Source organism: Chaetodon trifascialis, chromosome 18 (assembly GCF_039877785.1).
Source record: "Chaetodon trifascialis isolate fChaTrf1 chromosome 18, fChaTrf1.hap1, whole genome shotgun sequence".
NCBI classification, from domain to species: Eukaryota; Metazoa; Chordata; class Actinopteri; order Chaetodontiformes; family Chaetodontidae; genus Chaetodon; species Chaetodon trifascialis.
In genome coordinates this window covers 7964651-8108829 of record NC_092073.1, presented here as the reverse complement: position 1 = coordinate 8108829, position 144179 = coordinate 7964651, and the positions used below count along the sequence as shown (strand labels likewise).

At 42.9% G+C, this 144179-nt stretch overlaps 1 protein-coding gene across 2 annotated transcripts; it reads left to right on the top strand.

The window, feature by feature from the left end:
• The first annotated feature begins 75724 nt into the window (after positions 1–75724).
• LOC139346530 (matrix metalloproteinase-16-like) lies at positions 75725–142788 on the top strand. Of its 2 annotated transcripts, XM_070985628.1 has the most exons (11): positions 75725–76211; positions 92962–93110; positions 94596–94610; positions 94935–95057; positions 99304–99608; positions 117917–118078; positions 122140–122357; positions 132091–132229; positions 136313–136463; positions 136811–136926; positions 140468–142788. In XM_070985628.1, exons 1-11 carry the CDS (start codon positions 76086–76088, stop codon positions 140800–140802), a joined length of 1839 nt encoding a protein of 612 aa, XP_070841729.1. In that variant the 5' UTR covers positions 75725–76085; the 3' UTR covers positions 140803–142788. The 2 variants fall into 2 exon arrangements, with proteins under 2 accessions (XP_070841729.1, XP_070841728.1); XM_070985627.1 differs by lacking the exon at positions 94596–94610 and having other exon boundaries at positions 75754–76211.
• Positions 142789–144179: the final 1391 nt, after the last annotated feature.

Here is a 144179-nt window from a genome sequence, read left to right as displayed (position 1 = left end):
TGGTGAAGATTTGACTCGGCTGTGTCAAACCCACTCCACGCCTTCTCCCCTCCCTCTTTCCAAGTTGCGCCGCTGGGTGGGACTGAGATGAGAAGGGGGAGGAGATGCGCTGGCGGCGCAGTGCATGAAAATACTAAAGTCTGCACCACCACGCCCCATCAGTGAAGCGGACCTGACTTTTCACCACGCCAGCGGCGGAGTCGTAAATAGAGCCCTTCGAGTGATTACATTCAGATGAGCTGATTTGAAAGGTCAAAGTCAACACTTGGGGTGGGCGAGATGTCCTAAAATTATATCACAGTATTTTCTGGGTTTTTATGGTCACAATATTATATCACGGTCTCAAAAAAAAAAAGAGAGACACCAAGTTAAGATAAGACTTTATTGATCCCACAGTGGGGAAATTCAGTCATTACAGCCAGCAAGTATGACGAAGAGCAAGCACAGTGGGGTCAAAATAAAAAAGTGTACACTATAAAAAAAAAAAAAAATGTATATGTACATTTGTACAGATTCTAAAAAATAGTAAAGATAGCAAATAGATCAACATTCATGTTGCATTAAGTAACCTGCTCCATAATATAGGCTCATTAGTAAATGTAATGTGATTGATTGTCAGTTAGAGACGAAGTATGATCAGGAATCTGAACAGCATTTTTTGTTTATTTATTTGTATTTTTGTATTCATTTATTATTTTATTAAGTACAATAGTCAGTGTACCACGGGGCATGTCTGTCAAGTCCATGCACATATGGCAGCTGCAGACATCAGTGTTGGAAAAGCTCCCTGAAAAGTGAGCTAAGCTGTCAGTTACTGTGCATCAAATGAAGCATCACTACACCGAAGCTTGCCCCCAGTGACGTGTGGCAAGTTCAGCTGCAAGTTTACCACATGGAAACCATTTTCTTTTATTACTTCGAACCAACTTCAGAGACTAAGACTTGGGGCTCTATTTTCGACTCCGCTGCCGGCGCGGCGCAAAGTCAGGTCCACTTCACCGATGGGGCGTGGCGGCGCAGACTTTAGTATTTTCGTGCACTGTGCCACCGGCACATCTCCTCCCCCTTCTCATCTCAGTCACACCCAGCGGCGCAACTCGGAAGGAGGGAGGGGAGAAGGCGTGGAGTGGGTTTGACACAGCCGAGTCAAATCTTCACCAATCACACCAGCTCCTTGCCTCACCTTTAAAAACGCCGCTGGCGAGCATGGCAAGTTTCGAGGATGACTGAGACTCCACAGGAAAATGTCTGACGCCCAAACTTCTCCCAGGAGGAGACTGACGTCACTCATGTCTCCTGACATCCATTTGTATTACTTTGCACACCCATTTGTATATACTGTTTATTTTTTCTCAGTATATATATATATATATATTGTTTTATATTCTGTTCTATATTTTGTGGTAAATTTTGTTTATATATATATTCTCAATATAAATATTTTGTTTTTATATTTGCTTTTTATATAGTTCTCTCTCTTTTCTTTTTTTTGTAATTTTATTCTAATTCTATTCTTGAAAGGAGCACTGCAACAAAAACAATTTCCCCGCGGGGATAAATAAAGGATTTCTGATTCTGATTCTGATGTCTAAATATGACGTCCTTAGATGGTAAATCCTCTGCCTCCTCTTCATCCTCCTCAAAGCAATGATGTACTCCATCTTTGTAGATAACGTTAAGCATTACTATGATTACATTTGTATTTGGAATGAAATGACGTGGGTAATAGCGGACAACGATCATCACTTATGTTTTTTCCATGTGTCTGTCTCTCTCTGTCTCTCGAGCGCTCTGAGATAGATGCAGTATATATGCTCTGTAGGATGCCACGGCTGTTTCTGGTTGGCAAATTGATTAGTTTTGATTGATTAGTTTGCATCCCTGTTTCACCTGTGTACATTCGGTCGGCCCTTAGACTTTACTTTATTGATCCCAATTTGGGAAATTCTTTTGCTGCAGCAGCAGGTTAAACATACACATAAATGTAAGATATATACAACAAAGAAGAATAAGGATCAAAATAAAACTAAGAGAAAAGAATGTTCTTAAAAAATATAACTAAGTATATAAAATATAAAAGTATGTAAACATAGAATAATAGCAATTGCTAAAAATAAAGCAATATAGCAAGTATAACTAAATATATAGTTATATAATATGTATTATAGAATACATATTATATAACATAATAATATAATAAAATACAATATAACAAAGTATATAGATAAAGATTAACAGCAGTTCCTCATCCCAATTCAGTGCTATCTCAGTGATCAATAAAACTGTCACTCAAATAGATACGCAGGCAAAATATGGCGAGTTCAACTGTGAATTAACCAATAAGCTGTGCTCTCTGCTCTCACTGCTCCAAAACCAATATGGCAAAAACAAACCAAAACATGTGTTTCTCTGTATGTTTGTTTACTGAGAATGTCACTTTCACATCTTCATGTTACAGTACTCACTATTAAAGCAAGGAAACTATTAGTTGCTGGATGTAACTTCAGTTCTGTGAGTATGAGCAGAGCCTCTACCTGCGTGTTAGCACAGCTGCAGTACAGCACATTGTTTTTAAGAGCAAACTTTTAGCACTGTAATGACGGTATTGCAAAATCCATGTTGTGTCAGTCACACCGGTGACTGACAAAAACGGTACACCACCCACCCCCACAAAACACGTAGTCTGTTTGCTGACATATTCACTCTTCTGCACACACTGCCACACCCCAATCTGTGATGTAAGAAAACCGTTCTTCCATAGGCAGACTTTGTTAGCACCTCTTAAGAGACATTACTGTTTGGGGAAGGACCGTGTGTGCAGCAGGATGAAAATATCCACCACCAGGGCAGCAAATTGACGATGTGCAGCTGATCGTATGGCTTACACTTGTGAATCAGAAATGTAAACTGCAGTGGGCACTGCATGATGTGTTAGGAGCTGTTCCACTATTCAGTGTCTATGGAGCAGCTCTAGGTTTTGTGTCTTGTCTTGTCTCTGGTGGTCAGCTGAAGGAAACTGTTCATCTTTACAAATTGGAAAAATCTGTGAAAATGAATTGTTAACATTGAGTGAGTGTCAAATATTTCATGTGATTGATTGCTTCAGTTTTTTTTTTTTTTAAGTTGAACCAATGCTTTATTTTTTTCAGTGTACCCCACTCCTCCCACTTCAGTCTTAGAGGAGGACCAGCAGACACAGACAAAGCTGCAGCCTGGGAACGTTAACCCCCCCAAACGCCGTCAGGTATATACAAAACCTCAGCAGTTCGGAGGGGGCCAGCCATTGCCGAAATGGGTTAAAAACATACGGGGCATTTTGAACGAGAGGAAAAAGCAGCGTGGCAGTCAGGGATGCAAGAGAGCTTCTGCACCTGAAGGTAAGTCTTCAAGTGAGTCTCCAGTTAAGAGATTTTGTTCTAAAAGTTGAGTCAATTTTGTTGTATTTCTAAAAACTGAACTCAATTCATTTGAATTGAATTGACTTGAATTGATTGATCCTACAATGTTAATTTTGGTATTATCTCCGATAGCTACAAACAGATACAGAGCGCACCTGGATCCCGGGTTGGGGCGGGAGTGTCTGCTCTGTTCTCAGGTTGAGACCCTGGTTTATTTATTTGTTGAGCGTCCTCATCTGTCAGCACTGTTTGAACATTTAAAAAGGTGGTTTCAGGATCTTTGAGAGGATTTTTCTTATGAGCTGTTTATATTAGGTCCGAATTATTATGTAAAAAAGAAGAGCACATAGACTTTGATGAATTTTGTGTCCGATTCTGCCAAGTTGGCCATCTGGCTGACATGCAGGAACCAGGCTCAGAGCGCCGGCAGTGTGGAGCCGGTGCCGGTTGTGCAGCGACTGCTGAAGGCCCGGCTGAAGGTGCAACACACTTATTACAAGATGACAGACAATATGCTGACCTTCAGTCACATATTTAGTCACATATAGTTCTGTGTTTAGTTGACAGGTTTTGTTGTTTTGTAAGGAGAGGAGAGGAGAGGAATGCATAAGTGAGAGGAGAGGAGTAGAAAGGAGAGGACTAGTGAGGAGGGGAGAAGAGAGGAGATATAAGGGGGAGGAGAGGAGTGATGAAGAGGGGTGGAGTTGAAAGGAATGGAGAGAACAGATGAGGCGTATGGAGGAAAGGAGAGATGTGGAGAGTAGAGGAGAGGAGATCAGTGTAGAGTAGTGCAGAGAAGTTGAGTTTGCTGTTCCCTCCTCTCCTCTACTTTGTTGTCCTCTCCTTGTCTGTAAACTATGGCGCACTGAACCAGACAACGCAGAGTCAAAAAAAAAAAAGCAGAGGAGAGGAGTTGAGTGCAGACAAGAGAAGGTTTGGGAAAGGAGTGCTGAGGTGAGTAAAGGAGAGGAGTAGTCAGGAGAGGAGATGAGATGAGAGACGAGGAGTGGCAAGGAGAGGAGTGGAGTTGAGTGAAGGTAAGCAACTATTATTATGCCAACCTTTTTTTCAAAATGTAACATCTAACCATCATTGTTGTCGTGAATGCTGCATTGCATTGTGGGATGTTTGTGCCGGGGTAGTAGTGTCCATTGTTGGCATCCTGAAATATTCACTAAAAAATATTTTAAATTAAAATAAAAATGAATAATACACACCTCACATACTATTTAGTTCATACTGAACTTTCGGACATGCTAATAAATGTCATACTATTTTACCGTCACTCAGTGGTATGTTAGGATGGAATGTTGGATGGGCACTCAACAGGTTATTACATCTTAACTCACTGGATATTTGTCTGCCATTATTCCTCACCTATAGGCAGAACAACATGTAAATACTTCCAAGGAAGAACCAAAGACACAAGGGAGGCCGACGTCTCTTTCCAGTCACCATTATGGAGTCGATGAGAGATGGGCAGCAGCAGTTATCGGCTACTTCAGCAACAAGTAAAGATAAAGAGAGTAAGAGTTGAGGCAGAGCACATAGAGGACATCAGAGGAAACAACAGAAAAAAAGAATTTCTTCATAAAATACATAAAATATACTTTGAAATATACTTTATAACATAAAGTCCCATTGGAACCGTTGTACATCATCTCAGTGCAAAAGTGGTCAGCCTCAGATGGTCTCAGATGGCCGCTGGTTTGGGCATAAGGCATGTCCAGTCCATCTGTAAACTCTGATTTATATGGTGTGATCAATCAAAACAGAACAAAACAATAAACAATAAGCACACTTCACTTTGTATGACAGCATCTTCATTTCCATCATGAAGCAGAATTGCATAAAAAAATGTATTAAAAAAGTATGGGGAAATAAACTGGGGGAAATGTCAATCGAGCATAATACAAAAAAGACATAAAAGAGCATAAATATGTTTTAAAAAATGTCAGAAGATTATAATGAAGGACCTGCGGTAAGAAGGAATGTTTCCCACAGGTCTGTCATCACAATCACTGTTAAATTCCAGCATCACCTAATGTAGCCCTGTGTTGATTTTGTTTCACATCACTGCATCACAAACCTACTTTATACAGTACTCCTTTATTAATGTCATTGTATGCTCATATCATCACATCTGAACAACTTATCTTAATGGCATATTGATTTATTTATTGAGTCATTTCTGTATTGCTATTTGATTTTGGCAGGGCCATGCTGTTCGAACAAGTTGTTCAAAAGCAAGTCATTGTATTGTCTTTTATGCTGGGGTGTCCTTTCAGTTTATTGTTATTTTAAATAGTCAAAAGGCTAGTCAAGGTCGGCGGTGAGGGAGGGGAGAGAAGAAACGTAGAGGTTCTGTAACTCACTGTAGCAATCAATTGAAATCTCACCGCCATCGGACCAACCGAGAAGCCTGATGCTAGCTACATGAACTTATAGGTATACTGTGTCATCTATTTTTAAGACAGGGTAGCATATATGTGGTATGCTCGCCTTCGATAGAATATTGATTATTTAAACGTTTTCATATAATACATATGCAAGACACCATATGTATTGCTGTTTACAAGCCTAAATTCGTCAAATTCAAAGCATATTCTGGCTGCACAGCATGCTGGGAAACAACGTCACGCGGAAGAAGTTGCATTCAAAACAAAGCATGTCGACTAATGAACAACAAGAATTGGTATTTATACCAACTTTGAACGAATACAGTATAGTCTGAAGTATGGTCTGAATACAAAAGGACACGGTGACCAGGCGCTACTTGACAATAAAAAAGCTACGACGACGCTAACATTGCTGACCGGATTTCAAAGAGGATTTGAGTGTCGAGAAGCTGTACGGAAGATGCCTTGTCGGCCCTTCCGAGGGAGTTCTCGCATGTGATCGCGATAACTGTGTACAGCTATGGCAAAGACAGCTCCCCACGCTGGGCTGTTGAGAGGTTCCGATCACAACCGGGTTCGTGTGCTCCCTGCATACATCCCATTGGTGAATAAACTACCACCAACTAGTGATGGGAATTCCGGCTCTTTTAAGAGAGATTATAAAATTATGAGTAAAATTAATTACTAATGGACAAAACAAACTTCATACCAAATTTTACTGCATTTCCTCTTCTCATGCGTGTGCTGTGTTTGTGTGTGTGTGTGTGTGTGTGTGTGCGCGCGCGCGCGCGCGCGCTTTTTTTAAAGACGATGCAATAATAGGACTAGTGATACTAAAAGTTATCAACAGAAAGCAGTGATGGCATGTTTTTCATTATTCCAACATAGTTTAAAATTGCAGCATCAGTGTATTATAATTATTAAAAAAAATCAACCCTTTAGTTCAGTCTCTGTTTTTACTGATAGTTTAAGCAGCTAGGCGCTGTCGCTTGAAGCTGCTTGCCTTCACGTGTCTAAAATCATTTTGTGAGGCCTTAATTCTTACCTCAACCAAGGGGAATGAATTGAGATTCACACAGCCCTATTCAACTCCTGCTTCAAGTGGTTTGATTATAGCGTTCAAATGCACTGATTATTTTTTGTTGTTCTTGTTTTCTAATATTTCACTATATGTGCAAATGCAGTTTTATTTGATATTTGTAATTTTTACAGCAGTGAGTAGACATTGTAAGACTGTTTTCACAGGCTGAGCAGCTTGTGGTGAGTAAACTGACCTCCATGTGTAGCAGTGGTGGAGTTCTCCTGGAGTGACTCATGTCTCTCATGTTAATCTCATCTTAATCAAAGCCTCACTGTCTATGTGCACCAGAAAAGTTATTTTCAGCTTTTTCACCTGCACAGATCAGAGTCATGAGTGATCAGCTGGAGTCAAAGAGTCAAAATAATCACTTCAAGTAGTGCACAGCTATGAAGACATTTAAAGTGTTTAGAAATGTACAGCAGATAAAAGGATCTCCCATTACAACATTTTGTATGATTAGAACTGTGACTGTTTTTCATCCTGTTTATACACCAGCATCCACTTACAAGCATCCACAGGGGGAGTTACATTGAATGAATACATTATTAAACACTTATATCTGCTTACTATATTAAGCCATGTTATAAAGCATTTATTTAATGTTTATATGCTGCTTATGGAGGCTATATAAGTGACAGATGGATAAAAACTCCAATTTCCCTATCTCCTGAAGAAGAATATTAAGAGAGCTCACTTCTCTGATCTGATGCTTTTAAAATAATGAATAGTTCTACCAGTTAAAGCCTCAACATTTTACTGTGAAAGTACGTATTGCTTCAAGTTACAGGTTCAAAAATATGGTGGCTGACAAGGGCAAACACGCCACAAACGGCAAAACGCTGCAAACACAGGAATGATGCAAAGCCAAAAACACACAAACACATAAAACAAATGCAACAGAAGAACGCTGCAAGAGAAAAATGCTGCAATCACAGAAACGAAGCAGAAATGCAAAAGAAAAATGCTGCAAATATCAAAACAAACACAACCCCAAAATAACTGCAAGAGATAAACGCTGCAAATTTACTCCACAAAACGTAAGTGCGCCAGGCCACTAGGAGGACTCGACCTGAGTTCCTGTGTTTGCAGCATTTTGCCGTTTGCAGCGCGTTTGCTCTTCTCAGCCACCATACAAAAAGGTTTTAACAAGACATCCTAATATGGAGAATTTTGCATTTGTGCTCAGTAAAAACAATGACAACATGGTTTTAGCAATGACATATTTATTTCTCTTTTCACTCTTAATTTCTCATGTCATCACATTATCTTGAACAGGTGATGAGATGAAGATCCTCTTGTTCCTAATAATAAACAGATTGAAACACAGTCAGTTGTGACCAACAGCCAAAAAAAACATACTGAGCCCTGTTCAGTGTAACAGAATGACACTAATACTAAATCACTGATCATTGTGTTAAAAAGCACTAATTAATACCACTTTGAAAGAGCGTGAAAATGTCCAGTAACTGGCCATATCTCAAGATCACAGTATAATTATTTCCTATCTTGAGATAACAAGGCTTGTTTTCTCATAATAAAATCTATCTACCTCATGACAGTCTCATGACAGTTGGCATGTCATTGTGTCAATTTTAAATATCTGAAAGGAAACAGGCAAACATGGTGAGACAGACACAATGTCTTGGGAGAGCTATGGTGGTTTGCTTATATATCCATCTGTTTGTTTGATCTGTCTTACATGGGCAGTATCTGCCTGTGGTAGACCTCATTTGTTATAGTTGTCAAGACGCTATCGATGCATGCTGACGCGGTACTGCTGATTGCTTGATAAACATTGTAGGTAATGAGCAGAGACAATCTTTTCTCTTGAAGATGTGTTCGGCATTAAGAAAACAAATTGCAGACGTGGCCATTCTCAGCTTTCATACTGAAGCACAGCTGATGTTAGTGGGCTATGAAGTCATGTTATAACTGAAAAAGTATTAAAGTGTCATCTAGTTCCATTATATTCAAGATAAGTCAGACATCTCTACAACAGTCTAGATGGATAAAAAGACCTACAGGTAAAAGTAAAAAATCTATATTTGATTTTGAGGTGAACTTTCCTATTAAAGCAATAGTCAGACAGTTTGGGAAATAAGCTTGTGCACTTTCTTGCCAAAATGTTAAAGACCCCCTCCAATGAAAATCAAGTTTTCAACCTTGTTAATGTTGATATAATGTTACAAGACATTGACAGACTGGAAATAGGAGGAGACAGCGAGCCTGGCTGCAAAATCTGCCTACCAGCCCCTCTAAAGCTCACTAATCAACATGTTATATGTCATTTTTGGATTCATACAAAACCAAAGTGAAACAGCAGCCATGTTTTCATGATGGCGTATGCACAGGACTATTTCTCAGGGTGAAGACTTTATGCTACGCTAAGCTAACAGTCTCTGCAGGCTGTAGCTTCATATTTAAGAGACAGACAGACTCTTGGCAACAATGTGAAAAGGTGGACAAGTAAGTAATCATCATTAGTTCATCATTAATCAGCAGCCTGAGATACATCATACCAGAATGACTTGTCTTACACTCGCTCATCTAATCTACTTCCATTGGGGTCTCCTCCTCAGTGGTGGAGAAGGACGGTTCCACATTACTGCTGGAGAACACAGTATCTCTGTAAGTCATTCATGAACTAATAAGTGGTGTTGAAAGAAGTCTTCAGATCCTGAAGGCTTCTCTCAACACGTACTTAGTTACACCAATTCACACAATTCCACCTCTGCTAATGAGCCTTAGTTAGTTTAAATGTGATCACACGTGGAAACATTTTCAAAAACACTCAATATTGCAAAAGCTTGATGTGCATCTTTTCAACAATCAAAAGATGAGCAAAGACTTTTCGAGCCCTTTTCTCGTTCCTATGCTGTTTTTAATTTTGTCTTTAAGTGTGTTTTTTTCGACTGAGCTCTCAGTAAATCTGCACATTTACATTAATTCAAATAATTACTAGAAATGAGCAGATTAGGGTAACAGTATTTATTCATAATAACTAGATTTCCCAAAATCTGGAGCTCATACCATTTGTTTTGCTGTTAATCTGTTGACTGGGTGGGCAGACAAAGAACAGAACAAACCATAGAAATATTCCTCACATCCTTTTCAATGTGTTATACACAAAAAGAGGAGAAATACAATTCAGATAAGGAGTTATACCCAATTAAATAATTCTTAATTCAGGTGAAATGACAGCCAAAATGTTATCAGAATTCTGTCTTAATGTACAAAAATATTATTATCATGCATGTAAATAAACTGGATGGGCAGGGTCCTAAAAAGCCTCTGCAACCACACTTCAGAGAACAACAGCACACACTTACACTGTCTTAAACAGATTTAGATTGAGTCATTTTTACCTGGCCAGGGACTGGCTGGCAGTCGATTCCCACTCCATGGCAGTGTCTTCCTGATTAGGGAATGTGTTTGGTCTAACAGAACTGTAACAGAGACAATATTAAAGTAAAATGTCCATGCACTGCACCTACAAAGTGTCATGAACCTGACAATAAGACTTTATTCACCTGTGAGGGCCATCACTAGAAGCAGTCCCCTGATTGGCACCCTGGCCACATAAGGGGCAAAAACACATCATGAAAGCTATATGAATATGATATATTACATTACTAAAGGCCATATTTGAATTTGTTCTTTTAACTAGCCAGTAGAAAACTCACCTGGAATGAAGGGGTAAATTCACTCCTATGTTGGATTACAACACTCCACTGAACAGAAGTCTGCAATATCATAAAAAGTGTGAGATAACAGTAAATGGTCTGTATTTTTATAGCACTTTTCTAGTCTGATGACAACTCAAAGCACTTCTACAACACGAGTCTGCATTCACCCGTTCGCACATACATTTGTACGGCGGCTAAGCCACCTGATTACAAGCATTACCCACTGAAACGCACTCACATACCGAAAGCATAGCAAAGACATGTGCTAGGCTCAGGGATCGAATCGCCAAAGTGGACGACCGCTCTACCTCCTGAGCCATAGGTGTATCACATATTTGCCAAATTACAATACCAAACTTCTCGAGTGTAACAAAAAAAAAAAAGACTGTAAATGAACATGAAACTGTGCTAACACTAGCCGGGCACGCTCACCGTATTCATCCAAGATCCGAATTCACGGCAAGTTACAAACAAACAGGAACTTCCCTGCTGACAAAGTTGAATCAGGAACTCTATGCTATTGTACTTCATACTCTACACTTGCACATGTTCATTAATTTCAAGTTAAAAATCTACAAACCATTTCCTTTTCTGAGTGAAGTGCCATGTTAATTCATATATGATACGCAAGGTAGACCGCATGGACGGATGCACGGACGATGCATGATTATGTCATAGATCTGCGTCGCAACACAAATACATACTTTGTAAAGCACTCTGTAACTTGTTTTGAAAAGTGCTATGTAACTAATTAATTTTTTTTTAGAATATTATTTGATTGTGACATTTGGGTCAGACTTTTTTTTTTGTTTTTATTAGAGGAGAAATTTTTCAGTTTTATCTTTGCCTGTTAGTGATGGGAATTCCGGCTCTTTTAAGAGAGCTGGTTCTTATGGCTTGGCTCTCCTAAAAGAGCCAGCTCTTTTGGCTCCCAAGCGGCTCCTCAGATTTTTTGTTACTAGAATTTATTTATTAAAAAAAAAAAAAGAAAAATTATGTGTAAAATGAATTACTAATGTACAAAACATACTTTATATCAAATGTTTATTATTGCTGGTTATTCGAAGAGCCTGCTCAATATGAGATTTTAACCTTCCATATTCTACACTCTGCCTTTATATTATTGATGTCATTGAAATGCTCTCTCTCTCTCCCTCTGTGTGCTGTGTCTGTAACCCCCACCCAAAACAAACAACAACAACAAAAGCCCCCAACCAACACACCACTAATGCCTGTTGCACTTTTCAAAGGCAAGTCACAAACTGCTGTACACAGCAGAGGGAAGGTACAACCATACAATATGAAACAAGACGTAATAGACCAGCAACTAATTTGGCACACAAAAGCAAAACTGTCAGTGGTAGGTAGGTAGGTAGGTAGGTAGGTAGGTAGGTAGGTAGGTAGGTAGGTAGGTAGGTAGGTAAGTAGGTAGGTAGTGGTAAAAGTATCTAGATCATGAACTTACTTTGAGGAAGTACCTGCTTGTAAAAATACTCCCAAATTAGGCACAAAAATTTGTCATTAATCGTAGCTCCATTGTGTCTTGGATTTGAAGCCTTCTCAAATGCCAGGAAGAAAAGGTGCTCAGAAAATTTTTTCCCCCTTGACTTATTCCTTGGTTCATGTTGGTCCTCAGCGGTTCACCACCTCCGAGAGAAAAACGATTCCAGTGTTCATCCTGGCACATTGAATTAGAAATGATGATTTTCTGATCCATAGCAGATGAGGAGTCCATTCAAAATGAAGGTAGACGTCTCACATAGCACAATAACAAGCTTGTCTCTTTCCTGTCACAGAAGGGAAGCAGAGGCTGCAAATTTAATGCAAATGCTGCAGCTCACCTCACCTCATTTACTTATACTTCCCATATGTTCCAAAAACAAAGCGTGATATAACTCAGATAATTCTGCTGATTCACCAGCAGACTCTAAAAATGTCCTTCTGAGCCAGTGGCAGCTTGTTACAGCAGCTCCAGCCGTTTTCCTTTGTATTAGTGTTTTTTTTTGTTTTTTTCTCCGTCACTAGTCTCAGTCGATTGAGCGTACCTATGGATGTACAACTGGCCAGACTAGTGATCTGCTTTTTACTATTTTTGAGGATTATGTCAATCAACCTCAGGAGATCCACTGAACTTCGTGTCCATTGTTTACACACGGGAACAACTGATCGGGATTCAAGAACTGTTTCATAACAGATGTTAGACTCCTTACTTTGTTTGATGTCAGCTATTATTACTCAACATAAGGCTGTTCTTAACATGTTTATGACATTGAGGAGTTGTGTCTTTCAAAAGTCTGTTGTGATTCAGGTAAACTGAGCCGTGCATTAAAAAGACACTCAATATAGTCTTTTGCTTCTAAAAAGTGTGAAGGAAATAGTCAAAGCAGCAGAGGCCCAGATATCCTGACTCTTAGTCCTAAATGTGAGTCAGACTCCAAAAGCAGTGCATCCTACATTTCCCATGATGCAACACAGTAGTGTCTTTTACTAAAACCTGTCTTTCAAACTCCATCCCTCCAGTTTGCATCATAGGATTTAGTTGTACCAAGTCAAACATAAACCTGGTGACATCACTATGACATCATTCGGGTTATTTTCTCAGCCTTGACAAATCTCCTCTATGAAGAGTGCGCACATCTTCATGTATAAGATTGCTGTCTTGAAACAAAACATTTGTATTATGCAGTGTTTCTCAACCCTGGTCATCGGCCCCACTGCCCTGCATGTTTCCTGTTTCCTGCTCCAACACACCTGATTCAAATGAGTGGCTCGTTATCAGGCCACTGCAGAGCTTGATGATGAGCTGATCATTTGAATCAGGTGTGGTGGAGGAGGAAACATCTAAAACATGCAGGGCAGTGGGGCCCGAGGACTGGAGTTGAGAAACACTGGTTTAGGGTAAAAATGATCATGACTGATGCCCTGAATGTCAGTATGTTGCCAGCATTGTTCACATCTGCTTTTCAGCCACAAGATGGCAGTATTGATCCACACTGAGCTGCTCACACAGGCCTCCAGTTCATCACTAACCCAGTTTGTGATCCATCACACTAGTTAACCAGATCTTGTGTTTCTAATGACTCCACTATGGACATTTTGTCCCAGTGCCTAAGGGGACTCAGCTGATGTCACTTTTCATACATGGCTGGAGAGAAGCTTAGCCCGGAGCTTTTCAAGGCTTGTGATGCTGTCTTTGACAACAAATAACACTCCCTGTTGGTCAGCTCAGGGCAGCTGGTTGCCATAATGCATATCATAACACACCAGTTCTGTTTACACTCACATGATCAATCCCCAGTGACTTATCCAATAAGATTGCATGTATTATTACTGAGTAAATCCAGCTCGTAATGCCTCAAAGTACACAACATGCATAATGCGTGAGCTAAAACACTGCGTTGGTCCAGAGAAGTATATTACAGGATAAAATGATGAACAACATAACATTAAAAAATAGAAGTTCTGATGCTGAGAGGTCATTAACGTCAGGATGTTTTACAAACTATCAGCGCTGTGTGTTAATGAATACAATTTACAGACTTCTACTGAGTAATTAGATATAGTTCAGAGCTTGTGGGCGAGGTTTGAAAAAAAGAGAAGTCAACTGAGGTGATTCCTCTGAATGACTCATGTGTTGTTGTTTCTTTACTAAATGCATGAAGATATTAAAGTAAATAATGAGGATTTGATTCATTGTTATTAAAACACAGTTGTTTATGCGAGGATCTTTAGCATCTATTTCTGTTTCTCTACACCTACACGATATGTGTGTAGAACATGCACCATAAATATTCTCACAGGAACCATTAAATAGCAATTTTACCTTTGTTGCTGTGGGTATTGTGTAAATCCTGAAGATTACCCGTACAACCCCAATTCCAAAAAAGTTGAGATGAGACTGTTAAAACAAATAAAAACAGAATGCAGTCATTTGCAAATGCAGTAATATCCTTTATACAATCATGTGTGCACAAAGTTTGTCCAATACTTTGACCAAATATCTGCAACCTATGACATTCCTGTTAGCCTTAGCTGTAGGTTGTGTTTAGTACTGATTGAAAGTGTTCACATGCAACCAAATTAAACTAGCGTTCGTGGGCATGTTAGTATGCTGGTGTTAGCATGTAGCTCAAAGCACTGCTGCAGTACAGCCTCACAGAGCCACCAGCATGACTGGCAGTATGTAAAACACTGGCTGTAACATCTATTTATGCAGAGTCATTCACTCACATGGCACCTGCCAATAAAAGAAGAAGTAGAAGAAGAAAGACGAACGTGAGGGGGACTGGGGTACCTGCCAAAAAGGCTAAAAGTTTGTGTAAGTATCACACCGAATGGGAGGAGGCTTACCCGTACTTAATGAAGAGCAACATTGGTCTGTTTTATCTCTAACATCCATTTTCATAATTGTCCTCTTCTGCCAACTGTATCACTTGCCAGAAGCTTCTCTTAAAATCACAACTGAAGCATAATGTGTCAGTGATGTGTGCATATCCTTCAAATAATAGCTAAATTTATCTGCCCTTAGGTGTTTTCATTCATATAATGCAGGGATGTTGACAGCATTTCACTTTCAGCCAGGTATCTGATTGTCACTTACTCAGTATAGGAACAATTTAGCCCATGCTTGTTGCTCTGATGTTTTAAAGCCTGGTGGTGATTTCAGGATTCACTGTGTGGACACTTGTCTAAATGTAAGGGGTGTTATTACAGTGGTAAGGGTGGTGAGATGGCCCAGGGCGTTCTAGTGTTGACAGGTATGCATGACCGCTGTGAATTATGATGATGTTATGGAGATAAATTATGCGGAGTGGTTTAGATTTAAACTGAGTTTGCACCAAAGGCAAAAATAAACATTGCTCTGGTGTCTCTTGTTGAGACGTTTCCCACACACTGCCACTCTGATTTAGCTATTGTTCCAGGGCACTACTCGCTGAGCCACAGTGCTATTTTTAAATCCCAGTTAGTAAACCAACACATTCTCCGCTTGACTTTCATTTCATATCTGAGCTTTGGGTGCTTTACTTTTCACGCCACTCATGAAACAATACCCTCTAACCCAAACTAAACTCTCCCACCTCTTTCCAGCTTCAACTGACACATAACGTGCTTTAATTTCCACTCCAGACTCAGGTCCTTGCCATCATGAGTGAGTGCGCGTGCGAGCAGACACCGAGAGGATGTCACGCATTAGGCGGGACACCGGCTTGTCTCGCTGAAGTGCTCCTTCTCCTCTAGCTGCGTGGTAATTACTCCACAAATCACAATGACTGCCGGAGGAAGTGGAGAGGCAGCAGGCCTCAGCGCCGCTCACCATTGGGAAGTGGGTTGCCATGGCCACAGATGCACTTCAACTCACTGAGAATGAGATTAGTCTTAATTAATGCTAATGATCAACCAACGCGCGTGCATTTCACCTGATTCAACCACACAAATGTACACAGACTTCTTAACAGTATATCAAAGGCACTTTTAAAGCAGCTAAACAAAGATTTTCGTGTACATCTGTGGCTGATAATCGCACGCTTCCCTCCTTTTTACTGATCATGGCGTGCTCATTCAGTCCTGCGTCGCAAACAATCATGTTTTTTGAACTGTCTAGTTTCACAAGTTCCCATGCAGAGGATCCTCGTGGACTGCCCACATTCTGCAAGCTACAGTCTTTAAATAGATGTTGATTGGAGCTGTTGCACTCAAATAACTGTGTTCCTGTGGAGCCTCAGTGGGTGGTAGATGCTATTCTCCTCGCTGGCTCTGTCAGCCTCTTTATTGACGGTCTGTGCCTCAGCAGCATCTGCGGACAGGAAATCTGGAGGCTTTTTTCCTCCTCTTTTAGGGCAATTTGGTGATATAAAAGCTGCTTGAGCCTTTGGCCATCCTGAAACTCTTAAATCAAAGAGTCAATGAGCAGAAAGTCGCAGTGCAAAGGATGATAATGAGAATTTTGTGTCAGGTCACACACTATGGGATGTGTGTAGTCCTAAAAGATAACTTCCTGACTTCTTTTCATCAGGTTTGGACTGATGGTTCGCAGCCGAAGATCAATTAGTCGTGGGTGGTAAGCTCTCACTCCCTCTCTCTCTTGGTGGGTGGTGGACGTCTGTCCATGAATCGAGGTGCGGTAACACAATTTGAATCGGCGTCCCACACCTTGTGAAGGACAGGCTCCCCTCCCACTCTATTATCAAATGCCAGACACAGTCGCAGCCCTGCTTTGGCTGGATGTGATGTCGTGCTATTTGTCTCTCACCTGCTATTTCTTGTCTGTCTTCTTTCTTTCTTTGCCTTGTCAAATCCATCTTAGTTCAATCTTGCCCAGACATCGTCAAAAGTCGGTCAAGACCAAGTCAAAACCCACAGAAGAGTTGCCCGTGTAGCAGTTACTGACCACTTTACTGCCCTACAAAGAAATTAACGTTGGCTTACATATTTGGTCAAAACTGAGTCAAGAGGGTTAGCTTCAGTCAGATGCTACACTTTACTGAATGGAAAATAGAAGATAAAAAGCTAAACTCCAGCTAAAGCTTAGCTAGCTTACTAGACTAGCAGATACTGCTATCACAGCATTTGACTGTAGTTGAATTCATGCGATTTTTTAATTCATTGTGTGAGGTTAAGCTGACTTTAAATGGCATATTTGAATGAATCGTAAATTATTATATTGGCTTTAATGTAAATGTTAATAATGAACAGAGTGCAATACAGACAGGCTACATTTAATTGTTATGACTCTGGACGTGATGAAAATAAGATCAATAATAAGGTCTTCTTGAACAAACAGGAGGAAAATGAAGCATTTGGTTTGTTGATACTGTGTTTACTGCTTGAATTCTGTGGAGATGGTGAGGGTTTGGCAGTCCCTCGTGTTTCATATGTGTGTCCCCTCCCTGGTGTTTTCATGTGTATTTCCTATGTGTGTGTGTGTGTGTGTGTGTGTGTGTGTGTGTGTGTGTGTGTGTGTGTGTGTGTGTGTGTGTGTGTGTGTGTGAGACCTGAGCAGGGCGTGGCCACCTGATCCCTCCTGCTGCCAGCCCACCTGCACACCTGAGGCCCATCAGACAATCAACCTCCTGCTGTGTATAAACCCCAGCCCTTCACTCAGTCACTGGTTTGTCTGTTGTGGTATGTTGTCTTGGCTCATACCCTCACTCTTCTTACCAGCTGTCTTTTTTGTCTGATGATTGGTTCTCCTGACCTCAGACCTCCTCTGTGTCTTTGCTCTAAAAAACCTTGTTCCACTCACCACCCAGGGTCTCCTGCCGTAAGCCAGCCGACTCTCTCTGCCGCTTGTGATCCGTCGGCCTCTCTCCACTGCCTGCCTGGCTCAGATCATCTGGATTTTGTACATTTGACTACACTGAACTCTTCCATAAACTGCTGTACAGTGCTCAACTGCTCCTTGTCCTGCTTTTAGGCCTGATGTGTTACCTATTATGACAGATCATGGTGGTGTTACTTTCTACATTCATGGGGCAGAATTAGCAAGAAAAGCAAATTGTTTGCAATTTAAGTTAGCTGCATCTCATAACTTTTCATATAAAGTTTGACTTTTTTTTTTTTAAGTATTACAATTTCTCTGTCCTGTCATATGCAAAACATGTTCAGAAGTGCTGCAAAGGCTTTTTCATTCATCATGACAGATACTGCCCTGCTGCACTTCCTCACACTTTTAACACAAGGAAAAGGAGACGTGGATGTGGGCCACATGCTGAGGTGTCTTTTTAATAATATGCAAACAGAAATTCATTTGGGGCAGCATTAATGCTGTGACTCACGTCACCTGACTGCATGCCTTCAGATAAAACACGGTTAGGAGATGAATAACCCAACAGGAATCTCTGTGACACCCGAGGATGTTCCTATGCTCATCGAGTGTTGTCTTCTTAATGAGATGGAAAAGAGAACTGCTTTGCCTAATGTTATGTGCTGATCCATCTTTATCATGCATGACATCTAGAGCCACGCCGGCATCCTCCACAACTGAACTACTGCCAATAAAACCAATCAGAGCGTGGAGAGACCCCCCTCCAGCCATGGAGAGATGGTGGGAGGAGGAGAGAAGACAGGAGGGAGAGAGAGCAGAAGCATGGAGGGGAGTCGGAGGGGAGAAACGAGGGAGCGGAGGAGGAAAAAAAAAGTCTTTAAGTCACACTCCATGATGCCTCTCAAGGACACAAGGAGAATTCCTCCGAGGCACAGCACTTGTTTGTAGAAACTTTTCACTCGGACACCATTCTCTTTACCACCCATCTCACATAAATTTGGCTCAGCAAATGACAATGAACCATGATGAATCAAACAGAGAGGGAGGGGGAAATCACCAGGCCTTGATTTATTGTGTTTTGTTGGGAGCCTGTTCAATTTTTGAGGAGTTTAAAGTTTCACCAGGGAGCCTTTTGTGGATGCTAATGTCTTTACATTTTAAAATTCAACACAGCTTTGTTCTGATCTGTATGGATTTTCAAAGGCTGATAAAGTCTTTGCACTTGCCATTTAATACCAAAGCTATTTTGCCGTTATTTACAGGTATTTAACTTTACAAAACTGGATTGTTATAAGACAATTTCAATTGTTTCTATTTCTAAGCAGATTCCCTGGCCAGTGTAAGCCACGCTGAATGTAAAATATGCATACCATAACTGTATGTTGGTACAACAATGGGTAAACTCTGTTATTGTTTATGGTTTCCCAGTGAAGCACCTTGAGCGCTGAACTGTGCTTCTGAAACTGTGGATTCCTGAGAGAAGAGCATGTGACTTGACTAGAACTACAATTTTTAGATCGCAGCGGGAGATGCATACGTGCCCCCCTCCCCATCCTGGGCACCCCTCTGCTTTCTGTCCTTCAGATAGAGCTGGTATCCACACGAGTCCACGTGAAGTCTGCTGGTCTGCAAGGAAGAACTTTTATCACAGTCAGAGTATGCAGTCACACAACCTCCCTGCAGGCCTTCACTAAATAACATGTTTCACTGTGGACAAATTGTCCGTCTGCAGAACTTTTCTAATTATTTTACAGGTCGCCCAATCACCCATGCATATTATGCATTTCTTGAGACGCTGTATTTCAATAAAACACCCTGTGAGCTCAGCCTGTTATTGTCCTCATTTGATAAATTTGATATAGCAAGACAGCAAAGCACAGCTCGAGACAGCTGCCAACACACTGTCATAGCATAAAAGTGACATCTTGTCTCACACTTTAAAACATGTTCTTTCTTTAAGGACGCTTGGTTTCTTCACTCCCACATGCTTTAAGTTGCCTGCTTGCTTACCTAGCTGCTAACTTTTTCCACATTTCTAAAATCAAACATTTCCTCAAAGGCACTTGCACATAATGGTGAAAGCACTTGTTTTTTCATCTTACAAAAGATCTAGTTGTACTCTATTATTAGTTATTCAGCCTGCTAAGCACCTCACAGTTGCTGTGTCATCAGAACATTTCTGCATGTGGCCTCCTTCACTGCTGTGGGTGAAGCTATTATTTTCACAGTGTAAAAATAAGAGGAGACAAGATTGTTCCCTGCAGAGTCTCTGTGCTGCTCTGAGTTTAATTGTGGTTTGTCGGTAAGACTGCCAAACATCTTTTTGATCATGTTAGGGTTAAACTGTAACTCCCTCAAGTTCTTGGCCAGCACATTGAATTGAATAGTCTTTTCTTCCAGGATCAAAACTTTCTTTGGTTGCTTCTTGCATCTGAGCCTTGCCCCATGTTGAGACCTGAGTATTAACACACTCTACATACTAATCAGTATGTACTGCATGCTGTGAACTCAAGTGATGATTCATCAGTATATGATTACCACACGATTGCAGTATACTCATAAAATGAGTCACCCTTAACTACAATAATTCCTGCTCACATACCGTAGATAGTTTATATGAATGTGATTTTCTAATTCACTTGCTCAGCCATTGATACATTAGAATAGCATTGCCACTGGAGGAATAAATCTCAAATACGCTCCTTGTCAGTTTGCATAAATATGCAAATAAAAATCAAGAAGACACAAAATTATTCTCCTTGATATCTCTCTATAAACATCTGTAATGTAAATGTAATCAGCAGATTTTTACTGTGGAAATCAGAAAAATGATTGAACATTCCGTGTTTTGTAATATAATTTACTTTGACCTGCTCTGGCTGAGTAAATAAACATTTTTGGAAGGCTAATCTCGTCGAGTGTCACATCTTGCCCTTTAGGTGAACAGCGCCATCTAGAATGTGGATACGCTCCAAATAAACTGATTCTTACGGCTTTAAGACGGGGTGAAAAGTCTGCTGTCAAAGAAAGGGGAGACATGAGAACCTCTCAAATGTGCACAATAACAATGCAGACTTTCAGATAGTTTTTCCACAAAGGCATTTGTGCCATTGCAGCAGTTTGTGTATATGAAAAGTGATTGTCTGACCTTTGCCACTATAGGAGTGCAATTCTGCACTCACCAGGAGGCATGGCTGCAGAATAATAATAATATGGCTGCTTCAGTTTGTAGTGCAAGGAAATCAAACCTACATTTAATGGACACATTGCTTAATTGTTCATGCACAGTATTTTTTAACTCTCACACAAGCAGCTCTGCAATAATACAACTGTATCAAGGTGTCCAAAAACTGTGGATGTGTCCTGCTGTGTGTGTCAGAGTGTCTTTAACTGGGCCTATCAGGAGGCTGTTGGCAGGAGCAGCTCAGCTCTAAGTGTGCAGACCACTGATTATAGGCTGATTAACACTGATATTAGCATTAGCTCCTATATTAAAAAGAATCTATAAAATGCATGCCAAGAGAGAAAGTGCTAAATGAACAGCACTTTCCTTAATTTCACTGATGGCCTTTGATATGTGACCATAACTCAGAGACAGAGTTGGTGGAGCTGAATGCAAGAGTGTAAATCATACTGAAAAGTCATCAGTCTGCTTCTGTGCCACATCCTGCATGAAGCTGACGTCTTGATGTGCAAAGGTGCGTGCGATGGCCCAGTGTACCATGGGTAAAATATGCTTGATAGTACTGCACATAATTCACAACACTCACCGTCTGTAACCACATCTGTAACCTGTAACCACAGATGTTAGCTAGCTAGCCACAGCAAACATCTGGACAGTTGGTTCGATGGCCGCTTGAGCAACATTAAAGGCACCTTGTGGAGGTTTCCTGTAAACAAGGTGGTGTATATATTCAGGGTGACCCACCAAAGATACAAATAAATATGGTGGGGACCCACTCATACAAACATTGCTTCATAGCACTATTATTGGTGATCAAATCTGAACAGCACATCTTTGACGTGGATTACAAAAACACTCCAATGGTCAAATTCATTTCAATGATGCAAAGTAAATCAGACTGTCTGAGCAAGTGACAGACTCGGAGACAGTAATTAGATTAAATATAAAATAATATGCTCCTTTTCCCACCTATTAGCTCATCCATTTGTCTTGGTTTATCACTCCAGCCTTACTTGATCAGAAATGCTGTCAGCTCATGGTGAAATGTGTTACTTGCCATTACATCAAGTCTGAGCTGAATAATGTACTACACTTGAGAAAGGCTATGATAAACAGCATGACCTGCTTTCTTTTTGTCTCCAAATATGTTGTAGGAACAGGTGAGATCTGATTGGCTGTTACATGGGCTGAATTACTGTTCAGAATCTGACAGCCGCTTGCTGTCAAAAGTTCATTTGAGGCAAACATCTCGGCTGACAGGCTTGTTGACACCAGCCGCCGGTTTCCCACAGTCCCTCGGCTTTGTAGGAAATTAATGAACTTCCTGTGAATTGTTGATTGGTTTTCTCACAGTCCAAATGCACAGCTAGGGTTTAATGATTTGTCACTCCTGTTTGGATCAATGCTGCTTCTGCATCCTCACCTCATACTTCCTATTTGTTGTGTTGCCCTGTGTGTCTCCAGCATGCAGTGATCTCTCTTTCTCTGTTCTTTTTTTCCTCTTTCCTCCACACAGGTATGGTTCCTGTGTTCGTCCCCCTTTGGCTGGCTGTGGGTGGTGAGCTGTTATTCTTATTGCAGTCTTGCTCTGAAGTCTCCCCAAAATTCACCATCTCTCCAGGCCGTGTACACCGTCCTAACCCAATTTCACACCGGCCCACGCTGAGGAGCTGGGGCAATTCTTTTTATTTTGTCTCTTTTTGGCTTCTGTCAATCCATCATAATTATTCTTAAAGCTTCATCCATGTTTTCTTTGATCCGAAGAACACATATTGTCAGCAGTTTCCAATTGTAAAGGTGACAGATTGAACATCAAAATTAGCACAGTGGGTCTTCAATTTAACACAGAAATAAGCAAAAGCAGGCTTGTCATTTCCAGCTGACAACCATGGATTTTTTGGCCGAATCACAACTGTTGCTGGCAGACTTGCAGGCCTAATGACAGCGACAGGAGCACACACCCCTTTGACTGGAAACAACAAATATAGGCTCCTACTGTTTGTAGCCAGTTAGCTAGAAATGCTAACATTTGCAGCGTACATATAAGCAGACAAAACAGGTGTTTAATTCATCCATCCATGTGTTTTTGGTAGCACATACACACCGCATCAACATGTGCACACACGCAAAGCCTGACAGGCCTGCCACAGCATATGCAATAAGGCACTATAATCTATGATGCTACATCAAGCATACAGGTTTTCCAAAGCTGACACGCTTGTCAACATGAACCTTTTTCTTTGACGTCACTCATCCTTGTGTGCAACACCTTTAACGACCTGCTACATTGGACGCCCTCAACATCTATTAAGGGAACAGTCTGCCATTTCTGATGACGTGCCATGTGAAAATAAACTTCAGCATGCACGCCGCAGGGGAGAGATGTGCGTAGCGCGAGGGAGGGGGAATAGACCCCCTACTGTACACTTTGGTGATTCACGTCTGCCGTTGCCCTGACCTTTATGCAAATGTGTAATTAACTCATCAAAGACGTCAATAACAACATTTTGGTTGGTGCATCAGTATATCTAATCTGGCTGAGCCGATAAATAAATGTCTAAATGAAAAGGGGAAAGGGATGAGGCAGCACGATGGAAATGCCAGTTCCTGTGTCTGCGGAGGCGAAAAGTTTAACTACAGGGCTGATTTGATTATTGCAATTCCTTGAGCACAAGCCTTAGTCACAAATCAATCACCTTCAGCACAGTCAGGCGTTACACCAGTGGGGTATTATATTAGGTGATTTAAAACCATGGTTACAACTGTAGCTGACAATCCTGCTTTAATTAATTTAGAATATAATTTACAATTCAAATGACAGCTGTAGTATTTGCAGGATTAGACACACAAGCAGAAGCAGGAGTAGAAGTCGAAGCAGCTGCAGTATTTCTGTAATAATAATTATCATTAGTAGTGACAATAGAAGGTTTAGTAGTAGTGATCATAGTATATTAGTAGTAGCAGCATCAGTAGTTTTAGTATGAACAATATTTAAATGTATATATAAGTAATAATAGTCAGGGCAGATTAACCCATAGGGGTCCCAAGTTTTAGTAATTAAAAACTAGTTTGTAAATTGATTACACAAAACGTATCCTTACAAGAAGATGTCTCTGGATCTAAGGTGTCAGGCGTCACCTTAAAGCTGCTATCATTTTCATTGATAGGCCGGAGATGTGTTCACAGTATCACTAATCACTAATCCAATTTGCAGTTAATCCAATTATGAGAAACCAATTGTTGAAACTGAAGAGTACAACTACTCAGTGCAGAAAAAAGTGGCACCTGTGAGTGTTATACTTCAATATTATTTTATTGGATTTTTCTTACTTTTACATTCAGATGTAATTATCATTTTATTGTGCTTTATTTTATACAGTTGGGTAGTTTAATCCAGTGGTTTTCAAAGTGGGGGCCGCCAGGGGGCGCTAGGGGGGCCTCCGAAAATTGGAGGGAAGTTAAGAAAAAAAAAAAAAGAAGCAAAAAAGCAAAACATGTTAGTTAATAATATTCTTATGCTAAACAAATGTAATAATTATTGAATAGTGAACACACACACAATTGAGAGGTTTGATTTCTTTTGTTCTGTTCTTGTCTGTCAACAGTTTGTTGAAAAGTTCATTATTCAGTGGGAATATAATACAGTGCTGAAAACATGTTCGTTAATATTCTTATGCTAAGCAAATGTAATAATTATTGAACAGTGAATAAAAGTAAGAAAATCATTCTAAAAGTTGATGTTTCTTTACATATTTTGTAGCATTGTCGGTGGGTTTGCAAAGGGGGTTCCCCGGCTAGAAGCTAATGCGGTTTGGGGGGCCATGGCATGGAAAAGTTTGGGAACCCCTGGTTTAATCTATAATAATGCATCATATTTTAGCTCAGCATATGTTTTTATGTCAAATGTTGATTTGTAAAATCACTGCTAAGTAATAAAACATGTATTGGAAAAAGTACAAAACTTACCACTGAAATGTAATGGAGTGTTAAATAGCATTAAAGTAAAATTTTCAATTAAGTACAAGCACCTCAGCTCACGATGTGTTTTGGTGAGAAACACTGAATGTTAATCGAACATTGTTCATTTACAAGGACACTCCACAGGCTACCTTTCACTACAGACCTGAGTACAGTTGCCTTCCAGCAGTAGAAGTGTTGCTATCAGCAGCAGTCGTTGCAGTAGTTGTTAAGTAAAAGTAAGCAGGTGGGTCTCAGTATCTGAGAGAGGGGAAGTGTACATGGCTCCAGCTGCAACGCCCACTCACCCTCACACTGACCTCCCAGGTAATTCATTTCCACTTCTCTGCTTCTGTGTGCATCCATCCCCACTGTACCTCCTCAACATCCGCTGAACCTTCATGAAGATGCTGCCAGCTGCTGTACATTGAACTTGTAAGAAATATTGTCAAGTCTGCTCACTTGCGAAAAAAACAGTCCCATATTCCTGGATTAGGTCTCAGAGTGTTTGGAGGAATAAAAGTGAGTGAATACGATTTGAATGTTTTCTGATTGCATAAATGCATCCAGTAAAAAGCCTCTAGGTGCAGTGTAATAGAGACATGGAGGTCACACATAACGTGTACATCACCTTGCCATGAGGCATGTAACTCAAGCCCTGAAAGAAGCTCATGTCACTGGGATCAGCATTTTATACATGCAAGAAACAAAACGCAAACTTGGATTTTAAATTACAGAGTTGGTGAAACAGTGTCCTGGAGTCTTGGACAAAATGGACTTCATTATGACAAGTTTTCAGATGTATTTTTGACATCACTTTCATGTCCAATACACTAAAAATGAAGCTGGAAGTGCGAGATGATTAGCTTAGTTTGGTAATAAGACTGGAAGCTGAGTAAACAGCTGGCCTGGCTCTGTCCACAAGTAACCAGGTCTGCCTAATAACACCTCTGAAGCACACTAATTAACATGTTATATCTTATTTGTTGTAGTAAGTATGAGAGTGGTATGAATCTGCTCGGGTAACCCTTGGCCAGAAAGGCAATGAGTGTTGAACTACTCATAAAAAACAAAACAAAAAAACCCTCAAAATTCACATTCAGTATGTTGAAAACACACAATAATGGCAAAGAATAAAGCAAAATCCCCACATCACAATTGTTCACCACAAAAAGATGTCATTGTTCTCAAGAGCCTTCCAAGCAAAGTTGTGACTGCTCAGAAATGTGTGATTTAATAAAGCAGACCATCACCATGGATGTTTTCACCACTTGCTTTTAATGAAGGGACCACACAGGATTGAAACGATCAAATCCTTTCAACAACCAGAGCTCTTATTTATAGTGCATAAGCATCTAATCTATCACCTTGTCACCCTAATGCCTTACGTGTCACATTGTGTCCTATTTTAGAGAAATCGTTGCTGTGTGGGTGTGAAAAGTCACTAAATCTGCCGGCAAAGTTGTGAGCTGTCAGCAGCGGTTGAGGTTAACTGAGGTGTTTCTCAAACTCAGAGTAAAGACGACACAGTGGTGTCACAGTAAACCGAATCTAGAAACCAAACTACTTTATTACTCAATCCATCTGCATCTCAGCCACGACGATGCCTTTTTCTAACGCGGCTCTTAAATCAGCACTGAAGCACTCGCGGTGCTGCCCCTCTCCGCTGTGGTCACCCCTGTCCTGGGATCCCCCGGCCAAATAGAGTCTGTCTCCTGCCAAGCTTCAGCGCCGGGCCAAATCAACCATTTGTTTCTGTTTAACCTTTCACATAAATGTGACATACAGGAGCTGGAATTGATGCTGGCAGGTAATTTGTGTTTGTGGGATGCATTTCTACTGGTGTGTGTGTGGTGACTGTTTCACTGTGGAGTGCTCTACTCCTCCATCCCTCTCTCCCTAATGCAATGAGTTCCTGGCCCATCAGTCTGTGGCCAGAGAGACTGCAATGCTGCATCAGGCCTCTCATTACTCTCTTTGCTCTCTATCCATGCCCGGCTTGCTAACAATGTGAGCGTGTGATCACGTTTGGTGCTATTGTGTTTCTTGACAAAACAGCTCTCATAAAGTTCCATATTTTTCTCCTGACACCTGAAGTGGCGCACAGTGTCGTTAATTTATACATGCTATTAATTCCAGTGCCAGTACCCCAGGCACGGGTGAAAGCAGGCGTTTGGAAGAGAGACAAAACACAAATGAACAGCGTGACAGGCCAAACAAAATCCAAACAAAATCACAGTGCACATGAAAGAAATATGCTAAAATTCCTCTCTTCATCTCTGAAATATCAATTTGTGTGGCTTTTTGATTTTTTTTTTTTTCAGAACCCCCCCTTTAATCTGTCTGTTTCCTGCTTGATGCACCAAAGTGCCTACAGATGCAAACTGCGCTCAGTCCGTTCTTGCCTTGGCGCCTGTGCTTCTGCCAGAATGGCAGCAAACAAAATAAAACCTGTTGCTTTTTTCCCTCTCGCTGCCTCTGAGGAGCCTTTCCTCTGCCATATAAGGCCAGAGCTCACTTAACGTCTTGATGGTATGGAGTTTGCAAATCATGAAGGCATCAAAAAAAAAAAAAAAAGAAGCAAAACCAGCCAGAGCTGCTTCCATCTGAGGTCCTGGAGTGAATCACCGGAAAGTTGGATGACACTGTAACTAGCAAACGTCAAACACAGCTTTGAATAAAGACCACCGTAGCAGAAGACGGATGGTTAGGGCTGGAACTGTAGCCGAAAGAAAAAGACAGGATTTTAAATGGTTTGTGGGCGTGCATATGTATGTGTGCATAGCTGTGTCTTTCTCCATGTGGGCACAATTGTGTGGGCACACTAACATGCATAATGAAAGTTTTGGAAGACGTGCAGATGACAACGTCTTGACAAGCTGACAGCAAGCACATTAAGCAAATCTGACAGGAATTCAATTACAAGACACATCACTTGTCTCCACTTTGCAAATGGATGTCAGTCTGCCTTTCGAGCGGCAGAAGCAAAGCCCCATTTCAGACTGTTGGCTTTCCTTTTACCATTTTTGTGCTCTTCATCTGCTGGAGATGTTTTTAAAATCGGAGGGCGTGTGAGGAAAAAGCTGCAGGTTTGACTCTTTGATAACATTGAAATAAGTCTTCTCCTCACTTAGCAGTGCAAGTGCACTGTGGTTGTGTGTGTGTGTGTGTGTACTGAAAATGGCCGAGAGGGCAAAACAGGAACCAAATCCTCCTCGCTGTGTGTAGGAGTCATCTGTGGGTTAAAGTTCTTTGTTTTCATCTGCTAACCACAGCTGCTCTAAAGCGTACACAAAGCCTGCTGCTGGTTTCTATGTGTTTGTTGACATGCTCCTTGTTAACATGATGTATGAAATCACCATCACATGAACTGATTGGAGCGTAAATCCCAGATCTGAGAAGCTTTGCATGCCAGAAACAAACAACACATGCTCATCCTAATGCTAATCTGCACACCAGATCAGAGAGATTTCTGACTATCATGTGTCCACCAGAATATCAGAAAACAAGCTTTTAACATCAAAGTTGACAAAAAAATATCACATTAAGTATGTGGAAGAGATGAAAATACATATTTTGTTTCTCCTTTCATCACAGTAAAGCATGATAAGGTCAAATATAATGTGGGGGTTTGTCAGGCAAAGGGTGTTAGAAGGATAAATCTGTCGTGTTTTCATCTTTTTGCATCAGATGCTGAGGTGAATTCAGGCCAGACACTTGATTATGTTTGTCCTAATGACACAGATTGCAGATACGCTGGCATCGGCACCACAGGCTGTTCAGGGATCAGCTGTCAACCCCCAAAGTGTTACTCTTAATCTTCCCCAGAAATCTTGATGAGACTTAAGTCCTCCACTCTTCAAATAACCATCAACGGCAGCATTGGGAGAAGTTGGGGGAGAAAAAATAAAGTGTCTCCACATAAATAGATTTCAAATCAGACACAGATTAAAGTCCATGGAAACTTTCGCCCGGCTGTGGACATTAGGCCATAATCCATCGGCGGCAGAATTGTCGTATTCTTCATTTCTCTTGTTTGTGGAGTTCATTTGTGGTCGCAGCCATCCGCTAAAGCTCTGCTTTGCTGTTTGTTACTGAGGGAGGCTTTTTCAGGACACTGAGATGGATCTGAAAGCTTAGATACAGTAGAGTAACCACTCTTCCATACATTTTAACAACTTTTTTATCAATGTATTCGCAGCCCCGTCTGTATGTATTATCAAGAACAAAAGTGCTGTTTCTTCCAGTGTAACACGAGATAAGATGAAGCTTTGTTGTTCCTTCAAGGGAAACCTGGGAGGAAATTGGCTAGAAGCAGTTCTCTTTGTGTTGCCTGGTGATCGTTAATTACCGGGATGTCTGCACTTTAGTACAAAGTTGCTGTTACAGTTGCATGTGTACATGTAAGCAACTTGTATTTTAGCTGTACATACCGGAAAGTATTTTATATACAAGACTAAGCATGGATTATACATGCTGACCCTGGATGGCACTGAGTGACAACATATTTTAACGTCCAGTGCCAGTGTTTTAGAAAAGACTTATGTACGTGGCAAGTATGAATACTGTTAGCAGAGAAACTGTGGCTATGGCACATGTGGTCAGGTAGTTAAAGCCCCCTTCAGCTCAAAAATGGGTTTTGTTTGTTGTTACTTCTGCTTGACTGTGCAGAATGATGTCTGTGCAGAGTTTGATGCTCGAAGGCAGTTGTCACATTCATCTGCTGAAAGTTTCCCATTACTCACCATAAATCTTAGTTTAATATGTGGACATACAACATGTTTTGTGACATCACAAGCGGCCAATCATCGCCCACAGTGTGATGTGGAAATTTGAAGCCTCCAGTGCAGATACACAAGTCGGACAGATCTTGTCATGTCTAACTCTTGAAATGAACAATATTTTCTGTTAACAGATTTTCTCCTTTTAAGAACTTTTTCACAATGAGATAGTTTATCTTTTTTGAGGAAAAGCCATGTCAGGAAAAATTCTTATTCAAAGCAGATTGTTTCTGTGCCTTAAAACATTTTGTTTCATTCACGGTGATAAAGAATGATGATCGCAGTGAGCAGATGGTTTATAGTAGACAAGACAGCTAGATTTGCATTACTAAAAAGAGTCTATAAAAGAGCCTTTTTTCCAACTTGTGTCAGCTTCTCTTCACTCTCAGCCGTCTATACCAACATAAGCAGTCCGTGCTGACCAGTCACAGCTCTGGCTGTCTCCATGTGGTACCTCTGTTACAGCCATAGCCTCATTGTGCTTTTGCAGGTTTGAGGTGGCACGTGCCAGCTATGGAGTGGCTCACAGCACAGCTTTGGAGCCACAGGTACATAAGCACTTCACACATTAGTAAAATGAAGCTTGAGGATGTCAGAAAACCTGGTTATGGTTATAAACAACATTATCCTTGTTATACTGGTCTGTAACAAGAAGCAAACTCAGGTCTCCTGCATGAAGGCGCAACATATCCATTACCACCACCCCCTCCTTCACACCCGTAACTACCACCTCACTACTGTACAGAACAGACCTGCTACTAGAACATTGCCATTGGCTGTATGCAAATGGTACTTCTGAATCATCCAATATGAATGTCATTTCTGGAGATCTGATGGCTCATTCATATCATTGCAAGTTTACTTACAAATTTGTCTGAGTCCCAGTGCTTTAGTGTTCATACGAATCATAGAGGTGTTAGCTAGTTTAATCAGCAGGAAGCCCATGTACAACAGGACACAATAACTCACTGATGCAATGTCCTCTAGAGGAAGAGTGAATGAGAAAGCCATAAAAACACCAAAGCCAGATCTCTGTGTGATACCTGAATTTTATGTTCTTAAGAATATCGTCTCTACATTTCCGTCAATTCATAAACTCATTTTATAACGCCTTTAAGGAAACATGCCTCTGCAACTGAAGTACACTGTAGTTATTCTTATGCCTTGAATGTCAGTGGATCTCTTAGCTCACATTAACATCATTCAATAGGCAAACCTGATTGGGTATGTATTTCCAGTAATAGCCCACACAGTTGCCGAGATGTGACCATTAGTGGATGTGTCTTGAGGGAAGACAGTGGAGAGCGTGGACACCATGTAAACAATTGATGGTAAAAGGAATAAAGGTGAATTCAATTATAACAGCACTTGAGGATAGTGCCTGGCTGCTGCCCATATCAATACTCCATATTTCTCTGACTGAGTGGCTCTAATGAGAGGTTTCATTTACAGAGAATCATTTGATTAAATTCACATCACACCGGCAGAGCACATGTCAGTGGACAGAGGACAGGAGAAGCTTTACTTATTTGAGCTTTGACCGGCCACACCTCATCAAATATTCAAGTGCCAGCAACTCTTTTCTATGAATATATGGCTGATATTCAGAATTTATAAATGCTCCAATTGGACAAGGAATGCATGTTCTTAAAATCAGATGTGCTTTCTGAGGTTTAACTGCCATTTGAGCTGCAACCTTACTGACCTGCACTCCAACTTTCTTGGAATGTACCCTACAGTATGACACGTTTCCAGCTAATGAGAGATGAACAACTGTGGCTACGGTAGCATAAAAATAATAAGAAATAATTTAAATTATTTAAGACATCATTAAAGATAACCTTCGTATTATGAAATGTTATTTCATCATTTGCCTCTGAGCTCAAATGCTACCGCATTTAGCTGGATAGCTCCTGTTAGCAAGAGCAACAACAGTGCTGAAGTACTGCTGCACATTTAATAAACACAGTTTCAGGACACAAGAACTAAATTCTCCTTTTACTCATCTTAGCAAGGCTGCACATGCTGCCTCGCTGGCAAGTTAACTAGCTAGGCTGGGATGTGAGCCAGCATTAGCAATTTTAGCTAGCTTCAGTTAGCTATAGCGACCACAGGCCAAAGACTCTAAATCTGGACTCTAAATCTTTTTGTTTGTCAAAAAGTTGTATGCTTTCCTCCAAGGAACATTTTTAGAATTTAAACAATGCTGAACTAGTTAGCTGCTAACGTTAAATTAGACAAGCAGACATTTTTAGCTAATTTGTTTGAGTTAAGTTGCTGGTTAAAGAATAAAATGTTTGGGTTGGATAAGAATTTACTAATACAAATACATCATCTGCATAATATCCACCAACACTTGTTTCTAATATTATTTTTCAGGTTTTTAGCTAATCTCCACTGTCTAAAAACACCGTCAGTGTTCAGGCCAAACTAGCCCCATTTTAGCTAGCAATGTAGTGATGCTCTATAAATGTGAGTGGGATTTTGAATCAGGTTTTCTTTCTTCTGAAACAGAAGATCTGGTTTTATTTATGTCATATTGTAACACTCCATACAACACATACCCCCATACAACAGATGCCCATTGTCAATCACTCGTACATGTTGCTACATGGGGAAAACAAATCAGTTGGACTCACGCTAATTTGTCCTTCTCTACACTCTCCTCACATTTCTCTGTCCAGCTGCTGTGAGCTGATAACAAATGGAAACAACCATAAACACATCATACAAATAAAAGATCGCCTTCCCAAACACTTTGCACTTCTCTTCATCATTTTAAAAGTGCGGGGCCCAGTCAGGCATAAGCGGATCCTAAGGAGAAACAAAGACCATAAAAACCTAAGAGATGTGCTGCTGCAGATAAACACAACAGACAGACCGTAGGGAAGAAAAGCAGCTTTGAGTGCCCGGGGGGGATTTATTAAAAAAAGAAAAAAAAGAGAGAGAGAGAGGAATAGAAAAAGGTTTTCTCATGCGGACTCAAGTAGTGTTTGTTGTGAGCTGTTGGACGTCCATTTAACTGAAGTAAACACGATCGTAAAATAAACATATCCACAAAACAAATGCCGCCATAAAACAAATGAGCAATACAGATAACTAACTTAATTGCTCCGGGGTAAATCATAAAAGCAAGTCATTGTGTTTTTAAAGTAGAAATTCTGCTCTTAGTCCTCTGCAAGAAGGTGAATGACTCTGTCTGTTTGTCTCCTCTGTTCCTTATTAAAACACTGTTATTTTAATTTAGCCCCGCAGTTGTTTATGTCGACTCCAACCCACATTACCCACTGCAGATAAGCAAGGCTTATTGCCAGCTAATCTAATCAATATTAATTACAACAGAATTAACGATTCAGAATGCTGCTTATCATCTATCATTCCCAGCATGTGGCTTTATATCTCTTTTTGTGCCGTACAGTCATTTTATACCCAGAGTGAATCATCATGTAGGAGCTGTAAGCCAGACAAGTTTTTGAATTGAAGGTCCTGCAGAATAAAATTACCTTCTCTCCTCTTCTCCTCTGTTGAATGCCATGTTGTAGCTAAATGTCCAGTTGAGCTGACCTTTTTCTGCCGATGACTCATGGGCCTCTTTCTGAGCTCCTGTTGTGGTGAGTCAGCAGACAATCACCACTGATCGCTCCAAATATCACATCCTGTCAACTGAGACGCCAGAAGCTTCACATGGTTTTAGGGGAAGATGAGGAAGATCTTTAGTGCAGGAAGGTACTTTTTCCTCAGCGTTGTGCTGTGAATTAAGTTACAATCCCTCCCATTTCATACTGCACATAACTGTCTGTTTGGCTGTTTTCTATCATCAACTGATGTAACAACGCAGTGATTCAACATACTGACAGTTGAAGAGCGCTTTGTGAACACCTGGCTGCTGGTTCGTCATCTGGCCCTCAGTCTGACATGAATAAACAGAAGAAAAACAAGCAAGTGGAATGTGCAGTAACACTAGTTAAAATTCAGACAGGGAGACATGTTTGTTATGGACAAGCTGTGCAGAGAGCACAAGCTATGTAACTGAAATGTAAAGTGCATTATTTTTTTTATCTTTTTTTGTCACTTGAGGGCAGCGCAACAAGCCGTAAATACGACATTTACATATTATCAAGCTATAAAGTTCATGCTAGCTCCTGGTCCGCCGTGGAGGAAGGACGGACCAAGGATGGGTTAAAGGCGGAGAATTAATTTCACATATGCATGGCGTGTGCAGTTTCCCCTCCCTAACTTCGCATGTTGTGTGTCAAATATGACTAATAAAGGATTTCTTCTTCTTCTTCTTCTTCTTCTTCTTCTTCTTCTTCTTCTTCTTCTTCTTCTTCTCCTCCTTGTACGTCATCTTTGTCTGTTTTTGTCTGTTTGGTGTTGGGAAGGTCGTGCACAGTGGCTTTGTCAGAGGTTTTTTGCTTAAAACAGCTGCTGTTTAATACAAGTCTGTTTTATTTTTTTTATATCATACTCACATTGCTTTTTTTATGGCAATGCTTTTTTATGGGTTTTAAATCTCCTTGTTGGTGTACTATGATATCTGATATTTGAGTACCAGGTGCAGAAAAGCACTCTATGATGGGCGATATTGTTAGAGAATTAACCCCCGAAAAACAATCAGCCTACAATGATGCTTCACTCATGATATGAAATGTGTTGATGAAACTCACCTGCACTCATCTGCAGTAACACACGAGTATCATAAAATACCAGAAATGAATAAATGCAGGTGAAAATGTCAGTCGACTTTCCAGTTCTCTGAAGGCAGATTTGCTCGCTGAACTGGTATGAATTGATACCAACTATGGCCTGGAAGGCAGGAAAGTTATCTGTAAATGTATTAGAACAGAGTTAGCGGTACTGAACCAGAATACAAAATAATGCAGTGAATGCACTTAATCATGCAAAGCCACCAGTGAGGCTCTAAACGCTATAGGGGCCGTATACTGTGCAGCTGGGTTTATTTGTATGCACATGCTGTCTACATGTGAGTTTGTGTACTGATGTGTGAGGTCAGCGTGATTGCATGTGCGGCAGCTTTAATGCATTTTATTAAGGCAAATGAAAGGCAGGCAGGTCCTGGTGTCACCGTGGTTAACATAAGTGTTTTGGTATTTGGTTGATGTGCTGAAAGGTCAAACTCATTGTAGCACTGATTTAATATGTGACAGATAAATGACCTTCACCTCTCCACTTTACTCCATCTCTCACGGACAGGAAGAGGGCATATTTTTCAGCATCCAAGCAGTTACTGACCTGCCTGTCTCTGGAGGAATGACTCAAGCTGTTGAGTGTCTGAACAGTTATCAGGGCAATTACAGGTTTGTGTAGACTAAATAAAAGACATGTTTTTTATGAATTCCCTGATGAAAATATTCTTTTAATATACAGTATGCATGCTGAAGTTGTGTTTGTGTCCGTCTTTGTCCATTCTTGTCAGTCCTGACACTTCTCAGGTACTGTTTGCTGTTTGTCACAGCTCTTCCAGGAACATAGACGCTCTCCTCTCCTCCTCTCCTCCTACACTTTGTTTTCATGTGCTCTGCTATTCTTTACTTGCCACTGATTTCACACCTGTCTCATGCCGCTCGTATTGACGTCATTGTGTGTGTGTCTTTATCCCCAAGAATGAATTCAAGTCCCTGAGGGACATGAAATACCACACGTGAGACAATGACTGTTACATGTTTCTCTCCTTTGTTATTCTTTTGTTCTCACTATTTTTTTTGCTTTCTCTTTGCCAATCAGTTTCCTCTATTAGTCTCTTTTTCTCTCTCTTTTTCTTGAATGCTTACATTGTTTTTTCACTCGAACTATTGTGCTAATTTCCACTCTTTTTGAGTGACAGTTCATTTCACGGCTTTATAATGAACACGGAGAGCGAAGATAAAGCAGAAATCACCAGACATTTAAATAAGAATTTAAATGAAATCCCATCACTGAAGAATTCAGGACATCTACTGATGACGTGGGCACCTACAGTACAGCGAATACATAATATCTTGCCTGTCATCAGTTGTTGTTCCAGTGTGCTTCCAAGAAATCGCATGGCAACAACAAGAGGGCGTGTAGAAGGCGTGACTCACTTGACATTTAATGTTTCTCATCACCCAGTCCAGTCCAGCACGTATTTGACTGTAACTGCTCTCCTGGCTGTGATATCATGTTCCTGTGAGTCTGTCCTGTATGGATTCATGCTTTCATCAGAGAGGCGTACCGGCAGAGTGATATCATCCAGTGAATTTCCATTGGTGATTATACCTCTGATGTGCCTGCCGGGTCCTTGAGTTAATAACCTGATACTCCTTCTGAAAATTCTTGTAACCTGAGAACTCAAAGGTGCATCACAGCAGCTTGATGTCACAGACCATGTAGTCACTGTTAGAATATAAGCAGTAGAGGCTTTCAGACCCTTGTGTTGAAGTACATGTTTTGGCCACTAAAAACACTCACACCAGACAGGATGTCACAAATGATGGAGGGCCCATCGAACCCTCTGCCCGCAATCAAACACCTGAGCAACACGAGCTGCAGCTCCTCGCGTTCGCCGCCTTTTCAGATGGCAAAAGACAAAACTGTGCATGACAGCCAACATCTGGTAAGGAGTGAGACGGATAGCCTAGCTGACCAAATTTCACGGTTGGGATGCCTCCTAACACACCCAACTTGAATGACGATCAGCTGTATCGATGTTTAAAACGCCTGATTACAGAAAGCTGTCTTCTTAACTTGCCACGCAGCCTGTGACTAGACGTCACACACACAGCTGATCACTGTGCCAGATGACAGCCGCAAACCTCCGTTCAGTTTCCCACTGCTCTCCATGCTCACCACCACTCTTTTAGTACAGCTGATTTGAAGTTATAGTTGCTGAACATGAAATTGTTGATTGCTGCTAATGACGACAACTCTGCTGTGTATGATGGCTACATCAGCATATAAATGAACTTCAGAGGCCACTTCTTAACTTTACTGGAACATTGCCCTTAACCCTCACTTGGCTAACATGCATCATCGTGTTGGAAAAGCCTTACTTCCTCCTGAAGCACCTAGCTGCTGTTTTGAGATTTACAACCTCTGGAGGCCTTTTGGCAAAGCTGTTTTGTGGGAGAAAAATGCTGTTTTAGTGTGGATGGAGTGCTGAAACAGAGAGACAAAGATGTCCTTACAAAGTGACCGTCATCATGTGGACGGATCTCTGCGACAGCCTTGTGAATGTACAGGAATGCACATGCACAGGGGACAGGGAGATCCATTTAATAGTTCTCGAGATATCTCAGTCTGGACCACAGGGGTGTACCAAACGATTGACCAACATTAATCAGGATGATGACAAATCTATAGGAGCGCCTCATAATTTTGTAATAGGTGGGGGAAGCTGGCCACTTCACACCTCTACTACTACATAAACACTTGTTTTCCACTTTCATTGCTGCGCTTGAACATCTCACCCATGTCTTGACTTTGGCTTTTTCCCACCATGTGTTTCCCACTCATTTACGCGGCTGCCTTTCCTCGACCTTGGAGGAATTTAATCAACCCTTTAGGAAAGAGAAGAGAAGAGAAAAGAAACAGACAATCCACCCTCAAAGAATTAAATAACACACTCAGTAAATAATGGACTACAGCTATTATTACAGCTACAGCTACAGCTATTATTAGAATGATGTTAAGCTATTTGGGAGCTGTTGATTTGAAGAGCACAAGAAAAAGAAATAATAAAAGTGGAACATGCTTTAGTCGCAACATCACTGGTATGTCAACTTTACATGAAACACATATGGGAGGACGAGTCTTCACCGCTCAGACTGCTTCAGGATGTCAGACCATATTGAATTTTACATGTCCCATTCTTTCCAGAACCATACATATTTAATACAGGAGCATATGGTTGTCATCGGGGGAGGTCAGCGCTAGAGGCAAAGTTGTGGCTGTGTCCTGTTGGCTATATGTCTGCCCTCCCCTCCTCAAACGGGGTGAAGGGGAAGGAAGGCAAGTGCTGTAGAAGCTGAGAAAAGAGAAGAGACACTTGAGCTGCATGTAGGGCTGACAGCTGGGTGAACTATCAATACAATTCAGACAAAGTAAAGATTTAAGTTACTGTGTTATCTCCACTGCGCCACCCATTTTACATATATCCAAAGGTCAGATTAGTGGTCATGACAAGCATTACTCAGAAAATCAAGCTCTGTGATTGGATGATTCTTCCAACAATGCACAATGAATTGTGAAAGCTTCTCACTTCATGTTTGTACCTGTCTTTTTTTTTTTAAAATGAAATAATCATATATTTTCTAACACACTTTAGGTCTTTTAAACTGATTCCACCAAGAGTTTCCTGTCCATCTAAACTGTACGCTTTCTCTAACTGTGAGTCATCTGAAGCTGTCTCTTGACAAAATGAATTTGACATTTACTTCAGAACTGCCAAAAATAGGTCCTCCCACTTTGAAACTCTACAAGAAGATTACAGGAAATGTAGGATGCAGAGTTGTTTGTTTTAGCAGCGCAACTACAATGTCATAATAGGAGTATGGTGGAGCTGTTGTGGTTTCATAAGGGCAGCCTTGGTCTTGAAAAACGATGTTTTTGCTGTCCTGACAAGCATCCTCCTGCAGTCATGCCAAAATGGCACAATGACTTATTGAAATAAATGTTTACATTCAGTTGCAAAAGCTAATGTTCTATAACAATGTTATATGGATGGGTGGTGTTATGGATGCATGTACAAATCAAGGAGCTTCAGCACAGCTATTTTAAGCCATAGATGAACCAAAAATGATTCTAAAAAGAGATCACACTGGCTAAGTTTTCACTTCCGTGCATTGTTTTTTGAGCAAGATCACAACCAGAAAGATAGACTTTGATGTATGCAAGCCCTGTTGCATGAAAAGTCCTCCAGAAACACAGTAATAAATACAGTTATAAGGAGAGACAGAGAGTGGCTCCTCAGATTGGAGTGCTACAAAAGCTGTGCAAATTTAATATACTTCAGCTTTAATTGAATGCATTTCTGTGTGTACGGTGGCATGTCCTTCTGCCTTCTCATGGCCAGTTGTTGCAGCATGGCAGAAGTTGACGTGGCTGATCTTCCTAATGCACCCTCCTCTGCAGAGGTCATAAATTAGTCTGAAATACGGAGCAGGCCGCTGCTGCCAACCTCATCTGCAAAGTGAGTGAAGTGAAGCAGAAAGAGTGAGTCTGAGATGCAGCGTCAGGCTGTTCTCAATACAGAGGCCTGGCGTGTCTGCAGCGCCGACCCTGCTTTTCTGACTCAGAAATGAGATATTACATTCTGACATCTCCGAGTCCTCGCTCTGCTCCACAGCTAAGACTGCATCCAGCTCCGACTGGAGATAATATTGACTGATTGGCCTCCTTTTATAAACCCGGCATTAATTAGAATTTCTACGAGTAATAAATGTATTGGATTTCCATTATTATGGAGAGAGGAAGATAAGGAGCTCTTTTTGTCTGAGAGGATTTTCTTGGCTTTGCGCTGCTTAAAGCGTGAGCGACTCTTTAAAGCAGAGAAGGAAAAAGAGATAGGACATGAAGCAGACATTGCTTTTTCTCATTTTCGATTGTAATTTCATTTCCGCAACCGTTTGAAAAATTATGGAAAAACAGGTATTCCAGAGGAAATACTAATTTCATTTCACCCAAAAAAGCAACGTTTTATCTATGTCTCTCTATTGTGTTCCCAAATGGCCTCTTTGTTTGGACTGATTGGACAGTAATTGTGCACTGATTGCTATAAACTCAACAAGAGTTACTTTTTATTGCACTTGTAGTCCAAGATGTCTCTTCAAATCATTTTTTTACCATCAACTGGGATGATTAACCGGCAACTAAATTAATTCTATATCTTCCCGCTGCCAGCAAACATCACTGTTTTAAAACCAATTTGACTGAGCAGTTCTAGGTCATGCTCTATCATTTGAATGATTTATGAATATTTAGCAAAATTCTCCACATAAAAATGAAGAGCTGTCTGTAAATGAGCGCTTCAGTGAGTTTAAAGAGGAGTCCAGCAGTCGAGACCATGTATTTGTCCAGATTTGCTTGAGATCATACAGCAGTCTGAAAAAGAAAAGAGACTTTCCATGAAAATATATCCTGACTGCCTTGGCTGGGGTGAAATTATGAGTTGTACAAACAAAATTGATTAGCTTCCCTTTTATGTGCCTGAATAACAATTAATTTTGATCCTGCATATAAATCAAAAATGTCTGGTTGGTTGGCTGCATTGCTGCTGCACAGGTGTTCAACCACTTCACTCCAACCAATAGACGGCAAATTTTTCAGGAAATGAAACATGCTCACCTCACTCGACTTTTTGAACTTTCTGGGGTTAGAAGAGTTGAAAACACATTTGTCTGAGAGCACTTCTCTTAAACGTAACCTTGATTCTTGATTCAAAGTCAGAATCTCACCCACAACGTTCATCTCTTTCATTTCCAGCCTGCATTAACATAGGCCATTCAATACAATGTGCAGCAAGTGAGGAGGCTGTACATGTTACACACAATGCAAAAGTGTTTCAGATTATTTGTTCTGTCTAAATGTCCACAGGTTAGGAGAGGAGAGCGTCTGTGGTCCAGGAATGTAAGAAGCATGTCAATGGGCCATTCTGAGCTTTAGTAACATAAAACATTAATAGTATAAGATGAAAAAGTTTTATATTAATGCTTTTTGTTGCTACTATTATTATTATTTCTCTTATTTCAACTTGGGGCAAAGTCACACTCTCAGTTTTGGAACTACAGTTCCCATAATTGGGCAGTTTTGGGAGATGTAAACATTATAAGTTGACATGTTACAACTTGAGTCCCAGCAGCAGTTGAGTGAACATTTTGACTAATTGGCACCATTGGCCAATTGGCTATAAGCTGTTCATTTCTGCAATGATACCATAAATATACAGACAACTGTGACTGGATTACACTGATACTAAAGAAAACGTATAAGTAGTTCTCAAGTAAGCAATAGAGGAGAATCTTTTTCTATGCTGTGGATCTATGGACATTAACTCATGATGGACATCGGACATAATGATAGAATCCAAATGTATGTGTATTGTAGCATATTTTACCTGAAGGCATATTAAATTATTATTGCAAAGAACTTTGTTACGTAGAAGCAGCAGATTTACACCTAGTATATCATCCTTTGAGAGCCAATTACTGAATTTAGTCTCAGTCTGAAGGTTGCTGTGGAGTTCTGTGCTTGTGTACAGCGACCATAATGCGTCACGTACACAGACTGATATAACCAAGTGCTAATACATATTAAATAAATGAACAAATGAATGACCGTGAGTAGGCTGGTTGCCTCTATGCAAAAATACAAAGAATACAGCAATGAACAATTCATGAATAAGTCATGAATGCAGCAACATGCCAAATTTGTGAATGAGGACCATCAGACCAGATCAAAATGATATCTTAATCAGATGCATGTGGATGAAATCTTTAGGACTAAACATTAAAATAAGGCTTACAGAGAGGGATGGCCAGCCAAAGAAATTATCTTAAGTGGTTAAATATCACAACTATATGGGAGGAGAGGAGATCCTAATTTCTGATCTAACGCCTCCTCAGTATTCCTATTAATCTATAGTATCAACCCAGTATCACAGGAGTCCAGGTCATGTCCAGGAAGAGAGGAGTGGAGCAGTGGGGTGGGAGTGGGTCGCTCCTGGACGTTCTTGGATGTACATGCTTGGTCAGCTGATGTGTCTCTTCCTCTCCTCTGGAGCTTCCTGGAGCCTTTGGGCATTTTCGGGCATCTTGGATCCCACATGGCGACCTCGGCTTCAGTTGGCTGTCTCTGAACAGCCCACAGGGTGATAACCTCTTCACGGCGCACCCACTTAGCTGCGCAGGAGACGTGGTGGCAGCTTTGACAGAATTTGTCACAGTTCTGACTTTCCTAACTTTGAAGTTTTAAATAGAGGCACTGAGCAGCTACTGCTGCTGACTGGCCAAATCCAATCATTTTCATACCCTTCTAGTGAAAATCTCCAAATTCTGTGATTTTGAATTGGAATTGTTCTGATAAGCTGAAGGAGTCATTTATTGGCTGAGAAGATAAATAAACTATTTAAAAGGCCTCTTGAATTTTTGGGAAAATGTATTGTCAGCAGTGCTGGGAGTTTTACTTTTGGTGGTAACTAGAAATGTAACCAATTACTTTTCATATTACACTGATCGTCACATAGCTGAAAACAGGCTGCTGTCCTAGACAGCGGCGCTACAATCACATGATCTTATAGAATATGATGCATTGCTTTAAATTAAACTACTCAGCAGTAGTAAAATTAGCAGTTATAAACATCCACAGCAGTAAAATGCAACATACACATTAAAGCAGCTGTAATATTAATCCAAAAACATCAGATATAATAGTAAAACACAATTTTTGACCATTTCTTTGCATGAGTTTTTACTTTTGAATACCTGACCTTTACTTGTGAGTATTTTCGGTGAGGTACTGCTGCTTTTACTTGAGGCACACCTCACGAAACACACAGATAGGCCAGAGTTTCTCTTCCTGTCTCACTTAAGCTGTCGCAACCACTTAGCATTTACAGTGTTTAATCACTGCATGTTGAAGGAAGTCAGTTACAAGATTAGTTTAATCAGCTCCTTCCTGCTCCTCTTCCTGGCTCATTACAGTGCAGACACTAATGGTCTGACACGCATCAAGGTGCACATCGACAGGTGAGGCTGATCAGCCTCAGAAAGCTCTTTATCAACTCGTCCAAACCACAATTCAGTGCTGTCATGATCCTGATTTTTACTTCTCTTGACTCGCTTTCACAATCAAGTATTGTCTGTTTTCTTCTGTATTTAAGGCAGAAGACATCTCTCTTCCTCCAGAGGTGTCTGATATGTCTGTAGATTATCAGCAGACATCTTCAAAGCTCAGCGGCCATTCTCAGAAATCATTGACAGCTTCAGCAGTACTTAGACCAAAAGGCTTAAGCATCAGACATAGTCAGACCAGACAAAGAGGTTCCAGGTGCTTCCAGGTGAAGTGGCTCAGCCCTTTTATGCTGCCATGCTCTCTCTGTGTGCAGCAACCTTATCTGACACATAAAAGCAACTGTTATTTTGTCAAGGTCCGGTCATAAATAAAAGACATTGCAGTTCTACTCTGTATCACAGTCCTTATCGAGCACATGTACACATCTGGGTCAAGTTGAAACTGGCAAAAACGAGCAGTGATTCACTTTGAATGGGATAAGTCATTTTTTGACACTAACCTGGAGGAGGCACAAAATAATATGGTGTAAGTCAAAATTTCGGATGGACAACAACAACACGAGACATCAACTCCGTTTGGTTTCCTCATGATTCCTAGAAGATGAGTCTGAATCATTTAAAATGTTAACAATAGAGCTTCTTCTCCTTCTCATTCAACCACCAAATCTTCTGAATTAACAGGAAAGTAATAATGAGCTGTGTAACTTTCTGCTCCTGGGGGTGAATTTGTGAAGCAGACTTTAAAATGAGGGCCGAATAATAGATGACTTTTCTTAGAAGAGCAAACCTAACATTGTTACAAGCGCACAACACGTACACGTCAGCCATCTTCATCAGACAATCACATCCTGTCATTAATTACCAGGCTCCTGTGAGATCTTCCCTTTGGAAAAGCTTATTTCAGCAGTCTTTCCCATCATGCATCTGAACGCTCCCTGCTCACTGTCTGCTGCAGACACACTTAAGATAATGAATAGCTGCAGGAGGCTGGCGTTCTTTACTGCAGCCCAGTAAAAGGCCACTCTGTCTGGATCCACTGGGCTAAAAAAGAAAAACCTTTCCGGCAGCATCTGGTTGGCCTGCGCAAATCAGCACGCTGAATGTGTTCGGATTTCAGTGAATTCAGATGGTTGTATTAAAGACGTACTCATGTCACCATTTTATGTCGGTATGAAAGACAGGCCACCTAAAAGAAATGTCTTTATTCACATTCCTCTCCCCTTCCTGTAACTGTCCATGACTCTCCACAGGAAGGTCGCTGCTTTACAGAACCAGACGGGAGCTGGGTCTGTTCGCCAGAAACTAAAATAGGTAAAGGTCAGACGGGTGCGTTTTGGAAGAACTTTAGAACGGGTGATTGGCTGAAACCATTGGCTTTTGATTGTCATCGTACTCATCCGCCAAGATTATGTTGGCAATGTCTTCTAAACCTATTTGAGTGCTAACTAATGAACTCATCTCAAATGAGCCAAATGCTGGGCATCGGCACTTTTAATTACCTTTTTTTTTTTTTTTTTTTGCTACAAGAAAAGCAGTTCCTAGATACTGCTGAGCAAAAATGTCTGCAAGACTCGCAAGTTCCTAAAGAGTCTCGTTACTTATGAATGGATGAGACAGAAACATAGAAAGACAAGACTCGTTATGCTCTGACCACCTCACTGACTGCAAGCATGAGCATCTTTGATTTAGCTCTCAGCTTTATTTATTAAATCATAATCATCATGAAAAGTCCAATTTAGTCACTTCATTACATGAAAGTATAAATTATGAAATACATAATTCAACCAGGTGGATTTTCCTGAATAAACACACATATCTCAGGTGAAATAATACACTTAAATTATACTTTCGGAAGAATGTACTAAAGTCACTTTGTGTGAAGTATAAAGTATGCTAAATTGTCACAACTTTCGACAAATCTGAAGTGTACTTAAGTGCACCAGTGAAAATCAGGATTCATGAGCATTCAAAACACACTTGCAGTACTATTGTATTATATCACGTGTTGGAAATATACTTAAATATACTTAAAATGAAGTGAAATTACTCCATGTTAATAGTGTATTACAAAGGGCTTGAAAATATGTATACTTTTAATGAGTACACTTTATTTCTATTAAAAGTTTTTGTAATTTAGTGCACTTAAGTACAATTTATGATACCCTTACAATAAAATACACTTTTTAAAAGTACTTTGAAATACCACTTTTAGTACTGCAGAATTAGTATATTCAATTTGAATACATTTAAGTAGAACTTAATGACATATAGTTAGAAGTACTAGAAGTTTTGGTCAACAAAAAAATCCTGCATTGTAGCAGATAAGTTAAGAGTTTCATTTCTGAGGACAAACAAAGATACAAAGTGTAATACATTGTTATTTCTATATTCTTTCTATGTATGCATTTACTGTCATAATTAAATGAAAGCATGTTTGAAGTCAGTGCTTACTGTAAGCTAATGCTAGCTAGCTAATGTGTAGGTGCACTCACAGTACACTGTGTCGTCACTGTCATCACACTCTGAATGTGAAGTATCTTAAAAGTTTTAAAAGGAATAAAGATAATTTCTTATTGTGACAGATCATTATGTCAGCACTTTGAGGTACATACGTATGAAAAGTGCTGTATAAATAAAGTTGTTACTAAGCGAAGCCCGGCGCAGCAGTGCCTCCATATTGCAGCACTCCTATGGGTGACTGGTGGTGATTCATTCCTTTTCTACTGGAAAATGAATACTGACAGTCTTAAATCAGTTGAAAATCACATTAGACTTGCAAAACAGGCCATTTTAGGATAAAAGACGAGACACCCCAAATTACATCACTAGTAAATCTGCACAAATGGCTTCTATTTTTCCCATCTGAGAGTCAGAATCTGTGTGCACTCAGTAGATAAACTTCACTTTTTTTGTTTTTTTTGTCAGTTTTGTTCACACTTCTATAAACACATCTCCAGTATATCAGCCTCTCAGACTGTTGCCACTATTACAGTAGCCACCCCAGACGGCCTTTTATGCAAGATGGTGTAAACTGCCTCCAACGAAAGCCTGAAATGGGTCAGGGGATATGTAGGGACAAGACGGCGCTCGTGGAGTGAAGACGGGAGGATTCAGAGGGATTTAACAGGCTGTTTGTTTCATCACCATTTGTTATTGAAGCAGAGGAGATTATGATGCTAGACTTGCATTTTTTTCATCGTACAGTGTGGATGTTTAGTATCACAAGCTGAATTAGGCCAAAAGAGCAAAGTACAGTCCAATGCAAGAGATTCCTGAAAGGTCACCAACTTACTGTAAGCTGTTTATATAATGAGCTCTGTGGATAGTTGGTATTCCCAGGCTTGGGCTGCACTGTATAGACTGTGCACGTGGCTAAAGATGTCATGTGCCAGCACAAAAATACTGTCCAAATGTGCATACAATACAAACTACTTGCCTTGCTCCTTTTTTTTTTTTGAGCTTTTTAGCTTTGGACAGCGGCTAACTGCAAACCAGCACTACTGTGCAGCATCACTTCATGCTCTTGCTGGTAGGCCAGCTAGTTAGTTGACCCTGCAGGCGCTTATGGAGCTTCTCAACTCTTCTTCGATTGATCATCAATTTTTTTAAACTGCCAATATTCCAAATCTACTTATTTCTCACCTTTGCTGTACTGCAGATCATGCTTTTGTTTGCATGCTGCATACTAAATGCCATTTTGGCCAAATCATGACACACTGCTAGTGTGGCAGTAGTTTCAAATACAGCCAATGAATGGACTGACCTTTGTTGGCATACATGTGCAGTGTGTCTTTGTCTTATGACACTACATACAAAGGAAGGAAGATGGGAACAGAGAATTAGGCCTTTCCAAAATAAAAGCCAGCATATTTGATAAAGATCACTAGGCTTCTTAGGAGAGGACATATGTCTAGCACTCATTTCAACACTGCACATACAATCTGACATGGGTAAGCTGGGGAACCGGTATCACAAAGCTGGTTATTGTTGTTTGGCTATGAGACCATTCATGTGAAAGACTTACGACTAACATGCCAACTGCAATCGACAATCAAAAGAGGAAGAGCATTTTGGATAAGATTGAAAAAAAACAAACAAAAACTGCTAATATCATTGGATTGTTAGGTTATTGCGTCAACAGGAAGGGATTTTCAGTCATGTAAAATGACAGTACGCTTACACAAATAGAAAAAAGAAGCTAAAGCTAAGGAAAAAATAAAGTGTATGGATTGCAATGGCAATCCATTGCTGTCTCTGCTGTGTCATGCTGTACTGACAAGCAAGCCCTCTTAAATTATAAAAAAAAAATTAAAAAGCCATATTGCACAAAACATTTTTAGTTGAGAGGGTAGTACAGTGTTCAAAAATAGTAAATCTCTGCCTTTGCCTCTCAGAAATTCAGTGAGGGGAAGGTACACAGACTTTAAACTGTCTTCATCTTTGGATTTTCCAGAATTAACAGTGATTTAACAGAAAAAGAGTTTTATCTCTGTTTTTTTTTTTTTTTTTTTTTTTTTACAAAGAAATTGGCAAAGTATGAGAAAGAAACATGGCTGTTGTTGAGAAATCAATACAGTTACCACGGTATGGGTCTTGGAAACTTATCACTGTACACAAATACACAAGAAACAAAGCTCAGAAATTCAAGTTGAAGATTTTCAGCCATTCTCTGAGTACCTCCGGGTGTCACAGATGTGTCCCCGTTGACTTATTTCAGTCCCTGTATACAGGTCAGGCAAAGACACACACTGTAGCGTCGAGGACGCTTTCATCCTCATGCAGCACATCACATCCTATCACACGCACGCGCACACACAGACTGTAGGCGTGCAAGCATGAACTTGTAAGCAAACACAGACGAGCAGGCATGTACTTACACAAAAACACACATATGCAGCCTCGTGCTGACATACACAAACACGTATATGGGGTAATTTCTCGCTCTGGCGCTCTTCCACTCGTTCAAACACACACACATGCTGAGCAGGGAGGCCAGATGGAATCACAGCGTGGGCTGTTGGCCTTTCACACTCCGGAGACTTGATTTCTCACTGCGTCTTCTCCTTCACCGGCCCCCTTTCCTCTCCTTCCTCATCCCACTTACCCCCTTTCTTCTGCTCTCTCTCATCTTCGTCGAAGCATTCGTCACCTTAGCTTCACCTTCTCTGTCCCATTTATCTGACCTTTTTATTTGTTCTCCACTCGCAGGGCTTTTCATTTTGGAAACAGTACATGACAAAGGTCAGCTGTATTGAGCAGATTGTTCAATTCACAATTGAGGCGAGCTTTTTCTGAAGACTGCCTTTGACTCTAGCTGATGGTCAAGAGTTATCACATTGTGATTTTGGAGAAAGGAAATCACCCAGTTGTCCTGAGCTATAACCAGGAAGTGCACTTTCACTCTGGCTGCAGTCTTCCTTAATCAAATCAGAGGCAAGAGAAAAGAGGGAGAAATGCTTAGTCCCTCAACCCTTTGGGTTGTCTGTGCCGTAAATATTGATTACAGGTTAAAGGCAATTAGAATAATGGAGGAAAAACCTTGCAGCCTCTGCCAAAACCTTCTTGGCTTTGGTGTGCAGTTTATAGAATAAAGATGGTGGAGAAAGCTTGCAAGCAGGCCGGGTTCTGATTTAAAGAGCTTGAGTGTCTTACCGAAATAAGCCTTTAATACGTCTTCCAGAGGATAATGCACATTATACACCGCCGATCAACATCCTGAGCAAGGGAAATCTCTTGCCAATGCCCAAGAGCTGAACTTAAAAGGTAAACTCAAAATTAGAGAGGGAAGTGTTTGAGGAAATCGACTGCCTGAAAACACTGAAGATTTAATTAGTGAAAACAAGCGAAGGTGTTTAAAGTCCCAGCAGGCTCTTATTCAGGAGAACAGGAAGCCAGATAAAGGCAGACAGGCAGTGTCCTGTACACCAGAGGTTTCCCACCTTTTTTCTGTGATAATCCCCCACAGCCCCGTCAGATGAAGTGTGATTGACTAAAGTTTGCTCATGTGAACTGATTTTAAAGGTGCAATATTAAACTTTGCTGATGTAAAATTAGATATTGTTGCAATAATTATTTTTCATGCCACTGAAGTGTCAGTGTTTGGGTCAGTTTGGTTTTCAAGTTTTCATTCTGTACTATCATTTTACTATTAGGTTTTTCCTATTCATTCATTATCTTTGAGCTAGCTAACCACTTCTGTCAGCTGCCTTAACAGTAAATTTTAGTTAAGTAAAGGTTCCTGTGCCCTGCGATCGGCTGGCGACCGGTCCAGGGTGCACCCCGCCTCTCGCCCGTTGACAGCTGAGATAGGCTCCGGCCCCCCCGCGACCCTGAAAGGGATAAGCGGCATAGAAAATGGATGGATGGATGGATAAAGGTTCCTGTTAGCTGCCATTTTCAGCCATATCATTACTTTTATTCATATCAGTTTAAGCATTTTTAACAATCAACACCAATATTTTTTAATATTTAGAGATTCTAGAATTTTATTTTACTGGTGAGACTCTTTAGTGAGTGACACTGACAAAAATAGGAAGTAAAGATGTAAAACTTGACATGTGAAGGTGGGAAATGTCTTCAGTGGGACAATAATCATGTCCCTGATGGCATATCATGACATAATCTGTACGAGGCCTCTTGATGCCAGGCTGCAGATGGCAGACACCCCAGGGTCCTGATTCAAAGCAAAGCATGCGGAGCGGTCCAGTTCTGTCTTATAGTGTGCCATAATGCTCAGGGCAAAGTCTGTATCTCACACACACACACACACACACACACACACACACACACACACACACACACACACACTCTCAACACAGGCTCTGTGTCAAAATGTCATATAAATATTTAAAGTCTGATCAGGGGACAGTCAGGCAGCCACAGATTCCCAGAGGGTCCAAACTCCCATTTCTAGCTCTCAATGCAATCCATTCTCTGGTCAGACTGTGATCGACTCCAACACAGACACACACTTTCTTTATCAATACAACCATTCAATCAGCAGCACATTGGAAGCACTCTGTGGAATATGCTTCAAAACCCACACTGGACTGAAAAAAGTCCACATTGGATCATGATTAGTTACAGAAAACATTTTTCCTCCTTTAAAATGGAAATTTGAGATCGCACCTCTTTGTTGTCATTGCAGCTAGTTCAAAAAATTTTCATTGACCAGACCTTAATCACAGACTCATGATTTTCTGGCTTACAGCGACCTTATGGGGTAAATAAATAACTCTGCTCATGAGTAACTAACACACATCCATCTAAGAATCGGCCGACTGTGAGAGAAGCTAAGGTTATTTTTTCCAACTGAGATCAAACAAAGCATACTATATGATGATCCACTCTCCACATCCATGAAGGTCCTACGGCCAAACTCAGCTCGGGTTTTACAAATAAATCAGTCCAGCTTGTCCATTCAGTCCCAGTGTAGGTAGGAATGTAAACTTGGTGACGGTTTCACCTTAAATAAACACAGGGTCCCCTTTGGCCCCTCCAGTTTCTCTCATAGCCCCCATTACACCATGTGAGGTGAGTTTTAAGGATGGACTGACACATGGCCACTCTCACTGACTGATTGTTCAACATCTACGAATGCTTTAGCATGGCGTGCATATTTATTAACATTAGAAAATACGTGAGTCAATACCTATGTCCTTCATTGGATTGATATCCCTTTGTTTATGCATGAGTTTGAGCGAAGGGCATGTTGTGCTACTTTTTTGAAGGTTAATGTTTCTGGCGGAGCATCATCATTAAAATGACACACATTCAACAGAATCATTTGAGAGAAATGCACTCATCTCTCATGTTTTTCCACTAAATATGGAGCTAAAGCGAGCAGGTGATTAGCTTAGCTTAGCATAAAGAGTGTAAATAGTGGGAAACAGCTAACCTGGCTCTGTCTGAAGTAAGAAAAATCTACCTGCAAGCTGCTCTTAAGCTCAATTTAGCTCAGGCTGCATGGTGTTTGTTTTAATCCATGAAAAGGCTGAAATGGAAAAAGGAGTGTAAGCTAAGCTAATTGCCTGCTCAATCTCAACATTTTTATGTCATAAGCGTATTTTCCAAATTGTCGAACTATCCCGTTAAGCACGTACACACTGGTACATGCTGAATACTGTGCACAACCCTCCTCTGTACACAGAGTGGAGGCCCAGAAACTGGGCTGACAACATTTCGCCAGAAATCAATGAAACAAAATGTAGTTATGAAATATTCAGGTTCAGCCCCTGCCAGCTCTGATTCACAGCAGCCTGATGAGTGATAAAGGAAGCAATCTAAAGCAGACGGTCCCATGAAAACTAGACCACCCTCAGTGGTAACTGCAGATTTTAACTGGTAGTCTATTCAGTGTGTTTACATCAAAAGAATGATAATTTACCAGTTCTAAGTTCTGTTACACATCACCATTTCAAAACATAAGAACACTTGCTGAATATGCTCTTCAACAATATTTTTTCAAGGAAACCAACAAGACTTAGAGTCTACAGCCCTGCTAGCAGCTCTGCAAGGTTGTACCTGCAGCAGTAGTGTCAGTGAAATGCTAAAAACCAGCCTGGCAAAAAGGTCATGATGACAATGCTAAAATGCTAATGTTTAGCAGGTTTACATTTAATTTAGTGAGTTAGTGTGCTAATTAGCACTTAATACAAACTACAACCAAGTTTTGCAAGCATTGGATCACAAACCAAATTATTTAACGGAGCAAAAGTTTCACCTGAGTCTTTGAATTCATCCTCTGGGGAACATGAATGCTGAGGCCAAATTTCATGGCAATCCATCCAATAGTTGTTGACATATTTATGCCTGGACCGGCCAACCAACATGGCCACCCCTATAGTGTTGCCAGTATAGCTAGGAACCATTCGTCTTCTGGTGAACATGAATATCTACAGCTAATGTTACAAGAATACAGTTAAAAGAAAACCTGATGGTTGCACAAGTTGAACAACCAAAATCAAGACTCAACAGGGACCATAAATATCCATAGCCGCTGTCGAGATATGTTGCACAAGAGTCTGGACCAAAGTGTCTGACAGATTGACCAAGTGACGTTGTTAAACAATCTTCATGTACACTGTTCATACCAGCGACCTTTTCAAAGTAGGGGTGGTATCGTTTGACTTTACAGAATCTAACTGCAAACAGTACAAATGGATAATCTCATAACTGACAGGACATCATTCCAGATCCCTGAACTGATCTCTAAACCGAGTTCATTTACTTTGATCCTTGATCCTCCTCTATCCTCCCTCCCGCTCTCTCTCTCGAAAAGGCCCAGAGGAGTTTGTGAAACACATCAAGGAGATCAAACAGGGACCCTCCAATACGGACAGCTACGGAGACCATAAACAGGCTGAGCGAGAGGGACTGTGTGTATGTGTGTGTGCGTGTGTGTAGAAGGTGAGATTCTGGGAATACGGAGGTTCGACAATGTGTGTGCGTATTATATTTGTGCATGTATGCATATCTATGTGGGATGTGTATGTTTATGTCCATTTTGTATGTGTGTGTAGAACAAGAACTTTCTGTATTGTATATATTCTTACTCTGTGTGTGTGTGTGCGTGTGTGCGTGTGTGTGTGTGTGTGTGTGTGTGTGTGTTTGCACAGGACAAAGGTCCTGTGATATAGGATATGAGGACCAGAGTGTGGGGAGAAAGAGAGAGTTGGCAAACCCACTTGGCTAAAATTGCTTCCAGCTTTAAAAGAAAAGAGGAAATACCATTCTGGGAGAGAGATCCTCTGCGTCTGTGTTAAACATCATTGCCATTGTTCATGTCTGCAGAGTTTAAGCTGAAACACCTGCTCAAAGAGGCCCTGTCAAGCTGAAAAGCCCGTTTTTCTGTGTTCATTATTGAAGTTTGTCTTTCATACAAAAAGATTTAGACTGGAGAGCATGTCATATAATGGCCTTGGTTAACCTGCTGGGGCCATTAGCATTTAGTTCAGCTTAGGAAGGCAGAAATGTTCCACAGACTAAATCACACTGGCTGTTTAAGGAGAAAATCACAAGGATCTGTTTGTATTAAACCTGTGCTGCCGTCAAAATCTTGAACATTTAGCTACTTTTTCAGGCTACTCTAGCAACTGCTCTGTTTTTACAACTCAGACTGTAGAGGTGGGCATGCAACAAGCTTACATAATCCTCAACTGCTGAGCCAGTTCTTTACTACTACTACAACACAAAAAAGGCTTCAAAATCCAACCCTCAACTGGTTAAGTGGATTGCATTAATATGCAATGGCAGCAATTGCCTGGTTTCACTTAAAGTGTTTCTTGAATAGCACAATAGAAAGTAAGCTTGAATGAGTTTATTCACAACTTGTGAGGCGCACTTTTTAGATTCACACATACATGCAAGGCGGTAGCTGCTATAAGTACAGTGAGATCATGTCGTCGGTGTGTTGGTGGCTGTGGGGGTTTTCGCAACCTGCTACTATGAGTAAGATTAAATTTGCGAAACTGGGGGATTACTTTAGTGTTTACATCAACTTTTATTCTGAACTTTAGGCTTCAGGTCTTGTACTTATTTACTTTCCTTTGATCTATACGGCCTCAGAAGCAGTGAGTGTCCCTTTACAACACTAATGTTAGCAATCTTGGCTGTGTTCATCCCACATTAAAGAAAGCAGTGGGTCTAGCTCATGAAGTAGTCTAACTCAGTGGTTTTCAAAGTGGGGGGCTGCCAGGGGGTGCCAGAGGGGCCTCAGAAAATTGGAGGGAAGTTAAGAAAAAAAAAAGCAAAAAAGCAGAACATGTTAGTTAATAATATTCTTATGCTAAACAAATGTAATAATTATTGAATAGTGAACACACACACAAAGAAAGAGGTTTGATTTCTTTTGTTCTGTTCTTGTCTGTCAACAGTTTGTTGAAAAGTTCATTATTCAGTGGGAATATAATACAGTGTTGAAAACATGTTCGTTAATATTCTTATGCTAAACAAATGTAATAATTATTGAACAGTGAATAAAAGTAAGAAAATCATTCTAAAAGTTGATGTTTCTTTGCATCTTTTGTAGCATTGTTGGTGGGTTTGCAAAGGGGAGTCCCCAGAAGCTAATGCTGTTTGGGGGGCCATGGCATGGAAAAACTTGGGAACCCCTGGTTTAACTTACAGGGAATCACAAGTGGGACATGCAACATGTAACAGCGTTGGTGCTGGTGAACTGATTGTATCTCTTGACACTGAAGTGATAATTTTAGTACCCTCCAATTCAGACAAAAACCATCTCCAAGAATATATGCTACCACCTTATGTAGGAGTCCTGACATCTATACGTTAACATTCCTGACTGCGGCCCTGCGGATATGAAATTTCAAAAGCTTGAACATGTTGTGTTAATATATTCAGCAAAGCAGACATTGATTGAAAGGATCCGTGGAAGCTCAGTTTCAGAATGTGCTGGCTGATCCAAAGTGCAAATGCATTTTTGTGGTGAAGCATATAGAAAGCAGCTGAAAGGCAAATCCCATTAAATAGTTCCACGTCTGCCAAGAAAAAAAAACACAGAGACATTTCCTGAAAAGAGGCTTGTTGCTGATAGAATCAAACACATATGTTTTGTGTACGATGGCAGTGATAACAAGCAGATCAAAATGAGCTGAAACCATTTGGGAGGAATGTTTTTTGATGCCTTTTGATGATGATCAGTGGACAGGTTGTGATGCCTTATGATGATCACTCGGTGGAGGACACAGTTCAAACAACCCACCTCTTCTTGATTCTTTGGCTCCTCGTCTATTTCTTTCTCTCCGCGGAGTGTACAGTGCACTCAGTATCTCGTCATCGGCCATTTGGGCCCAGACTGCAACACCAGATGGTTAAAACAAGAACCTTTAAGACTGTGAAGGAAAAAGAACATTTTCTAACTAGTGAGCTGAGAGGCAGGATGTTTTGACACATCCAAATACTTTATACCAAATGGCAATTTATACAAACGGCCTCATTGACTATGAAAGATTCCTTTTTCCACAATATTAGCCAAAGATGTACTTCAACTGGCAAGGTCAGTTTGCGACTCTTTGCAAGGGAAGGAGGGTAATTACAATTTGCTGAGTTATTGATTGAATAATATGATGAATTAATCACAATGAATGTGTGAAATGACCTTAAGAGCAGAATTTAAACTGCAAGTATTTCAAAAGTCGGAGGTGCTTATGAAGGATATGAATGAGGAGGTCAGCTTATGTCATTTTTCCTATTATACAGAATATAAAATTATACAGAATATCACATATATGTCTATTCTGTGAAAGGGCTTAGGCTTTCTTGTCATCTGATGATGCAATGTTACAAATATACCCGGTTATAGTGCAAAAAAAAAAAAAAAAAATCATGTTAGATGTGATGCAATGAAAGGTAACATACAGGGGGTCCATTTCAGCAGTATTTATTCAGTCAACACAAAGGAAAACTAATTTAAAGGGTTAACGTTGAAAGCTGTGGCAAAACTGCATAACAATGAATAAATAGGATACTAAATGATAGCTGCTGAGAACTGCTCTAATCTTATTCTTCATGCATCTGCAAAATGACAGGTTGTAGGTCCTTGAATTCATATCTTCCTTGGGAGTTTATCTGCTTGACCTGATAAGCTGATTAGCAGCATGTTGCATTTCAGTCATTCTAAGTCTCTGCCAGTGTTGTAAGCTAATGCTACTGAGTCTGAAAAGAACAAACAGGAGCTGAATTATGGAGCAAATGCATGAAAAAAGACTCACTTAAAATTGAACAAGAAGCAGCAGCAAAAGAGATGGGAAAACGCAAAAACAGTATATTAAGGGTTGCTTGCATTTATTATTTACGGGCTTTCAGCAGGAACAAGTCCAAAAACTCCTTATGTAACTTTATTATTTTTTTTTAATTGTTATCCCAGAGATGGTTGTATCTCAAAAGGTAATTTCATGATCCTACAATTGTCTTCTGTCTGTTTTTTTCTGTCTGTCTGACATTTAAATCCAGTATTTCCACAGACTGTGTAAATTTGTGAAAAGAAAACAATCTGAAAGATACAACCACTGCTGGATAACCAGTAAAAAAAAGATGCATTTAGTCTCAATGCTTCGTAGAAAACACTGCGACTGAGTAACATATGATGCTGAGGTCGCAAATGGAGCTTGTCTCACAGTTAACCTAAAAGCAAGGATATGAGCAAGGATGCAGATATGGAGGCAGCAAGCTTTAGGTTACCCCAAGAAGACCATTGCCTGGCGAAGGCGTCATTGATAAGTGGAGACTGACGTGATGATGGTGAGGTACGTCATTGAGATGCAGGACGATTAGCCAGGTGTTCGCATTGTGTTTACGACGACAGCACGAGGGTTAGAGTTAGATGTTATCTGGTGAGTGGACATTTGAAATGCTGCTTTCAGCCAGTTCACTGTGAAAGGGGAGCAGAGAGAAGAAAAGGAAAGAGTCAAGGAGAGTGAGATGAGATGGTGACGATAGGTCAATGGAAATCTCATCACGGGTCTGTCAGATATAAGTCAAAGGCTGTTGACAAGACCGGGTGTCATACACTGATATCCAACCCTCCCTCTTAGATTTACAGCTCACTTGCCCTCGAGAAACTTGCCTTGAGACACACAGAGGATTGCAAGGAGCAGAGTTTGAGTCTGTACTCCAGCGTCGATGCGGTTAGACCGAACAAGACCTCTCAATGAAAGAAATTCAGAAACTTGCGCTTTCAGCTGAGGTACAGTTAACTGCACATATTGAGCTCAATTGTAAACTGTCTCAGTTGACCTCCCTCTTGAGACACAGAGTGGCATTTCCTACCCGGTGAGTGCCATGCTTGTTGAGTCAAATTCTACTCAATTACTTTCTCCTGTAAGTGCACCATGACACCATGAAAATATACAGTACTGCAGGGCTCGCAGGAGTGGAGGGAGATGGACTCAGTCTGACAATCTCCAGCAGAGTGTCTGGGGTTGATAACACCCATAACCCCCCAGTGTGTCCAATTTTTCAAGGTTGCACAGGGTTTGGACATAAACACACTCCCCCAGGGCAATCATACCAGCTTGATTTTTATGCCACAGTATACTCTGACTCCATAAAACCAAGTCCTCTTGTAACTGGCGTTGCTACACAAGCAGCAGTGTATTAGGTTTTTATTGATGATGATTAGGTGCTTTTCTTTTCCTCTAGCCACTTTCATGGCTCGTGCCTGCAGCAAGCGACTCAAACAATAGGGAGTTAACGTCTTTTTATAGTGTTGGCTTCATAACTTCTTTCTGCGTATTAAGATTAGGTTTATTATTATTGCTCTCATAGGTGCACTGTCATCGTAAAAGTTTCCCCAATTCAGTGATGCACAAGTAGCAGTGATGGTGACAATGCAGGGTTTCAGCAAGTTCTGAACAGTTTGCCTGAAGGGGAGATAAAAAATAATTGAAGAGCAACCTGTTGTTTTATGATCCTTTCATATTTGTCAGAAAAGAAACTTTGGAAGACTTTAGGCTCTTACTAATATCACATTTTTCACTGCATAACAACTATTGTTGGTTACTGGCAAACAGTTTGCTGGGTCATTGAATTTAATGTCTAACTCGTGACTTTGTTGGAGCTCTTCTGACGTCTTGAAAACGTAAAGCTAATTGACAATCATCCTCTTGAAAATGCACTTTGAAAAGTTTGGTAATGTCTTCAAAAGTGAAAATGAAAGGAGGGGCCCAACTGGAAAAAGAATCTATTGAATCCTTCCTTGAATATTCCTCTAAAAACACTCAGAGTTGAGCTCATTATCTGAACACCCACTTTACCTTACTCTGGCTTCTACTTAACTGTTTTCTTAAATTTCTTTTTTTTTTTCTTTGGACATTATTACCTTTAAATGTATGTAGTAAAGTTCTAGAGATGGTGACAGAGTTTGAACGGACCCAACATTTTATTTAATCTACCTTACTTGCAAGTAATACCTGCAGCAATAAATATGTCTGAGTGTTTTGGCCGCAGTCTTACCCACACAGTATACTAATATGTAACAAAGATCGGTCTTGTAAGGATTGCTGTAAAGAGGACATTTTCCACAGTTGTTGCATTGTCTTCTGCTGCTTTGTTTTCTTCCAGAAGACTGTTGATTACAAGCATTAAAACAGGGCATAATTCATCCTAAGACATTTATAAATTTTAATGGGAACCGATCTAAACCTGGTGCTTTGCCAGAGGGCATTAACTGAATGGCCTCCAAAATTTCCTCCTTGGTAAAATGCACATTTGGATGAGCCGGTGTTCATATTCTGACACAGCAGGCTGAGAGCTCCTGTCCAAATATGTCATTAAATCTTCTCTTGAGCCTTTACTTCACTTGGAGGTGAAGAGGAATTTATAAAAAAATCATGAAATGTGCTAGTCATGACCAGGGGAGCATCGTCTGAGCAAAAGGTCCCAGACTTTATATTCTGTTCTGCTTCCAGATGATTTTTAGCAGACTGGCCCTGCTTCCAAATTGGTAGTATTTTGTTTATTTCCAGCTAATTTATTGGCATGTTCTGTGCAGTCAAGTGTGCCGAGTTTGGATTGTCTTTCCAGTACAGAGATGTTTTTTTCTCCAAAAGAGATTGCACAGAAATGAAGTAGTCTATTCAATCTTCAGTAATCGATCGTTCCTGAAACCCTCCACCCAACAGTGATTCACATGTTGAAGTGGTGTGCATGGGGCTGTAGCAAGAGTGATACTCTGTAGCGTTTTCATGTAAGTTTCTTTTAAACCCTTTGCAAGACCGAAAATATGACAGCAAAAGGAATGGTTGAAATTTGTTTCTCTACATCGTAAGCCAAAAATGTCAGCGTGATCGACTAGCTGCTACCTACAGTGTTAGCCTAGACCAGTGTTGCTCATGGCCCAGGGCATTTCTTTTTACATTATTTAGTGAGGCTCCTGTTTACATTTAAAAGAGCACCATTCACAACCAGCACATCATGTGAAGTCAAAATATTCCCAGTATGTGGGAGCCAGTCCTCTGCTACTATAGCAAAACACATCAGTAATGCCTATAGCACACATGTACACAGTTTGAGGTGACTGAAAATGGAGTTTTTGGAAAACTCCTTCCAGGCTGAAGACATTTAGAAACTCTGTTTGCAGTGTTGATGTGCAGACAGGGGAAATGGTTTTGGCTTGTTGCGACGAGTGTGCTTTGTTGTATCTTTTGTTTGCTAAGGCAAAGGCCTTCAACATAGTAGGACTGGACCTCTGATTGCAGGTACCAGTATCAGCTTTATTTCAGGCTTCTGATTTGCCAACATGTCGTTAGGTTTAGGGTTACTTTGCCGCCTGTTGGTTTGGCATGAGATTAAAAAAAAAAAAAAAAAAATGGAGCAAAGGATGTTAAAAGCCCTGTTTTAAGAAACGCCCGTGTACGTGTGGACTAGGCATTAGCCATTAGGCATCAATATTTGTTCTTGAAGAAATAGGCCGATTTGTTGCAAGATAAATATTCAAGAAGTCTCAAGGCGACTTATTTATCCACCCAAGAGCTGACAGAGCAGTATTCCTCCATGGCCAGATGTTTGGCCTTGGTTTAAGCTTGCATGTTGTCGAGTGAGAAGAAAAAGCTGCATTGTCCAACACTAGTTTGCAGCTGATGTCTGCACAGAATGTGAAGGAGGATGTGTTTTGAAAATGACCTGTAATCCAATCCAAGCTCCCCAGTTCCTCCCTGATGGGAATCCCTCACCGGACTCTCTTGTTTTCATTTTTGACAACATGCTGAAGCACAGTTCATCTCCACAGTGAGCGACCTCCTCTGCAGGATAATCAAGTGCATGTTGCACTGATATTGCTGAGCCAGGTGCCCATGCTCAAAGGAGAACATGCATTTTCAGCATGGTTGTCTCCTGTGGTGAGCAAACCACAGGCTTTAACAATAACAAGCTTAACCAAGTGAGCTGCACAGGACCAGGATGCTCATTACTGTGTGCTCTGATTTAACTGTCTCACTGTATTTAGATTTTCGTTGCAAATCATAAATGAACAGACATATAAAAGGAGCCCTGAACTTGTATCTATTAAGGTTATAAATGAGAAGGAGGAGCAGAACTGTGTAGAAGGCTGCATGTAATGCTCAGTTGCATCGTACATTCCTGAATCCTGAAATATCCTCTGCTAGCAACTGGCTCATTATGAGTTGCAAACGTTACAGTCATGCATTCACACTTCACAAATTCATCTAGAAGCATTTTGTCATCACATCCAATGTAAACAGCTGAATCACACTGCAAAGACAAGCATTGTAACTGTAACATTTAGTGCTCTGTGATGTAAGTAAACTACTGTGTACTTCTATAAGTTATAACCTTTTTACAATTTGAAAGACCTAAAACAAAATATTAGGCAGTATATTTTCATTAAGTAGAATAAGTACATTGTAAGGTGCTTTTAAATACAATAGCACTGGTAGCTCAGCACTGGCAGTCTACACAATGTCTTAACGGGGTCAACCGAACCTGACGATGCAAGACCCTATGTGTAGGATCCAATCCTACCTCGGGTCCATTTAACATTATGTGTAATACCCAAATGGATCCGAGGCAGTGCTGATGATGATGGAAATGCTGTGTGTGTGTGTGCGTGTGTGTGTGTGTGTGTGTGTGCACGTGTGTGCGTGTGTGTGCGTGCATTGCTATGAGATATCTTTTGTATGTTACATGCAACTAACTGCAAAGCTGATTCTAAATGAATGGCATTTGCTGTCCGTCACCGTGACCGCAAGCAGACGTTTAAGATGAACTAACGAGTGGATTAGCCATGCTGTTTCAGAGAGGAATGACAGAAAACCTGGATGTATTTTACCAACTTTCTTGGCAAAGAGGATGGATTATGTGTCAGGCCAGGTGCAGGGGAGAAGGCTAATTCTACATTAGGTGAGACAAAGTTTTTCCAGTGGAGTGTGTGGATGATGGCCAGGTTCTGACATTAGTTCTGCACTGGGCTGGGTCCCCTTTTTCAAATAATAGACAGGTCCAGTTTGAGTCGGTTTTAGCACATTTCACGGTCTTTTTAGGGATCGAGCTTGAAATTTTGGACCCTAATTACCATAACAGAATGTATTTAATGAAGTCTACAGCCATGTGAGCAGCTCTGTGAGATTTAAATGCCGATGCATGTTAAAATGCTCTGAGTGACAACATTAAGATGATTTTATGCTAGCACTTGATTTTTAGAGCATATAATTGAAAAGTTTAGCATTAAAGCATGCTAACATTTGCCAATAAGCACTGATGAATTGCAGCTGAGGCAGGATTTGATAATAAAACAAAATTTTGGACAAATTAAATTTTATTTTTAGTTGTCCAGACATATTCACTAGTCATGGATCAACAGTGTCAGAAGGGTTTGTCTTCTGTCTAGATGGTATTTCAGGGTAATCAGTCAAGTAATGTTCAGACATTTCTGAACCCCAGTGTTGGACCAACTGACTGAAACTGCCAAAAACAAACAAAAAAGATCTGTAACTCCCACATGAATTCTCACACTGCCAGCGCCATTTGTCACTTTTTGAATTTTGATCATCCAAGAAGGTGATGTTTGCAAGCTAAACTTTGTAGGGATTGCTGTAGACTTCCTCTGGAACCAGAACTTGGTTCAGAGGAGAAGTGAATTCTGACATGTATGGAGGTTTGATTTACATACATATTAAACATTTTGCACATAGATTTATTTACAGTCAATATTGCTGCAAGAAAACATGGCTGCCATCTTTTAATGTCAATAACAGCATTGAATTTCTTTCGTGTAACTTTGTGGTTAAAGCAACTGTTTACGGTTCTGCTTACTCTACTGGACACAGATTACAGCAGAGGGTGTTCATTGATATTTTTTTCTCTTTTTGCCCTGCAGCAAATTTTTCTGCAAAAAGTAGGGTGCACAGCTAAGGCTTCCTTCGCCTGCAACGGCTCCATCTGGGCACCAAATGACGAGTGGGTGGAGAGAGGGAGACAGGGAGAGAGAGAGACAGACATAGAGAGAGAGAGAGAGAGAGAGAGAGAGAGAGAGAGAGAGAGAGAGAGAGAGAGAGAGAGGAGGAAAAAAAAGTGTGCAAAGTGACCAGAGTCCCACCCCAATGTCAGCTCTGTAACAGAGACAGATTGCGGTGGGAGGGACATGTCCCATTTCTGAGTGTGAGTAACACTGAAAGCAGATGACAGCATGATCTCAATCAAAGAGGCTGTCAGGGATGGAGGGATGGACAGAGAGAGAAAAACACAGAGCCAGAGTCCAATGTGACCCAGCACACACTAAAAACAAAGACTTCCTTAAGTGGGGCAAACCAAACCTGAAACTATGAACTACAAAATTTTAATTTGTCTTTATTTGTGTGTAAGAAAATATGAATTACAGTGACATTGCAGCTATTGCACATTTTGTTTTCCATTTTTTAAAAGAGGATAAAATTGTTTGTGGACATATTTGTGGAAACAACGTCTAAGCTTCAAGGGGTGCGTTTCCCATGGCAGCTGCTGACTGACATGTGAGAGCTGCTGTTGTTACTGTAGGAGACATGTTGTCAACTTCTACGGCGAGCTACTGACAGAGGGATGTCAGACTTTTAGCCTACGAACGCTGACAGCCTTTTTCAGCATATCCACGTACCGTTAGCTGTCAACATTAGTGATCTGTCCTGATGCAATGATCAACATTTGGTAAGACCCTTTGTGCTGCTAAGTGTGTATTCCACTCAGAAAGCTGTGTAGCTTAGCTTGTTAACATTTGCACCAATTCCCACTAGATGTTACTTTTTGTTCATGTTATTTCATCACCTGCTGAATCATCTGCAGCTGCTGTATTGCGCCGTGCTTGTCCAAGACTGTCAAAACTTCCAACCGGAGACACTCCTGCACAGGGTTTCTGCAGGGTTCACCAAGTTGAATTTGAGACTTTTCAAAAATGTTTTTCTACCATATAAACAGCAATTTAATACATGTTTCATGATCATACCAATCAAAGTATTAAAGTGCAGTGATTTTTTTTCTAGAATCAACCCATTGCTTCCTTGCTGCTGCAGCTAGCAGTGGTCACATTGTTAGCCTCCTGTCTACTAGCAGTCCCCTTTTTAGTTTATAACTGTGTGTGCATGTGTGTGATTTCTTTGCAAAAATGAATTTTACCTGCTGAAATACTCTTCGTCTGTGTTTGCATGTTTTGAACTTCTGTAACCTCCCAGTGGTCACATGTGGTACCAGCAGAGTGATTATGCGTCTCCCACATGGAACATCTGCCCTGCAGCTGGCAACAACACTTTATACCCACCCAGACAAATGGCAAACGACCCAATCAAATAATCCAATTCCACCTGGCGGTTCATGGCTGAGCTGCTTGGATGGTTATTAGCCATTGATTACAGCACTCACAGATTGCCTATCATAGCTTTAGATAAAGCTCTAAGCACCCATGTGCTGCGTACCCATACTGGGTCAAATGGATGCAGATAGCAGTGTGCAGCGTTGATAGTGAGATAGCAGCTGAAGCTGTTTGGCTGCCAGCGGGCCACCAGCGGAGGACAACATTCATTGGATTCATTACGAAACAGAATGGGAGCAATTGAGAATTATTACTGTCAAATATTTCTGTTTGCTTTTATAATGGGGATTAATGGTGATGAGGAACCCACCCGGCCTCCAAAGTTCATCAAGCGAACACACAGAAAAGCACACACATGCATTCACAGACTCACATGCCCGAGGAAATTGATAAGGGCTGCATACTGATGAAATGAGCTCCTGCACTCAGACTAAAGCAAGAAAGCATGGATAATTAAAGCTTAGAAACAAAAATCTGCTCGGTGTCTTTGGCAGCATCACCTGCTGCAAACATACAGTGGCACTGATCATCCGCAGTGTGTCCTCTCTATATTCTCATCTCTTATGCTGCTTGTAAGGAAATAACACATCAGTGCAAACTTTGATCCTCCATCTGCGCGTAGATGCCTGTTTGTTGATCTGTTGAACTTATGCATGTTTGCTCATCTTCTGGACACCCCCTAGTTTCAAACTATTCAACACATAGATAACGTCATATTTGCAGATATCGTCAGCTGTCTGTTTCAGACAAGCTCGACCTTTCAAATGAATATGTCTCCTTATCATGAAAACAGTTTTGATAAATTTGTTTGAACCTGCGCAGCTGCCACACCGCATACAAACAACGGCGCTCCCTTTTATTGCGCTTTGTCACTGTGGCATTTTAATGTGGCCCGCTTCAAGCTGCAAGCCGCTCATCAGGGCCGCCTCGTCGTCCCTCAGGAGGAGATTGCTGACCTGCACTGCACACTTGAGACAGCCCAAACGAAGGACAAAAGTCTGCTCTCCCACACGTGCTCATCAATCCTCACCTAATCAACAAACCTGTCATAATGAAAGATGTCTGTGTGTGACACCATCAGCTGCTGTCATGCTGCTCCCCTCTTCTACACACATCTATCTATGTCCATGGCCTTTACATGGACACAGAACATGAGACTCCCAAGATCATATTTGAGCATTATTAACATTTAGCGAATAACGTGACAGCAGATCTTAATTTTTTTACCTACCTGCCTGAAAATGCTGAAATGTGACAATGTGTTTAGTCATGTTAATCAGAGTGTTGATGGAATTTTACTATATTGTTTGACCTTATAACTCTATTTTATATTTTTTGATCTGTGATATTTCAGTCAAAAAACAACCTTACTAGCCATCCACGGACGCATGTTGAATATGATCAACCTGTGGCCATAGAGACATTAAAAGCTCGCCGTGAGTGTCACACCTTATGTACCAGAGGAAGATCACACTAACTGGATCTGGCTTGTAATAAAAGGCCAACCAAGAGTAAATATCAGAGGATGTGACCTATTACATCCTCTGTGCAGGGATCCAACACTGATGCAGCTCACACATAAACACATTGTACATCACCCTCTCCCCTGTTGGCAGTTTGGTTTATGAGTCAGGGTCATAAGCAGCAGGTGAACTTCCTGTGATGCCGTCACATGTGTTTGTGGGGGGGCTGCCAGGAAATGACACGTTGTCTAGGCGTTGATGCTGCCAGGTTTCTCTCTACATTTTGTCTGTGCATGTATCTTTCCGTGAGGCTCCCATATGTTTCTCTCGATCTCTTTATTGTCTACATTTTAAAGAATGTTGTTAGCTTTGCTGATATTTTGATTATAGATAAAATAAGATTGACCTTTAGGAAAAGTCAGGGCATCAAGATTTGACTTCATCATCTGGGAACCATGAATGTCAACATCCTCTGCTCATCTATAAAGATATTTCACTGCATAATGGAATGTTTTAACATACGTTCGGGGACCATGAGGGGACTGCTGTGGCTAAACATCTCTAGCTATTATTTTTTTAAGAGCTACACACTCATAAGCTTGTCAGAGTCGCCAGGACGGTGTGTAGTCGAGCTGTAGTGGATTGTCTGACATCATGCTGCTCCTCTGGCAGTCTCATGTTAGTTTAATGTCTGAGCTGCAGGTGTGCTCCATAAAAGAAATATTTCCAGGATTGCACTATTTGGTGTTAACAAGCACGGCAAGCCCTCGCTCCTTTCCTCTTACTCCCAGTAGTGTTTCCACTTGCACCATCTGAAAGCTGGCAATGATTTCAGTCAGGAGCGTGTTCTTGTATCTGTGTCACAGCGAGACACAGTGCTAAAACCCCTGACTCCTCACCAGCGTTCCCAATTCACCCAGCTCATTAGCAAGGCGCATTTCCTGCAATGATCACAGCCTGAAAGTATTTCTCTTCATATCAGCTGTGCGTCTGTAGCATAGCCTCCTAATAAAGCGTTTCTTAACTGTTGGAGCAATTTTGTCTTTGAAAGCCCAGGGCTTTTTGCTTACAATTAACATTTTTAAAGGCCCCTAATGTCATAACACCTTTGTTTTAATGTGATCATTCATCTGAGAAGCATCTGCAGGATAATGGTTTTCCCATGGCATATTTTCAGCTCACGATTATTCTTGGCCCAGGGCAAATTTAGCCATTTTTTACATTTACATTTGAGACGGGTAGCTAACGCTTGTGTCTGGAGCTGCTTACAGTGAGCACTGGAGAAGCCTTTAATTTCAAGATCACATTACCAGCATTGAATACATTGTTCGAAAATGATGCAATCAGAAAGAAAACTGTGTACTGTATGTGAATAATTCTTGTGAGAAGTGTGATTTAACCCACATTATTCATAAGGCTTGCTGGCTCAGTCCAGCACTGAATTAACAACAACAGCTTCTGATAAGAAAAGCAGCAAATCCAGAGACCCATTAAGAAAAAATAAAGATATCAGAGTTAAAGCTGTTAGGTGGTGGAGACCAACCCTGGACTAACAGGAGAGTGAATATTGGACTTAAATCTGTCAGGTGAATGCCGGTGCTTTTGCCAAAAGGATTTGTTTGGACCCAAGGATGCAGGACTCACTTGAACAAAGATTTATTAACGATAATGAACAACAGAAAACACACTCGTCTGAGTGGATAATAACTAAACTAAAGGCGCATTCAAAAGGAGTGGAAATGAACAAAGGGAGGTCCGACGAGGTGGGTTTGAGGCAAGGCACGCGCTAAAGCGGCAGGTAGGCACTGTAACAAAGGAGCACACAATTAGGTGGCAATTCAAGACAATGGACATCAGCTGAACTCTGGAGGAGAGGAGGAAATGAAATGTAGTACTCATGCTGGGAACGACCAGACACCGCCATGGAAAGAGGAGGAATAATCCGGCACAGGTAGGACAGGGCTCTCTCCTTAAGTCAGTGTTTCTCACTCCTGGTCCTCGGGCCCCCCTGCCCTGCATGTTTTAGATGTTTCCCTCCTCCACCACACCTGATTCAAATGATCGGCTCGTCATCAAGCTCTGCAGTGGCCTGATAACGAGCCACTCATTTGAATCAGGTGTGGTGGAGCAGGAACCATCTAAAACATGCAGGGCAGTGGGGCCCGAGGACCGGAGTTGAGAAACACTGCCTTAAGTACTGTGCCTAATCAGGAACATGCCTCTCAGGTGAGCCCCTGAGGGGGCGGAGCTGACTGGGTGCAGGGAAACACCCAGCTGCACAGCCAGGGTAGAACAGACAGACAACAAACACTAGGAAAAAAGTGCAAGGAGACACACTAGGAGAGGACAGGTAAGTAGGATCCTAACAGCAGGTTTACACAAAAAAGGGCTCAAAGAAGAAACCATGGAGTAAAGATGTCCCCCTGCCTTATTTTCTTAATAATTTATCCATCATATATTCTAGTTGATAGAGGATCTGTTGTTTCTTGTTTCACGGTACATCAGCTACAGCTCTTCACAAGCACAATATAAAGTGACCCCGTAACAAGTAAACAAGAGTGAACGCTTTATTTCAAGCGTGTTATTTGATCCAAATTTTATGTCATTTTTATTTTCTGTTCAGTTTCATTTGGAGGGTTTTAACATTCGTCCAATGCAGCTTATCAAGCTGGAGTTGGGATATGAACTGATGCAAACTGTCAGTGTAAGTCGGCATTGTTGTTGAAAGTGACTGTAGTTCCTGTACATTTTTTTTCCACTCCCTTGAGCTAAACTGACAAAAACTTTCTGTCTGCTAAGTCTTGCACTTCTTCACACTACGTGAACCTGGCCAGTCTGGGCCCACAATTCAGACACATTTCAAAAATCATATGGGGCCCCGACTGGCCTGGAGCCTGGTCTGCAGTCAGCAGGGCTGCGCATTCAGTCTTCAACCCATTCAGACTACAGGCTAATCTGCGCCGACAGCTGGGTTACTGCAGTGCCACTCAGCATAAGAATAAAACTCATCTGGTGTAACACAGCATTAATTCATATGCTAACTGTGACAGGTCTAGGCTAACCTGCAGTCTGCTTTAAAATGTTCCTGTGTGAAATGGTGCTATGCCCAGAGCCAAGAACCAATTTAGCACTCGGAGAAGATCGGTTTGAGAAACGCTTCAGGGAGCTATAATCAATCATAATTGCTCAAAGTATTGTGGTGAGTGCAATGCTCATCTTTCTGCTGCGGCATTCCCCTCACTGCTGAACTTGCACCATTCAGCTTTTATTCAGCAGTATTTTGAGGTGGACGACAGGCAGTGAACGGCAGCCCCGGTGCTGGAGGTGGTTGATCCATCACCGACCGTATTCCCACCTTAACACAAGCTGTATTAAAACATATTGACCAAAGTCTTATGTCATATTACTCACACAAAGCCTGTGGGTTCCCTCTGAGTCTTAGATCACAGCCAACTCCTTATTTCCCCATCACACACACACACACACACACACACACACACACACACACACGCACACACACACACACACACACACACACACACACACACACACACACAAACATCCAGCCATTTGAAGAACATGGTGCAGATATCGTTAGACCCTGACTGGTAAATTATAGATCAGTTGGCAAAGACAGCACACTCTCTCACACTGTGCTACAGCATTTTGAGCTTCTTCTCCTCATTTTGAAAAAGTAACACTAATTATTGGTGGCAGTAATTTATACTCTTCATATTTCTTTTCTCTATACAAATGAAATGCGCTCCAATATTACTGGATTCTTTTGGAGTTGCGTAAATAGTAATTCTCACCGTGTCAGAATGCAAAAAGCGATCAAAAGCCATATTTTATAAAAAATCTGCCTACCAGGTTCTCTAAAGCACACTTTGAAACAAATTATATCTTCATTATTGATCATCCATCAATTCCGCTTATCTGGGTCCAGATCGTGGAGGCAGCAGGTTAAGCGAGTCCAGACTTCCCTTTGTCCAGCAATGTCTTCCAGTTTCTCCTGGAGGATCCTGAGGCTGTCCTTTACTAGATGAGATAGATCCAGTGTGTTCTGGGTTCTCCTACCTGTTGTATGTGCCAACACCCAACAGAGGAAACTCATGTTAGCAGCTTGTATCTGCTCATGACCATCAGTGAAGGTTGGAACTTCTATCAACAGGCAAATTGCAAGCTTCGCCTAAGATACTTTAGTGTTTTTCACTTATGGCACCAACTCACCCCCGACCCAGAGGGAGCAATCCAGCGTTTTCCAGCAGGAAACCATGAACTCAGACTTGGAGGTGCTGACTCTCATCCTGATCACTTCACACTTGACTGCAAAGCCTCATGCTCATGCTGAAGGTCTGATGAAGCCAGCAGAACCACACCATCTGCAGCGTGCAGAGATGCAATTCGGGGGTCCCCACACTCTCCTCCCCCTGCTGCAGCTTGAGATCCTATGCATGAAAATTACAAACAGAATCAGTGACAGGGACAACCCTGGCAGAGCCCAACAGCCACTTCCAGTGTGCTTGACCTCCTGTAGAGAATACGGACACAGCTGTCACTCCGGTTGTTGAAACCGTGCAAAAACCAAAGCGTAGAAAGGACTCGTTGTGGTTTTTACAGGGTTTTATATGCTGGGCTGTTTCTCGACAGGGTGCAATAACTCCCTGATTCCTGCCTTTATGGTAAATTAAGCTAACCGGCTGTTGGCTGTGGCTTCATAAGCAAATATTTCCCAAAATGTCAAACTGTTCCTTGAAGTTTACAGAATGTCTGCCATTTCAGAATAAGAAAAAAAAACTGCAAAAGACAGACTCCATGCCTCCACAGAAAACTGCACATATTTTATATCTTGTCGTTAAGTGCAGGAGACGGGAGGTAGCCATTGCCTTCTTTAGTCTTGTACTTCCCCTCAAGTTTCTCCCACTGAAGTTATTAACAGCTCTGTTATGGCATCAGTCTGCCTTATTCCCACAAGCACAAGTTTGAAAAAGAAACTGTCGGCCACTCTGAGCCAGCGAGAGAGAGAGAGAGAGAGAGAGGAGAGAGAGTTTGCCAACAGCACCAATCGACCTACTTCCGATTTTGCGGTGCGGATCAGTTTCAGGTTTTTTGGCCAATGGCTGGCTGCATGGTACGAATGTTTACCCTGTACAGGAAGGGTGGAAACATTTTTGGTGCAGAGCAGAGACTCCAGGTTTTCAGAGCCGCTGTAACCACAACCAATCACTGGGGAAAATCTCCCCAAAGCCATTTATGTGTGTGAGCTTGTGTGTGTGTGTGTGTAGGTCTCTCTGTGTGTGTATGTGTGTAGTGAATTAGTTTCCATTGCCCTGACTTTGAAGCTTACAGTTTCTAATCTTATCAGATCTATGGGGAGGTACTGCACAACTATTTTTGACATTGCAGTTGCTATCTAGGAGGTAAAGTCAGTATAATACTGTACATCGCCTGATACTATCAGTATGTGTTAATAGCAATTTGGCAGATAGCTGTCTATTCAGATACATGAGTAATACAAGTAGTATAAAGGATATTGATTTTCCATGCTAATTTCCTTGGTAAGTGGTGATGTTTGCCAGTCTAAAAAGCCAATAAACTGTTATTCTTTTCTAAAGAAAAAAAAACAAAAAAACGATGCATGAAGTAAGTGTAACACTGTGTGAATCCAAATGGATCCAAGTTTCAGCCCAGCATCCACATGGGAATTATGCTCATATTGAACAATTTTGCACATTTTTGCACATTTACCTGCAATGCCAGCAATGTAAAGTATGTGTCCCCTCACAGTCCGACAGTGCAAGGTGATTTCAATTCATTTATGTTTTGTTTATTTTTACCATAATCCTCTTCTTTCCCAAACCAAATTTCGAATTGCATTTTTTATTTTAATCTAACTATTGGTCATCCTTGTAGAGTTTGGAAAAAGCATGCCAGAGCATTCACTGCTCCTCTTGTTGCCTTTCTCCTTGCGGCTCCCCTCTTTGTTTTTCCTCCTCCATTTGATTTAGCTCCTCAAATGCACACTCCACTTTGAATAAATATGTCAGGCCTTCAAAGTGAAATGACTCACAACCACCATAATAACGGTCCACTTCACTTTCATCAGAAGACCAAAGTGCTACTTCTGTGGGGTGCCCGCACACTAAGGCAGTGGCCAACACCCTCACACATGTAAACAAGCTGGTGTGTAGCTAGGTAGCCCCAGATCTAGGTCCCTGTTCAGTTAGCTACGGCAGCTACTTTTTGTGTAGTCAAACTCAGACGGTAGCACTCTGTGCTATAGCTCCACCATATGATCATAACTGACGTTCAAGAAGAAGAATAGCACTCGATCATACCAAGGTAGCTCCTCAGCCTCCACACACACAATACTTAAGTCCAAGCTCCACTCCAGCTCCCCTCTCACCTTTCTCCCTCTCCCTCTTAATCTCACCATCCCCCCCCCACGCAGCCCCCTCTTGTTTTTCACCAGCACAGCAAAGAGACCGCCAGGACTCTAAAGCCAAAAAAATCCACTGTCTTCTCCACACGTCTTCAACTAATCTACTGCAAATCAGCGGACAAATGTTGTATCTGAACAGCTCATCATCCATCTTTTATGTGTTCTCAGTAAACCAACTCAAGCTGCATCAAGTTGCTCTTGAGTCTATACAAGCATGTGAAGCACGCCGCAGTGGTTTGGTGCCTACACAACACGGACACTCTGCTTCTGCAGAGTGAACCTGGTTTCTTGCTTCTGTGAAACTGACTGCACGACTAATCTTATTATGTAAATACCCAATCTGTTCACAGTGATGGCAACGTGTGGGCCGTAATCAGGTTATTTTTATACCGAACAGACCCATTTCTGCTGTTTGTCTGTACGTCTGTGTGTCCAAAGTTTAAATAAGCTGGTGCCCAGCTCAGATGGAGCCACATGGCAGGGACTCGCGTCACGGCTGGGTTAATAGAGATCAGCTCTCTGCCTTATGTCAAAACTTCCTAGAAGGAGGTTCAGTCAGATCATTGATGGGCTGTGATCGGAGCCAGAGACCCACATGTGTTGATTCTGTGTCATGGTCCTGAGTGTTCAGCCAAGCCATGACTCAAAATGGCAAAAGTCCCGCTTTTTACAATAGTGCACATGCAGCGCCATAATCTGGTTGGTTTGATGACTTGACATGTTAGAATGGATGCATGATTTTTTTATTTTTTTTTTAAACTACACCACCTAGTGTCTCTATTTGAAACGTGAAAGGATTTGATGTGAGTTGGGAAAGAATGAGTCGACATTTTCCATTTTTTATTGAACTCAATGACTAATTGTGCACTGGCAGATGTGAAATCCAAACTCCTATAAATCCAATAAAAAACAGGTTTTCAGTGTATTCCTACAAAACCAAGAAACCTTTTTAATAAAAATAATACAATGTTGTGTGGTTCATAAAGTCCCTGAGACTTTTTTCAGATCAAATTTAAAATAGTGGCACCGAATAACCAAAAAGTAATGCTGACAACCGCAAACTGCTCATGCTTTGGAAGAAGTTCCATGTGAAAGAAAGCAGCCTTGTGAGGGTGAAAAGCACCCCGAAACGATTTTGGGTTAAGACTCAAGGAAAGTCATCCAACTGTGTAAAAGGCTCTTGTTGGAATCGAACAGTTATTTCTTACTGGTGTGTTTTTAACTTTCAGTTGGCTTCAGCCAGCCGTACGATAACACTGCAATCAATCCGAGACCTTGTTGAGAGGGCGGCTTCTCGCTGTGCTTCCAAACCGACCCCGGAGCTTCATCTGGAGAGAGAACGTGATCTGATCCTGATCCCACCCAACCTCAGGAAGCACATTAGGAGCTCAGCAGAAGTGCACAGGAATCACTCAACCCCCAGAACAAATGTGCTATAAGTTTTAAAATACCTGAAATGAGACAGTCCTTTTGGGAGGCCGCAGTGCTCTGTTACAGATCACTGCCCTCTCTTCATCTTCCTCTCCTTCTCTTTTCTTTATTCCTCCGCTCGGGGAAAAAGAAAGACAGACGGGAGGCTTTGGATTCATGCTGCCAGGAGATCCAGGAGGTCTGACTGGGAGCAGATGCAGCAGTTATGAGACAGAGTCATGTTTGGAAAGAGAGGCTTTGAGGATGCTGGCAGAGCTCTGCGCTGGTGGGAGGACCAGTTGGAAAGGGCCAGAACCTTTCAGAAAGGGCATTCAGGATTACCAAATGAGAGAGGAAATCATTAAGAAGAGGAGAGGAAGAGGGACGGTGAGAGCGAGAGAATTAGGAAAGGAGAGGGGAAGTCGGGAGGAGAAAACTATTCAAACAGCCAACAAACTTCGAAAGGCAACAAAGAAAGGAAGTCAGACTTTCACACTGGCAAAATAACGGCGAAATCGATCACTGCTAAGTGCAGTGAAATTAATTAAAAACCCAAGGTATGAAGAGCGGGGACACAACTTCAGAGTCACTGCAGAGCTGCCTTTTCAGCTGTGATCATGAAGTTCACTCAGAAACGAATATTCAGCCAAATGCAATGCAATGCACATCCTCTTCACTAATTTAAAGGGCGCGCAGACGCTGTCAGACATGTAACATATGATAATAAAGACTCATCCATAATAATTGCTTGCTCTGTAGCTGCACAGAGATCATGAGATCCCTGTGCACGCAGGTGGAAAAAAGGATGACTCAGAGTTAATAGGGAGATAAACATAAGATGGGTTTTTTGTGCCATAAATTGCACAAACTGTGATAGCATCAACAGGGGAATGTTCAAAATCCCAAGAAGGAATTCCACAGTAATTTTCAGATGAGTGCATAATTAGCTTTTAGCACCTAGCAATCTGGTCAGAGCCCTGGTTCTGAATAAGGTGGTGGATGGTTTCACACAGAAACTGGTGAGGAAGAAGCACCTGCTTTAAGGTAAGACAGCTCACACTGTTACTTAATGTTTTCCGGCTGTTTTGTGAATGTTGCAGGCTGTGCGATCAATGCTGCGGTGAGCAGTTTGAAGCGAGTTCCAGCGTGTGACTGTGTCGCTGATGGAGGTGGCAGACTGATGGCTTTGGATGGAAAATGAAAAATGTGTTTCTCTTCATCATACCGTGAGGATGATAAATAATACTAATCCTGCGTCGAGTTTCTTAGTTTCTGATGAGTGAAGTTTTGCACTGAAATAACACACCAGGCGCATATCTGGTGTCTGCATATTTTGATGGTAAACAGACCGTAAAAGCATTTTCCCTCCTGTTGATGTTTTATCCAGAGCGACGGGGCTTCTCTGCTCTTACCTTGTGCAGCAGGTCAGAAGCAACAGCTTCATGCATGCTAATCTAACTCGTTTTAAATCACTAATATCGTGTGCGTAGGTTAATCTGCACTGAACATTGATGCATTGGGACAATTTGAATTCCGTAGAGCTAACTCTGTGTGGCCTGGGTTAGCAATATTAATGCTACTAGCTGCCATTTCCTGCTAGAAATCCATGTGCTGTGTTAGCTAGGCTGGACTAAACTCAACAGATGTCTAAAGGCTTGCATGTGACAAATTAATTCTACCTTGAGGCAGACGCTTTATTGGCTTCCGGCAAGCCACCCATCCTGTCTTACACTATTGTGAGCGAGCGGATATTAGAACGATCTCACCAGAGAAGAAATGAGATCTTGTCCCATTAACTTGAATCATGATCTATCGAGCATCCCAGGATGATTTTAGGGTCTCTATTCTCATCATTGTGAGGTAAATCAACCCTCTCTGTGTCTTTAAATCTCTACAATTCTAAACAGGGGCTCAGCTGTGCAATAGGTAAATCTACAGTTCATAAGTCTCCAATCACACATTGTGAACTAATGGCTGTGAGTCAGCGGACCTCAGAGCACAACACATCCTCCATGCTTTGCGACCTGCGATGAACTCACATGTTCAGAGTGTCAGAAAGCGTTTCTCACTCACTGCATCAGGATGTGCATTGAACTGTCTGTGTATTATTCATAGTCCTGTTAAGATTTACATTGCATGTGACAGTGTGTCCCATAGAAACTCAAAGGTCACACTGGAGGCAAACAGATCATCAAGATAAACAGTTGTCTTCCTGACTGTAATGCTGCTGGTGTTTTTTCCATCCAGTGAGGTGGTGAGGTGTGTGTGTGTGTGTGTGTGTGTGTGTTTGCGTGTGTGCAAATTGAAACCTCATTAATGGTGTGGTTCACCCAAGTTTCCTCTGGCATGCACGTGTGCACACACACAGACACACACACACAGGCACAATCACAGTGGCACAGACATGCGCTTGTTCTCATCCCTTGGAGTGAGTCTAAATCATTGATCCGGCTCATTAGACCTGACCCTTCTCGATTATCTGAGGAGATTAGAGAAAGGCTTTTGCATTAGATAAAGTTTTGTTTGTGTATTACGGGAAAGCCACAAATCAATGTATCATTATTTTACCAAGTGACAGCAAGACAACAGTAGGCTATGTACTATCCATACAAAGATGATTAGACCTTGATGACAGGTTTGCCTGTAACAACAGGACCTTGAAACCTTTAAAAACATCAGATACTCGACAGTAACTGAAATGACAGTCAATAGCATCACCGTCACCTCCTGGAAACAACACTGAGGCACAGAGGAGACTTCTGGGTACCATAGAAGACTCACATACACTGAGAGTCTGGGGTATTTGAATAACCTCTGAGCCCATCAGCGCCCTCTAGTGGTTCTGTAGGATTTCTAAAACAGGTACAGTTTATAAAACCCATACACAATGAGACAACATGCAGTGGTGTGTTGGTTGATAGAAAGCATTAACCCCCCCCCCCCCCCCCCCCCCCCCCAAACAATTAACATATGTACATCACATAGTGACGGGAATTAAAAAACCATAATGTAAAGAACCAATGTAAACATAAAGCACCTGTTTGATTTAAAGACCCTATGTTTCCCATATAACTGAGTGTTTTTAAAGAAACTCACTGAACTCTTTTGGTTGGGAAAAGGGTAAATTCGCATCATTAAAACAATGCTTCCATTTTCCCCAATTTTAACCTATGGATATATCCAAAAAAGCCCAATTCAATGTTTTCCCGAAACCCCTTACCTATGCTAAAAATCTGTTTGAAAGGTGTACTGAGCATTAGCTCTACATCTTTATCTCTTAAGTTATGACCAAGGATTGCCTTTGAATTCCGCTGAAGTGACGGTGGTCCTGGGTTACAGAGGTAAAATTGTACAATGTCATGTGGAAAAACTCCACATTTGGAAACGTACTATAGTGTTAACTTACACAAACAAGTAGGCTTTAACACAGCGAGCCTTCCGCTTCTGAAAGCCATTCGTAACAAACACGGTCCGGACTGTGCGGGCTGTTTATATACCAGCGTTTGGCTCAGGCGCTGGACAGGGGGGCGCTCGTGCCAGTGCGCACATGCGCACTCGGTGGGAAACACGATTGAAAACGGGCAGCTATGCCGCGCGCTGCAGAGAACGAGCTGGACGCGTCCGCTTGGAACAACGGCCGGCGTATCGGAGGACTCACCCGGGGACTGCGGGACCGAGACGCGGCTGACAGGCGTTAACAGCGACTCTTTCCCCGGGGGCAACCTCCTCCTCGAACCGCGGCGAAAGCAGCGTCGCGAGCGGTCGACAAATCCGCCGCTTCCCCTCCTTCCGTCTCCTCTCCTCTGCTTTCGGCACCGCAAGAGAGACACCAGCGATGTTGCCGCTAAACGTCTAGGATTTATCCCCGTTGTCCGTTTGTTTGTACCGACTGTAAATAAAACTGCTCAGAGACTAGAAGCGACCACAGCGGGCTTCACTATGGTTTTACTGGCGGTCCGCAGTCGGAGATGTCTTAATAGCTGCTGTATGGGGACGCTATGCTTGCAGTTGTTGCTGTGGATTTTATGTGCCGTGAACGGAGAGGAGCAGCCGTTCAGTGTGGAGGTAAGAACCGGGATTTGTTGACATGACAGCATTTCAATAAAGGAACGAGAAACGTGCGTCCCCGCCATTAGCCTGCTCATTTAGTCCTCTTTCCAAAGAATAATGCTCCATTGTAGCTCGTGTTTTAGTCTGTTGATGTTTCACTAACAACAGGGTCTTTGTGAGATGCCCAGCTGGGTTTGAGTCCCATCCTTTTCTCCACTTTTGAAGAAGAATATGTCTCACAGCATGATCATTTTGCTTCTTTTCATCTGGGCTTCTAACGTTTCAGCTGATCAGTAAGCTAAATAAATAGTTGCTAAATTTCACTCTAATCTAATTTGATAGAAAGTGTCCCCAATAGAGTTTAAATTACATTTTACTCAACTGTAGCACTGTTATCTCCCCATGTAAACACTGCATACCCATGCAATTCAATGCAAAGTCAACAGAAATCTTTAGTCAGTGGGGCAGAGATCCACAGAGGCTCTCAGGGCTCAGGTCTGTGTGCTCCATGAGAATCTGAAGCCGAGCATAAGAGCCTCCACTTCAGGGCTTTCAGATAGTATCACTTACTTGTGCCGTTATAACCAAAGCAGCACACGCTGTAAGGCTCAACCCTGCTGAGAGAGATCTTCTGGGTTCATAGGCAACAATGTGGGCAACTAGATGAGATTTGAAGTGAGGAAAAAAAAAAAGAAGCTTTCTTTTCAAAGGGAGTTTTTATTCCGATCTGATAGCTTCACTTAATGGATTGTTAAAAGCCTTCAGGCTGCAAGTGTTGCGCCAATAAACTTTAACACTCAATCAGCCTTTAAAACGAATCAGTGTTTATTCTTTTTGCCTTTTGAGCTGTCCTCCGCCAGGTAAAGAGACATATTTGGGTTTTATCAAGGGCACATCTGTCTATTTTACCCCCTCTTTCATTTCCACAGCAAATCACTGTGCTGTTTAGCCAAAATTGAATGCAGAAGGCTATCATAAAGTGTTCACCGCAGCCCCCTCGTTGTCTCTCACACTCGGCTGCACACACGCGCAACAGAGAGACACCACACAGGAACATCCTGGCATGTCCACTGACAGTCATTTAAGTCCTTCATCCACATACACCCTCGTGATTTGCAAGCTTGGCGTGCCACACTGTTCTCTTTGGAAAGGCCGGGAGCAGATTTAGTCCAGATGCTACAGGTTATTTGGTTAAAATGTCCAAGCTTGCATGACAGAGAGCGAGCGAGGTGTAAAGAGATTTGTCCTTCGTACTCAGTTGACACGTCTTTGGTCATTTCCAGTTGACCATGTTCTGTTAATATGACCAAAATAACCTTAACTCTGGGCCAGTCAGGTGTCAAAACCCATGCTTTTCAACAAGATCCAGCCTCCAAATCAATAACGAGCAGTTATTGATTGTGGCCGTTATTACAATCTTTGTTTCACATTTCCTTCTCCCACATCCTCAAACTGTAATTCCTGCAGATGTGTGCTTGTCCCTGTGGATTAAAACAAAGGCGACACCAAACCTTTGCTTTAAACTTTCCACAGAAAAAATATCAGAGTACTCGTCAGCACACGTCTGCGCGTATAAGAGTAGAAGTATGATAAAATGCGATGTTCTGAATGTATGTCTCCCGCTGTGCCTGTCATGTAGGATGCTGCTGCGCTCGAGCTTGTCAGTGGATTATCCTGCCAAGAGAAAGGAGCTTTGAACAAATGTGGTTACAGTAGTTTCATATCTGTGATCACTGTGTTTTCAGCTGGCTGACAGGATTTCAAAGCGTCCATTCTGGGCTTTTTCCGCTGTAACGTGAGCCATTTATGGCCCCTAATTTAACCATCATTATTGTCTCGGGCATCCCAGAGGTGAGACAACTCTAAGTGCTGCCGGAGAGAGTAAGATGCTCGTTTTATCCCTGTTATCTCCAGCGATTGAGGTGCCCTTGAGCAAACTGGAAACTTTAAACTACCAGATATTGGAGTGAGGCTGTGCTGGGCAGCTTCTGGGTGTCAGTCGGTGTAGGACATATGTGGGCATTAAAATGCAAACTCAGCTGGCCGAATAAGAGCTATAAAATTGGGAAAATAGAACTTTATCTGACCCTTAGAGGCAGTTGAAACAGGGCAAACCTTCAGTGTATCGTGAAATGTGTTCTACTCTACAGTGTCCTGCATTGAAAGCTCCACCCAGCAGCACTATGGTGTAGTTGGACAGCACACAGCCAGTGGCAGGGTGACGGATGTCCCGCTGTGTGTCTGTGATGAAAGACTGTGGGCTGCTTTCACTGGAGCCACTCACTGGAGATGTTATGACTGCGTGTGTGTGTGCGTGTGTGTACCACAGGTTACAGAGGGTAATAATGAAGGAAGAGATGAGTGTTGCCTCTAAATAACAGGTGTGGTTTGAGGTGGGAGGTCATCTAAACCTGCCCTGTAATCGCTGCTCAGACTTGCGGTCTTTTAGAAAACTTTAGCCTCTTGCATGGCAGCTTCAGTGCTGACTTCCTGGATTTGACTTCACGGCTGAGCTTACGGTGTTGTCCATTTTCTCCTTTTCTGCAATTTTCTCAGCTATGGATGACATTTTGCAGACAGCCAACGGGTACTTTAAAACTAACTTGCAACACCTCACTCAGCTCCTCAGCGTTTGTTTATCAGATTGTCTTCCCTGAATAAATCATTTTCTATGCAGATTAGACAGTGTCATCAACAACGACACAGCCATGAGTTAATCGTATTTATCTCCTTGTGAGTATTAGTCTCTGTTTCAGCTGATTTTAAAGGAAAGGTAACGATGTGGAGCATCATTCTGTCTCTGTACGGCCACATGCTGTCGGTGGGCTGCGCGAGCAGTTGAGGTATCTTGAGTTATGTGTATCATCTGTTTTTACATAACACGGAGCAATTAAAAGAGAGATAATGGATTTTTTTAATCTCTTTTCCTGTCTGTGGTTGACGCCGTCTGACAGCCTGGAATTTCACTTGACGTTGCGTAAGTCTTTTCTCCTCTCAGCGCCGCAAACGCACGGCTAGCCCGAAGTGTGTTCATCCATCCTCCCATTTTGTCTAAAGTGGTTGTTTTGAACCGGTGCTTTAAGGCTTTCAGTTCAAGATACAGCAGCATATTTAGGAGATTTAAAGGCCCAGTGCACTGCTGAAGCTCTTAACCGCTGTGCTGGGTCTGCATTGGATTGATGCTGCCCTTAAATTTATGGTTTGAGCTTTGAATTCAGGTACCATGTGATGTGTACATTTTAAGAGTTTGCAGTGAAACAGGAATATATTAGTCTCTGATGCTTCTGTTTCCTAAACTGTTTGGATACATGAAATCCTCATTGCATCACTCACAGCTGTTCCCGTGCTCTGTAGTCTACCTTCTTTTCGCTCTGTTGGGATTTGTGATATTTTGACTCATGGCTGATTTTTCTCAGCACAGTCGCTTTCTCGAGGAACACAGCAGCAGCAACAACAACAACAACAACAACGTGGAAGCTCCAAAGCCTCATGAGCATCGCATCGCCTTGGTTACACTCAGCGTTTGGCGGGGAGGCATCAGGTGCAGCGCTTCGCTCTGAGTCACATTAAGCGTTTGATTCATGCCACGGTGCTCGCCAGAGACAAAGCAAAGTTGCGTCGTCAGAGATAATCGGCTGTGCAACAAAGAGGACGCAAAGTCGCTCTGGTGTTCTCCCATCTGTTAACACATCCTGCCTCAGACGGATGAATGAATTAATAAAAGCTGGTTTGCAGAGACTCCGCTGACAGTCGGCTGTAATTATTAACTCCACCAAGGATTTTATGTGCTCCCTCTGTTTGTTTGTCTGTTAGCGAGAACCTCAAAAATCTATGATCAGATTTCTGGGAAATGTGGTGGGCAGACCTCATGTCAAGAACATTATTAAGTTATTGACTTTAAGCCACAACAGTGAAACACATACAGAGACCTCTGATGACATGTAAAGGAATAGGAATATTTCTTTGGGTGTGACAGTGCATTAGGAACATTGGCCTGCTTACAACGCTGGTGCTGCCCTCACAATAATTACATTTCCAAAACGATGGTACTGGGCAGAGCTAATCCACAGTTAATGTATATCTCCTCCTGATGGAGTTGTATTGTGATATAATTGTATTGTTGAATAAAATTCTGTTGTCCAGATTAAGGATTTGATTAAGGGAGAATCAATCGGTTTGTGCCAGTGCAGACTGTCGGATGAGAAGATACCGCTCTCGTGTCTGTACGCAATCCATTGGCCCGTTAGCTTATCTTAGCATAAAGACTGGAGGCAGGGGGACACGGCGAGTCGGTCTGTCCAAACCTCAAAAATACATTAACCAACACCTGTTCATCTCACTAATAAACACATTTTATTTTTTTAATTGGATTTAACATCAGTTTAATTATTTTGTTACGTCCCATCTAATGATATACTACATACCAATATAATGAACTGGTCTTATTAATACCATGATGCTGAGTTCAGCCGTGTCGCTCAGCCCTTCTGCATATTGTGAGTCACACAGCCCTGTAAGTACTCTGTTTCCAGCGTTATGCTAATGCTAAGCACAGCGCAGCCTACTCAGTCCTGTTGTCACTATGTGGGGAATGGTAGAGATTCATTCCTGTCACAGCTCTCGTTACCATTTGGCATGTTCGGCCTGTGAATGGCATCTGAATAATGGAAAGCAACTGGTGAGAATCTGTGTGTGCGTGTGTGTAAAAAACAGTTCTTTCACTTCCATGGATTTTTGTCCTCACTTCTCAGTGTATGCATCCATTTGTAGCCAGGTGTGTGTGTGTCGTCCCAGTCATATTTACATGGGACGGTGGCTTCGGTGGCTGCCACTGGTAACCGCGATCCTGCTGACGGCCAAAGAAAAGACCCGAGAGATTTCTTTTTCTGGAACGCGCAGAGGCTTAAATATAACTCAGCACAATTCAAAACTGTGTCAGAACAATCTGCGAGATCTTATTTACTATTTTTGGTGATAAGTGTTCGTTGCCATGGTGCCTTTTGAGCTGCATTTCCCAGAAATCACTTGGCAGTCAGACAGTGTACATGGTACTTTGGTGTGTTTTTACTTGAAATTTCTCTTAATGAAGTTTGAATGTTCCTGTACTTCACTGCGCCATGGTGGTTATCAGTACTTATAGTAGCTGCTTGACCGTCTTTGGGCTTTTATTGACATGAAAATCTAGTTTCCTCCTCTTAAACAAAGTAGATGCTGCATTATTGCTGTTCCTAGCAGCCATATTTCCCACCTACATGCAGTACACTTTGTATGTACGAGCTTCCCTCCTGTGTCTGAGCGCTTGCAGGCGTGTTTATGATGGTGTATTTATACTTGTGCGCCTTGCCCTCCTTTCTCACTGAGCCATCGTATGGATTGCAAGTACACAAACGCTCGCACGCAGCATTCTTGACGTCATTTGGCTTTGATAAGAGAGCAGATTTCAGAGCCACTGGGGTGTCTGTGTCAGTCTGTTCACCCAATCCTAGAGAAATACACAACACCTGCACTGACCTAAATGATTCATAATCGCACACACACAGACACACACACAGCGGATTTGCTTGAGCAGCCACTGTTATGTATTGTTCCCAATCTTTCTCCCTGTATGTCAACACAGTGTTTCTCTCTGAAATGTATCTTTGGTCACAGCTTACTGAGCTGTTAAATCTTTAATGTGACTGACAACTGCAACATTAGATGACGCCAATGGGGCATCGCATGTAAGGCTGTCAATGAAGCCGTTGACAGAACCGCTTGGGGATGTGTGTGTGTGTGTTTTTACGCTACACAGTTTTGTGAGTCGTGTCAACTGCCGTGTTTCTGTGCGTGGCGATTAAAATCTTACAGCATCGTGTTTGAATATGTGATTGCTGTTCGCCTGCAGATCCACACCAGTAGAAACCTGAATATCAATCAGCCACATGCAGGTTTGGTCTGGACTAAGATCAGATGTCATAATCCAGACGCCATCGTTCCAACGTCTTAAGTCATCGAAACCCTTAAAAGATGACCCACCAGTCGAGGCACTGCTCTGATCAGTATGTGTGATCTGACTGTGACATTTTATGGGTGACATTTTTGTGACATTTTGTCCTAATGGGGCCACTGAGACGGTGAACACGGTGTGCATGGAGTATTTTTTGGAGCGTGTGTCTGTGTTCTGTGTGTGTGTGGGTGTTGAATATGCAGCGGTGCCCCTGTTCGACCCCGCGTTGCATCGGGGGCCACGAGGCGCCGATGATCTTCTCGCTCCCGTCATGTTTAAAAAGTTCACAGTATGACTTCAAGTAGATCGGTTAAATTATGTGTGTGTGTGTGGGTTTGTGGTTACTGGTGTGGGCAGCGAGGCAGTGGTTGCCTTGACGACCCTGGCACACTCGCCAGTGGTTCGCCGTGTAAGCGATGAATAATTCAGGGTGGTCAGAGGCGGCAGGCTTTCCCAGGAGGCCGGGATCATGTTCCCACGAGTCACCTGTGCCGAGAGCTCCAGGCGTCCTCAGCTGCTCCGTCCCTGCTCTGTTTCTGGACAAATGAATCCACCTTTTTGCCCCCTCCACCTGCCACCACCCACGTGTTTTGCCCTACAGTCAGAGAGATCAGTGTCAGATTGCGTGGCGTACAGTTCTCTGCTGTGCTGAGTGCTTAGAAACACTGCAAGTGGAATTTTAATATTCAGGAAAAGTGACATTTGTGACGGCCGTTAGTTTTGACATTGTCCCTCTTTGTCTGTTTTTTTTTTACCCATTGTAACCCAGAAATTTAGATGTGCTTATCACTTATAGAACTAATCATTTTTCTTCTGAACCTCCTTAAATATCAGGCCTGGAATGAATGAAACATGGTAATAACTGGTCTTCTAAAACTTCAAGGCCTTCTCCTGCTGGTTTTCTCTCCTAGCGGGGAGCTAATTGTATTCATTCGGCATCGCTGGCTGTAAATCAGTCGCTGATTAGATGAGTAGAACGAAAACCAGGAGGGCTCTGAGCGAAGCGCTGACAGGAAGCTGCCCACAGCGGAGGAACTTTTTGGCATTTTGCAGCCCAGAGCCGGTTTTAAGGCAGCATTTCTGTCCCGCCAACACGCTACCTGTCACACAGCTGTGTCACTTGACGTTTGTGAGATGGCACTGACTGGCATATGGCTCATAATTGGCACCGCCATAGCTGCTGAATTAATGTGAAACGTTATTCTGGAGTTACCATTCCCAGTTCTGACACCTGGATCTCTTGAAGCGTGAAAGTGCGCTAGAGTGTGAAGATGCTCATACTATGGCTTTAAAACAAACATGTAATATGTTAGCTATGTGTTTGATAGATCTGGAGACAAAAGAGGCTCAAACAGCTAAACTATAAGCCAAATGCAGCACTAATGTTACTAATGTTGCTGATGCATACAGTATGTGCATATACAGTAAGCGTATATATAAACACTCAGGAACAGTGTGTGTACTCGGGGTGAGTAATACTGTGAAATATACGAGCTACAGTTTATCTCATCTGTCCCGTTCTGCCTTTAAACCTTCTCCAAGTAGCAAATGCTTGTAAACACGCTCCACTCTCATTGACGCCTGTGACAAACCTGCTCTGATCAAAAGCATAAATAAAGAGATTTTCTACAACGGCCTGAGCCTAATTACCTCCAGCGTTGCAGTGTGTGTCACAGGACCTGGGGTGAGTGACGGAAAATGTTGCACAAACTTGGGAAATAACACGCGATTCCAGGCACCGTCGCAGAAAATGATGCATAAACTTTAGAGCCGACTGACTCAAAGTGCATGCGGGGCTCTCGCAAAGTTTCTTATGAGACCCAATTTATCAACATTTTACTTACTTAAAGACTTAAAGTCTGTGACACTAGTGCATTAAAGCTGTGGATGTTTTTTAAAAAAGCTGTATCATTTGATCTCTCCCCAGTTTTCATACTCTTATGAAATATTTAGCCTGTTTAAAGGCGCAGTAATATCAAAAGTACACCCTCACCGTTGCCATGCACAATTAGTGTGCATGTGCTGTCGCGGTAACCTGAGGTGACTGAGCTCCTATCAGCTGATCAGTCACAAACATCAACATCAGAAGCCACCACAAGCTGTCGGCACGTTTCAGCGCCGACCGGGCTTCCTGAGGCACGTCTCATCCATAATGGAGTGATTCCATCGCCTTACAGGTTGGCCTTTTGATGGCACCCATTGGCTAATTGGTCCGCCTGCTGCTCGTCAGGTAGCGGGGCCAAGCCGGCTGGTTGAGAGGCGGTCTGAGGACACGGTTCAGCTCAGTTCAGCGCTCATGTGAAGCATCTGGATGAGGACAAGCGCTCTGAGTCACTCCAGTCCTTTCTTTCACGACTCGCGTCGCTCTCCTGAAGTGCGACATCTGCCGTGGAGGCTGAGTTCACCTGAGATGACTTCGCCAAGTCCGATTCTGGTTTTAGTCTCTCTCCCGTGGCCTTTTAGGGAAGATATGTGGGCCGAGACTTTGAACATCAAGCTGTTTTTTTCAGAGTGTAACAAAGGTGAAAATGAAATGGCTGTGTGTAGAGAGAGAGAGGGAGAGAGAGAGGGAGGTGAGGACGGGCGCTTCTTGCATCAGAAGCATGAGAGAAATCGACTTCAAAGTGGAGTGAAATCAAGTGTGGAGAACCCAAAAATAGCCACTGATGCATTTCAGACATTTTAGCCTTCATCAGGACATGGTGGTGGACTCCTTATCTTTGCACTTCAAGAGCGCCTCGATTTGTGAAGTTTAACCTCGTTACGGCTCTCTTCTCTCCGGGTGACTTAGACCTAGCAGCACAATTATTAGATTACACACAAGAGGCTTATTTTTGTTTCATGATAAGTTCACATTTGGCTGCTTTGATTCAGCTGCGTCATGATTTGGCTTCGAGTTTCGGTGAATGGATCAAGCAAGCACAGCTAAATTATTACGGGTTTGTCAAAACATTTTTATTCACAGTGACATGTGTTTCCCCCCAATGTGTTTTGGATTTTCTGTAACAGATGAACTCCAGTGTCACTCTTAAAGGAACAGTTTAACATTTGGGGAAAGATGCATTGCATTGGGTTAGCTTAGCTTAGCATAAGGACCACACACGGGGGAGACTGCTAGCCTGGCTGTGTGCAGCACCTGTAAATGTCACTAATTAACACATACGTTAAACGGTTCATACTGGAGTGTGGTATCAATCTTCTCACCTAGCTCTTGGCAACAAAGTGAATCATTTCCCAAATGTGCAATTATTCCTTTAATGCTCCTATTCGGCTGTTTCCTTCTTAGCTTAGCCTTCATAGCTGAAAATGCAGAAAAAGAAATTCACAGTCAGCCAATGTGCGGTGTTTTTTTTTTTTTCTGTCAACCTTAAATGGACAAGACCGTAAATGCACCAATGTATCATTTTCTGCTTTGATCCAGAGAACTGAGCTACACATTCATCTTTAGATCCCCTCATTAACAATTCATGAAGCCTTTCTGCCCCCTTATGATCTGATGTTCTGGTCAAAATAATGACCGTGCCCAGATAACGTTGTAGTCCCTCTGATATTTTACCTTCAGCTGTATTTGTAGTACTATCACTGTGAACTCTGGTAGCCTACTTGTAATGCAGCACCAGATGAAGTATGGTTACCATTCTGTGTCATTATTATTACAACAAGGAGTCCAAATTGCAGCTCTATTGAACAGCACCATCCATGCTTACGGGCTGCCTCGTTATCCGTTTGCAGAGAGAGGACGGGGAGGAATTTCTGTCTTATTGAATAAGGAGGCTGTCGAGCCGGAGCCTCCTGCTCTCAGAACTCCTTACATTGGCTGAACAGCGGGAGCCATAGATCACGCAAAGAAAGAGTGAATCAATGAGAAGGAGAAGAGGCTGGCAGAGAGGGAGGATAAAGAAAGAGATACGGACAGATAGGAGTGGGAAAGGTAGAAAAAAGCAACAGAGCTCAGTGCTGATTCAGCAAAACACAGTTTTAGGATTGACTGAAACGGTGGGAGATGCCTCCAGCCAGCTGCGTGCTGTGCCGTAGACTGTCTTAAATATCTGCTGTATTGTTTTAGCCCTTCCTCTACTTTTTCCTCCACAACATATTTGAGAAGCTCAACATCACTGACCCTTTCCTCTCTCATCCATCTCCTTTTGTTTGCCTCTTCCTAGAAGAGGCCATGGTCATGCTGTACTAGTAAAAACCAAATAATCTGTAAATCATTATGGAGTCGGACTTGGATTCAGTCCTTCAACATTTATGTGGTATTGATAAGTTTGAACCATGAGCTTCAGGGTGTGGATTTTCACTCTGTGGCAAAGTTAAACATGTTCTGTGTGATGAACTGAGGTAAGACACAAGCTTGGAAGACAAAATGGGAGGAGAAGCAAAGTTTCTGCTTTGGGCTTTTGTCTTGAAGTGATGAGTGTTGCAGAGGTATTGAATGTTTGACTGAACAAGAACGGTTGCTCAAGGTTAGATACACAGCAGCTTTCTGAACTCAACAACTATTCAAAGTTACTGTTTTACACAAGAGCTTTTTTTGTACCTTGACCCACTCTGGGCATTAAAAGTCAGGTCAAAAAGTCTCCAAACTTTATTTAAGTGCAGTAATAAAATGTTCGAATTCTTCTTTGTACTCGCATCATGCGTATGGGATGTTTCATTCAATTTACTTTCATCTGCAAGATGTTGCTAAAGAGAGATGGACACAGTGCCCAGAGAGGGTCAGCTGACTGTGGTTGCTGTCACTGCACAGAGTCTTAATGAAAGTCATGGCTGCTCTTCTCTGCTATATTAATTTTTAGCTTTATCTGAACCGGTGCGACAGCTACACCTTCCATATCCTTTCTATATCTCTCCATCTCTTTTTCCTATGGGACACTGAACAACCCCTCACCTCCTGCATGCACACACACGTGCACACACACACCATCCAATATCCTGCCAGTGTCTGACTGACAGACACATCTGACAACAGTCTTCGCTTTCTCCTTCTCTGTCACCTCTTTTAATACCTCTCTGTATCAGATAATGGCTCGATCGTCCGGAAGCGCAAACACATCACACCGCCTCACCTGACGGGGTAGTTCGGGTTTTTTGAGGTGGGGTTGTATCTTAAAAACAGGCCCACCTAGAATCATTGTCAGTTCAGTCATAAGCTGTTTAAGCGTTCGCTATATTTAGAATATTTACACCATTTTGCCATCTTGCCAGTCAGACAAGGTGTTATTTTGTGACTTGGGTGAATCTAAAATAACCCTTTGAAACGCCAAAGTCATACATTAACACAAATGAACTGACCTATTGAGGCAGCTTTATACCAGAAACTCCCTTATTAAAATGACTGGTTTTGTCAAGGGAGTCTGGTGGTGTTGAGCATAGATGGATGTGACGCCTTCTGTTTCCTGTTGGAAAATATTCTCCATATAAGGTACACTAGGGCTGGACGGTATACCGGTTCACACCGAATACCGGCGTATATTTTTATTATGATATGAATTTTTAATATATTGCCACACCAGTATATGTGATTACACAATGTCCGGAACTTTGCGCCCCGTGACACTGTTTCAGACGGGACTGTTTTCAATGTTGCGCTTCTAAACAGGCATGGTGCAGGGCGTGGTGAGGGTAAACTGTAGTGCTCTGGTGTTACATTACAGCAGTGTTTCTCAATTCTGGTCCTCAGGCCCCCCTGCCCTGCATGTTTTAGATGGTTCCTGCTCCACCACACCTGATTCAAATGAGTGGCTCGTTATCAGCCCACTACAGAGCTCGATGACGAGCTGATCATTTGAATCAGGTGTGGTGGAGGAGGGAAACATCTAAAACATGCAGGGCAGGGGGGCCCGAGGACCGGAGTTGAGAAACACTGCATTACGGTGAAGATGGATGGGATAGACATTGAAAGTTCCGAAATCGAAGCTGCAGAACTGATAGAACATGATGACACAGAAGACCTTGTGCCAAAAAAGGAGCCTTGTCTGTTTTTGTTTTTTTTTTTTATCAGGCTAACATGAGCAATTTGCTCCACCACCTTAGCCGCAAGCATGTCTTGTAACAAAAAGACGAAAATAGCGTATGTCCACTTTATTTCGCCAATTCATGCAAACCTCACAAGCCTGGTATCATATGAAAGCAGAGAGTGATGATCACGAAGATGTCTGCCTCCTGATTGTGTGACGAAAACTCGGTGAGCTAGCAGCCAAACAGTAGCAGAAAAAAAATCATACAGTATGTCTTACCTTTGCTGTTTTGTGGTCAAAAGTTATATTCCAGCTTGAAAAAACGCTGTTGGTGTCTCCTCCTATGACTCTGCGTTAGTTTGAGATCAATCACAAAGGTCCTGGTTGTTTACATAAAGAGGAGGGGGTTTCTAGAGCGCTCTTCATGCGATATACTATCTCTGGGGTTACTTCCTTCTGGATCGTCATTGGTGTTACTATGGTGAATTTGGGCACTGCCCCTCGAATCTCTTGACTCTGGCTGGTCAATAGAGGTGTCGATCATCAAAATTGATCAATGGGTTGCTGAGCTATTGACTGGTCTAACTGCACCGTTAGTTTCACCGCTCCGTCTCATTTACTCATGAATGGGCAGAGCGCTAACAGAGGACTCTGCTGAGCAGTCCTAGGTGTTATTTTACTGTTTTATTTGCTTTTCGTCCTTTTATGAGAGATAAGAACTATAGCAAGCAGAGTTTCTCCAAATGCTTGGACGAGATAACGGTACTCTGCCCAAATGAGCGCCTGGACATACCTGTGTGAAAATATCTGTCTTCCAGATGAAAGAAAAAAATACCGCCATATACCATGAAACCATTGTAATTTTGAAAAATACCGTGATATACATTTTTGGTCATACCGCCCAGCACTAATGTACACTTAAAGTGATACTCATTCATCCATTTCACCTTTTTCAAGGTGGCTAAACTGCGTTTTGCTGCTGCATGTAGCAGTACTTTGCTTGTTGTAGCTTCCATGCTGGTGCTCCTGCTGCTGTATCTGTACACACTTTGATGATTCTACAACAATGTGCAAGTTCATTTTAAATGAATCCATAGTTTCTACATGTTTTTGTCCATCCTGAAGCTTGTGTTGAATTAAAACGCCTCTCTGCCGGCACAGTCTGGTTGTGCTGTATTCTAATTCTGCAGGGGTTTAGATTTCTGTTTGGCTAAATATGCAGTGCCACGTCTGAACTGTGTCCTTTTTCATCAATGCCTTTTGTTTTTTTCCTCTTTCCCCTTTAAAGCAGCACGGTTTTCACTGGGTCAGTGGTTACAGGACAGAGCCAAACGTGGTCAAAATGGAAAAACCTCCGATGTCAGAGAGGAGATGCGAGGGAGGGATGGAGATGATTACAGGACAAGAGAAGGGAAAGTAGACATTAGGAGGAAAAGGAAGGGCAGCAGAGAGTGATGTGACAGAGAAGAGATGTGGGAACAGGAAACAAGAAGCGTTGCAGAGAGAAGATCTTACAGCCTGTGTGATACTTGAGATACCTGCTGCTTTAATGGGATTTGAATGACTTAAGCTTATAGCAGTGCTGTGAAGATGATCGTTAAGCACGCCTGTGACAGAGTGCGAATATAGAACGTGAACGTCGCTTGAGGTATAATCAAATTAACAATCATAAAACCCAAGATTTGGAACTTTAAACATATGTTCTGAAACTTTCAGGGCTGATCGGGGAAGTTAAAAATACGATTCGCCGGATTAAAACAAAGGCTTGGATGTGTCTAATAACTGCCGTGTGCTCGAAATGTTTGCTGTGATCGACAGATTTAATTAAAGTTTGTGTGCTCACCTTTCCCACATTCAGCACACTTCTTCCTCACAGATGAAAACGTGGCATTTCAGCTTTGCATGCTGGGTATTTATGACACTATTTTACTGTCATACATTTTTATGCAACAGAGGCTCAATCAGTTAATCAAAGTCACAGTGTATGCGTTCAGAGCCTTACTCTACCTTACTTACCTTAAAGCAGATTATCACACCGTGCTGGATTAAGACTGAGTGTGTTCTGGAGAGAGATTTGCTTGTTTGTCTATGTATATGTGTGTGCAGCATGTGTGTACTGTACTGATTTTTGTCATGTTTTCATGGCTGAGCTCTCTCTCAGTATCATCAGGCGTCAGTGTGTGCCTCCTCATGAATGTGTGTCTGCCTTTGTCATAAGCTTGTGTATACTGTATATGTGTGTGTGTGTGTGTGTGTCAGATTACAGAGCTGTAGTCTCAGTACCTGAGCAGACGAATGGAAATCTCACCCATGCACCTCTCTCCCCGGAGGTCTATTCAAAGTGCAAAAATCTGACACACATCATAACGTTGTCACCCACTCATTGAGTGCGAGGGGAGGAGGTCGGCCCAGGGTGCGCATAGAAAAGAGAGGCAGTGGGGTAAGCCATGAAATAGACCAGAGCACCCAGCAGAGAAAGATGGAAAATGAAAAAAAAATGAGGGAGCGAACAGGTGGAAGAAAAAAAAAGACATATGAGAAAGAGGCCCGAGTGTGCAGGAAGGTGCGAAGAAATGTGAGTCATGACGCATGCGTAACATTTTGACATCTGCCACGCTGATGAGAGCTGGGCATGATAAGCCGCTGTGGCAGCGTGAATCTGTGCGTGTGCCTACCTGTAGGCCTCAGGGGACAGGAAGTAGGCAGGCAGAGAAACGGGGATTTGTCAGCGTGCCAGTTACAGCACAGATAAACTAGAAAGAGGAAGCGTGGCCAAGATACCGTAGATTCTCTTAATCCCTTTTAATGGAAGCCTCAAAGATGTGTGCATGAGTGCGTTTTGGGTTCTTTCTGTTATATCTGCTGTGATACAAGATTCAACATGGCGTGGAGTTTGCTTATCAGAGTATCAAGACATCATTGTAATTACTAAGTCCTTTTTACTGATGTTAGAGTTACATATTACTTTCTTTGCAGGATATTATTGGAAACTATGGGACCTAGAAAATCATCACACACCATATCTGCGCAACAAAGACGAAGCTGGGGCCAGCAGCCGGTTAGCTTAGCTTAGCTTAGCTTAGCTTAGCTTAGTGTAAAGACTGAAAACAGTAGGAAGTTTTTTTGTACACATTAAACAAAATGAGCTAAACATCTGAATTTATGAGCTTTAAAGGTGCTGTTAGACAAAACAGAGCCACATTGCTCCCAGGCTTTATGCTAAGCTAAGTTAACCATCCCCTCTTCCCTTTCCTCTCTGTGTATGTACACACTGCCAGAAATGAAATGTTACCCATTAACTGCCAGCCCTCAAGAATAATGTCACTGTTAGTCTACCGCAACTGAAAATTACAAAGATTGCCGTCTTTTGCTGCCGTAATAGGCATCTTCTCCATCCCCGTTTGTCGCACTTAGATATCTACAAACAGCCATCCAGCGAGTTTGTGAAGAGCTCATTGTTGCCGCTCGGAGCCTGACACGAGACTCGCTCACAGTGACAAAAGCTGTAGACACACAGCTCTCTCATTGTGGAATAATGGTGTGCCTTTTATTGCATTTTCCTCGCTGGCTCTCGCACCACGCTTCCCTCCTTGTGCAGTGAATTTAATTCTCGGTGCGTATGCTATCCTGAGCAGCAGGCCTCCGTAATGACTGAAGCAGCTCCACAACATTGTGTGTGAGAGTACAGCGCTCGCGTTTCGCAGCACAGCGCCGCTGAATGAAGAACGGAAGGTTTGAGACGAACGCGCAGCCCGACAGTTCTGAGTTCATCGGGTCGTTAAGATTCCAGGCCAGTGTTTTTGTGTCGCGTTGGTTCCCAACACTTCAAACAGCACAATTCTTTTTTTTTTTTCATTGCTTTAATTTTCTTTTTATTGGTTGGGTGGATTGTGTTGCTAAATGCAGCACTTGGAGAAATGTGTTTACCATTTTTATGATGAAGACTGAGAGAATACAGAGAGGCTGCGACGATCCAAATCCCTAAATCCTCTTCGGTGGGAAAGCCCTGCCGATCCCCCCCCCTCTCCTCCCTGGTCCAGAGATCTGAGCTGTGATTCCCTCTGGCAGCATTTTATGGGGACGTTGAAAGCTCGATTCTGCCAAAGCCTTTCCCTGACAAGCCAAATGACATGATAACAGATGACACTCTGCACTTTAAACTTGCATAGAGGGATCTCTCCTTTGACTTGTGCTCTTTTCTTCACCAAAATGTCTCGAAAAACATGCCTGTTCTGTTGCTTTCCATCTGTTATTTTTTCATCTTTTTATTGCATAGTATCTTGACAACCTTTATTAATGTTCTAGGTCACGTAGAGCAGGAAAGCATAGAGTATATTCAGCTGAGTATATTGTCTGTTTAAAGCAATTTCCTGCACAAATACTATGAATTCACTGCTGGCAACATGGGAGCTCACACCTTGCTACTGTTAGCCCTGTGCTCCTCTTCTGACCCAGGTGTGGACTCCTTTGCTGTCTTGCCGGGAGTTAGATAAGAAGATTGATACCCCTCTCATGTCTGTGTGCTAAATATGAAGTGTAGCTTCATATTTAATGTAAAAAAATTAGCCACCGGCAACAAGCAGAGACTGTTAATTAGTGTGCTTTGGAGGTGCGGATGGGTCTGTTAGCTTTGGAAAGACCACTTTCCCCCTGCTTCCACTTTTCATATTAAGCTAGGCTAATTATGTGCTAGCTCCAGCATCATATTTAGCATACAGACTTGTGAGTGGTACCAATCTTCATCCAACTCTCAACTGGAAACCCTTCAGTGTCAAGTCTGACCTCTCCCCCCTCTCTCTCTGCATGTGTTTGTCCACAGGCATGGCTCCAGAGGTATGGTTACCTCCCCTCTGCGGACCCCAGAATGTCAGTGCTGCGTTCTGCTCGAGTCATGCAGTCGGCTATCGCTGCCATGCAGCGCCGCTACGGCCTCAATGTCACAGGGACTCTGGACAGCAACACTATAGAGTGAGCCACACTCCTTTAAACAGACCTCTGAAGACGCACAGTGTGGGACTCTGAGTGCTGAGCTTTGTTCATGATGTGTTTCCGCTTATAAAAATTTGAACAGAAGGGGAAGTCGTGGCCAGTTCCACGTCGCCTGTGTTAGGAGTTAAATGTTCGTACAAAGCAGCAGCCATGTTTAATTTAGTAGTCTAAATGTTCATTTCTTGTATTAGGCAGCATGCTGATAATTAGCATGGATAATTTAACGAGTGTTGTGTGCAAGTTACCTTTAAATATAGTTTATAGATTTTCATTGAAAGAGCAAAAACATCAGCCAACAGACATGCTTCTCAGAAAGGTTTTCCTAACAACATATTTATGCTTGATTTATGTGTAGATGATATTTTACAAGAGCAATTAATAAGGAATGGTTAAAGAATGATGCTTTAGTTGTTACAGCATTCATTTTTACAGTGTGTAGGATTTAGTGGGATCTATTGGCAGAAAAGTAATAGTATATTGATAATTATATTTTCAGTAGTTTATAATCGCCTGAAAATAAGAATCAGTGCGTTTTCGTTACCTTAGAATAAACCCTGTATATCTACAGCGGGAGCAATGCCATGTTTCTACAGAAGCTCAGAATGGACAAACCAGACGCTGGCTCCATAGAGGGCCTGTTGCATTTTTCATGTTTTTAGCAGCTGCAGTAGGTGAGGGTGAGGCGAGGAGTATTCATTTGGTTGCAGTCTGCTTCCTCACCGCCGGCTGTCACTGAATCCTACACACTGGAGCTTCAAGACTCTCAAAGTGGTCTAGACTTCCTCAAAAATGGGGCACAAATGCCCCGACGAGTCTCTCGTTTATCCCCTGTTTTGCATTCTGAAGGCGAACAGAGTCATTTTGGCAGACACAAAGTTACCCTGACCCAGATTAAGTGGGGCACTTTAAATTGATCAAAGGAGCCCTTTACAGACTGTACACCTCCATTGTCGGAGGAAAGGCTGCAAAATGTCAACGTATTAACGCTCAGCAGACAGAACAGGCTCAGCATTCGCCATGAGCAGGGGCAGGTTTAGAGAGGACTAACACTAATTTGTATCTACAATGATGAGAAGAGTCTGATTGGCTGGCTTACATAAACATGGATGTAGTGTACTACATTTATTTACAGCTCTATGCTGCACTGTAGCTCAGATTTTACCCAGTTTTAACACCGGGGCTCCAATCAGACATCATTTTACCTGCAAATCACTAACAACACTGTTCGCTGACATTTGTCTCCACCGACACTGAATCCGCGCTACAAATAGCAATGAGCTCAAATTGGCTACTGGGCTGTAACACGGCAATGTGGTGGCCAACGGTGTGAATGCAGACTAACATCTGTCCAACCACTGGGCTGAAACAGAGTGAAATGTGATAAGCTGACAGTGTGCCTGTTTTTTTTTCCTCTCTCTCTCTCTCTCTCTCTCTCTCCTCCGCTGCTTCTCTCTGTTGATGTAGCGATAACACGATAAGGTGAGGCGTGCTTTGTGTGTAACACATGAGTGAATATGCACTGTTGTACAGTGTGGATGATGAGGGTTTGCATGTGCTGTGTTGAGATTTTCAAGTAACTGTGATAACGTGAGGTGCGTTCATGCATAATCTTGTATGTCTCATTCGTCTCCTGCCAACACTTTGTCCTATTAGAATTGCTTTTACATACAAATGCACAGAGGTCTCATCAGTAAAATCTGCCTCTGTTTCACCATGTCATCACTGTACATCATCCTAGTGATACCTACAGCACAATGATAGGTGTATAGTGTTGATTGGTGGCCTCCTTCATTGTTATTGCAGGTGGATGAAGAAGCCCAGATGTGGGGTTCCTGACCAGATAGGAGGTGCAACCAAATTCAGCGTCAGGAAACGGCGGTACGCCCTCACAGGACAGAAGTGGCAACACAAACATATCACGTACAGGTGGGTGGCTTTCCAAGATTGTGTCGATCAAGTCCCTCCAGTTCCCATAACTACCCCGACATGCGCAGACAATCCCAGCCGCCCACAGTGGCTCTCCCTGTCAACACGGCTTTTGTCAAGTTGCGAAGACGTGCGGTCAACTACATTAACCCAGTGTGGGCCTGCAGCCACAAAGACATAACTGATAAATGAGCGCGTGCAAGTACACACAGGCATGTGCGCACAAACAGGCCTTCAGGACTCAACCACTGTCGTTGACCTTTTTGTCAAGTTAAGAACCAGCCTGCTACCATCTACCCATGATGTGACAGCTGACTGTAAAGCATTTGACCGTATAGGTTCTCCTCTGTAAGCCTTTGTGCTTCAACATATTCCCATTCACACGTGTGGAACAAGGGAGCAGCTAATGCACACAATCAAGAGTATTTGGACAGAGTGCTACAAAACCAAAGGTTAAACCAGAGTGCGACATTATTTTAAGACAAACTGCAGCCGTTATGCACAAGACAGACTATATTCTTCAAACCGCAGACCGTAGATGAACCAGCTTTATGCTCAACAGAACATGAAGCACAAAAGAGTGTACATGTATGCGTCAGAGATCCCATCAGCGATTTCATAATTCACAAGAACATTTTCTGACATCCAGCTACATGACTAATAATGTATAGGACAACATGCTGCGGTTATATAATATTTCTGTCGATTCAGTGAGGTCACAAGCCCAGATTTTGTGATGTTCTCTCCATAATATACTGCTGCGTGGCTCCAGCTCCATGTTTCATGGGATAATCCATAAGAGGTGGGCTTGTTTTTTTTCTTTTTGCTCAGCCCTTAGGATAAATGTATAAGCAGTATTACACGCTGAATATAATCTACAGTAGTGGGTCAGTAACCTACAGCTGAAGTAGGGCTGTATATCACTGATGGCAGGACATTCCTGTGCATTCTTCTTTATGAAAAATGACACTGGCATTGGGTTTGGAGTTAGTTTCATTAGTGCTTGGTTCATCGTTTGAAAAGAAAAAAATGAGCAGGTGTGATGGAGAGTGGAGGAGTAGATAGGTGGAATTGAGGAGGGAGGAAAGTGAGGATGTGGAGGGAGGGAGGGAGGCTGTGAGGAGAAGCAGCTGCAGAGTGAAAGAGATGAGCTGAGGAGGAGAGGAGGAAACCCCAGTGGAAAGCAGAGGGTGCTCTCTGACAGATTAGGGTTATGTAATGGGATAGGAGCATTTTGAGAGTGTGTGTGCGCTCGTGTGTGTGCATATATATGTGTGTTGCACGTGGATGTGTGCCTAGCCTCCAGTCAGCAGTCAGATGTGCCCGCAGCTGCTCCTTTTTACCCCAGTTGGTGCAGTGGAGGTAGTTGGAGAACGTAGCACGTTAGATTTCATCAAATGAAGCACACAGCAAACTCGAATTTAATTAAATTAGCATAAAATGCAGATTCTTTTTCCAGGTTTGTTTTGTTTCTGACAGCGTCACATTAACTAAGTTAAATTGCTGAGATCTGTGATTGGCGATGATCCAAGAAGCTGGTCGGTAATCTGTGATTGGTGTTTAAAACGACTGGTGTGATGGTAATACAACCACTTCAATTTGTTTTCCCTTTTAAACAAATTTGGCTAACTTATGGCTAATTAAGAGGGAGGGGCTGCTGGTTCCATAAGTGTTTTCTTTGATATCCTCAGCGTTACTTAACACAGACGCAGCCCATTTCGTTTATGTTATAGCCTCCGGTGTCGCTCATTTCAATTTACTATATACGACAACTGTTCCCAGATATCTACAATTAACTATAAACTACAGGCTGACTAGTCCAAAAACAAGAACATCGATGACATTTGGAAAGTATAACAAATGCATGGCCGCCCTGGGTGCCCTAGGTGTGTGCTAGTTTCCATGTAGCCACATACAGTACTTACTGTGGGGAGGCACTAATTAGCTTTGGCATCCCTACTGCTCTCCCCGCATGCAGGTACCATTATGGCACATGAGTTGCATCCGGAATCATTATCACCTCACAACATGAAGTTTAATATTTAATCTGGCTTCAGAGCAGGCTGGGATTCTTTCATGTGTTGTTTTGCAGCTTCTCCCTGCATGTGTTTCTCTCTTTATCCATCTTGCCCTTAAAATAGGACTCACACACAGGGAGAGGGGGAGCAGGATCGAAGGGAAACATGGTTTTATTCCTGAAGAGGACACAGTGGTTGGAAAGCCTTTCATTGTAACTCTGGATGGAGCAGGAAAAGGACATAGAGAACCCCGGTGGTGCTACAAACTGTGTTGTCCAAGTGAAGACAGTCTGGGTCAGCTGGCATTGCTTCCTTGTGTTATCACCCTACATAAGCACCAGAAGTGGCCTAAACTAGGCGGGCGCGGCTTACCCAACAGCCAACCACTGCACACCACTTCAATCAATATTCAAGATTGTTTCTGTAATTGAAGAGCACTGACAAATCCTGAGATGTGAGCGTTCACTAGCACTTATTGTCGGGCAACTGAGGGCACGCAATTTCCAACCGCTCGTTCATCACAATTTATGTCACTTGTGACAAATCTGATCAACAACACGCCATCGGAGCGGGGCTGTTGTCGCTTTCATCTCGCGGCGGGGTCACGGCCGATTAACTGTTCATTTGACAAATGTAAAAACGACACAGGGCAAAACATTTTGAGTACAGACTCTTCCACTTGTTAACTTTTGGACGATCGAGACGGTGAAATGTGAAAAAACCTGGTTTTCGCCTTCTTCTATTCAGGCTGCTCACTGTCACCAAAAGCTCTGCCCTTGTTTTCAACCAATACGTTTCTGATGATACCTGCGAGTGTGTGTCCTGCGGGCCCCTCGCCTCCGCCAGACAGAAAACCATCAGCTGAAAGAGAGCGTTTTCCCAAAACCTCAGAGCATAATTAAAGCAACACTTTGCTAAAGTGTTAGTCAGCTGCCAGCAAGTCAGTCTTGAAGGAGCCGATAGAGAAACAGAAGCAGTTTGTGGTTTAGTCCAAGCAATTACAACATTTTAAATGAACATCGCAGGCTATTCAGTGGCACTCTATTTATATTTCATAACCATTCTTTATGCTTCCCTTTTCACTGGGTTTGAGTCAATAATTAATCTGAGCTTACATGAAATATTAACACGCAGTATATAAATGTGCCTTGCAGCAGTCTGTCCGTCATGCAGACGGAGATGAGCAGCAGTCAGAAACAAAGTACATGTTTATTCCTGTTACGGAAGAAGACAGCCTGACAGCCACACAGAGACGCTGAGAGGAGGTCACAGGGAACAAAGGAGAGGAGGTGAGGAGAGTACACCAGGGAAAGAGGATGAAAAAAGGGAATTCCTGAAACAACATGAAACACCTGAGCAAGAAGTGAACACAAGCCAACCAAGTTTCCACCGAGCTGACGCTGCACCGCGGGCAGGAGAAGACAGAGAGAGAGCACTGTGTGTTTACAAGCGTCTGAGCTGGATGATGTAAACCGCACCTATCCGTCCATCCCGAGAGAGGAGCCCGATTTTAATAGAGCGTGGCGCAGAGATATTTTTGGAACGAATCAGGAGGAGAGAGGTTTTTCTGATTGCCCAAACCAGACTGGGGCTCTCAGCAGGCAGTGGGCTGTTGATAATCCTTAATTAGAAAATAAATTCCAGAGGCAGGAAATTGTCCCGTCCTTTCCACACCTGCAGCAACTCGAAGCCGGCAGGGGAGGATTCAGCTGTTTTCTCTCACAAATCGCCCCATTTAGCTCTCTGCTGGCGAACACGACGAGCGTGAAATGGCAGCACGCAGGGGATACGGCAATAGTGGTAGATTTTTTTTTATTTCTGTCTTTTTTCGCCATGATGTGGTCATGTAGATTGACATGCGGTCGTGGCCTCCCTTTTCAGCCCTTGTGTTGGCGACCTGCTCCTCTAAACTGACTGTATTGTTTTCTCTTCCACCGCATCATGATTCAGAGGAGCTGGAGGCTGTTGACTTTGCCTGATTAGGTTCTAATCTTTCATTCTTCCTCCGCGTGGACATCCAGCAGAATGAGCTCCTCATAGGTGTGTTTTTGCGTGGAGGCCCCAAGAGTCTTATCAGACCAATTTATACTAGATTTGCTCATCCTGACAGCGACTTGAGGCTCACTGGGCGATAAGGATAAGAGAAAATGATGTGGTTGTGTGAAATGTTTAGGACTTCTGGTGTTTCCCCGTCTAACTTTTCCATCCTGTATCTCATGTCTCTGCAGCATAAAGAACGTGACGCCCAAAGTGGGCGCGGAGGAGACCCACGACGCCATTCGGCGAGCCTTCGACGTTTGGCAAAATGTGACGCCGCTGCGCTTTGAGGCTGTGCCCTACAGCGAGCTGGAGAGAACCAAGAAAGACGTGGACATCACCATTATCTTCGCTTCAGGTTTCCACGGCGACAGCTCACCATTCGACGGCGAAGGCGGCTTCCTGGCACACGCCTACTTTCCAGGGCCGGGAATAGGAGGCGACACACACTTTGACTCAGATGAGCCGTGGACTCTGGGAAACCCCAACCATGACGGTAAACGTTCATTAGTATTCATGGGAAGGTTTGTGACGGCTGCTGCGGCCGCCAAAGCACATGTTTGGTGGCCGCAGCAGCAGCGTCGCCAACAACACAAAGTGCAGTGAGTGGCATGGTGTTCCTGCCGCAGTTAAAGCAGTGAGTGAGACAGACGGTAAAAAAAACAGCGGTCAGATCTGGAAGCAAAGAAGGAGAATTGCATCCCACCATCAGAGCATGTCTGCCAGCGGTGGCGGCAAAGGAACGCCTGAGCTCACACTGCTGGAAGCACAAATTGCCTCAATACTCAGGGAAGCAAGAGTGTGTGTCAGCCTCCGCTGTGTCTCCAGCGCTCTGTGTTCCTGACACCACAGCCGGGTTCACTCAGCGAGTTTACACACAAAAACTATGGAACAACTGAAGCCATACCTGGTGAAATGCACCAAAACTGTCGACGCTCTGTTCGCCAATTCTTTAACGCTGTTTGATGTAATCGTCATCAGTCAGTCACCGCACACTCCGACCCCCTCCTCTTCACTCTGGGGATGGAGATGCGTTAAGGGAGAAGACAGCGCTGATGAGATATTGAGCTGACTTTGATTTCACATTTGAGTCGTCTTCTATCTTTTCAAACCGCAAGGTGCTCCTGGAATAGTTACGCCTCACGACAAGCGCGTGTACAGATAACGCTGCTGGTTTGACTGCGTATGACAACGCGGATCTATAATTAATGTTTGATATTAAGTCAAATTAAAGGTGTGAGAGAGTGAGCAGAGCGCCGACAGCTTAAGTACGCCGGCGTGATGGTGAGGGTGCGCTGCATATATTATACGTTGTAGTGAGAGAAGTATGTCATGTGAGTGTCGTAGCACACTCAAATTGACAGCGTCAACTGGCACGCAGGCTTCACTTCATTAATAAAATATAATTTGCCATTATAGCTCAAAGGTAATGTTATTACCTGCCACTCTCTGTTGAACTGCACGACTATATCATACAGCACGTTTTATGGCTGCTCCAGTGATTAGCCTGAAGGAGAACAAATCGCTGGGACAGGGTGTAATCCTTCTTGGTGTGTTTTGTTTGTCCAAGGTAATTTTATTTATACAGTCCAGGATCACTCATCGCACGTTTGCCTCGCATGGCTTTACAGTCTGTACAAGGTGCAGATTGAACTCAAAGATCCATTTATTAACTTTGATCAGACTTTCAACCACATGTCGTGCTCTTAATCAACAAACGGCACAGCTGTCATCAGGTTTGATGTCACTGACCGCAGCGATACTGAGTTTTTACTGGTCGTGGACTTTCTTCCAGCCAGCAGGTCTGATCCACGTTGAGGCCGGCTCAGTCGTCTCTCTTCGAAAACATCCCAGCCCGCTGGCCTGTTGGCTATAATCACATCACCCCTCACTCCACCGCAACCTCTAGCCCGTGCCCTCGCCGAGTTCTTGCCCCCAGAGCTTTGCAGCTTGTCAGGCTGTGTGTAAGCCTTAAGCAGGGTCTGTCTGTCATGCTATAGTGTGGGTTGCATGATGAGCAGCTGTGTTGCTGTTAAGCGCTGTTGGATGGTCCAACAGTTATCTGCTTGTGTGTGAGTGTGTGTGTGTGTGGCAACCAGCAGCCAGTCGACCTCTCAACCCTGCACAGCCCTCAGTATAGTGACAAAATGGCCTTGAGAGAAGATGGAGAAACAGGTGAAGGAAAGAATAGAAGAAAGAAGATGTTGTAAAGGAGAAACAGTACAAGTAAAGTCAAACAGATCAAAGAAAATCCACCAAGTTGTGAAAGCTAAATGGATTCTTGGTTAATGTTCGTGACCGGACGCTTGTCACAGCAGGACATGTTCCAAATCCGTCTCTCAGATTCTAAAAGATGGATGTTTTCAGCTGTCATTGTCCTCATTAAATCGAAGGGGTGAGCCAGCCCTGCCGTCCACTGAGACAACTCAGGAGGAGCCATGACTCTTATTGAGTCATGAGCCAAAGCAATGACAGAGATGACTGAGCGAGAGACAAGGAGACGCTCTTAAAAGACAAGGACACAAATGGGGGGGGGGGAGTTACTCGAAGGAAGGCGGCCGAGATAACAGAGAGAGGGAAAGAGAAGATGAGAGAGAATGGCAGAGTATCTCTAGACAAATATTGGAGGTTCAAGAGCTCACAAGAGAGACAGACGTAGAGGGAAAGACTGAGAGCAGCGTAGCGAGAAGTAAAGAAAACATTTGAAGAGGAAAGGGGAGAGAGGAGAGCAGAGCAGAGGAGATGAGTGGGAGCTGTTGAGCACGATGTGTCGGAAATAGAAGTGAGGAAGTTGCTGTCGAAGACTGAATTCTAAGTAGGAGTGGAGGGGCTTTTGTGGGCTTAGATAATATGTTGTGAACGGCTATATTTAAGGCTTTGAGAATGAGCGCTTTGATCGGACTGACAAGGATCACTGATGCAGGTTGAATAACGCAGTGGAAGTGAAGAAAGGAGGCAGTCTACTGTTCTACTGACCACACGGTCCACTCATCAAAACTCACCTTTCACATATTTGAACACACATGTGCACGTGTGTAGGTGGAGATACACTCCGAATACACACACACACACACACACACACACACACACACACACACACACACACACACACACACACACACACACACACAGTGTTGTCATCCCCGTCCTGGAGGAAGGGGAAGCAGCTGTCGTTGAAAACTATGATTCACTCCCTTCAACACTCACAGACACACACTGTCTCTCTACCCCTCAATGCAATATTAATACGGTCCTGCTGCGGCCCACACTTCTGTGAAAACATCCCATAATGCATGCAGTTCTATTCCGCACTCTCCAGCTGGCTTTGTCGCCAAATGTGAACATGCACCGGCTGAATCCTGACTGCTCGCCGTGGCGGGGGGGACTGGTGGATTCCTGAAGGCTCGTACAGCTTGAAGCTGCCCACGGCTTCTGTTTTGTGCTGAGATATCGAATATCTTCAAATGTCACAATACTTGAAAAATACTGCAAATATCAGGCACTCTGAATTCCAGCCAGATTGTTTTTTTCTTGTCTTGGCACGATAGCAACACCTCTGAGGCTGTGTGTCGATTTTGGCAGACGAAAACTAAAAAACCTGTCAGATAATTGCACCGCAAGTATTACTGTTGTTAGTGTAACAGTCAAACGGCTTCACGTGCCAGCATGTGCTCATATACCAGTGTGTTTATCAGCTTAATATGTCATGACATGGTCTCATGCCATGACATATCGATACTCCAGCTGCAGGATTTCAGTCTTTCTTTTCTTCCAGCAATCAGACTGTTTATTCCTCTTTAGCATTGAGAGGAGGTGTGTGTGTTTCGTTTGTGTGCATTTTGGCACACACTGTTTAACCTTAATTAAAAAATACGCTCTAGGTTTAATTCCTGCTTTGTGAAAAGGCCTGATATCAATACTTGAGGGTAATTGAAGGCTTACACCATATATTGAACATAATTCACGTTTACATGAGCACATAATGCATAACAAACATTTCATGGTTAAGATATCCCCAAATAAAGATCCTTTACAGTTGAGCTGTATCCCAAATGAATGAAACCGTAAATATAAGCATAAATATTGAGCAGGAAACATCATTAAATTATTCAAAATAGATAAAAACCCATAAAACTAGAACAAACTTTAGCTAAAAAAAGCCAAATATACATGAACTGTAGCTAATAGAATAATTATTGCTGCAGTTGACGGCTCTGCAGACAGCAGGTATAGTGTGATAGTATTGTTCTTTGACTTCGCCTCTCAGACCTACTGTATGTGTAATCAGGTCAGCTGCAGCATATCCATCAGAGGGGGATGTCACTGTTATCAGAATTTGATGTGACAGCATATATCAGCATAATCTAAAGATAATCTGGAACAGTGAAAGCATTGGTGGGCGCTGGGACTGAAAGCAACCCTTTTGTCTGTCTGAATGAGGCCTTACACCCCTGAAAGGAGTGACGCTCCCTAGATTATGATGTTTTCTAATCCAGTGCGCCTGAATGGAGACAATGGGTGAAGGTAAAAAGCCATGTGCCTCACTGAGCACTGACAGGTAGGTTGTTTAGATGACATTATTTTGATAAAAACAAGCATGTAGATGCTCATTTTAATCTAGATGTTGTCCAAATCTCTGCCTACAGAGGCGGATGACATATATTTGCAGTGCGACTAGTTTCAAGGATTTGTAATCCACCCGTCACCCCTCTCCTCTCTCCTCCTGTATCCATGCTGTGGAGGGAACAGCTGGGATTGATGTCATTTCAGCTCACAATGTCTGTGTGCTTCCCTTCTTCGTCTCTGTCTTTTCGTCTCCCTCTCCCTCCTTTTATTTGCGTTTTAGAAGTTACAACAACCGCATGCACACACTGTAGACGAGCTCCTGTCCAGTAAACTGCCCGTGCCTGTCATCCCTAATCCCCGCACGCTGTTGTCGAGAAGGATCAGCCATCGTGGCGACCGCCGCCAGCATCCCGTTGTAGATGTTACTGTGGTTGTTATGCATGATGACGTCACTGATGCAGGATTAATCCCGGTCTGCATGGAGATAAACACTTGCATACACGTGTTTAAGCACTCACTCACACGCTCTCTCTCTCAAACACACACATGCATGCACTCTCACTGTTTTGTCTGCACCTTTGCTCACACTGCAACTCAAGCATTTGAGGATAGAGGATTACTCAGAAGTTACAGTCAGAGGCGTTTTTAGCACACGCAGCAGAATCAGGTTCTTATTAGGATTAGCTAATGGCATTTTAAGAGACGTGGGTATACAGCAGCTGCTTTCTGCATGTGTGTGATTTGATACTTTTGTCATATAAAGGAGAAAGTGGTGCCTGCGAAGTCCGATTCCATCATAGAGTTTGCATTTATCTGCTCACGCCGGAGCGCCTCTTGGCTGTTTTGAAATAACTTCCGCTTGCAACTTACTGCCTCATCACCTTCGTCACGACAGTAATTTGACTAAACGTATTATTCTCTGAGGCAAATAATCAGAAACAGAACCCCAATCATTGATTAGTCCTCAGTCTGTTCTTTGGTCCTCAGCTTGATCTTTTAATTTGATCTCCTGTCCCTCTGAATATCAGCAAATAAGCCATTTTAATACCTCATCTAGGGCTTTGGGGAGTGATAGTTCCAATTTTGGGTAATGCAGCTGCAGCACCTTTAATGTCACTTTTGTGAAGCGGAGACTGTCCTTACTGGCAGCAGCAGCATTATCCATGCATCATGACCACAAAAATGAGAAGAGTCTTCGTCACACTCTGTGTGTGTGGTAACGTGCTGTGGTTGACAGTGGACATGATGGCACCACATGTCAAGCCCCTGTGCCAGAACCTTTGCTGTGCAGCATATCATGCCTGAAAGGAGTTCAGAGCAGCATAGAGGGAAGAGGGTTTGACACAGAGGTTTGGAAAAATCCTTTTTTATGAAGACTAACTGACGGATTTACCCATTTCCACTCCCACCCCGCCACTCCTCACTCTTGTTCACTACAAAGTGTGTGTATCAGCCTTTGGTGCTGCTTTAAAACAACGGGGCTCACAGTCGAGGGATTGGATTTGTTTAAGCAATATTTCAATGAACAGCAGTGGATTAGAGAACCACTTTTTGCTTGAGGAAGTTGTTTGTGGGTTTTATGCTGCCGTAATCTGTTCATATCAGATTGGTCTTGTTGGCCAAGCGGAACACATTGACAGAAAGAGTGAGCTGGGTATCTACAATCTGCCAGTTGCACTTGACATGTACATACATTCTTGTAGCGGTTGTGTACAAGAAAGATCAACATCCTTGTTGATTTTACGAAATTATGCAACGTTCCAGGTGATTTTTGAAGTGTTAGACTTGTGTATCCTTACACGTCTTTCTTTCTCAGTATGTCCTTTTTCTCTTTCCCTTTTGAGCTGTCTAAGATGCACAAAGTCAAATATGAAGAAAAAACTGTGTGACTGGCGTGCTCTTGCTCTTGCTGTCTCATTTTATCTTTCTCTGTGGGCATTCACACATTATGTTAAGGACTGCACAATGATAGCTGCTAGCGAGGATGATGCATGATGGCTAAAAGACAACAGGGAAGGATTGTGCAGAGGTAGACCATCAGCCAGTATCCTCATTGAGAGTGCAGCATCCCTGGGGGGCAAAATCAGAGAGAAGTGGTCCTGGAGCTCCTACAGCTGCCCTACATTCCTAGACTGCCTGGCTTTAGAGACGGTGAGGGATCAATAGATGGAGGGATAGATGGATGCATGGGAGAATGAACTAAAGACATAATAGGTTGTGATGGGGAAGGGCAGATGTTGGACAGGAAAATAATGCAAGAAGAAGATGATGAAATATGTTTGGATGAAACATGGGGATGCAGAGAGGGGAGGATTGCGGAGGGATTTAGTGTGAGCACAGGATGGGGATGGAAATAAAACTGGAGCTGGAGATCGAGATGATTAGTTTCTTTTCATCAGAGCTCAACGTGCCACAACCACTTTTGAAAGGGAGCACATTTGCAGAGGGCGCCTTTTTTTTTTTTTTTTTTTTGCTCGACAGTTTTCAATTTCTGCGCAGCAAAAAGGGTGAACAGGCAGACGCTCATCCGTGCTTTATCACAAGGTCATCTTGTGGGCTGAGGGCGCCATGTTTTCCTTTGTCAGAAATCAAAGCGATTCACGTTGGAATAGATAAGACGGATTCCATTATGCTTTCAGTCACACGGAGGCTGATTGGATTTTACAAAAAAAACAAAAAACAACAAAACTCGACACAGAACAAAAACAAAACAAAAAAAAGGTTTTATTGCCACCACTGCATACCATGAGCGTACACAAACACCCAGTCTCACCCGAGGGTGACTTACAAGGCCTGGTATGCCTTTGAGGACCTCCAGCTTCTGGTAGTGTAAGTGAAAACTATGTAACATAACACAGCATGCGCGCTGGACCTACACACAGGAAATGAGAGATTCCAGGGCTTTATTATTTTCTTCACCGTTGCCCCAAAAATGAGCCAAAGAGGTTAGAAAAACAAGGAGGAAAAATATGCCAAAGACTTATGTTTCCCGGTATTGGGATTAGATAACGGGGGCTTGGCGGTGGGGCACTCAGTAACAGAATGATGATTGGCTAAGGGAGGGGATATCCGTATGGGCTTGTCATTGATCAGCTGATTGATTGATGGTGGCAGGAGAAAGCTTGGCTCCCTGGCCTCCATTGGCAGAATGGTTCATCATTGACGTTCAATCCTGTAACTTGATTGTACACACAAAGCGGTCGTCATTTTGGGCGTTTTTACCAGCAGACAGTGAAAGGAGATCAATGTTAGGCCTCTTAGCGGCGGGCGGTGCTGGCATTGTCACATGGACAAGCCTGCATCGAGGAAGGAAAGAGAAAACATAAGGAAAGAGAAAAAAAAAAGGTGAAAATCAGAGGTGTTAGAGCGAGTACATGGGAGGAAAAAGGAAGAGAGGTTGAGGAGTAGAGGAGCATATGGTGTCCTTGCAGGTTTATTTTTAGGTTGCTACTCCTACTGGGTGATGAGGAGGAAGCAGAGGACTGTCTTTTCCGCCCTGTTTCTCTGTTTCTTTCATTCCTCTCTTGTCACTCTCACACTCACTTTCTCCATGAAGTTCAGTGGGTTTAGTTGGCATGACACTGGGTTGTTTCCAAAGTGCTGTTAGACTTCAAATATTAATGACCGCAAAAAAAAACCTGATTCTCACATGCAGGTGACTGTTGGAGAAACCCACTGCTTGCTGCCCTTTTTTTGCATCAGGCAGTAACAAATTTAACAGCCTGCATTCACCCAGGGTGAAGAGGCATTTCTTCTTGCTGTCCAGACATTGAAATTACAGTGTGTATTTCCAAATGTTGGACATTAGTTTTGTCTGGGGAGTCTGGAGAATTATGGCCATTCAGTCTGTGCATTGTCATGGTCTTTTTTTAGGTTTCTTATCAGGTGTTTTGGTCAGTTTGTCTGCCGCTGCATGTGATTCCAGTTAGTGTTTGGATTTCACGTTCCATCCCTGCAAGTGATGAATTTTTGTTTTTCTTCTAATTTGATGTAACGTTGTGGGTGACAGCCTCCTCAGTGACTTGTGTTTGACTGAGGCTTGTTATGTCAAGAGAGCTCCAAAGGTGAAGGGAGGAGGACTTTTAACAGCCTGAAGAGTTTCTAAAGCAGAGGAGAAAATGTCAAAAAGACAAAGAGATAGGGGAAATGTTTTTCAAATGCTGAATGACAGTGAGTTGAAATGCCAAATTGAATGTTTGCAGTCGATATCATTAGAAATCTCCCATCCAACGCGATAAGATTACTAACCCTAACCTATTTGATTCCCAGCGGTATGAAATTCTCTGCCATTTCCCTTTAAACATAGATATTTTTAGAAAATGAGTTCTGCCTGAGTTTAAGTCTGGCAGTAATATGTAAGAAGGTCTTATTATCTTATTATCGTTTAGCAAAAAGAAGAGTGTCATCTGCATAAAGCCAAATTTGCCTACTTTGTCTAAAATTTGACAAAATATTTAAAATTCTTTTTATAATGTCACAAAGCCACTGATTAAAATAATTGCTAAAGATAAAAACTGATCTAAAATCTTTTCTCTTTGTCTCTCAGCTCTTGCTCAGTTAAAAGGGGAACACAGAGAAGTGAAACAATTCCTCATTCTTTCAAGGTTGTTCAACTTCTCAGAAAACCTTCTTTCTTTCTCTAAAGATCGTTAATCTTTTTCTATGTCCTTCTGTCTCTTTGTCCCTCTGTCTCCCCTGTTCTCCAGCTGCCTCTCTCTATCTCTGGGAGAAAACAAATGGAGAGGGTCAGATGCTTTTTCTTACCGTGGGAGCAGATCTTTATCTTTTACAGGAAGCATGTGTCTGTGTGGGTCCTGAGGACGTCCAGCATGGCTACAGTTGAGCAGGCAGTAGGAACAGTATTGATGGTTGGGTTACTGTAAGTAGAAGAGTTTGTGGGAGGACACTGGCAGTAAAACAGCACTGAAAGCTACAAAAATACACACACAAAACATTTTAAGGGTGCTGGAAGAATTCTCTACCTTGTAGGTAGTTTATCTCAAGGATGCAGTATGACGGTCGACATTACATGATGTAATGCTGTGATATGATACAGTGCAATGTAATAGATCAGAGGATACTGCGGGATCCAGTCTAGAAACATGATTCGATGCATCGCTGCATGGCACAATGCAGAGACATATGTTGTAGAGCATAAAGCATGCTGGGTATCTGTGAGATATGGTTATACATAGCATGCAGTGTGTTCGAGGAGCAGCAGAGAGTGAGCTATGAGGATTTTGTTGCCCTGGGCTTCATCTCTCAGGCAGCACAAAGGCTGTCCTAACCTGTGATTGGTGGAGGTTGTACAGGGCCTGACAGGATGAGTGCAGATGCTATTGAGGGCCTGGAAAAATGCTGCCAACCTTTAAAAAGAAACTACAATTTAACATCCATCAAAGATACGCTGAGGACTGTGGTCTTTGGAGTGAAAATGCAAATGAAGTGAAACTATGTGCAATTTTATATGAGGCTAGCTGCTGTAAGAATACCGCAGATATCTTCTTTGTTAGACTTACAATGTTATGAATGCACATTTGAATTTGCTGGATCGAGCACCTTTAATACCATCTTTATTGTGTGTAAAAATAAGCCAGTTTAAGTTCATTTCCAAGTCTGAATCCCCCGTTTGAAAAAGATTTAAATCATTGCTTTCACACTTTCTCAAGAAAGTAAGATCAGGAGAAAGAAAGCAGAGATATCACCATACACCGCCACCCTCCCACCCCGGGCCGCCACTAGAAATAGACAGCCGCCTACTGACAGCAGCATCAACTTCCACGTGGGCGGCAGTACTTTCTTCCGCCCCCCCACATGAATAAACACACACACACTCTCAGAAGCACGCGCACAAATCACGCACCTGGGGAGACTTGCCCTCCCACTGGTCAGTCAGATGCTCTCATAACCTCGTACCCATAATGCTTAGGAAACAAAAAGTGTAAACAGCTCTGCCTAGGGTCTGTCCCCCCCGAGAACACGCAGACATTATCACAGTTCAGGGAACATCACTCGGTGTCGTTAGTGGTGTGTGACGTGCCTTGTTTTACATTGAAGAGATGAAGCAGCCATGTTGTTATCAATGCTACACGTCCTAAGCAAATCTTCAAGGAGGATTTAGTACAACGGTGACCCACTGAAGCTCATGCTTCAATGAGAAATCTCACCCTTTGTTACTATTTGGATCACTAAAGGAAATGTGGGTTTCTGCAAGCCCAGACTGTCATTTATAACCTCCATGTCCTCAGGCGAGAAGCTCTGTGACACATCCACAAAGGCAACATTTGTCTGGGAATATCAGATTTGTAGTTCTGTATTATGTAAGAAAGTCTCGCATAATGATGCTCCCGTTGATGTAGTCATAAAAGCTGTTTAAAAGGGCTTTCTTTTACTTCACAAGATAGAAAAAAACCTGAAAGGGTTTGAAGTGTCAGTGGAGGTGCGAGCATTGAAAGGAGACGCAGCAGTTAAAGACATGAATGCAGTTAACACATCATTTGATGCACAACAGCTGAAAGCCGCTGAACTGTCAAGTGAAGAGTAAGAGATGAAGGGAGCCGAAGAGTAAAATATGAAAGCAGTTGAAATGTCAGTTGATGAAGTGGAAGCACTGGAAACAGTTGAAACAGACTGAAACTTCTTTCGGCGCCTCCAATTTAAATGCTATTTTTACGTATTCTGCCGGTCGTATTTCAACTGCTGCTTCAACGTCAACTCTGCGGTTAGAAGCAACAGGAGAAGCGTCAGTTTTGGAAAAGCAGCGAACCTTTTCTTTTTCCCAACAAGAAGATAGAAAAAATGTGGACGTTTGTAAAGGCTGAGGGTTATTGGGCGGTTGGTGGGTCATCACTTGTTTGCTGAACTTATCGTAGAGCTCAAGAGGATCCAAAGTGATCCTGTACAAAGTATGTTTACCTACACCACGTTAAAAGAGGAAAACGTTTATAAGATCTGTGCTATTTTCCGGTTTGGAGCTTCGCTGGTACGAGCTGAGCTTTACAGAGTTTGCTCCAGCATTCTTGGGGCAAAGTAACATCGGCGTTCACTGTGCCCTGTAGACACAGCTGCAGCCGTGTGTACGTGAGCTTGTGAAACGCACACGTGAGCGCCACTATTGCTGGCAAATGCATTATTAATGATTAATGATCACAATGAAAACGTACATACATCCCTGTCTCGCTCACAGGTGCTGCGCAGAGATAAACATGACAGGAATAAAGGATGTCCTTTCCTTGGCAGCAGTTTTTTCCTCCTTTCTGCTGGTTTATTTACCTCGAGTCCACTGAAACGGCCAATATTTGGATCCCTGGCAACGTTCCACACACAGAATTTCAGGCTGTAGCACTCTCTGTAAATAAATAATTACTCCAGTGTACATATGTTGCTCCCATCAGCTGGGGGTTTTGTTCTCTGACAAGCGTGTGAGAATTAAGTGTAATAGATTCAACAGCACAAGGGTTGCTCAACCAATGTCAACAGCCTAGAGCGAAGGGAACAGAGAGAGAGAGGGCAAACAAGAGTGAAAGGATAGGAGACGTGGGGAGGGAGGAAGTGGAACAACACACTGTTCTCCTCTATAGGATGGTGGAGCTCAGCGGGTAATGCGTGGCACTTTGACTGCCAGGGTTAGCAACCACGCTAACAGTGGATTCGTCCAAGTTTCCACTGGTCATTGTGGTATTTCTCAAAAATCAAACATATTCCAATAAGAAACAGCAAAAGAAAATGGTAACACCATTAGAAATAGTGTGAAGTGATATTGCCATTGTTAAGTGCTGCGAGTCAATATTGGGATTTTGGTGTGCTTTTCTTAACACCAGACCGTTGAATAATACAATTGGACTCTGTACAATGAGTCGTATTTCCAAAAGCAGTGCACGTCACACATCAGTCTTTTTGAGTTTTATTTCAGCAGCATCGTTGCTATACTGCATCTAACACTTGTAAATGAAATACTTAATGTAGTAAAGCGCTGCATTCAGCTGTTCGTCCTCATCAGTCTCACGCCATGAGAAAAAAAAAACGAATTAGACCAAAACGAATAGAGCCCCTGAAAGCTGCACACAGCACAAATATGAGTCTTTAAATGCATATCCATCACGTATGGACTTGAACGTTAAAACTGTCCTTTGAAAACCCTGGACTTGCATGTAAACGTGGGAAATGAAACGTCCAATAGAATGAATAAGAAGTAGAAGCTGTGATCCAAATCTTAGTGATACAGAAAACATTTTCATAGCATCAGAAAACATAAGAAATTCAGGATAAAATAAAACATTTGTCCTCATTCGAATGTGAACTCAAACTTCTAAGCACCACGCAGTGACAAATACTGTTGCTTAATTAAATGCACTCAGCTCACGTTATGGTTCTGTAAGCTAACATAAACAAACCTGAGACATTGCTGCAAAACAGACATTAACAGTCTGTTTGTTGACTGCGTGACTTTATTCTATTTGTCACACTATGTTTGAGCATAATATTTTATTATTATCCTGATCGCCTTGTGGCTCCAGGTGAGCAGAGGTGTGGGCTGCTGCCGTGGTTTGCTTCGGTGAAATGCACCGTGTGGCTCACTGTGGGTTTCTGTTCTGTCCTGTGAGGGCATGTTGGAAGCAGAGAGAGTGTGAAAGTGAAGCAGGCAGAATGCACCATTGTACTTTGGCTGCATTCTTCACAATGGTCACTCTGTCAAGGCAGGCACACAGTTCTGGTTTGACAGCCAGCAGAGCTCTGCGAGCCCGGGGCCCTCTGAGCCAGGCACTGAACCACTGGGCTGAGATCCTCTGGCAGCTTGTCAGTACAGCAAAGCACAGCAGTCCTGGGCGGCCAGTGCTCTCATTGACTCACACTCCGTTTCGCTGTCTGTGCTGCCTCTCTGGACTCTTCACATATCTCCTGCTTCCTTCGGGGTCAAGGTTGTTGCTGATTTCTGACGACGTACCGGCTCAGAGAAACATCCACTGTCAGTGCTGTGAACTTCACCTCGGCTGGTGGATAACAGCTGATCTCCTTCCTTTTCCTTTTCCTGCTCTCCATCAGCGTCAGGGACAGTAAAATATCTAACAGCAGCATCAGCAGCTTACTTCACATTTTAGCTTCTTAAAAACCAATGCCAACTCCTGGACTAAAGCTGGTCCCTTCTGTTCAGTGTGACTAAGGTTGAGTGCTTTGACTTTTACTGATGCTACTGTAGAATAAGATGATTTGTATACCTCAGTGACAGCTGTGATCGGAGGCATTAAGTTATTCAGGTTGTCCGTCCATCTTATTCTTATGAATGCGATATCTCTGCAGGGAATTTCTTCATATTTAAAGAACTAAGACTTAAGGATCAGCTGATTGGGATTTGGAGGTCAAAGGTCACTGTGATTTTTTTTTTAGCCATAACTCCAGAATTTATGCACTTTATGTGAAAACTTCACCCAAATGTCTCATAGGATGACATGAAGAAGTGATGGAGTTTTATATCCAGAAGGTCAAAAGTCAAATTCAGTGTGACATTATCAGAATTGTATTAAATACCATCCAGTTTGAAATCAGTTCAAATGAACATGTTTGGACCATAATGGGGTACTCAAATTCATCCATCAGGGCTGTGGGGGAATACCAGACGAAACAGGTGAGGGACCCCTGCCCTACACCCCCAAAAGGTGTTAATAGCATTCTCAGGAATGTTCCTGAAATTGCATTTAACACCTTTTTGCGTTTGCCTCACCGTGCTGCTCTGCTTCGTCAATTTTTTCCGAGCCCATTCCTGAAAGCGCAGCGTCAGCCGCTCGGGGAGTTGTGGGAGCCGAACAATGGGAAACATTTGAGGTCCTCTGGGACAAAGAGAGTGCTTATGTTTGCTGAGACTCGGACGGCAAAACAACAGCGACGAGATAACAGTAGTAACAGTCAGAGCTGTGTTTTCCAAATAAAGGGCGGAAGTGTTAGAAATTGTCGGTCTCTGCTGGGCATCCTTGTCTGTACAATTGGAGGAGTGAGGGTTCTTATGGCTTTGTTTGCAGGCTTTAGCTGGTTCAAGATGTTGATATGGCGTTAACATCCCAAGGGCTTGTTGTGTTTTCAAAATCCTTCCTGACTGGAGAGAAAAAATTGGTCCCTCGATAGAGCTGGTGATTTGTCAAAAAAAAAGAAGATGAACATCGGAAAGCTCTGGGAAGTGGACAGCCTTCTGGTCACCCATGTCTGCTGCTGACACCGAACGTCATGCGTAGAGTGAACCACGGGCGCTTCGTTAAACAGCAGGAAGCAGAGAGGCTTACAGTCCCTGGGAGACCTGCGCTGACAACCTGAGCTATTACTGCAATTGAGTAGCGGTGTCCAGGGCCCCATATCTGATTTGTGGGCCAGAATGTGTTTAGCTCTGTGTTTATGTCTGAGACCCGGTATTGCCGTGTCACGTGTGCCCCCAGCCAGCAGATGGGCTGTAGCAGCAGTGGCATGTGCAGGGAGCCGGTAAATTATGGAGAAAGGGCCAGGTAGAGGTTTCTGGTTCCTAATCACAACCCCTGTTTACTTTACTGCAACCCTGTGGGGAGAGACGCCGAGAGAGGCACGTCTGATCATAAATCTCCGGTGGCTCGCCTCCTCCACCTCTTCCACTCCATCTTCTCTCCCTTTATTTTTCTGTTTTGCTTTTTTTTTCCCTCCCCCCACCCCCCACCCCCACCCCCTTCTCAGCTACACTATCTCATTAGCAGCAACCTTGACCTATCCTGAGCAGAGTGTCGACAAGACTACTGCTGCCGCGGGCTGCCACTGTGATCATTGCCCACTTAACATGGAAAAAAAATGAAGAAATGATTTTACCGTGCTGGAATTTTGTGCTTGCTTACTCAAAATGTAGATTTAATCCTTTAAATATGGGACGGGATGAGATATTTTATGCTAAATCCTCGGCCGAACTGGTGGATGTCACAGGCGAGAGTGATCAATCACAGTGTGGTTAAAATACAGGATTCATTTTCTCTTCTTCTTCTTCTTCTTCTTCTCCCGCAAACAAACAAAAAGACTGCTGCCCTCAGTGGGTTATCACACGAGCCCTGCAGAGCTTTGTCATAAACTGACATTGTTTTGCTCAACTGTATCCTGCCGCTGAAGCCCGCTCGCTTTATGTTTTGTGCTCGGGCCTGAGATACAGCCTCTGACAGGAGGGTGATGTTACAAATGCCAAGGTCAAAGGTTACCGCTGTACAATTCATCATCTCCATCTTTTGTGATCGCTGGAACATTGGAACATCTTACAAGATAACGAGTAGTTGCGAGCCTTATCATTTTCCTTGCCTCAGCCCCCCCCCCCCCCCCTTTATCATCCTGTTGTTTTTTTCCACTCTCCTCGTGCAGCTATCACTCCACACGCCCTTTCTCCTCAGCTTACCTCACCTTTTTTTATCTCTGTATTTATCTTCGTATCTGTGTCTCCCGCTCATCTCTTCCTCCCTCCCTTACCTTCATGTCTCGCCCTCACCTTGCTGCTTTTCTCTTTCTTGCACACTATCACCTCGCGTTACCTCTTTGTCTCTTCCATTCTTCGCTCTCTGCCTCATACCCTCCCCCGTCACTTTCCTCACTCGGCCGTCCCCTGTGTAGGCTCTGTGTACCTTCCAGCTGATAATTAGCCAGGCAGTACACACTGCCTCGGCTTTGTTTGTGGCCTCGGGGCCAACAGGATGTCCCTGTCTACCACAGCGTGACTTACATGAGCAGGCGACACAGAGTGACAACGCTGACCTCAAATGGCCCCAGGAAGCAGAAAGACCGACTCAAGAGCGAGGGAAGGACCAAGACGAAGATGGAAAAAGACAGACAGTCCTTCAATTTACTCATTCGGCTGATGAAATCAGAGCATCTGTCACATCAGGATTTCAGCACTGCTACAGCTCTGCTGTACTTCTATTGCATTTGGCCGTAAATGAAGACCTCAATGCATTTTAATATTACATATTGTGGATTTTCAAAGCACAATGAGATCAGTTTACAAAAATAAATGCAATACTTGTGCTTTGCACTGTATGACATGATTTAAAGAAATGTTTTGCAAGCACTCTGTAATGTTTTTGTAGATGTGTAGGTGCTATTCTTTTTCTCATGTGTGACTCACACATATATTTCTAGTCTTATATATATATATATACACATTTAATCTATGGTGGGCCAAATAGTCCCATTGTAATTTCAGTATAACAGGAAATCTCAAAATGCTCACTTTCGGAGACTTTGGTGCAAATAAGTTCATTATGGCTGCATGCGTAGTTTATCAGTTATATACTGTGTTTAAAGCTCCATTCACCCATTACATGTGTGTCATCACATTAAGGTCAGTGAGTCTCATGATCAAAACTAATGCCAATCAGCACCTGTGCACTCACCAGGCAGACATTTTTCAGGAAATGCCTCTGCAGCTGACTGGTCGACAATCCTTTGCACTAACAATACGTCCACCAGAAAGAAGGCGGCGAAAACGACCACTTTCCACAATTGTGTACAATAATTGCTCTCACTTCTGTACCACAATTAAGCTGGCAATGATATTTCACTGTTTAAAACTGCCTCATTGAGCAATTTTACTCCTCTGCTCCCGTTGCCATGATAGGCGATGGCCCAAAGAAGGGTGTTCAGCTGCAGAGGAGTGTGACCCCGTTTCCACCAAGTGATTCCTAAACCGCTGAGCCGTTTCTCCCTTCTCTTTATTTGCCATAAACTCTATCTCCAGACACTTGTTCAATATTACAAGCTTGCATAAATTTTGCCTCACTTTCCAGACTTCTCCAACTTTTACAAGCCATCTATTTTCATTGGAAGAATTTGGCTGAACACAAGAGCTTTTTCAGCAAAACCCTGGGCGTTAATGCAGCCTGCCTGTCCTTTTACACCCATGCAGCGGAAAGCTTTACATCAACCCTGTAAAGACTCACTGACATTTATACAGTCAAATATCCTCCGTGAGGTTCCAATTAAGCCTTTTCTCTGTGGTGGTCCGGTCCGTAAATTCTTAAGCATTGTACTGTACCTGCTAAGGAGTGATCTGAATCACCGTCTGTATCTGCTGATGCGTTATTCATGTGACAGATTTGCGGCAGATAAGTGCCTCGCTTTAGGAGGAGCTGCGATGAATAAGTGATGCTCTTTTGTGTTTCTGTCGACTCTCTCTGCGTGAAACGAAAGGGAGGAGAATGTAAAACTGAAGAGAGATTTGCCCGTGGGTGTGAGCATCAGAGGGTCAACCTTGAAGCCAAGAAATTTAGATGCAAAACATTTGACCAACGCAAACCAAACTCCCATTCAGAAAGCCCAATATTTAGTGTTTTAAATTTTTAAATGCCAACACATCTGACGTTTGTCCTAAGATTTTATTCGTGATAGGGAATAAAAAGCCTTCCTTTGAAGTGAAGTAATGATGGCATGAGATGTCTCTTTGAAATCAGGTTAATAGCTTTCCACAGACAGCCAGTGTGCGATAATAAATTATACAAAAGGCATAGCAGTCTAACCATAATTGTATATCCACGAGTTTCTCAACAATGATGATGAGTTTCTCCATGGGTCTGATGTGACATCTTGGTGACTGATCAGCGAGGAGGTTGAGGAGGGGTGGCTTTTGTTGTTGTTTTTTATGCCAGTGACGCAAGTTGAGGAGCTTGAACGGGGCACGGAGGAGCAGCTTTAAATCCCAAACATCCAGATCTAATACAGTTGGGAATGGGCTGGGGCTTGGCTGTCAGCCACAGAGGGTTCCTGAGTCAGAAGGTCAACCCAGTGTAGTCATCGGCTTACCGCAGCTCGAGACTAATTACAGAGCGCAGGGTTTTCTGTTCTCTGTGAGGGCGAGTGTGTGTGTTAATATGTATGTGTACTCGCCTGTGTTTCTGTGTAACATGTCCAATCAATGGTTGTTCGCTACATAATCCCCTCATTAGGTGCATAAGTAGTGGATTATCTCTGCTCATGTACACACATTGACATATGTTTGGATGTATATTGTTGCGAGGACCGTGCGTGAACTGTTTCGTTGTCTGACCACGAACTAACCTGAAACTTAAAGGCTTTAAGTCAGCCAGCACAAAACTTGCACAGCTTGGCTTTATTTTGAAGGAGCAACACTCGCGCTGCCAACCGGAGCAGGTGCAGCTCGTGAGAGATACAAAATGCTGCAAACACATTTTACTGTTGAACACAGCAATGACAGACTGCTCTCTTCTTTTCTCTCTCCCCCCTTTTCTTTGTCTCTAGGTAACGATTTGTTCCTGGTAGCGGTCCACGAGCTCGGCCACGCGCTGGGCCTCGAGCACTCCAATGATCCCACGGCCATCATGGCTCCTTTCTACCAGTATATGGACACGGACAACTTTAAACTGCCCATGGACGACCTGCTGGGCATCCAGAAGATTTATGGTAAGACCCCCCTGAGATAAGGCGTTGAAACCTGGTGACATCACTATTTGCAGGGCTAGTTGGAGATCTACTGTAGCTGGCAAGCTAACCGCTGCGAAACTGCCGCGTGGCAAACATTCAAGTGCAGTCATTTTCTGAACTAGCTAACTTGCTGAAAAGCTAACTGAGCAGCAAGTTAGCTTAATCGTTAACTGGACTCAAAATTTGCACCATTGACTTTCCTCTCATAGCCACTTGGGGATCAGTTGGTGAAGCCAATCAAAGGTCGATGGTGCAACACAGCTAATACTGGGTCAGAAATCAGGCATAAATCATAACTGGGCTAGTGTCTATTCTCTGTTATTCTAACCCAGTTGTAGCACAAGTTTGATAACCAGATAAAGCACAGATCTAAGACCTAAATTTAAGATTGTAGGAGGCGAGAGCTTCATCATCAGAGCGCCTACACATCCCTCATTGACACACATTTTGAGCTGACTGTTGCCGATCGCAGTGCTTTGTCTACTCATAAAGCTGATGTAGCTCAGGGGTGGGTGTATCAGAAGTGTGAAATTCAATTTGACGCTAAGAGATTTATGTAAGCATCAGTGCAGTCGTCATTTTTCCACTCTCGGAGCTGAATTAGCAGTACATCAGGGTAGATCTGCCTGAGACCTCAGTCAAGACATGTGGTCTGACTTGTATCTTAAATTGATTTTTCCATTTATTTGAAAGTCGTCTCAAACTCAGGTTGACATTTAAAGCAAGAAACAAGTTGGTAGGAAGTGGCGGTATTATCCCTTACAGCTGGCGAGGCTGTAAACCAGTCACACTCAGCTGCAGTGACTCTGGTCTGTCACATGAATGGCTGCATACACACACACACACACACACACACTCACACACAAAAGAACCTGCCATCTGCTAACATGGCCAGGGCACATCCCTCTGGGAGTGACAGACCTGGGCAAGCGATCAAATCTCTCCTCATCCCTCTCGTGTTTAACTCCTCTTCGCTGCCGCCCCTCCCTTCTCCTCCCTGTTGTACCAGGAGTTGAAGGGCAGGACAAGTGATGGCAGCTCCTCTCTTAGTCTCATTTTATTTTCCAGCAGTGGTTGGCCTCCTTTTCTTCCTCACGGCAACCGCGATGCTAGATGAGGAGGCTAAACGGGGACAAAGGTGGGAGAGCTGCACGCTTTAGATGAATGAATAGGGAAGAAAAATGAATGAGTTCCATAAGGTAGAGAGGTATAGAGAGATGTGAAGAGAATTATGGGGAGAGAGTTACACAGAGAAGGGGTTCAGGGCTGGAAATGGGAAAGGAGCTGTTGAATTGAGGACTTTGATTTGCAGTCAGTGGGAGCCAGGCAGGATCACACAGTGGATTGTGGGAAGAAAAGGTCTGACAGGGGTAGGATGAGCTTGATGTTGAGGATCGATTCACTGTTGTAGTTTTGGACATCTAGCTACTGTTTCTGCTCCTTAGCATAGCGCTGAGGTCAGAGTAGAGTAGGGAGGAAATGTCTGCAAGTTCTCTTTATTCCTCATGTCATTTCTATTCCTGTGTACAATCTCACAGTCTTTGAGTAATTAACAGATTCAACTTTCATGGGTTAACAACTAATGAAATGTTTTGGCCGCCTGCAAGTAGTAATAGACAGATATCATGCATACACAAACATAAAAGTGGAATTACTGCCATGCTTTTTAAGATTCTCATGGACAGATCAATGTTTTCTGACTGAGCTCTGAACATAATGGCTTCCCACTCTCTCAAAGGGAACAGCTGACGTCCTGTTTGCACATGCAGCAGAGGAACCAAAAGCCCTCATATTACTGTATCTGATAGTGCAGCTAACATGGAAGAGAAAAAAAAGAACAGCACTCCAAATATCACAGTTACACTGAACTTCCTCTCAGCACCTCGGTATATAAAATGTGGTGTAACTCGTAATTTGGCATTTACACTGCATCGTCTAATAGCACACGAAAGCTAATTTAGAAATGTGTCTGAGTGTGAGTCAGAGGGTCTAACAAATGTGTTGCATCATGGGAATTGTAGGATCTTGAACACACTAGGGATTAAAAGTCAGGATATCTCAGTCCACGTTGTGTTGAATCAGATTTTTTCTTTACTGCAACTTTTGTGAGCCCCCCGGCTTCACTGAAGATCTGTACTAAATGGCTGGATTAGCCCATTAAGGGCACTCAGACAGGCTCTTCAGACACCTTTGTTCTCAGCGGAGACTATTGGTTTCCATCCATGCCCAAAGAAGGCCCAGGAGTATGCAGATTTCCTCTGTCCAATCACCACACCGGCTGAGTCCCTCGATGAGATTCTTGTTCTTTGGTTTAAAGTGTAGTAATCAGTGAAACGAGCTGCTGTGGGGATTGGCTGGGCCTCAATGGCACATGGGGGACCACAGGTCTAACGCGTGGAACCACCTGAAGACCTCCGAATGATTGGGAACAAAAATAGTATCTAAATTTCAAATTAGACTGAAATACCCCAAATCTGCCAAAAGCCATGTTTAATATAGTTCCCCGCACTGTTATTGTGAGTGTATGCATTTGCATGTTTGTCTGCATGTCCATCTGACTGCGAGTCTTCCCGGCGCTTACATAACTGCAGAGTGCTTTGGCTCCGCTAATCTGGGATGTATTTCAGGGGATTTAATTCAGTCGGTGAATGGAATCTCTCGTGCAGACCGCCGATCAGTTCTGCAGTCTGGGAGATGTCGAGCAGAGAAGTGCTCCCTCTTAATCCTCCGATCAGCTAGTGTGTCAACTAGTTTCGCGGTTTATCTTCTTTATTTCTTTGTCTAATGGCTCACTATAGATTGGACTCCTTCAGTTAAATGATCGGCTGCTCATTCACTACTCTAATCCTCTCTTCGTTCTGACTTTTAAACCTTTTGTCGAGTCATTGAACGATTCATGAATAACTCCAGAATGTTTGCAGTCACTTTCAAGGTCATTATTTATATATGCCTCCATTACACAGTGATACTTTTTGTGAATTGGTGTGGGAAGTGTGTGCGTCTCTTTGGGGGGGGTGTTGCTTGTCACATTTGCATCTTTCATATTGCAGGAATCTATTCCTGCATCTGTTTGCCCCAGTCAACACCTGGCAACTAATATATCCTCATTCCCACATTTACACAGCGTGTCATTCAGCGTCGTCATGTGCTCAATTATTCATACATACGACCCACACACCTCTGCACTCCTCCTCTGTTTTTCCTCTGTGTGTCTCTCTCTCTCATGCAAATCATGAATATGAAGTGACACAGAAGCACGCCTGGACCTGCATTTGCATTTGTTTCTATCTCTACAGTGTATGTGTTTTTTTCCTTATGCATTCTATTGTCTGTTTTATTCATTTTAACAGATCATATTCTGCTTTGCTGAGCTGAATCTCTACACCTGGCACTGTTGCCCTCATCTTGTTTTTCTATCTTCTCCACATGTGCTGCTAAATTTCCCCTTCACTTCTCACCTCCTCCTTTGCTCTGTGCTTCTAGTTACACGTGAAAAGTTAATCGTTTAGCTCTCCTTCAAGCTCAGGTGGCTGCTGGGCTGTAATCAGCCCAGTGATAATTAAAGAAATTCACACTAAATCTGTGAGCATTTTTACATCCTTAGATTTCTCAAAGGCTCGCTCATACAAACTAGTTTTCCCGCTCATTTTTGGGCCATTATAGCAATTATTTCTTTGAGAAGATCAATACCACTGTCTTGTCTGCTGGCTGTAGCTTCATATTTAGCATGCTACGTGCTATCAGTCGTCACACCATCTCTCAGCATATAAGCAAATAATTGCCAAGACTACTCCATCAAGACATTTGCATGCAGTGGCAAAATGAATAACTCAGATGCACATTTAATATGATTCTGTGTGCATTTATTGCAAGGTGTTTACACTTATTTGTTACTCAGAACATCCCAGTTTGTTGTTGTTCGGACAAGGTGTGGCTCAGATGATACCACTCACCCCCAGAAATGGAGTCAAAAACGATGGAATCTGGCTGCAAATATTTGGATGACAACAGTTGTGATCTTTCTCTCCGACTTCCTCCAGGGCCTCCTGATAAGATTCCTCAGCCCACCAAGCCTTTGCCGACGGCGCCCCCTCCCCGCTCCCATCCTCCGTCAGACCCCCGCAAGCCAGACAGGCAGACACGACCTCCGAGGTTGCCCCCAGGAGATAGACCGTCCCACCCCAACGCTAAACCCAACATCTGCGACGGAGGCTTCAACACCCTCGCCATACTGAGGAGAGAGATGTTCGTCTTCAAGGTAAGCGCAGAGTCTTTGATATGGAAACAAACCTGAGGCGTTTTCACACTCTGTTTGTTTTGAGGAGTCATTTTGAACCCTGGAGCTGTTTTACCCCAAACATCTCTTAGCGGAGCGAGAGCGCGGCAATCAGCCTTTGCAGGACAAACACACTTGTTGTACGGGGAGTTTCATACCATGCTTTCAAACCAACAATATACGCCTGGAGAGAATCCTCTCCTGCACGAGATTTCGGCCTTTAACGTGTAACTTAATCGGCTGATAGATGCAACAAAGGAACAACTCCCTTGATCCCTCGATTCAGACGAGTGGAAACGGCCTGTAGGTTTGAAAACACTCTGCAAGAGAGCGAGAGAGGGAGAGCGCTTGCTGAAGGATTAACTGAATATACAGAGGGTAGGAGCTTTTCCGCTAATCTGCTTCATGTTCCGTATGTGCATAATGTAAAAATGGCTCAGTTGGATGTAAAATAAATTATTTGGCTGAGTTTACAGGTTCATAGAAAAGTTGGCTTGAATTATGAGGAGAGAAAAGTTTAACACTGTGGTCACAGCACGGCGGACTCTCCTCACTCATCTTAAAACCAGTTCCTGCGTGTTTTATTGCATAATTAAAGGACTTACTATGTCTAAAATGAGCTACTTCCATGTTACTCAGAGTCAATTGAATGTGGACAAAATGGATATTGTGCTCAGAAGAAACACCATGCCATGCACAGTGCAGCACAGATCTCCTTTATCCCAACAAACTCAGCCTGGTTTTCATTCCACTGCAGGAGAAAAAGTACGCATGTCCCTTAATGCATCTTTATCCTTGGTCTGAGCTTGTGAGCACAAGACCATGGCAACATGCAGTAAGGAATAGCGAAAAACCTTGGGGCAACACAAAGCTGTCCTGTGTTCTCTACGAAAAGGAGAAAGAGTGCCTGTGATGCTTTCTGTGAGAAACTGTATTTTTCTGAGGATATAAATAGATAGTATTCAATGGTTAAGTAAGAGGCTTGTGGAGCTGGGGGAAAAACCCTTTCTGTCCTCTCCGCCACCCCTCTCTGAGTGGCTTCTTTTCACTCGAACAAGTAAATCTTTGGACCAGAGCTGCTGCCTGTGAAGGTGTTTAACCTAAATTAGAGTCAAAGCTCACACTGCCTTTGTTTTTAGGTGGAAGTAACATCGTCTTGTTACAATAGTCTAAATACAGCCCTGGCCTCTTTCGCATGCCGTCTGCGGTAGCTCCTGACAATCGCCGTTACTCGCAGGGCAGCAGCCTGCTCTGATGGAGTGATGAGGATCTTGGGATTTCTGCAGAGCTCTGTGGAGACAAAAAGGACATTCAGCAATCAGACAGCCTTAGTATGAGTTTAGGATGTGAAGGATACACGCCTGCTGGGCTCTGAAACTCCTCTGGTCTCTCTGTGGATTGGAAATTGAAAGTAGGGCTGATACTGGAAAAAACTGACACTGCAATATTCCACACATCTAAATGAAGAAGGTGACCGATCATCATGTTTGACAAATAATCATTAGGAAACAGAAATGAAATAGCTCCATCACACAGTACGGAACAGTCAAGCTAATAGGAAGTAGCAATGAAATACACATCAGCAAAACCAACAGTGCAAAAACAAGTGGATCACAACTTCATTCAGTTTTCAATCCGTGTATTCAATCAAGCAAGAAAAGCTCCTGAAGCAGACTCCTTACAGTGGGATCTGATGTCGAGGGTGAAGCTATGTCTCCTCCACTGATAGAGAAACATGTGTCTCTCTCTAGCAACATAGTCTAAAAAATGAGAACCGTGTAAGTTTTCCTTTTGCATTAGGCAGCAAAAAAGTTTGACGTGTTTGAGGCCATTTGCATTACTTGCGTCCTGCGATGTGAGCTTTGCTCATGCGCCCATCACAGTGTCAACGCTCATTGTGCCGCCCTGCAACAGATTGTCTCAGCGCGGATTTTTATGCTCGCCGCTCTGCGCCTCTCTGACACAACTAATCAAACATCACTTTGATGCTGTTTCCCTCTAATCTGTCAAATGCTTTTTCTGAGGCTTCCTTTCACACCCACCAGCTGATGGAGCGATAACTGGAAGTTTATTTGTAAGGATTTTGTTTTATTATTCTAACACTTTAGCGATGCTGGGATCTCTGCAAACGTGTGTCAGGCCGCTCTTTGTTCTTCTGCATTGTTCCTCCACCAAAATCTGACAGATTATAGTGAAAGTAAAGCCTGAATCTAGCCTTTCTTTTCTAGTAGACATTGTATAATTACAGCAAATGAAGTAAAAGCTTCTAGAAACCTTTTGTGCACCAAATTTAGCTTAGTTTATAGTAAAAGTGCTTTGCCTTTTGCACCAAATGAGTCTCTAAGTACGCGTTAAAGGCCGATCTGCAGGGAGCACCCATAATCTGCATGGCTTCCTCTTTGTTTAAACTCCCCCCTTATTACAGCCAGCTTTCCAGTTAATACAATAAATTAAATGTGCATAATTAACCCCAAAGCAAAGGGGCAGTGAGCTTTGACAGTGTGCGTCTTCAGTAGTGCAGCAGTGACTTACAGATTTTAGATTTGTGTAGAAATGTAAACATGTGACATTAAACAAGTAGGATTTCCTGTAATCGCTTGTGTTCAGTTGGCATCGGATGTGAGGGGGGGGCTTTTCGCTCCATCATTGTGAAGGCTGTGATGGATGTTGCTCCCTGTTGGCGTTCAGAAGTCGTAGCAGCTCAAACTTTTCCAGAGGTGTAGAGCAGCGGAGGGGGGAGGACTGCCACAGAGAGGTGATTTGTTACAGAACACGTAAGTGCAGCTGTAAATCCACCGCGTTCACCTCATTAGGACCACCAGTAACATTATGACTCATGATGATTTGCTCACCGTTTTGCGCGGTCCGCGCCAGTGAATCAAACGTGTTTAGTAAAGCGAAATCAATAAGGGATCACAGGATTGACTCTGTAAGTGGGTTTCGCAGGAGGAGCAGGTGGTCCTCATATTTCTTGATTCTCACTCCGAGTGCTGTGCCAGTTTCGTCTGAGGAGACTGAGGTATCATGTGAGCGCTGTCTTTTCTCCTGGTGGATGAGGCTGCCCAACTGTAAAACGCTCTATCTGGAATCATAATTAGAGGTGTTTGTGTTACTCCACAGTTTGATATATCTCCGTCAGAGCATGCCAAGGTCCATGCATTCGATTGAAGGCTGGGCTGAGCGGGAATGATTTACAGCTCGTGCTCGCGTCTTGGTTTGGGTTTATTTGAGATTTTGTCTCTTGTTTCTCTCATTTATAAGGCTGATTTCTTCTTTTTCTTTTCTTTTTCCATTATTCCAGTGATTGTCCGCTTGGTTACTTGAGGCTGTGGGTCCATTTAGCCTGCATGGCTTGGCTATACTCACCATCCCCACTTGATTGTTTTGGAAGAGACGAGTCAAGTCGATGCCAAGTCATTATAGCAGAGATCTCAGCAGTCTCACAGCCCCTGAGGTCCACAGGTGGTCCAGCGATGTAAAGTAGAGGGCTTTGGAGAGAAGGCGTGTTGCATTTGTACATTTACAGAGGAGCCCTCATTCATGCCACAGCTCTGAAGATTACTTCTGTCAAAACTTTGGATGGGACTCTTCCTGCTTGCTTGTATATTGAACTCTGCAGATTTGCAGATGGCCTCCACAGCCATTTACATGTAAATTGAACCTTTTTTTTCTCAGTCTGCATGGATATTTGCAGTCAATAGGATGCCAGGAAGTTTGATCAAAAGTTCTTTTTTTTCCTGTGCTAGACTTTTAGAGCTTTTTTGCAGTTGAAGTTGAGTTAACGGCGTGCATTAGGACCAGCCCCTGCATTTACGGGGCTTTTTAAAAAATGTTATAAAATGGTGAAAGCAGTCATCTCTCTTTTCCCTGAAAAGACAGAGGTTGGTTTTTTAAAAAGACTTAAATGCTCCACTTTCAAGTAGTGCAGCTCATCAGGAACAAACCTCTTCAATATGTAACTTTATGCGGTCATGAAGACAACTTTATTTCATATATCAGCAAGACTGGGAGGTTTGTTACTATCCGTGTCAGGTAATACAGTAACAGGTAGTTACAAATTATAAATTTACTTCTGTAAAGTTAAGGCACGCAGACAAAACTTAGCGTTTGTGGAAACCGGATCAGACAAGTTCCACAATGCAGCCTAATAGTGTCTTTAATTTGACCCCCTGCCTCCTAAATATCCACTTCTTTTGAAACACGCACTCTAATTTGTAACGCTTGCCTTTTTTTTACACAACCCCGACATCATCGGGGTTATTATTTCAAACTTAGGGCAGCGGCTTTAAGAACCACAGAAGACATTACACAACTGTGACTTTTACAAGCTGAGCGACTCCTCTAACTTCAGTGATAATGTTACAGTTGCTGGTAAAAGGTTGTACAGGATGTACAATAGGTGTAATAAGGTAGTGGTGTTTGAGTGTTAAACTCAGCATTTGTCCCGACTGAGCTGAGAAGTGCCTGATTTATTCGAGGCACGTTAATCTACAAAGGCGGGTTAGGAGTCATGCTTGTTAAGGTGGTAGTTTTATGGTCGATCATTTTTCTCGCAGCGGGGTGACAGAGGGTCCTTTAAGGTTCACAGATGATTATGTATGGTCGTGTAGATCCAGTGTCACCAGTAAATGCCTCAGTGAAATTACACAGCTACTGCTTTTACGATTGCAGGCATTTGGGGTTCAACTTTCTATGAACCCTCAAAGCATATGGTATCCAACTGAATGTACATGCATGTGCACGAGCGGTGCTTTTCTCAGGCATCAATGCAGCCGGTTTTCTCTTTCCTTTGCACCAAAAGTGTACTGGACTGTGACCCTATCACTTACTGTCAGACAATGACCAGACAGCGAGTTAGGAAGAGTCTGCTCGTATCCCGTTAGGCTCAAAGCGTAGTAAAACATGTACATATAGTCCCAGACGTCACCCAGCAGACGTCTGGATTTGAGTTCATGGCTCGGTGCCCTCTTGTCAGTTTGTAGAGTCAGAAAATCCAGCGAGGGCTTTAGGGTTTTAGGCCAAACATTCCCTCAAACATACCTCTCTTAAAGCCTTGATATTTTCTTAATGGAGCAATTATTTGGCAAATCAACACAAGGACATACTTTACAAGAGGGGAATTCAGCTACTTAGTCTTACTGCCCTAGTTAACCAATCACAGCGCCTGGTTTAAAGAGCGTGGCACGAGTGCATGTAGGGCTCTGGGTGCAAAGTTAGCCGCAGGGCGAAAGGGGTTGTGTTTAGTCTCTTAGTTAATCATAGGTGTGTTTTGGGCATAACATGAATCAAACCAATCAGTGTCATCTCTCATTCCCTTTCAAAGCCAGGTGCTGCCTGCGCCTGGCGAGCGGTTATTTAAAAGGCAGGAAATGGATTTCGCAGCAGGTGTAAGATAGGGCCAGAAAACATCTTGTGATTTATTTCTAGAAAGAAGCTGAGAATTAAGGGCCACTTAAAGCCAGTTTAAGGCATTTAAAGGTCCACTGTTCAATGCAGCCTTGATGTGAGCGTGTAAGAGAATACTAGTGGTTTAGGAATGCTTGTATCCATTGTCGGGATTAATAGTTGAATGCTTCAAGGTCAATTCATTGAGCTTACCTCTGCTCTCATTCAACAGTGCTTAATTATGATACACGGTTTGCCTGCTCAAAAGTTTGTAGCCGCTGCATAGATGCAGTCAGAGCGTCCTGCACTGCGTTCAATCAGGTATAAGAGAGAGGAGGAAAAAAACCCCACTTCCTTCATCAGTCTGTCGCCCGGCGCTCATCATGAGACGGTCTATAATAAAAGGAGCTGCCACCCCCGTGCATCCCTCCTCCTTCCTCTTCCTCTTTGCTATTTCTAAGTTCACTGAGAGACCTTGCTTCCTTGATATGGACAGATTTAGAGCAGGGGATTCTGGGACTCCGGAGGGTGCCTTGCTGTTCAGGATTGTCCACTTGGCTGCTGATGTCGGAGACTTGCTTTGATTCCGACATCCATTAATGAGAACACAGTGGCCAAGTGGGCAGTGAGCTGTCCACTCCTCTCAGTGTCTGTCTCCTTTGCGTTACTGCGAGGAAAGAGATGGATAGTCCTGCAATAGCAGGCTGTCTGAGAGGAGGAAGAGGAAGATTTTCTTATTAAAAGTCACTTATTAATGCCGCCAATTAGATTTTTTAACAGTTTTAAAAATTCCAATAGAGCAAAAGGAAAAAGCTAAGTACAGTGTTACGTTAATCAATTTTAGATATTCAGGCTTTTTCATATGAAGCTTTAGCTAGGAGACATATAGCTTAGCTTAGCTTAGCTTAGCTTAGCATAAAGACAGGATGCATGGGGAAACAGTTAGCCTGCCTCTGTCTAAAGGTTACACAGTCCACCTACCAGAACCTATGAATATTACTAATTGGCTCATTCAATGCCATTTGTTTAATCCAGGCTAGCTGTTTCCACACAGTCTTTAAGCTAAGCTAAGGTAGCTTGCAGGTAGGTTGCATGTCATCCAGTTGTTTCAGTGATACGAGGTACAGGAGCGTTGTTCTCAGATTTCTTGTAGTAACATTATCAATCGGCACTTGATGTTTCACCTGTTGAACGCCCCTCTTCAAGCTTTCATGTGTTATTCCACTGCCTGCATATCGCACTCTGCTGACATTTATTGGATTACAGAACTTTGCCATGCATATAAACGGGTAAGATGCCATATTAGAATGAGCATTAATGAAAAGAAACAGCTGCAGGCTGAAGAGTTGAACCCGTGCATATTGAAGTGAGAGTGCAATTCAAGGTCATGCTTCAGTATTAACAACAGTTGCCGTTATGTTAATGAGGTCTGCAGACGTTTCGTTCCAGCCTATGAGGTAGCTTTCAGCACATGAGAGACCACACATCTGCATGCACGCCAAAAAAGCCAGTTTTTCATTTTCCTCTGTGAAAAAGAGTCAGCTTTGGCAGGAGCTCCTGATACGTACTGCGATCTCAGGCCTCGAGCCTAATCCTCGTGCCTCTGAATTATTTACACCTGCATTCTGCCCTCAGTCAAGCCAAGCAAGCGTGTGCGTCACATTAACCGAGTGAGAGGTCAGCGACGCTGTCATCCTCACACCGCTGTCTGTCATGTTCTCACCTCCTCACTCGCACACAGACACACACGGCAGCAGCAGATGCACACCCGTGTCTGACCTGGATGTATGATGACGAGGTTTTAGGTTTAACCACATCGTTAAATTCAGGTTTTTTACTGCCCAGTTGACTCGTCATTGGCGCTTTGAGATGGAATTCTTAGAAGTTGATAAACGGGGGTCCAGGCTTGGTAAGAGCCACTTGTTGGTGGTTTTCCTTAATCAAATGAAAGGTGATGAGAAGACATCTGTCATCTGTCCTTTATTCAGTATGTAAATGTGAAGGTGTGTGTAAGAGTGTGTGTAACAGACGATCAGTGTGCAGGGAATAAAGATGTCACAGCTCGTCCAGTTTTTAACACATTTTTATATCTGAAATGATATCTATGTCTTGGCCAAATTAGATGACAATGACTATAAAAGCGTTACAGTCGATTTGCATCTTCCTCTTTGTCTTTGTGTTTTCTCTTTGTCCTCTCCGTCTCTCATCTCTGTGTTTTTTGTCTCTTTGTAGTTGTCTTTTGAGTCTTCGCAGTTGTTTTTTGTCTCTTTGTGGTCATTTTGCATCTCTTTGTCGTCAGTTTGCCTCTTTGGTTGTTCACATCTCTTTGTCGTCATTTTCAATCCATTTCAATCATTTTATCATCTTCAAACAGACGCTCTGACCCAGGGGAGAGGCCGTCCAGTAATCCTTCCATGGCCGTTATATGGACATAAGGAGTTTTGCCACTTACCTTTCACACTAATCTCACAGCACTCATTACTTGATCCGTGTACAAATACCTGTTCATTTATGTATTAATTAAATGCAAAGCTGCTATTTATCCGTTCTGAAGCTAAAGGTTCCTCCTGCAGTGCAGCGATGTGTCGTACAGTTGAAACTGTGAGCTCTCAGCCTCACACACCTTCCTCAACACTGACAAAAACTCATCTGAAGGGACAGTTTGTTAATGCCGTTGAGCGTATGGTAATTCAGCCTTATTGCTCTGCATGCATTATCATGCGCCAGGAGACAGGATGCGTGACGTGATGCGAAAACCCTGCACTGCCCTTTCTCTCAAAGCACAGAACATGAACAGTTTGAGGTATAGTATTTCCAACTTGTGCAAAGACTAAACTTGTGATTGTTCTAGACGTTCCCGTAATTGCAAAGTGCTGGCTTGAAATGTTCTACAAGTGCGCTTGTCTGAGCTTTATTTTCAGAGTGGGAGTGGGACGGCCGGCCGGGAGAAAGAACATTTTCTCTTTTAGAAAGTCAAAAGGATTCAAATGGGTTGAATTTCACAGTTTGATCTGTTTTCAATTACTGGGCCGGGCCGTGCACGGAAGAAAAATGCTGAACAACTGAAATCTATGGAGGCTGTAGGTATAGAGCGAGAGAGGGAGAGGAAGAGAGTCGGGAATTGGAATGAGAGACAAGGGGAAATGAAAAGAAAGAGGAGGAAGAGTCCAGGGAGAGAAGAGAGTCCCAGAGAAACAATTGGATTAGACAGAGAGAGAGAGGAGGAGAGCGGCGCAGAGAGGGTTTGATAAATGGCCTGTTTATTTAGCTTTCACTGTGAATGAGGCAGGGTGTGATGATGTGTTGTCTCTTCCCTCTCTGTCTCGGCGTCCCTCGCTATGAGGTCAGGCTTTTTGGCCTGAGTGTTCAGGAGACGCAACTGGCCGTTCATTGCCAAAGGGTGGGACATCTCACTGAGTCCTAATGGCTTTCGCAGCTGGGTCTCCCCCTGGCCCCCCTCTGTCATCAAGTTTCATCCAACATCAAAAAGACACACCTTCCAGTTGGCCACACTCACGTCCCCCACCCCCACCTTCCACCCCCCCGAAGGAAATCAGAGACTCTTGGCTTCTCATAAAGCTCCTGGCTATCACTTTGCCCCCGTGACTTGATGGTTTTCCCAGTATGTCTTCAGGTTCTGTGTGCGCAGCTTTCCAGGCATCCTGAGAAAGTGGATGTAGATGTTAAAGTTATTGGGGCTTTAAAAGCAGCTGCTGGCCTGACTTCACCGCTATCAGATGCTGTTATTTACCCGCAGTTATCTTACAATTTGCAGCATACATATACACTCACACACACCATATGTTAGCCGTGACTGTGACTCTGATGGTAACCAGACATGCATTTGCCAAAATCTCTTGACAAGGTGACAACTGCAGTTGTAGTCAGCATTTTTCCCCCTAATGAGATCATTCAGCACCAGATTTAGGCAATGAATACACTGCTCTTGAAAACTTCTACTAGCAATACAAAGATAAGTGCCAGTAAATGTTTTGGTTTTGGTTTTACAAGAGAAAAGACTTCAGGGATGAGGACTAAGTAGCCCTTTAGCCAGATGTACGTTTGCCAAACCATGCACATCTGGTTAAAAGGCTGCTTCAGCGGTTTGGGATTGCACTTTTATGAAGTTGGAGGACTCAAGAGACACGTTAAAACAACAATAATCAAAATAGAATCAACAGAGGCCATTATATCCAAACTTTCAGTTCCTATTTTGGGTGAAAACAAGATCTCACATTCCCTATAATGCCACCTAAATGCCCAATTTTTTGAAACTTCACTCATTTTTAAAGCAGCGTTTCCTGACAGCGTCCCTCTGTCTCTCTTTCAGGATCACTGGTTTTGGCGGGTGAGAGATAACTCGGTGATGCCGGGATACCCCATGCTCATCAGTGTTTTCTGGAGGGGCCTGCCGCCCAAGATAGATGCCGTCTATGAGAACAGCGAGGGCAAGTTTGTCTTCTTCAAAGGTAAGCTCGCACTGCTGCTGTGTGAAGCTCCTTTCCGTTCGATTCACCTTCATCCCGACCAAATACTGCGTCTGTACCACCCTGATTTAATTTGCTTCTCGTTTATTCATCTTGTGTATTATTCATGCGCAGTGATTTCCTAGATATGTTCTGTGTACATGCTGTCCTTTCATATAAACCGTATGCAGATGTCTTTTTAGTATTCAGCATCTGTTCTCTACGTGTGTCCGCGCTTAGAAACAAACAGAGGGGTTTTATCTTCAATAACTGCTGCATGTTATCATGCTCACTCAAAGAACTGCCTTGATCTTATCTGTGTGTGTGAGTTCAGTGTAAATCTGTGGAAGATTAAATCCGTGTTTTGCCTACTTGGTTAGAAAATCCACCATAATCCACCAGTTTTGACTTTTAATAATACTGGTGTTGAATGTATTGGTGCTGGTAGCAACATGTTTTAATTTAAATCTTCATCTCTGGCTAAACATAATTAGCGTGTGTCACTCTTGGGAATCAAAGTCAGTGTCAGTGTCAGTGTGTGATGGTCTCAGATTTAGATTTTGTACCTTTCTGAAGAGATTTGTCTACATATTCAAATCTCGACTGAGCCAGCCCCAAAACACCCAGATTCAAAGCTAATTATGTCTAAAGCCGAAAAGCCACTTAAAAGAAACAGCAAACAAACAAAGCAGCCCTGTAAACTCCTGTTTACGCTCCAGAGAGGACAGACAGAGAGAGGGGGAGTTGGTGAAAGGACACGTAGGTAAGCAATGAAAGTCTGCTGAGATAAAAACTACAAATCTTCTCTCAAACATGTTTCTATTTTCAACACCTAACGATTCCCGGAGACGCAGACAGCCGGTCCCGCGCGCCCCCGCCAGCTCTGGAAGTTTGGCGCTTCATCCTCCAGCCCGCTCTCTTTCTGGGCTGAGCAGCAACGGGATTGCACACAGATTTAGAAAATTCATACTAACGGGCTACCATTTTTCATTTGAACACGCACAGCTGATTTCCCAGAAGGCCTTATTCTGCCTGTCCCCATTTGGAAGAAAAAAATTAGGAAGTCGGTCAGAAAACAAAACGCAGCACTCCAGGTCCTTGTCGAAGCAGCCGGTTTGAATATTCTCCAACAGCGCCTCGTCCTCGTCTCCTAAAATAAATGCACATATGGAGGCTTTAGAGTGTAGTTTGCACTGAAGTCATGGCTGAGACGCTGATTAGCTCAGTGCTGTAACGGCATCGCAGAGCAGGTCAGTAAGCAGACACCGCTGGTCTACATTAGAGATAGATTCAGCATGTGTTCTTCATTCCTACAGTGCAGTTTTGTGCCAATTTTGAGTCACTACTCCCCCGTTTCCATTCATCTGAGACACCAGATATGCAAGTTGAGAATGTGTAGTCCCATGATTGTGTAAAAATGATATGCAACAGTAGAATCAAGCCTATTGTCAGCTGTGCTAATCAGACTCTTTACAGAATCCTCACTCGCAGCTGGATGACAGCACGCGGACAGATTTTGGAGAATTACACTTAAAAGCTGTGTATATGTAGAAATGTAACTACTTGATCGGCTGAAATCACAACATGAGAGGTGGCATTATGAAATTCAAATGAAATTCATCAAGTTGAATTTTGAGAGTCGCAAGGTCGCACCGAGACGCCTGACGCACGCAGCAAGATCCATACGTCAATATGCATTTTCCTCCCAGGAGGCAGGATCCAATCAGAGCCTGATTGGTGCTGAGGACAGACAGAGCTGCTTGCTTCATTTACCTCATGCAGACATGTCTGAGAGCGTGTTATTTTAGATTACAGCTAGACCAGTAAATCAGCCGGGTCAATACGTCTGTTGATGTTCGTGTATTGCAGACATATCAGAACAAGACCCTCCAGTGCAGACACACCAAAGATATGTTTGAGGTACATTTGAAGCAGTGTCACCGATGCATAAGGTGTCCTGCAAAGAGCAGTGACAAGCTTATTTTAACAGTTCAATGTCCTGCTCATATCCTCTGCCTATACAGAGGCTCTAAATACTGACACAATTCATTTGATGAAGCCATTTTCAAAACAATAGGGCTCTGATTCCACGCAGAGATAAACAAAAGCAGGCTACCCGTTTGTCATGGAGGACTGATTTTAGTCCGCTGATGTGACAACTGAGGCGAGCAGATTTTATCAGCTGTCAGTTGGTTGCAAGTCTGCAGCTGACTTAATGTTTCCAGCTGATCTGTTTAAACCAATATGATGGCTGAACTCTATGTAACGTGCCAGAAGACTGAGGCTAAAGCTACACTGCTTTCTGCAGTATAGTAGCATTGTTGGTGCATCGCAGAGTAGAGCTAGTCCGTCCTAATAGTATAGTGTGGTATTACAGATATAAATATAATTCAAATGTCACTCTTTCTGACCTAACTCCTGCATGGTTTGGATGCAAACAACAGAAAATCACATAGATTTGTGGTTTATCCAATACAATCTCACAAGAGACAGGGATGCTGACGTTACTGTTAATGTTAACAACGCATTAAATCACTCACTCTGGTGTGTGTGTGTTCCAGTTCCAGACCTCAAATGTGTGGCTCATTTGGTTGCACAGTACGTGTATGTGTGTGGCCCGTGTAAGGAGGAGGGGTCTCTTTTTGGAACACGTCTTCATGCTATATAACGCTCCTCGTACACTGTTGAGGGCAAGCAGGGGATTAGTCGTGACAGTGCAGCAGATGCCGGAGCCGCCGCTACATCAAAGCAGCCCTCACAGCTCTGAAGATGAAGCCAGACTTTTATGTGGAGGGCCATGCAAGTCGAGTCCAATTTTTAAAAAAGAAAGGAGAATCCCATTTTATGTAGGATAGAGAGAGAAGGATAGTTTTTTTTTTGTGAATCAAGTCGAACTCATTCTTTTGTAGGGGTGGGGCTCTGTTAATCTCAGGGTGTGGCGCGCGTGTGTGTGTGTCAGGGCCAGAGGAAGTGTGACCCAAAGTGAGAGGAGCGCTGTAAGAGAAAGAGGTGAAATGACAGGAATTTCCTCTCCAGAAAGAGGCCACTACATTCCCACTGACACTCAGCCAGCACTTTGTCCTACTGTTCCTTCCTCCTCTGCAGACCCCCTCCCCCCCCCCCCCCCCCACCTCAGCCTCAGCTATGTACTGTAAATACTTCTTTAAGGTTAACCGTCAGATGCGTGACCTTTAAGAAGCAAGAGAATGAGTGTAAATCTTGCAGGGATCATGTCTGCTTGATTCCGCACCCACTTCCTGTATTTGTTGAAGGACACACACACTCTTTGTTTTCCCTTCCTTGTCAGCCTTTTCATGTTTTCACTGCTTCATTTCCCTCTGTCTTTTCTCCTCTCTACCAGAGGGGTTCAGATCCCGAAGAGAGACGCATGATAAATGACAAATCAAATGATCTGAAAGATAAAGCAAAAGCTGTGTGTGACATGAGTCAGTAAAGAATGACAAGCCTTTGTTTTTCCTCTCTCTTCCTTCGTCATTCCACCTCTTTCCCTTCTCTCTCTTGTTACGTATGTGTGACAAAGAAAAGCACTTCCTGGGGTCACGCAGTCAGAAACGTGCTGTTTAACCCAGTTACTCCACAGGAAGGAGGGGTTAAAGGCAAAGGAGGAGAGGGACAAACAAAAAACTAGGACGTAGTTTTTCATTTTTCAACATTATCAGAGTCCTCGTTCAGGTATGTGCTGCTCCTCAGAGCGAGGAAGCTCTTAAGAAATGTTTCAGTGTGGCTCCGTGGCCACCAATTTTCCCACAAGGGTCGTTGCCGTTTCTCTTTATCTCAGCTGAGCAGTTGCTGGCTCCAGCGCTGAAAAGTTCCCAGAGTACCTCTAAGCAAGGGCAATATGAGGCAACAGAGAACATGTCACCACGTCTGTGTCCTATTTTGAATTAGGGAAACGTCAACATCAGATACAGTAATACAAGGCAACAGGTTATTGCCTGCCATTTGTTGCGAGGCTTGTATCTGTCTTTGTAAATCTGCCGCCCTCGCGCGTCGCTCCTGGAGGGTAATCCCAGCTGTTGCTTGTCCTTCCAATTTATTTCTCCCCCCGTCTTTCTTGATGTGCAGGAAAGCAGTTCTGGGTGTTTAAGGACACGGTGTTGCAGTCTGGATACCCCAAGGACATCGCCCAGTTCGGCCACGGCATGCCGGCCCAGAGCATCGAGGCAGCTGTGTGGTGGGAGGATGTGGCCAAGACCTACTTCTTTAAAGGTGACAGGTGGGTACAAAAATGTTTGTTTTCACAAACGATAAGGAAGCTTGAAAAACCTCTGGAATTCAGACGTTTAGCAGCTGCAGCTATCTAAAAAAAATATGCATTCGTACAGCCAAACCCACTGTGTGTATTTGTGTATTTGTAAGCAGCATGAGCAATTAAACGTCACATTTCTGTTATCAAAAGACATGCCAAGACCCTGTGGTGACCCCAGGCTGGGAAATCCTTATGATTTTGATGAAATTCGCCCTTTCAATTAAAGTCAGCCGACACAAAAATCAGAAAAATTGAAGGAAGAGTTGACTTGAAGTGTCTTCGTAAGCTGAACGTGTCTTCCTGTGGCTCTTTAGGTACTGGCGCTACAATGAGGAAATGAGAACCATGGACCCTGGCTATCCCAAGCCCATCACAGTGTGGAGAGGTGTGCCTGATTCGCCGCAGGGGGCCTTCGTCGACAAAGCCAATGGTACGATTTGTCCTGCCCGATAGTCTGATTTGGCAATAACAGCGCAGTTCATGTGCCAGACAGCATTGATTTCAGCTGGTCACTGGCACGCGCTGCGCAGGAGGTAAACCGGAGTAGCATTGATTGAAATTTGCCCCAGTTATTACACCGAGTCTCAGCAAGTGGCACGCTTCCATACATGCAATATCAGGGGGAAACGACTGATGGAGTGTTTGTGTACAGCAAACGAAAGACGACAGGAGGTCAGTTTATGCAGAAATGCCTTTTTTGCGTGTGTTAGTTTGAATTGTTTCACAAGCAGAATGTTCCAGAATCAGTCCATCCTGCTCAGTGTGCCATAAGACCCAGTTGGAGCAAGATTGTGGAAAGCAGAAAGGACAAGACCACCGCTGGGCGCTCATTCCGGTTTAAGCCAGTTGGCCCTCGCCAAGGGTGGGGAGGCGGGATTTAGAATTCTCAAATAGCTCCCCCCATTGGCTCGCCCGATAGCGTGAAGAGGGAAAATGCTTTTCCCATTGGATGCATTATGCCAGGTGGGCTCGGGCCTCGTCTTGGCATCGCCCGGGTTGGAAAAAGCAGGGCAGGTGGTGCTGAATGCTCAGGCCATCTGTGCTGCGGATCTGCTGCCAGATCTGTAGCCAGGCGTGTCTGCCGGTGAGGCCAGGTGGAGCGGGCATCAATCGGAGCATGAAGGGTGGATCGGTGTTCTTCGCATGTGCCTCCACTCGTACATGCGTCGGCCCGCTTTTATTGGCGGGCCTGCTGTTTGCAGAGACAGTGTGTCAAGTGGCGCGCTCATAACATTGACCCAGATCACCAGCCATAATTGAATGCGCTGCCGATGATCGTGTGCATGAGGCAGCGCGTTTCAGAGAAGGGGCCTCGGGGTGATGTTGGCCCGGCTCTCACCCACAACGACTCAAGCTGCCTCACCTCTCCCCCTCCCTCTCCTCTCTCCCTGCCTCTCTCAATCTTCATGCGCGTCACAGGACTGCAGGTTTTTGTCCAGCAACCCCTTCTATCCGTTGCCTCTGTGTCCGTGTAACACTTCACATGTGTTCGATGCAGGGGAGGAGTGCTGCAGAAGCTGCTGCCAGGCAGGAAGGAAGAAGAAATTCCCCTCAGCGGCTGTAATTCTTCATCTGATCAGCCGAACTCCAGATGAGAGATTAGAGGGTGTTGTGTGTAGACTGGCTGGGGTTTTATTGCATATACGACCACATGTTGCTCAGACTATAACTGCTCAGGTTTTGAGGACCAAGCTGTGACTCTTCCTGAAACAAACCACCTGTCAACGTCTTCTATTTATGTCTCTTTAAATCTCATCCAAATTTGTGAGCTTTCTATTGACAGTCAAACTGTTTCCCCCCACAACAAGTCTTTATATGCAAAACTAACGATTTGGCCATCGGTCACATGCCCTCCCTGATTCATCACGCTTCTATCACATCGCCCTTTCCTGGACGAAATTAAACGACATCAGACGCTTATATTCTGCATCTGAGCCAGCGGGTAATTGAAAATGGACAGCAGACTGTGTCGCTGACCTTGTTGCGTACGCCAGCAGCTGTGCAGGAGGCACGTGCACGCCCCGTGTTTGCGAGCGCTCATGTGATGTGCGTTTTCAGGTTAGTCTGGGTGGAGATTATTTCTGACGCTGTGCCAAAAGTCTCATCCGCACAGTGATTCGAAGCGGCATTTGAAAATGAACACACATTAGAGTGGACGTACAGTCAGTCTTCTCTTAGCAAAGACAGTGTCATTTCCTCACTTTGGACTTTGCTCACTCTTTAGAAAACACTGGGAAAAAAGTGACACGTGAGATTAATCTTAACCACATTTCCATCTTTTCACTCCTTTTCTCTCTCACACTCCTGTGAGAAGACGTGTAACGGACTACTTCCAAGATGAATCTTTTAAAGCTTTGTCCTGTGCCTTCCTCACCAGAAACATCTTCAGCTCACAAGTGATTTAAGAAGCCCTGGCTTCTACAGGACCCATCTTGCCATTTGACTGGAAATTTAGAGCACCCCCCCCCCCCATCTTTCCAGAGAAGAGTATGCATGAATAATAAATTGTGAGAAACACAGTGCAAAGGGGTCCAGTGAGGAAGAGGAGAGCTTGAGAATTCAGCCAGGCTGTCATAGTCCGTTTTACAGCACATATATTTTCCCAACAAGCGTCTCAGAGGCAGAGGCTCGCAGGAGGCAGAGAAGTTTAGTGTCAACCCAAACATTTTCACAGCAAGTTATTATCACGGCGCAGGAGAATTCGTCATGTAAAGACTCACAAATGTCATTTTTTATGTCATTGTTAGGTTACAACTTATTCATCGTCATAACGTTTGCTTGTGTGTTTTTTTTTTGTTTTTTTTTTTGCTTCTGTGACCATTTTCATTGCTCTTGACTCAAACACAGAGGGACCCAACTTTGGGGAAATTACCCCAACTTTTTCATCCAAAAGTCACCACTGACTCGCTGTGTCGATGGACTTCTGAATTTGTGTGACATCGGGACAATCGCCTCCACATTCCTCGACAGAAAAGCTGCCACTCTTGTGATTTGAAAAGCGCCGCAGCGGCCTGACATTTGTTGTGTGATATGAACTGTGGGCTTTGGCTCCTGGTTGGATGTGTTCCCTCTTTTATGACCGGATATAATTAGTCCTGAGGGACAGTCGGGGACATCTCAGCCGAGCAGTCAGAAACAGTGGCTGAACACAGTTGTTTGAGGTGTGCTTGTGCTGCCGCGCCGGCAGGTGATCGTCGGCTTGATTTCAGCTCAGTCTGTCTTTTTCTGATTGTTCCAAGGCAGAGTTTGATCAGTGTTTTAATGAGAAAGGAAAAAGAGTTCTAAGAGGGCTCACTTACGTGAACTTAGACGTATGAACAACCTTAAAAAAAACACACAAAAAATGATTTTTGTGTGTTTTGACAACCAAAAGTACCAAAGTGGCTCCAACACTAACAACAGTGAAATATAATGTTGAGTACACTCAAGTACAATTTTGAAGTCCTGCAGTTTTCCAATGCTTGATACTTTTTTTACTTTACACATGAAGACTACTCACAAAGCATGCAGTTGTTTTAAATACAGGACACGTCATGGATGAAACTACCCAGCACTGTGCAAAGCAGTTCAGTTAGCTCCATCTCTGCTAGCTACAACATTAAAATGCTGCTGACGTGTTAATGCGTCACAGCCCTTAAAAAAGCCAACCTGCTGTATAAGAGTACTTCTTTCACCATTGATTAAGATGTCTATATTTGGCCTATAATAAGAGCCTTGGTGTGACTGGTGGCCTGAGGGATGACTTGTTGTGCAGTCGTCCCTTTGGCTCGTCTTGATTCTAATTGCTTTTACTGAGTTTTAAAGAGCAGCTGAAACGCTTTCTGCAGACCTCCGGTGGTTTAACCTGCTGCAGAGTTGCAGGGTTTGGTCGGAGGTGAAGCAGACAGCGACACTCAGCCTGGAGTTACTGTTAAAGTCTCTTCAACGAGGCGCTTACAGGTTTCTGCTTCCTCTCTGTTTCCCTCCCTCAGGTTTCACCTACTTTTACAAGGGTAAGGAGTACTGGAAGTTCAACAACCACTTCCTGCGCGTGGAGCCGGGCTACCCACGTTCCATCCTCAAGGACTTCATGGGCTGCGAGCTGACGCCCATCGACCCTGCCCGGCCGCCGACCGACGACGGCACCTCGGACGTGGTGATCGAGCTGGACAACGAGGCGAACACGGTGAAGGCCATCGCCATCGTCATCCCCTGCGTGCTCGCTCTGTGCCTGCTGGTGCTGATCTACACTGTGGTGCAGTTCAAGAGGAAGGGCACGCCACGCCACATACTGTACTGCAAACGCTCCATGCAGGAATGGGTCTGAAACAGCAGACAGAGACAAGAAGGGGGGGTGGCAGAAGACACAGGCGAACACAGGACGACAGCCCCCACTTCCACAGAGGAGGACAGTGGACTTTGGACAACTTCAGTGAAAACACACAGCCATGCCTCCTCCTTTTGGGTGATCTGACACCTTGGTTCAGACCCGCAGAAACAGCCTGTTCGCGGCCCCTCACGCAGAAGGCGACCCCAGGACTTAAATTGACTCCGCGAGCCCCCAGCCTTTTTAACAAACAGGGGAGCAGAGGGACAGTTTGTTGGGGATCTTTGCTTGAAAAGACCTTCTATCCCAGTCAAAAAAAACAAAACAAAACAAAAAAAAACAGGAGGGTCGGCATCACTTTGTATCTCAGAAACTTGACTTCCTGCCCCACTCCTCTTTTATTTCTTCGCCCGACTGCTCTTAATCAGAAGGAGGACTTTCAGGGGGACGCGCTCTCTTCCCGCGGGGCACTGCATTGCCATCTGTCATATCAGGTTGTTGATTAAACAACAGTTTTATATTTTCTGATCTTGTCCCCCCCCACCCCCCCGGCACCCACCCCCCCACTTCATACTGCGCTGAAAAGATGAACCCAAGTTAATCACATTCCCAATCTTCAATCCCGTTTCTGTTCTCTTTTGTCAGATTGTTTATTTGAATTCTTTTCAGAAAGGAGGTCCTCACTGTTCCCTTTAACACGCTCCTGAGGAAGAGACCAAACGAAACCAAATAAAATCAACTTCTCTCCAAAGAGGATCACTTTTTTTTTTTTTTCTTTCTTTGGCCTTTTCGTCCCCTCATTTCAGCTCATCCTTCCTTCTCTTCTCTGGATCCTTGCAGCGATTAAGAGTCGGGGAGCTCTGACTGTTGTGGCAGTCTGTTTGAGACACAGGGGCCAAATTATTCTGCAATATTTTAACTCGCCTTAATTATAGATCATACTACTTGTGCTTGGTTTGCTGTTCTTGGAGTTGTTTTTTTTAATTTGTATACCGCTTTTGTTTTTATTTGTTTGTTTGTAACAGAAGCTAATTGTGAGCTTCTAATTGTGATTGTTTTTTTCTGGATTTTATTACGTTACCCGAAATTCTCAGCACTGGCTTGCTGAGCCGTTCTGGACAGAATAGACAGTTAGGGTCAGCCTGTATTGAGAGTAATGTATCGTAAGAAGAAGGTTCTGGAGTTAAGCCACTATTTTTGTGTGTTAAGATATTTGTTCCTTTTTTCATTTCCACACAGCAGAAGTCAGGCTAACTACGAGCTTGAGAGTCTTGTTATTGGATTTGCTGATGTTACTTTTGTCCTTGGCCCATATTCCCCTCAGTTTAAAGACGCATCCACAGTGGTCATGGTTATCTGTGAACGGACAGACCATTTTCTCTTTTCAAAGAATCCTGTTAACTGCCTTGTTTGAGAGAGCTCACAGTTCCAAGAATGCTCTTGTCTCCTGACTGAGGACCCACAAAGTGAGACACCAAGTCAAGATCAGTGCCTGTGTCAACGTGCATGCAAGCATTTACATACTGTACATCCAACTGGTTCTGCTCAATGTGGCTTCAGAGCCCCTCAGAAGCTGAGGAGGACGTTTTCTCTTGAAAATACTGTTTGCATTTATTTTTGTACATTTGAAGTGCATCCCAAACCCCTTCCCCTTTCCCTCCAGGTACAATTAAATCGAAGAAAAAAAACGGAGATTCTAGTGGTACATTTGCGTAATCTTTCAGAGATCTGATGGGTGATTGGCTGATCAATTTGGCCTCAACAAACCAACTAACCGTAGGAAACATGTAGTGTCCTCACCGTCATGGCGAGCCTCTTTGAATGTGTGTCTGTTTTCATGGTCACATACTGCTTTTTCCTTTCTTTCCTGTTTTGTGGTCAAAACAAATTGGCCATCTCACCATGACTTCTTTGTGTAAGACTTTGGGACAACGGGGAAACGTGTCCTGACAGAATGAATAAATTGATCAATATATGATTAAGAGCTGCCTTCGAACTCTCTTCTCATCTTTGACCTTGTATGTGTGTTCAGTGCAGATCCCTGCCGTCTGTACATGTGTGTCCTCTGCGTCTGCTTCTGTGTGTGAGCTTGTAGTTGTTCGTTACAGTCAGCTCTTAGATGCTGTGAATGCAGCAGTGTGGTGTCGACCGCTTTACTGGAAAACACCAAGAAAGGTAATCTAAGAATTGTACTTATTGAACATCCATAACACCACAAAATCCACCATGCTGTATGTACAGTGGTGCTTTAAGCTAAATGCTAACGTCAGCATGCTTTCTGTATTGTCTTCATGATGGCACCCCCTAGTTTTGCATCAGTTTGACGGATAGATGAAGAGCATATTTCAGTACAGCCAACTGAATCTTTCATGAAGCACTAACATCGCTGTTCCATCGTGGGCAGACGGTCACACTGAGCCAGACCGCAGCCTGCTGCACAACATAAATCCGCCTTTTTCACTCCTCACACCAATGCCAGGGCTTACAGTATCGGCCCACACTGAGCACTGATCCCAAACCAGTGTTTAATTGATAAGCTATATGTCTCACTGTGTGGAATAGACCGGGATTGCTCTTTTATGTGTAAGACAACATCAGGCTCGGCTTAAACATTTCTTTCCTAACTTTGTAAGTCAAAATGTAAAGAACAAATTGATACAAAAATACTTAGTTATTATTTATTAAAATAATGGTGTCCAATACCGGCCCTTTGTCCTGATTCCCGATCCAGCTATTTGAGTCAGTATCGGACCGCTATATCAGTATTGGTGCATCTAAATTACAAATATGAACACACTTCACTTGTCCTAGACGATGGCTTCTTGAAATAGCCACCAAAGAAACACTGAGCTGGGAAAAGTGTGCTGTTAATGTCAGTTTGCAGCACAGTAAACAGCATGTAAATGTACCCACATGTCAGCTGGGTTTGAATAGATGCTGTCATGGTCTTCAAAAACCAATAACATGCAGTCTGCCTCTGCTACAGTGTGCTATGCTACAGTGCAAGTACAGCCTGCCAGCTGCCGTCAATCAAACACAGGCAGGGTCACACCCCCCCCGACCCTGCTGAAATAAAAATAATAAAACAATATTGACAACGCATTAAAAAACCACATTGAGAAAAAGGGGTGACTAAACATGATTACAGTTGGAGTTCAAGAAACTTGTAACTTGGCTGGAGCCAGTGTGTCCTCAAGTTTAGAGGCCCGGGCTGACACACTGTAAACAAAGACATTGGCTCAAACTACAGTGAACTCTGAACTGCAGAGATAAACCCAGCCGGAAGCAGGAAAGAAAAACAAAAAGTAGCGTTGGATTAGAGAGAGCTGTGGACGTGTTGATCCGGGCCTGGGAGCTCAGCTCCTCTGGTTATTGTG

Bases quoted from the DNA above. Each gene is read 5' to 3' on its own strand.
- LOC139346530 (XM_070985628.1), top strand. From the start codon at position 76,086: ATGGTTTTACTGGCGGTCCGCAGTCGGAGATGTCTTAATAGCTGCTGT. The intron at 95,058-99,303 runs GTGGGTGGCTTT...ATGTCTCTGCAG, and splicing joins CACAAACATATCACGTACAG to CATAAAGAACGTGACGCCCA. The intron at 136,464-136,810 runs GTGGGTACAAAA...GTGGCTCTTTAG, and splicing joins TACTTCTTTAAAGGTGACAG to GTACTGGCGCTACAATGAGG.